This window comes from Pipistrellus kuhlii, unplaced genomic scaffold (assembly GCF_014108245.1).
Source record: "Pipistrellus kuhlii isolate mPipKuh1 unplaced genomic scaffold, mPipKuh1.p scaffold_m20_p_85, whole genome shotgun sequence".
Taxonomy (NCBI): Eukaryota; Metazoa; Chordata; class Mammalia; order Chiroptera; family Vespertilionidae; genus Pipistrellus; species Pipistrellus kuhlii.
Window position 1 is genome coordinate 387,312 of NW_023425590.1, and position 139,176 is coordinate 526,487.

The 139,176-nt window shown below is 59.4% G+C and overlaps 3 protein-coding genes and 1 non-coding gene across 5 annotated transcripts in view; 1 reads left to right on the plus strand and 3 right to left on the minus strand.

Annotated features, from left to right (window-relative positions):
* Positions 1-22,045: 22,045 nt before the first annotated feature.
* SYNE3 (spectrin repeat containing nuclear envelope family member 3) lies at positions 22,046-80,205 on the minus strand. Of its 2 annotated transcripts, XM_036425812.2 has the most exons (18): positions 80,089-80,205; positions 55,076-55,231; positions 52,819-52,991; positions 51,310-51,619; positions 46,526-46,687; positions 44,409-44,756; positions 42,331-42,467; positions 40,525-40,699; positions 37,842-38,024; positions 36,243-36,386; positions 35,157-35,291; positions 33,265-33,426; positions 32,878-33,050; positions 32,345-32,477; positions 30,416-30,577; positions 27,858-28,007; positions 26,718-26,756; positions 22,046-23,312 (listed from the first exon to the last, which is right to left on the minus strand). In XM_036425812.2, the coding sequence occupies exons 2-18, from the start codon at positions 55,217-55,219 to the stop codon at positions 23,112-23,114; spliced, it is 2,931 nt and encodes a 976-aa protein (XP_036281705.1). In that variant the 5' UTR covers positions 55,220-55,231; positions 80,089-80,205; the 3' UTR covers positions 22,046-23,111. The 2 variants fall into 2 exon arrangements, with proteins under 2 accessions (XP_036281705.1, XP_045433155.1); XM_045577199.1 differs by lacking the exons at positions 22,046-23,312; positions 80,089-80,205 and adding an exon at positions 26,483-26,518 and having other exon boundaries at positions 55,076-55,281.
* A 14,304-nt stretch (positions 80,206-94,509) lies between these two features.
* On the minus strand, positions 94,510-94,782 carry LOC118712261. Its single transcript, XR_004985986.1, has one exon. It is a non-coding gene; the product is annotated as a small Cajal body-specific RNA 13 (non-coding RNA).
* Positions 94,783-95,895: 1,113 nt separating this feature from the next.
* GLRX5 (glutaredoxin 5) lies at positions 95,896-120,198 on the plus strand. Its single transcript, XM_036425819.2, has 5 exons — positions 95,896-96,246; positions 102,983-103,169; positions 103,208-103,214; positions 115,560-115,564; positions 120,179-120,198. Exons 1-2 carry the CDS (start codon positions 95,949-95,951, stop codon positions 103,159-103,161), a joined length of 477 nt encoding a protein of 158 aa, XP_036281712.1. The 5' UTR covers positions 95,896-95,948; the 3' UTR covers positions 103,162-103,169; positions 103,208-103,214; positions 115,560-115,564; positions 120,179-120,198.
* A 14,915-nt stretch (positions 120,199-135,113) lies between these two features.
* The window catches only part of TCL1A (TCL1 family AKT coactivator A), an 8,310-nt gene continuing 4,247 nt past the window's right edge, over positions 135,114-139,176 (minus strand). Inside the window, exons 2-3 of the mRNA XM_036425814.2 lie at positions 135,526-135,696; positions 135,114-135,161 (exon numbers count right to left, since the gene is read on the minus strand). Of these exons, the coding sequence (XP_036281707.1) occupies positions 135,114-135,161; positions 135,526-135,696 (219 nt within the window). The remainder of the gene's footprint in view (positions 135,162-135,525; positions 135,697-139,176) is intronic.

Below are 139,176 nucleotides of genomic sequence, written 5' to 3' on the forward strand. Positions count from 1 at the left end.
GCCCTTGGCCGCGTTTGGAAGAAGCCAGGCTGCCCTTCAGGGTAATGGCCGTAACTGCAGCCAATTTTCGGTAATTGGTGGCATTTGCCAGGGAATGCCTGCCTGTCGCAGCAGCTCCTTCCTGCTGCCTTTGATCTCCAACAGCCTCCCTGAGACGCAAAATACCCTTGTCATCCTCAATTACTCCGAAGGCTGCGTGGCCTTGACCCTGCCACCACACGCCCCCGGCCCACCGAGGCCGCATCCGTCATGGGGAAGGCCAGGCAGCGGGCAAGGGCGGCCCCAGGCCCATTGCTGGAATCTAACGGAAACTACGTGTGGAAATTGGGCTCCGGGCTCCAGGCGGGGGACATGCCAGCAAACAGGTACAGGCTGCGAGCACCCTGCGTGCGGGCACACCTTTTCTCTAAAGCTCTCCGCATCTTCTCTGCCAGGGGCATCACTGTCCCCTTTCACAGAGGAGACAGCTGAGGCCCGGAGATGGTCCTGCCACAGGGAAAGGCTGGGCGGCAGCGGCGGGCAGCAGTGGGAGGCCCTGTGGTGGGGAAGGTGCAGCCCAGGTTTGCCCTGCTAGATACCTAGGCTCCGTGGGTGAGATGGAGCTCCAGCTTCCCTGCTGGGCTCTGAGCCTCATGAGATCCAAACTGGGTCCCATCCAAATCCGCCCCCACCCTCCCCACAGCTCCTGGCCCAGCGCTGGCCGGTGCAATGCTCAGCTGCATCCTCAAGCTGCAACTAGCTCCTTGGTCTTCCTCCATCTCGCTTACTCCCCCAACACCCCCAGTCTTCCAGATCTCAGTATTTGGGTACCCTGTCTTTGCCTAGGACATCCTCTCCATTTTACCTAATTTAAAAAAAAAACAGTGTAACCAACCATTCTTCCCACCTTCACTGCCACCACCCTCTCTCCCTCTCTTATTTAAAAGTATATATTTTTTAAAAAGTATATTTTTACTGATTTTAGAGAGAAAGGGAGAAGGAGGGAGAGATAGAGACATCAATGATGAGAGAGACTCATCGATTGGCTGCCTCCTGCACACCCCCACAACCCAGGCACGTGCCCTGACCGGAAGTCAAACCCTGACCTCCTGGATCGGATGGAGGTCGACACTCCCCCCCGAGCCGCGCCGGCGGCCGTCTTCTGGCCAAGATTCCCGCAGCTGCTTCCCGGCTGGTCTCCTGCTCTGCCCTCGTCCCCACAGCGGCCGGCTCAGTCCAGTCAGCAGGCGGACCCTGGAAACACTTGATTCACGTTTTTTATTTTTTATTGGTTCGTTCATGTTGTCATTTTATTTAACCATATTGTATTTAAATGTGCCACAAGAATTAACATCTTAAAAGTATATAGCGAAGTCTCCGGTAAGCTGATAGCCACCCTCTACGTTTCTGTATTTTCTGAGCTTCCTTTGGAAACCAAGTTTAGTTGTACACAAAGGGGTTCTCATGAGTAAGACAAAATGGTGACTGGGAAGAGTTAATTTCCAACGATTTTTAAAGAACAATTTTCCCTGGCGGTTTGGCTCAGTGGATAGAATGCCGGCCTGCAGACGGAGGGGTCCTGGGTTTGGCTCTGGTCAGGGGCGCATGCCCGGGTTGTGGGCTCGATCCCCAGGGTGGAAAGCGTGTGATTCAGATGGCATTGCCGTCCTGGTACTCACTCCCAGGGACACCCGGGGGTCCTGAGCTCGCCCCTCCACAATCAGGGGACAGTAGAGCCACGTCATGGGCCATGAAAGCCGGGGCGGTGTGTCCTTGGTGCTCAGCTGTGAGCCCTGAGTCTCTCTCTGTGTGCTCTGAGGGGCTGGACATGTGCCAATGGCAGCACCCGCACGGCTGCCAGCTGGCCAGTGTGTCCACTGAGGGCTGAGCCCACCGCTGACCCGGCTGCTGGACATACACGTGTTTGCGCCAACAAGCCTCTGCTGCGCTCCTCCCGTGAGCCAGCTCTGGGCAGATTCAGGACGGAGCCCAGGACCCCGCACCCTCCCGCACCAGCCTCCTGACTCACACCCGACCAGACGGACAGTGAACCACTCCCCCACCAGAAGGCCCAGGGCGGCAGCCACTGCTCAGGCCTCTGCCGGTGGGGGGCAGGCCTGGATGCCTGTCTCCACAGCACCCGCTCTTCCCGTGACCCTGGGCCGCCAGCCTGGGCCTGCAGAGCCATGGGATCCGGTGTGGGGTTCCTATTCCAGGGCTGATCCAGGACCCACCGCCCGCCACCTTCCAGGCCGGAGCACTGACTGAGCTGCCGGTTCCCAGTGTGTCCTGCCCTCCTCTGCCCCCCATCCCTGCCCACTCTGCTCCCCTCTGGGTTGAGGTGCTGGGCACACATCCAGAGACCTTTGCGCTCAGTCAGGAGCCACTTAACCAAACGCCTGCCTCTGTCCACATCGCTCTGCGGGTGCCGTGCTGGCCGCCAGGTGACTGACGGTCTCTGTTCCCCTGGGCGGGTCTGTTCCCTCTCAGAGGCTCCAGGCTGCTCCCTCCTCTCCTCCCCACCACCCCCTGTCTCTACAGCTGTGTCCGCGCCTGTGCTCATGGTCCCGTGGTGCCTTCCCCTGCCTCTAGTTAAGCATCTCAAGAGGAGGCTGGGGTCCAAGCTACAGGTGAGAACTGTCTGCTTATCCACCAGGTCCTGGAGACTCCGTCCCAGGGAGCAGGTCCGCTTCAGTGCGACGCCTCCCCAGAGCCAAGCTCCAGCCCCGGGAACGGATCCCGAGAAGCCCGGTGCTGGCTCTGAGGCGGTGGGGCTCCCAGCTGGCTGGGGCTGGCCAGCTCGCTCATGGGCTGGGCAGAGCCGCTTGTGACACAGGCTTGGGCACCACAGGACTGCCGGTGGTCTGGGCGGTCTCCAGGCTCTTTAGCCTCCTGCCTGCAGCCTCCTCAGTAACAGTGACGATGATGGTGATGTCCGCCCGGCAAGGTCTGGGAGGCTGATTCCGAAAGCCCCCAGAGGACCGCGGTGTTTCTGGAAAGCTCGGGCATGTGGGGCGGTCCCCAGCGCAGCAGCGCGAACGGTGGCTGCCTGGGGCGTGTTCTCTGCTGTGAGCCCGGAAGGGCCCAGGAGGGAGTGAACCGGGAAAGTGTGCTTTTATGGGCGCCCTGACCCACCCGCCACCACCCACACGGGCGTTCCCCTAGGGCGGACGGACCGCACTCCCCGGAGTCTTTGCTTCCGTGTTTCCCTTCCAGGAGCGATTCCATGGCGCTACCTGAGTTGATTCACCCACGTTAGGGCTGAGCGACATTTGGGAAGTTTCCAAGTTGGGGTTATTCCTAAGAACCCTGCTCATAATGGTTTTGTTCCGGGTTTTCCCACACACGATGCAAGCATTCCCGTTAGGCACACGCCGAGGAGTGTGAGTGTGTCTGTTCCTCGGATCTGTGCAGTCAGCTCAGTAGATGCAGCCAAACATGTGGGTGCCGGGTACATGTCAATAACTAGATCTTTCCCGTGCCGTGGTATAAAATCGTATTTCATGTCTTGGGAATGGACAAGGCCCTGAGGCGGCGACGGGAGGAAGAGGGAGAAGAGAGGAAAGGGAAGGAGGTGATGGGAGGACAGAGGAGGACAGGGTCCGGGATGAGCCACCAGCTAAGCCAGAGGAAATCAGGAACTCGGGCCCCAGAAAGGAAGTGAAGGAAGCGTTTCACGGCGGAGGCAGCCGTGTGACATGGCGGCAGGAAGGTGAGGATGCGAACCGGCCATCGGGTTTGGCAAACAGGAAGTCTACAGACCGGTGACACCCAGTGAGACTGGCCACATGCCTTCCTGCGTAAGCTGAAGGGCAGGGCTGGTCCCTGCCAGGTGCGGGGCTCCAACCCACGGAACCTGGGCGCAGAGAACAGGCCCCGTCGCCCCCGGGTCCCGGGAATGGGGACCAGTGAAGAGCGAAGGGCAGCCGTCACCGAGCTAAGCATGGGCCCGGGGCTGGTCAGGCACTCGGACGCGCTGCCCTAAGACTTGAAGTGACCACCTTCTTGCCACCGCTCACTGGTTTATATCTGCAGGTGAAAAGGTAGAACAATCTAGATAATTTTTTTTATGCAGAGATTAATTTTGTTTTATCTATTTCTTTTTGTTGGTAGGGTGTTTTAAAAATTATTTTTCAATTACAATTGACATACAATATTACATTAGTTTCAGGTACAACATAATAATTCATATAACTTACAAAGTGACCATCCCCCTACACCTGCTTCCCCCCTGACCCATCCATGGCCATGAGCCATTGGCCATCCATTGACCACGTCCCCTGTGCTGGACTTTACCCACCGAGGTCTCATTTACAAGCCCGGCTGAGGCAGTGACTTGGGCAAGAGTCCCTGCGAGGATGGCACTTCCTTTTCTCGCGCATTGATTGGTTAATTACTTGATTGGTTGATTTTTTTAAATTCCCTGACGTATCAGTTCACTCATTCACTCATCGGTTATTCATTCAACCATCCTTGCTGACCACAGGCACCGTCGGGCTGAGTCAACATTGTGTGCGCACACGTGTATCTGTACGGGGGGGACACGGCAGCAGGCGAAGGCCACACGGCGGGCGGGCTAGCGCCGGGAGGAGGCAGGGCAGACGCGATGGTGCGGGAGCATCAGAGCCAGAGAGGGCCCAGCTCCGGGGGGCAGGCGGGGGGAAGGGTGCTGAGCGGGGTGGTGAGAGCCGCCGGCGCTGGGCCCGCGGTCGGCAGAGACACGGACTGCACGTGGCCGTGTGCTGGGCCCTCTCCCTGAAGAGAGCGTTGCGTGCTGTGTTTAGGCAGAACGATCTCACTCTGTTTTATGCTTAAGGACGGCCCCCGCCTTCCGGAGGCACCAGGTGCCAGGGGAACTGGCAAAGCGGATGGCTGGCACTGGTTTTCTGGCTCCTTCCTCCTCCCAGAGGGGCAGGCTGGTGCGGCCCCTGAGCCTCCTGGCCGTCCTGAGTCTTCTCGCTCCGGAGGAGGGCAGTGCTTTCTCTCCTCCAACGCTCCGGGGGAGCTTTCCGGGGACTCGGGGAGACCACGGCCAGCAGCCGTCCTGGGTGGGTCCGGGTGCGAGGCCTGTGCTTGGGGTGGCGGCGCCGGGAAGAGCTCAGGAGACAGAAAGGGTCTGGAAGGCGCCCCAGAGCGGGGCTGGGGAGAGGAGGCTGCAAGGAGAGGTCCCTGTTTCTGCTCCCAAAACAAGCAAGTTCATTGAGAGAAAAAGCCCAACCCCAGGTGTCAGGAACCCCAGAGACCCAGAGGGGAGGGGACGGAGAGAAGGCAGCCAGGAAATCAGCCTGGGAAGCGTGGCCTGCCACCTCTGCCACCTGAGGGGGCAGGGCCAGGAGCTGGGGGACACCGCACATGGGGGGAACCGAGCCCAGAACAGCTCTCAGCGCCCCTTCTCTCGGGACAAGCTGCCTCCCGCGCCTCCTGCGCCGGCTGTCCCCTGGGAAATGGCGCAGCCTTGGACACCTCCCGTGTTTACAGGGTTTGAAGAGAAACCCGAGGCCCATCCTTAAGGTCTCGCCCCCTTTACAGCCAGAGGGGCGCCGCCTCCTCGTCCCCGCCCCTCGCCACCTCGCCCGCTTGGCCCGGGCTCCAGGAAGTGGCCAGAGAAAGCTCCAGCCTGAGAGATAGCTCTTATCGGCTTAATTTACGGCCCCACCTGGCCCCGGCGCTATTTGCACTCCTCCATGATGTGGTGGGCGCGCCCTGCCACACCTCTGCTCCCCAACAACTCCACCCGTCTGAGCCCCAGCTCGTCACTGCGGCCCCTGGCCAGCCAACTTCCCCTTGAGAACAGTTTTCCCTTCTGTGAAATGGGCATGTGATTCCTACCCTGCTAAGGCCCTCAGACGGTGGTGGTGAAGATCAAATGGGATAAGAGGCAGGCTTCACAAGGGGTACATTGTATGCACAGGGAAAGGCATGGATTTCATCCCAAACCTAAAGTAGCTCATCTCCCCTTTATAAATATATTAATTATTATTATTTTAGAGAGGAAGGGAGAAGGAGAGAGCGATGGAAACAGCAATGATGAGAATCATCAATAGGCTGCTTCCTGCATGTCCCCTACTGGAGATGGAACCCGCACCCCAACCGTGTGCCCTGACCAGGAATGGCACCGTGACCTCCTGGATCACAGGTCGATGCTCACTGAGCCACACCAGCTGCTCCTCCTCTTAACATCTTACCGTGGTCCTCGGGGCAGGAGGAATGGGTCGTGCGCTGTGTGTGGTGTGGGTGTGGGACCAGAGCCCAGTAGGGAGGTGCTTTCGGGGCCCTGCTAGCTGCACTGGTGCCCAGGGGCCAGGTCAGAGAAGGGGCCAGGTCAGCATAAGCCACACTCAGGCCAGGCCTGACCGCATGCTCCCTGCAATTCTCTCTCTCACACACACACACACACACCCCACCAAGGGGGCTCTGATCGCTAAATGCCTTCTCCAGCGGCGAGCTGTGAAAACTGCTCGCTGAGGACCCACGCTCCCTCCTCGGTCTACCCCCCGCCATCCCAGCACCCACCACATCCCCACTCCCTGGCGTTGGGGTGCAGATCGGCGCCACAGCACAGAACACGTGGCCGTGGCAAAGCAGAAGCACACTGTTCTAGAACCAGCCTCCTGGTGCTGACACAGGCTTGGGGAGAAACCAGAGGCCCATCCCTAAGGTCTCCCCTCATTTCTCAGACCGCTGCCAGCGCTTTCAAATCCTTGGCCACCTTTTCTGTCTTCGTGATTAAAAAAACAAACAAACAACTTTCTAAATCGTATCCTGCATGCCTCTCCTGCCTCAGTAGAATGCAGACAACCCTCAAGGCTGTAATGAACCTGATTTCCAATGCAAAGATCCTGCACAGGAAGAGCATCAGCCAGACCTAATGTCTCCATAGAAACAAAGGCATGAGCAGAAGCCGGTTTGGCTCAGTGGTAGAGCGTCCGTCTGTGGACTGAAAGGTCCTGGGTTCGATACCAGTCAAGGGCATGTACATTGGTTGCGGGCACATCCCGGTAGGGGGTGTGCAAGAGGCAGCTGGTCAATGTTTCTCTCTCATGGACGTTTCTAGTTCTCTATCTCTCTCCCTTCCTCTCTGTAAAAAAAAAATCAATAAAATATATTAATAAAAAAAAAAAAAAGAAAAGAAAGAAAGAAAGAAAGGCATGACGGACTGGATCCCTCACCAAGAATCCAAGGCCCACATTTTAATAAGACTAAGCATTGATGATTGGGTTTAATTGCCCATTAACTAGTAAGAGGAGCTGTTATAGGTCTAATACCCAACACAGGCCTGACACCCAGGAGATGCTCACTAAGACTTTGCTGAATTAACCAGAGGATGAATCTGTACTGGGTGACATCTATATACTGTATATAGAAGCCTGAGCGATGCAGTGTGTGTGTGTGTGTGTGTGTGTGTGTTTCTGGGTGACATCTATATACTGTATATAGAAGCCTGAGCGATGCAATGTGTGTGTGTGTGTGTGTGTGTGTGTGTGTGTTTCTTTCACATTTTTCTTCCTCAATATAAATTTTGTTAATCTGTTCATCTTTTTTTTTTTTTAATATATTTTATTAATTTTGTACAGAGAGGAAGGGAGAGAGATAGAGAGTTAGAAACATCGATGAGAGAGAGTCATTGATCAGCTGCCTCCTGCACACCCCCTACTGGGGATGTGCCCGAAACCAGGGTACATGCCCTTGACCGGAACCGAACCTGGGACCCTTCAATCCCCAAGCCAACGCTCTATCCATTGAGCCAAACCGGTTTCGGCAATCTGTTCATCTTTTTTGGAGGAGGGGTTTTATCCTCATCCAAGTATATTTTTCCATTGGTTTTTAGAGAGTGGAAGAGAGAGGAAAAGTCAGAGAGAAACATGGATGTGAGAGAAACACACCAACTGGTTGCCTCCTGCTGGAGCCCTGACCAGGGCTGGGATGGGGAGGAGCCTGAAACCAAGATACAGACGAGAATCGAACCTGGGACCCTTCGGTCCACAAGCTGATGCTCTATCCACTGAGCCAAACTGGTTAGGGCTAAATGTTGTTGTTAAACTTTTGACTTGCCAATTTTTCCTACTGTTTGCTTCCTAATTCATTGATTTCTTCTTCTCTTTATAACCAACTTTGTGTTAGCAAAAGTTAAATTTTGCTCTTTTTCTCCTTGCTTAAAACATGAAAGCTTAGATCATTGATTTTAAAATGTCATTTTTAAAAATAATACAAGCATTGAAAGGCATACATTTTCTCATGGAGTGTCTTAGCTACATCCCACATACGGTGCTGTTCTGCATTCATTGCCGTTCAGTTCAGAATGCCTTCCCATTCTCCTGCGGCTGTTTGGTGACACGGGCAGAAGTGCTACAGGAAACATGAAGGTGTTAATAAAAAGGGTCAGTAACGGTGCTCGTCTCACCATGCTGCCGCCTGAAGCAGAAGGAAACGGCGGCCATCCTGATCCTGCCGGTGTTTAAAGTGCTGAGGTTTTGCTCCTGCTGGGTTTTGTGCATTAATTTTAATTTTTAAAAATATTGTCTTAAAACAGTATTTATCTTGATTATGGAGTTTCTCGGTGTTGTTTAACTTTTGCACCAACTGCTTCACTTGCCTGACCCTGGCCCTGGTTCTACTGGGGCCTGACAGAGGAATTGTTACAATCCCCAACTATGACTGTGGGTTTTCCCACTTCTCCCCCTAATTCTGTGCATGTCTGCTTCCCCGGTTTCGAAGCTCTATTATTCACACACACGCATGTAGGGTTACTAGGATTTCTCTTCATGAATTGATCCTTTTCACATTCTGGAGTATTCCTCCTTTCCTCTGGCTCTGCTATGAGTATAGCTTTTTCATGCTAGTGTTTTCATGTACCATGTGTTTCTGTCCTTTGATTTTTCAGATGTTTTCATTACATTGAAAATTTTCTGTTGTCAACACAGAAGTGAATCTCACTTTAATTGTTTATGGCTCACTCTTCCATCCAGCCTGGCAACTGCCGTCTTGTCGTCAGAGTGTTTATTTTCTACTAGAGGCCCGATGCATGAAGATTCGTGCAAGAACGGGCCTTCCATCCCCTGGCTGCCGGCACCACCTTCGCTCTGGCCCTGAGCCACCTTTCCACCTTCCCACACTGCCCAGAGGCCCAGGTCTGCTGGGGCAGTGCAGAATGCCTGCGTTGTCACCATGGCAAGGACGCAAGCATCCCACCCCACTCCCTAGGTGCCCGTGTATGCAAATTAACCCACCATCTTTTTGGTTAATTTGCATAACCACTCCTGATTGGCTGGTGGGTGTCTCAAAAAGTACGGTCAATTTGCGTCTTACTCTTTTATTAGTGTAGATGTGGTTATTGATATGGTTGGGTGAAAGCCTTCATTTTCTTACTTGTTTTCTTTTTCTTGTTTTTTCTGTTTCTTTATTTTTTCTTCCTGGCTTTCTTTTGGGATAGCAGAGTCATTTTAGTATTTTTTTTTTTCTCTTTAGCATTTGTATTATTTTTAGGGGTTATTTTAGGTATTATAATAGACACTCTAAATTTATCACAATTTACATTGAATTAATATTTTACAAGTTTATGTAAAATGTAAGCATGACTATGCCATAAATCCATGTTTTCTTCTCTGGTCTTTTGTGATTTTCTTGTCATATATTTTACCTCTACATAAATTATAAACCCTATATACTGTACTTTTGTGCCTTAAATGTTTACTCATATTTTATTTTATTTTATTTTATTTTTTAAAATATATTTTATTGATTTTGTACAGAGAGGAAGGGAGAGAGAGAGTTAGAAACATCGATGAGAGAGAATCATCGATCAGCTGCCTCTTGCACACCCCCTACTGGGGATATGCCCGCAACCAAGGTACATGCCCTTGACCGGAATCGAACCCGGGACCTTTCAGTCCCCAAGCCGACGCTCTATCCATTGAGCCAAACCAGTTTCGGCATCATATTTTAAATAAATTAAGAAACGATAGCCGTTCATATTGAGTATTCCCAGTACTTTTCTTTCCTTCCTTTGATCGGTATGCCTATGTAGCATTCCCTTTAGGTGGAAGGATCTATAATAATAAAAGCATAATATGCTAATTAGACTGAAGTCCTTCCAGACAAAGCTGGGGCTGTGAGGGAAGCCCAGGTCCTGGGTGGCCACCGTGTGTTCATTAGGTGGATGGACACGTGCACGGATGTCCCAGGGAACAGTCTGGAAAGCTCGGTGCCATCCCTGTTCAGTGGAACATAAACCCGGGCTCCGGTGTGGAGTCTGTTCCACCCTGGCTTCCTGGGTCATTGTGACTGGGGTTCCATTGGGGGTTGTGGGGTTGCCCTCTGACCTCTGAGAGCTGGTAGCCGGGGCTGCTGGGTGCCTTTATCAAGGACAGAGAAGCTGGGATGGCTTCCTCTGGGGATGTCCCCGTGGCCCGGGCCCTGGAGACACACACAGAGGGTGCACACCGCCCGCCCCAGCCCAGCCCCAGAGGGACCTGACGGAAGGACCTTCGCCGTGGCTGCGTGGGCTCCACACAATGAACAATGCGGTGCCATAGCCTCCACAGCCAGCGGTGGACCCTGGCGGGGGAAGGGTGCTGTGAGGACTCTTTGTTCAGGGGCTCAGGGCGGGGAGGAGGGAGCTAAGGAGCTGCCCACACAAGTATGCAAAGCCTCCCTAACCCTGGCCTCGGAGAAGCCCACCGGCCACCCCAGAACCACACCCAGTGGGCGCTCCCAAGGGGAGGTCTGGGCAGCGGGCAGGTCCCTATTGTCTCCACGTGATGCTCAGTCCTCGGAGGCCCAGGAGGTGCAGATACTCCCCCACTCCACGCCCTGTTGGCACGGGTGTGAGCCCCGAATGAAGGAGCTGGCCTAGGCGCCGTGTCCCGCGCAGAATGAATGACATTCAGCCTGGAGAACCCGTGGGCTGGGGCCACTGGGTGCGGTCTGGGCTCTGGAGAAGGAGGCGGAGTCTGCCCGCTCCCACCTGCACTCACTACACTCACCAGGGACCAGGCCATCTGCATGTGTTACCTCTCTCTCTCTCTCTCTCTCTCTCTCTCTCTCTCTCTCTCAGGCCTCGGTGGATTTGCAAGTTAAATGAATGCAGGTTACAGCTGCAACAGGTAGGCAGCGCCCCATGCATGAAATTCCTGCAAGCGTAGGCTTCTTCCCCTCTGCCAGCACCAGCGGCCCTCTGGCGCCCGGGACCCAGGCTCCCCTCGCAGCCCCGGCTTCGGCTGGAAGCACGTGCGGTCTAACTGGCATATTCCGCTTTTATTAGTGTAGAAATGACGTGACATAATAGTGATGACCAATGCACCTAACAGAAGCATTTTTACCTCATTACCACACAGCCCTCCTATTCGCCTGGCATCTTGTTCCACCCTAATGGGGACGCTCGTGCACACACAGGGTTGACAGGTAAGATACAGGACACACGTGACACTTGAATTTCAGATCAACGAAGAATAATTCTCCTGTCTCTGTCCCACGCAATATCTGGGAATGTTTATACCAAAAAAGGATTGTCTGGGTCTAAATTTCAAATGCGCCTGGGCACGCTGTATGTTTATTTGTCACGTCTGGCAGCCCTGTGCACATGCCTCACACGTGCCTGCCCCGGCCTCCACAGGCACACGCCGCACACAGACACACTCGGCACAGGAAGGGCTGCGTGTCCAGGCGCCCCATGAGCACAGGAGACATCTCACCCCCGCTGTCCCCGAGCACAGCTGGGTCCCCAAGTGCCTCGGGGTTGCATCTACACCCCAGGGTCTGGGCTGCTCCTCCCCATTCCTCCGGGAGCCTGCCATTGCCGGCGGCCTGGTTGGGGAGCAGAGGCCTGGGCTGTGGCTTCCCCTCGGCCCAGCCGGCCGCAGCCCCCCTCTCCCCGGGGCCTCCCTGTCCCCCACAGCGTCTCTGCCGCTGGTGGGCCGGCTGGTGGCCTTCCTCGGAGCAGGCCTCTTCCCTCCGGCTCCCGGGCTGCTCATATCCTGGTTTACGGCCCCCGACAGCGCGAGGGGCCTGCAGGCGGGATGTCCTGAGGTTTTTATTGGCACCTCCGTCAAGATGGGGCGCGGTCCTTTGGGCCTTCTGGAGACGCTTTATTGGGGCTGGCCCTCCAGACGGCCCCCTGACGGCCCCCCGACAGCCCCCGACGGGCCGGGCGCGATTTCCAGGGGAATCTGGTTTCTCGGGCCGGCCTGTTTGGCTTGGCAGCGCCCGGCCGCTCGCTGCTCCCCTCGGGGCGTGCGTGGCCTGCGGGCGGAGAGGGGGCGGAGCCGTCCCCGGCAGCCGCGGGGACAAGCACGCTTTGTGTCTGGGAGCAGGTGGAGGGGAGAGAGCTGGGCTCGGTGCTCGGGACCGCTCTGGAGCGGGAGGACGTTAAAATGCAAATAAAAACCACGCCGAGTCAGCTGCGCCCCGGGAACCGGGCTTACTCGCTGGTGAGAAGACTGGATGCTGGTGCTCAGTTACCCAGCTCCCCGGGGACCGGAGCGAGCAGAGAGGCAGGTGGGACTAATATTCTGCACCGGGGCTTACAGTTCGAAAGCCGAGGGGGTCAAGGTCACTCTCAGCTCAGAACAACACGTGGCAGGAGCGGCCCAGGCGCCTGAGGCAGGGAAGGAAGTGGCGCCCCCGGTCCCTGGGCGTGGGGGGCCCCTCCTCCACAGGGTCGGGCCCCTAAGCCACCCCAACCTCCACCCTGCCCCTTATTAAAGATGCATGGCTTTTACTGCTTCTTAGAGAGGGAGGGAGAAAGAGGGGGAGGGGGAGAAACATCCACGATGAGAGAGAACCATCCATCTGCTGCCTCCTGCACGCCCTGCTCCGGGGATGGAGCCGCAACCCAGGCCTGTGCCCTGGCCGGGGCCATGGCCACCTCTTGGTTCATAGGTCATCGCTCACCCTGAGGCCCGCGGCAGGGCCATCAGCCTGTTCTTAGTCAAAGACTCAGGCTAGTGTGATGGACTGCATCATGTCGCTCACATCCACAGGCTGACGCCCTGACACACACACACACACACACACACACACACACCCGTCTCCCACGAAGGTGCCTGCATTTGGAGCCGGGTTTGTAAAGGGGGGATCCGGTTACAGTGAGGCCATGAGGGCGGCTCCGGGTAACTATGGCGGTGTCCTTAGCAGAGGCGTTAGGACACACAGCAAGGAGGAAGGCCCGGGAGAAGCAGGAGGGAGGCGGGGGCTAAAGCCGGGGAGAGAGGCCGCAGAGGAAACCAGCCCCGCGACGCCCTGGTTTTGGACTGCAGCCTCCCGGCTGTGGGGGAAATGAACAGCTGCTGTGGCCCCTGGCCCCCGGTGCCGTGTGCTGGCCCCAGCAGACTGACACGGTTCACAGTGAGGAGCAGCGCGCAGACCAGCGGTGTGGCTCAGTGGTGAGCGCTGACCAGGAGGCGTGATTCCCGGTCAGGGCACAGGCCCAGGTGCCAGGCTCCATTCCCAGGAGCAGGCGAGCAGGAGGCAGCCGAACCATGATCCTCTCTCATCTTGGATGTGTCTGTCTCTCTCTCCTGCTCCCTTCCTCTCTCTGAAATCAATACAAATATATATATTTAAAATAATAATAAATTTTAAAAAAGAAGCCCCAGAGAGAAGTCTGCTTTAATTTTCTCTGCCGGGCCGTGTGGGATTGAGTTTCTGGGGCGGTTTCTGGCAGGCGGGGGGAGGCGGGGGCGGGGGCGGGGGCGGGGGGGGGGTGGGGCTGCTTTGCAGGGGACTGAGCGCTCCCTCTGAAGCGCTGTCTCCAGTGGCCCCGTTATCTCTGGCTTCTGAGCAGACGCGCTGTGCTCCGGGGGCGGGCGGCCTGGCCCTCCTGAGCTGCGATAAGTGGGGCCTGGGCCCCCCCCCCCCCGCCCTCGTAGCGGGAGCTTCACAGGAGAAGCACCGCCCCCTGGGAGTGGCTGGCGGAGGGGACAGGGCTATGGCGCCCAGTCTCTGGGTGCCCGACAATTAGGGGGGCAGAGGCTCCACAATAGGGTCATTCCACACTCTGGTCTGAGCCCGGCCTGTTGGCGCCTCTGGCAGTTTGTGCCCCGAGTCCAGGAACCCCCGGTGCCGGGCGCCAGGCTGCCCTCCCTGCGCCCGGGCAGCCCAGCTTGGCAGCAGGCAGAGGGGCACGGGCAGTCGCTGACTGTGGGCCTCAAGGCCTCGAAGTGACCCAGAACCACCCAGGCGAGGGAGCTCCCGGGGCCGCCCAGGTGCAGCAGGCCCGGCCGTCTGCCCGGCTCCGAGCCCCCCCCCCCCCCCCCGGAGGCGGCCTGGGCAGGGGGTCCGGCCCTCCCCTCAGTCCATTGACCCCGAAAGTGCTGGGCAGTGACGGCCCCAGCAGACCGTGTCTCTGGTGGACCAAGTCCGAACCAGCTGACCGTTTTCCCGCAACTCAAATAAACTGAGGTGGGGGGGAGGGGGGGCGCGTGGAGCATGGATCTCTCTGCAGCAAAGGGCGGAGAGGGCCGCCACGGATGAGCACACGCTGGGTGCAGAGAGATGTGTACCTGGGGTGCCAAGAGGGCTGGACGTCCATGCTCAAGGCGTTGGCAGGGCTGGTTTCCCCTGAGAGCTGGGGCTGAGGCTGGGGCTGGGGGCTGGGGGCTGGGGGCTGAGGCTGAGGGCTGGGGCTGAGGGCTGGGGGCTGAGGCTGGGGGCTGGGGGCTGGGGCTGGGGCTGGGGGCTGAGGCTGGGGGCTGGGGGTTGGGGGCTGGGGGCTGAGGCTGGGGCTGGGGGCTGGGGGCTGGGGCTGAGGCTGGGGCTGAGGGTGGGGCTGGGGGCTGAGGCTGGGGCTGAGGCTTGAGGCTGGGGGCTGGGGGTGGGGGCTGGGGCTGGGGCTGGGGGCTGGGGGTGGGCTGGGGCTGGGGGCTGAGGGCTGGGACTGGGACTGGGGCTGGGGCTGAGGGCTGGGGGCTGGGGGCTGGGGCTGGGGCTGGGGGCTGAGGCTGGGGCTGGGGCTGGGGGCTGGGGGCTGAGGCTGAGGGCTGAGGGCTGGGGGCTGGGGCTGGGGCTGGGGGCTGGGGCTGGGGGCTGGGGCTGGGGCTGGGGGCTGGGGCTGGGGGCTGGGGCTGGGGCTGGGGGCTGGGGCTGGGGGCTGGGGCTGGGGCTGGGGGCTGGGGCTGGGGGCTGGGGGCTGGGGCTGGGGGCTGGGGCTGGGGGCTGGGGGCTGGGGCTGAGGGCTGAGGGCTGGGGGCTGGGGCTGGGGCTGGGGGCTGGGGCTGGGGGCTGGGGCTGGGGCTGGGGGGCTGGGGCTGGGGGCTGGGGCTGAGGGCTGGGGGCTGGGGGCTGGGGCTGAGGCTGGGGGCTGGGGCTGGGGGCTGGGGGCTGAGGCTGGGGGCTGGGGGTTGGGGGCTGGGGGCTGAGGCTGGGGCTGGGGGCTGGGGGCTGGGGGCTGAGGCTGAGGGCTGGGGCTGGGGGCTGGGGGCTGAGGCTGAGGGCTGGGGCTGGGGGCTGGGGGCTGAGGCTGGGGGCTGGGGCTGGGGGCTGGGGGCTGAGGCTGGGGGCTGGGGGTTGGGGGCTGGGGCTGGGGGCTGGGGGCTGGGGGCTGGGGGCTGGGGCTGAGGATGGGAACCTGCTCTGTCCTCTCCAAGCTCCTGGCAGGGGCCAGAAGCCACGGCACCCTGAGCTCGCAGCCGGATGACCAACCTGCACAGCCACGTCCCACCTGGAGTGTCCGTGTCCCGTGTCACCTCCAGGTCCCCAGGCTAGCGGAGACCGCTTCCAAAGTGCTTTCCCCCCAGGGCGGCGGGAGCCCTGACTGGTGGGCGAGTGAGGGGGCCCCTGCTCTCACCCACCCCCTCCCCCCCGCCCTTCCCCCCCTCCCCCCCCCCGCCGCCCTCGCCCAGGCCCAGAGCCGGAGCTCCAGGGTCCCCGCTGAGAGCTGTCCTCATCCACATCCACCGAGGAGAAAGGCTCCTGGTGTCTGCTCGTTGCCATGGCGTTGTGTGTGCGTCAGGCGCTGTCAGCCCTGACAATGCTGGGTGTTTATTTTTAGGCGCGGGTCACCGGCTCTTTTCACTCCGCCGGGCTCCCCGCTCCGGACTCCGGGAGCCGGCTCTGCCCGCCGGGAGCGAATGGCCTGGCCGGACACGGGGCGGGGTGCTCGGCTCGGAGGGGACACTGTGTCCCCGAGCGAGAAGCCTCTTGTCCGCGGGGCTCTGTCCACGTCTTGGCAGAGCGCGGGGCTGGCCGCTGGGCTTGGCTCAGGCCTGGGCACAGCCATGCCTGCGTGGCAAGGCTGGCAGCATGGAGGGGGTGGGCGGGGGACGGGCTGCAGGCGGTGGGAGGACGTCTGTGTGGTCAGTGGCATGCGGCGAGGGGGACGGGGAGCAGGTGGCCACGCGGGCAAGGAGTGAGGATCAGTGAGAACACGAGGGACCCCAGGTGGGCAGCGGGGGTGGGCGGGGAGAGACCACCAGTGAACGTGTCTGCATACGGTGTGTGCAACACGTGGACGGTGGGGTGTTGAGGGCCTGGGGGCGTGTGGGAGCGGCTGTGAGAGGTTAACGGGGAAAAGGAGGACCGAGGTGATACGCTCAGCGGTAAAGGTTATTGTAAGGGGGCAGCACAGAGTGGAGCCAGCAAGGCGCTCTCACGGGCTGACCAAAGGGGGTTCGGACACAAGGCCCTCATCCTCGGGACGAGCTACAAGTCTCGGAGCTGAGCCCGCCTCCTGGCTCTGTTTGCAGCCGGATGGCACTTGTGGAGCTGCTCCGTGCTGTTGGGTGCCAGCCTCCGCCTCTGCCCACGAGGCGCCCACGATGCTCCCTCCGCAGGTGCAACAACCGGAAATATCCCCAGACGTTGCCAAAGGCCCGGGCAAGAGGGCAGAGTGTCCCTGGCAGAGGCTTAGAGGGACCGGAGGCCGAGTAGGCGTGGGGTTTGGGGAGAGACAGATAAACAAAGACCCAGTCACTGGGACAGAGGGCGGCTCCTCAACTGGCTGCATGCGGGGCGGGGCCTGTGGTGGCCGCCACAGACGTCCATTCCGGCTAACGTGGCCCAAGGGAGAAGAAGAAGGGACAGGGAATGTGATGGGCCAGGGACGGCCTTGGGGAGAAGGGGGCCTGGCCCTGGTCACCCGGAGCGGCCCCACCATGGCGCTGGCCACTGGGGGCGGCCCCAGCATGGCCCTGGTCACCCGAGGCGGGACCAGCATGGCCCTGGTCCCAAACCAAGTCTCCCCGCCTCTGGCTGGTTGTGAGGACTGTCACCTGGGGAGGCCCCAGCATGGCGCTAGTTGCCCGGGGTGGCCCCGCATGGCCCTGGTCACCCGGGGTGGGCCCAGCATGGCCCTGGTCACCCGGGGTGGGCCCAGCATGGCGCTGGCCACCCAGGGCGGCCCCAGCATGGCGCTGGACACCCGGGAAGGGACCAGCATGGCCCTGGTCACCCGGGGTGGCCCCACCATGGCAGGCAGAGGGGAGCCAGCCCTTGAGCACAAGCACAGCTCGTTTCATGCTCACAGGAGATGGGGTTAGGCTTCTGTTGCTGTGGTTCTTTGAGTGTGAGAGGTTAGAAGTCCAAAAGTGGGGCTAAAATCAAGGTATCAGCCGAAACCGGTTTGGCTCAGCGGTAGAGCATCGGTCTGCGGACTGAAAGGTCCCAGGTTCGATTCCAGTCAAGGGCATGTATGTTGGTTGCGGGCACATCCCCAGTAGGGGGTGTGCAAGAGGCAGCTGGTCGATGTTTCTCTCTCATCGGCGTTTTAGCTCTCTATCTCTCTCCCTTCCTCCCTGTGAAAAATCAATAAAATATATTTTAAAAAAAAGCTATCAGTAGAGCTGTGCTCCTTCGAGAGGTGCTCAGGGAGCCATTCCTGCCCTTTTCTAGCTTCCAGAGGCCGCGGGCATCTGTTGGCCTGTGGCCCTCCCAGCAATGGGGATAAAGGGATGGATGGATGGGTGGATGAATGGGTGGGTGGATGGCTGGCTGGATGGATGGATGGGTGGATAATGGATGGATGGGTGGGTGGATGGATGGGTGGATGGGTGGGTGAGTGGGTGGCAGGATGGGTGGCAGGATGGGTGGATGGGTGGGTGGATGAATGAATGGATGAGAAAGAATGGATGGGTGGGTGGCTGGATGGATGGCTGGATGGCTGGATAATGGATGGAGGGGTGGGTGAGTGGATGGATGGATGGGTGGATGAATGGGTGGGTGGGTGGATGAATGGGTGGATGAATGGGTGGATGGCTAGCTGGATGGCTGGATAATGGATGGATGGATGGATGGGTGGGTGGATGGCTGGATAATGAATGTGTGGGTGAATGGATGGATGGATGGATGGATGAATGTGTGAGAGGGTGGATGGATGGATGGATGGATAAATGAATGGATGGGTGGGTGGGTGAATGGATAGATGGATGGATGGATAAATGAATGGATGGGTGGGTGGGTGAATGGATAGATGGATGGATGGATGGATGTGTGGGTGGGTAGATGGATGCATGATGGGTTAATGGATGGAAGAGTCGGTAGGTGGGTGGATAGACTGATGGATGGTGGAAATCCAGAAAGTCTTCTGACTCCTCTAGGTTTCCATCTCCATGCCTGAGACTCTTACGAAGCATCTCTCTGTCCCACCCCACTCCCTAGAGCTGCCATGTTTTCTCCTTCCATCAACACCAGGATGGGGGGAGCCTCTTCTAGTGCAAGAGTTGGCCCTTGCAGCCCCGGCTTCGCCTGGTCATCCAGACCATTGCTCCCAACCCTCACACCATTTGCATAGTACACTTTAATTATTATAGATATTTGTACTGATTTCAGAGAGGCAGGGAGAGGTAAAGAGAGATTGAAACATCAATGATGAGATAGAATCATTGATGGCTGCCTCCTATACACCCCCTACTGGGGATCGATCCCACAACCCGGGCATGTGTCCTGACAGGGAATTGAACCGTGACTTCATGGCCCACAGGTCGATGCTCAACCACTGAGCCACACCAGCCAGGCAAGAGCCCATATTCTCTTTACCATCTCCCCCCTCCCTCCCCCACAGAAACAGCCCCTCCAGTTATGAGAAGAGAACTCAGTTTAATCCCCAGTGATCCAGTGATGCCGGTTACCAGCCTGTAACAAAGAAGTCAGTGCTGCTGTGTCTGTGGGTACAATGCAGAGCATGAAATATTCAACAGCACGGAAACGCGGGACAGATGGGGAAGACACCGCCCTTCTGGCCTGTCCTCCCCCACCTCCCACCAGCAGCCGAAGCCAGGGGCCCTTTAGGACAGAGTATGGGCGGGAAGGCAGCCAGGGCATTGCTTGCCCAGAGGCCCCGGGCCCCGCCCAGCCCCGATAACCCTGCTGGTCACTCACTGGCGAGGATCAGGTCATGTCCTCCCGCACCTGGACAGGCCACCGCAGAGTCAGCAGGACCGTGGGCGGCTCATGCCCTCCCCGCTCCATGCAGGTATCTGTGTTTGGAGGGTGTTTCTCCACTGGTGCCGAGTATGTCATGGAATCCCACCCACCAAGCCCAGAAGCTTGGAAAATCAGGACATTTTGGTCTGGTTCTGTGCCAGCGTCTACAGTCCAGCGGCCCGACTCGCCTGTTCTCGCTCTCCTCCCACCTCCGTGGGCAAACCCCTTTCTTTCCTTCAGAAAAAAAATAAAATCCAAACCACACACTCTCTCCTAGACCAAAATAGAGATTTTTATTTGCAATGTAGAGCAGATACACTTTAAAAAACCTGAAGCAACAAGGAAAGCCTCCTGAGAGCACCGACTTCCAACGTGGGAGCGGGGAGAGCTGGGGGGGCACTTCCTTCGCACTGTAAGGCGCTGCTGGGAAGAAGCTTGGGGGTCCCCCCCCCCCCGAGCGAGCAGGCTGGGACTGCATGTGACCCCAGAGAACACGAGCATTCCAGGAAGCTAGTGCTCTGCAAACACGTGTGTTACAGCCACAGTGGCATGACGGCACTGCTTACGTGTTAGAACATTTCACACAACAAAGCTAACCTGCTTTTGAAGTCAAAACCCACTTACCCAGCATCACACACACACACACACACACACGCACGCACGCACGCACGCGCGCGCACACACACACACGCCACCATGCCACTGCCCGGCTCCCCACCCAGCCCACCCGGGACACCGGCCTTGTACGTGCGCTGGCGGGAAAGTCCTCACCCTCCGGAGCGGGTCCTGGAAACGTGCCCCTCCCCGCTCTGGTGCCTTGGGCACCCGACCACTTTGGTGAGCATCATGGGCTCGCGCACCCAGAGGCGCAGACACAGCAAGAGGGACGTGGGCGATGTGGGCGGGCCGGGACCACCAAGCAGAGTCCGCTCCCAGGACACCTGGCACAGGAGCAGCGCGGCGTCTCCAGCCCGGCCCCAGGGAGTTCCCGGAGGCAGAGGTCTCGGGGTCAGTCCCATCCGAGGCAGGACACCTGGAATCGGGGAGCCCGTGGGTCCGGCGGGTCCTCCCCAGGTCCTCAGGGACCAGGGGCTGGCAGTGTGCTGTCGGGAAGCCCAGGGCTGCACACAGGGCTGCCACCCGTGCTTCTGGGTGGAGCTGTGCATGTAGTGCGCACACACACACACACACACACACACACACAACTTCCTCTGTCACCTCTTTGCCAATGAAACTTCTAGAACAGCCAGTAGGAGGAGTCGGAGCTGCCCTAGAGCAGCGGCTCACACAGCCCTCTCTGGCCTCCCTTACCCCCCCCCCCAACCACCACCAGCGAGGGGTGGTCTCTCCCAGGGAAGCTAAGCACCAGCCTCCATCCCACCGAGCAGAGGAGATGCCTGGCCGTGACCCCAGCCCGGGCCTGCAGAGGCTGTGCCTGGAGAACCCTCCACTCGGCATGGCTTCGGGCAGGCTGACCTGCTCAAACCCTCTCCTGCCGGGGCCAGCAGCTGTGAGCCTTTAAGCCCCAGCTTTCTCCCCTCAAACACAGAGGGAAGGAATGCCAGCCCTGAGCGTGTGGGGATGGAACACAAGGTGGCACATGAACCCACAGCACCGACCGGAAGGCTGTCGTCACCCCTCTGCCCGGGCCTGAGCACCCGAATCCCTGGCCTGGTCCGCCCACACCTCCCATCGTCCCCACAGACACCCTCCCCACACCTCCCATCGCCCTCACAGACACCCTCCCCACACCTCCCATCGTCCCCACAGACACCCTCCCCACACCTCCCATCGTCCCCACAGACACCCTCCCCACACCTCCCATCGCCCTCACAGACACCCTCCCCACACCTCCCATCGTTCCCACAGACACCCTCCTCACACCTCCCATCGTTCCCACAGACACCCTCCTCACAACTCCCATTGCCCTCACAGACACCCTCCCCACACCTCCCATCGCCCTCACAGACACCCTCCCCACACCTCCCATTGCCCTCACACCCCCCCCCCCCCCCCCCCATCGTCCCCACAGACACCCTCCCCACACCTCCCATTGCCCTCACACCCCCCCACACACCCCCCCATCGTCCCCACAGACACCCTCCCCACACCTCCCATTGCCCTCACACACCCCCTCTGTCCACGTATCTGTCTCACTGGGAAAGCCCAGCACCGGGCAGGGACAGGAGGCCGCTAAGCAGGTGGCCAGCAGCCTGGACCATGGACTGCTCACCTGTGCTCTCCCCCTTCTCTTCCTCCTGCTCCTCTCTCCCTCTCCCTTCTTCTTCCCTCTCCCTCTCTCTCTCCTTCTCCCTCTCCCTCTCTCTCTCCCTCTCCTTCTCCCTCTCCCTCTCTCTCTTCCTCTCCTTTTCCCTCTCCTTCTCTCTCTCCCCTCTCCTTCTCTCTCTCCCTCTCCTTCTCTCTCTCCCTCTCTCTCCCTCTCCTTCTCTCTCTCCCTCTCCCTCCCTGTCTTCCTCTGCCCCCCGCCCCAGACACACACACACACACACACACACACACACAGGCACACACAGCTGGGCTGGCAGACACTCCCCTCTCCACCCCTCTCCCTGGGACGGGAAAACCCCAGGCTCCCCGCGCACGGCACGGCGGCGCGTTAAGCTCTTGGCGGCTCTTGTTCAGGAAGCGGACGGCATCAAACCCGCACGCACGCACTGAAGCGAAGAGAGGACACTTAAGAGCACTAGCAAACGGGCTGAGAGATCGCAGTACAACTGCGTTTATATAAAGTAATAAAAATACCAGTTCTCTTTTTAAAAAACAGTTATGCAAACAAGCAGACTATGGCACCAAAGTTTAAAAAAATACACGGACACCCCGCTCTCCCCCACCCCTCGGGCCGCATCCCCGCTCAGCGGCTCTTGCACCCGGAGGTGACTGACAAGCCGGCGGAGGGTGCCCCCTAGGGGCGGGCGACCTTGCCCCCTGCTGTGCGCCCACGGGCCAGTCACGTGCTCCCTCTGGGCCTCAGCCTTCCCCCTGGGAAGGGGGGCGGGGAGACACTGAGGCCCTGCCAGCTCTGACCTTCTAGGGTGGCACACAGGCCCCCTGCGCCTGGGTGGCTGCCTGGGCCGAGACTCTCCAGCAGGGGTGGCCTGCGGGGTCTCTCACTTTCTGAGTGAGCGCCACACTGTCCCAGCAGCACCGCTCTCCTGCGCCCCAATGTCCACTTCCTTTTGGTTCCGGGAGGCCCGGGTCCCAGTGACGAGAGCTGTGCCCGGGCTGGGCCTGCGTGAGAAAGGGAGGGGCATTGCGCTGGGTCAGGGCCCTTCCGTGCCTCAGTTTCCACTCTGCTTCCAGTATCCGTCACCTTTCTGGTCCCACGGCCCTGGGAGCCGCCCTGGGTCCGCCGGTAAGTGAGCGGCCGCTGGAGTGAGAGGCACTGACATCTTTAAAAGGAAATGCCGTGCTGACGTAGGGAATGTGATCCAGTTAGAAAGCAGGTGGGCTTCCGGGCAGGAGGTCGCCCCGAGCGACACGCGCGTTTCCGGGGCCGCCCCGTTCCACCTCCAAACAGATGCACCTCCGCCCCCATGCCCGCCGCGCCGTCCCGCAGAGCACACGGAGTCCTGTCCGTCGGTCCTGGACACGCAGTCCAGGCGCGTGTAAGCAGAGGAGGCGACGCCGCAGAAAAGGCCGTCCTGTGCCGGGAGCATCCGTGCAGTCTCTGACCCGGGCAGCTCTGTGTCCAGGGCCCGTGGCCCGAGGAGGAGCCGGGCTGACGGAGGTCGGAGGAGCAGGTCCGCCGTGTGCCCTGGCTAGGTGGGCGGGGGGCCGCTGTAGCGGAGCATGAGCCGGAAGGAGCGGGCGAAGGTGTTGGCCAGCGAGCAGCTGCGGGCCTCCTGGCCCACGGGCAGCAGGAGCAGCAGGAGCAGCAGCAGCAGCAGCAGCAGCTGCAGGGGCAGCGCCACGCAGCACACCCTCCGGAGGAAGCCGCGCGGTCCCCGCCACTGCTGGGCCTGCGGGCAGAGCGGGTGGGAGTGGGCGGGGCGGTGAGCAGGAGGCGGAGGGGCGGGAGGACGCCCGGGGGAGCCCTGGACCTGGCCAACCCTCTGACCGCACGGGGCTCAGCCTTCCCCTCTGTGAAGGGGGCCCAGCGCCAGTTTCGCCAGAAACAGAGATCGCTAGTTTCCCCAAACCATTTCAGGCCTGAGAGGAAGAGCAAGCCCATAGAGGTGCAGGCCCTGCCAGTTGGTATGTAGATCCTTGCCTGGTTAGGAGTCCTAGGTGTGACTCTTGAGGTCACTCAACTTCTCTAAACTTCAAGTCTCTCATCTATAAAAAGGGGTAACCATGATACCCACCCAGCAGAGCTGCTGTGAGAAATAAACAAGACAGGGCCTGCAACAGAGTGGGTACCTAAAACTGCTGTCGTCATCATCATCATCATCATCATTATTCAACACTAATATCATCATCTAAACCAGTCACCACCACCATCACCATTAGCTTCCTATCATCACCGTCACCTTGACTTTATCCTCCTCCTTCATCACCATCTTCATCATCAGCACCATCAATCCTATAGAAGGTCCGTCTCACGAGCCCAAATGCCTAATGCACTTCTTTGCTGCGTGTCCACGAACGTGGCCGAAGGACTCTAACCCTAGAGGCCGGCTGTCGGAGCCTCCAGGGGGGCTGGCAGCGCAGGAGAGCGGAGGCCCCTCAGCTGGGAGGCGGCCGAGCAGGGCAGGCCCAGCTCCCGGGAGCCTGGCTGACTGGGCCAGTTATGGGACCTTCAGCGAGTTAATTTCTCTGAGCATCTGTTTCCTTCTCTGCAAACTGGGATAAAACAATGACACATACACCCCCATTTGCCGGGTTGTGGGGAGGACTCACAGTATATTTACACACCAATTGAAAAATAAGCAGGCTCCTAGTAGTAGCACTATCATTGTAGAATCCATCTGTTGGCTCCCTGCAGAACCAAAAGTTCGCTCTCCAGGACACCAGAAGCTAGAATTATGATGATGATGATGATGATGATGATGATGGTGAGAATGATGAGGATGGTAGTGATGATGATGATGATGATGGTGATGGTGGTGATGATGATAGAGGTGAGGATGATGATGATGGTGATGGTGTTGTTAGTAATGGTGGTGATGATGGTGGTAGTGTTATGATGGTGGTGGTGGTGATGGTGGTGGTGAGGACGGTAGTGACAATGATGGTGATGGTGGTGGTGTTAGTGATGGTGATGATGATGAGAATGATGAGAATGATAGTGATGATGATGTTCATGGTGACGGTAGTGAAAGTGGTGGTGGTGATGATAGAGGTAAGGATGATGATGATGATGATGGTGATGGTGGTGATGATGGTGGTGGTGTTATGATGGTGGTGGTGGTGATGGTGGTGTTGAGAGTGATGAGGATGGTAGTGATGATGACGATGTTGATGGTGATGATGGTGGTGGTAGTCATAGTGATGGTGGTGATGGTGGTGCTGAGAATGATGAGGATGGTAGTGATGATGATGAAGATGATGATGGTGGTGGTGATGAGAATGATGAGGATGGTGATGGTGGTGTTAGTAATGGTGGTGATGATGGTGATGGTGGTGTTGAGAGTGATGAGGATGGTAGTGATGATGATGATGTTGATGGTGATGATGATGGTGGTAGTCATGGTGATGGTGGTGCTGAGAGTGATGAGGATGGTAGAGATGATGAAGATGATGATGGTGGTGATGATGATAGAGATAAGGATGAGGATGATGGTGATGATAGTGATGGTGTGCTGTTGATGGCCGTGGTGATGATGGCTATGGTAAAGGGCAGGAAACAAAACTCTTTCCTCGAACTTGAACCACAGGCCGGAGCTCCCGGAGGTTGGCCGTCTAAGTTTACATACTCAGCACAGTCCAAACAGAAAGAAAACAAAACACAACCTGCCAGCAGAGATTTAATGTAAAGAAACCCTAGGTGGCCAGTGTCCTGGGGTGGAGAGAAGCCAATCACATCCTCGCAGGAAGAACTTGGTTGAAATCAGACCCCCGATTTGAGAGAGGTGATAATGCGAAAAATTAGGAGCCTTAACATGATAAAATGTGGCCCAATAAGCCGCCCTCAGGGTGCTCGGCCTCTGAATCTGCATCCCAGCACCAGTCCCAGAGGCTCTCTGTGCCCGTTCACCGGGCCACGAAGCACTGGGAAACCTGCTCCTCAGCTCACGGTTTGCCTGGGTGGGACTCACCCTCCCGGGCAGGGGCAGGGCGGGACTCGCTGCCCCACGGCCCCGCCGGGATGGAAAAGCAATTACACGTCACGTGCCCGGACGCTGCAGCCAAACACCTCCTGGCTGAGCTGGCGAGTGTGCGGGCAGCTGTGCGCTTAGAGAATCTTAATGATTCTGTTTACACAAACAAGCAGGCTGCAGCCCTTCCCGCACACTGCGGCTGGCCAGGGGCAGCACCAGAGTAAGAATCCTTGTTACGATGATCTCTGCCGTCATTGTTATTGCTTTGACCCTGAAGCCCACGGGAGTGGCCCCAGGGGTAACACCTGCCTAGTCCTGTGGTCAGCAAACTGCAGCTTGCAAGCTACATGTGGCTCTTTGGCCCCTTGAGTGTGGCTCTTCCACAAAATACTATGGCCTGGGCGAGTCTATGTTGAAGAAGTGGCGTTAGGCCCTAGCTGGTTTGGCTCAATGGATAGAGCGTCGGCCTGGGGACCAAAGAGTCCCAGGTTCGATTCCATGGTCAAGGGCATGTACCTTGGTTGCGGGCACATCCCCCGTAGGAGGTGTGCAGGAGGCAGCTGATTGGTGCTTCTCTCTCATCAATGTTTCTGACTCTCTATCCCTCTCCCTTCCTCTCTGTAAAAAATCAATAAAAATATATATTTTTAAAAAGAAGTGGCGTTAGAAGAAGTTTAAGTTTAAAAAATGTGGCTCTCCAAAGAAATGTCCGTCATTGTCCTGTGGACATGTGGCTCTGTGGACTAGTGAGTTTGCCGACCACTGGCCTAGTCCAACATGAACAGCACCCCCTTCCTCTCCTGCCCCCCTGAGCGCTAAAACCTGTCTACCCCTCAGGTGGCCACGCAGCCCAGCTCAGCAGGGCCAGGCTGACCCCGGCTGTCCCACAGGATTACTAAGAGCGCTCTGTTCCCTCGTCACCTCGTCCTGGGGGGTGAGAAACTCTAGGGTCCCCCACCCTGTGCCTGTCACAGCTCAGGCCACTCTGCTCCCCCAGGCCTTGCCGCCCAGAGCTGGGCCTGGATAAACACTCAGACCTCAGAAAGCCTCCCAGAAGCCAGGAGTCCCCGCCCAGCCCCCGGCCTCCCACCCTCCCCGCCCTGCCCTGCCCTCCCCTCTCTTCCCCTCCCCTCCTGCGTGGGGAACAGATGGCGGGCACCATACCTTCTGGAATCCGGCGGGCTGCCCTGCAGAACTCCGCGTCTGTTATTTTAGGGAAGGAGAGGAAAAGGGAAAAAAAGTTAAGTGAGTGAAACTCAAATCCCAGCGGAGCCCATAATGGAATATTCGTTCTGTCAGGGGAGCGTTTCTGTAAGACTCTGGTCATCTGGACAGGCTGAGCCGGCAGGTGATTCGGTTTAATGAGCTTTTTAACGCACTCGGGCCAGGTGGGACTCTGTCTGGGCGCCGGGCTGGGCTGGCTGCAGGGCCCCGGCTGGGGCTGCGCTGACACCTAGTGGCCGATTCAGCCACGGCGGGGCCAGCACAGGGGGCGTCAGAGGTGGGGTCCGGGTCTGAGGGCGGCCAGGACCCTCAGAAACATCTCAACCGCCCCCTGTTCAGCTCGACCCAACTCAGCTCAGCTCAGGCTCAGGTCCGAGCCTCCTGAGCTCATGGTCCCTCTAGTTTCCTCAGCGCTGGTTCTCAGGGAATCACAGCAGTCCTCCCTTGCAGGGCTGCTGCGAGACATCGCACGTAACAATCAAGGTTCCCGTGTAGGGACTAGAGTTCCAGCGAGGAGGCGCAGGGCCGGATCGGGACGATGGGGAAGGCACTGGCTCGGAGTCCAGGGCGGTGGTGCTGACCTGGGCTGGACCCAGGCTCGGCCCCGCCTCCCCGCCCGCCGGTGTGTGTGCGTGCGGCTCTGCGCTCACCAGCCCCGGGGCCTCGGGCAAGTGTGAATGCTGAGGGTCTCAGTGCCCCTCTGGGACTGGAGACAGTTCCCTGGGCAGAGGCTGCTGGACGGCGGACGGGAGGATGGCGTGAAGGTGGCAGCTCACGTGGCAGCAAAGCGCTGCTCAGACTTTGCCTGTGAGGTCACGGTCACGGCTGCGTTACTGGAGCCGGCCTCACGGGGTGGCCTCACGGGGGACCTGGGCGTCTCCCTTCCTCCCTCCCTCTGCGCAGTCCCCTCAGTTCGGCCCCTGGAGCACAGGGCGGTGGGTGTGGCCCAGGGTTCCCCGGTGAGCATGGCTCAGCCGCAGCCCCATCGCCGGACGGGACCTGCCGCCCCCGCACCCACCAGCACCCCATCGCCCCACCAGCAGCCCATCGCCCAGGCGGGACCTGCCGCCCCGCACCCACCAGCAGCTGCCTGGAGTCCTTGAGCTTGGACTTGTAGAGCATCCAGCGGTAGCGCAGGTCCTCCAGCTCCTCCGAGGCGCCCCTCGCGGGCCCGAGACGGAGGAGATCCTCGAAGAGGTGCTGGCCTTCGGGCACCCGGGCCTCCAGCTCCTGTGGGAAAGGACAGTGTCCAGGGCGCCTTCCAGCGGCCCTGACGCCCACCTGGCTGGCGAGGAGCAGCCACGCCATGGCACTGAGCGGACAGAGCTTAAGTGAGAGTCCTTCCGGGGAGAGCCAGCCAAGGCTGGCCAGTGCCGTCTGCCTGCAGCAGAGCAGTGCCTGTAGGACAGGTCAGCATGCTGCCTCCGGCCGCTGCCAGCCCTCACACTCCAGTTCCCACAATCAGAGCGGCCGCTGCCGGCCAGCTTCCTGGAGTGAAGTCGGGACAGGGATTTCCCTCCCAAACCCAGCGCTGTGTCCGCAGGGCCCCTTGGACCCGGGGCCTCCTGGGAGGCGGTGGCGGGGCTCCAGGCTGGGATCCCAGGAGCCGGGCTCACACCTGGCTTGGGTGCCGGCTCTGCCCATCCTCCAGCTGCGCTTTGTGGGGAGCCGCCTGGCTTCTCAGAGCCCCAAGGCTGTGGGTTCTCCACACACAAAGGGGTCACCTGGAACCCCAGGTCGTCTGGTCTGGATGGAACCAGGGCGGGGGTGCGGTGGAGACAGTAGGATGAGAGAGTGGCCGAGCAGGAGGAAGCAGGAAGGAGGTGGGCAGGAAGGACTGCCTGCCAGGGTCAACCAGGTCTTTGGGCCAAACCTCTCACAACTAGGTAACAGGCCAGAATATTCAAAACATGTAAAAGGCATTGCAGCCGAAACCGGTTTGGCTCAGTGGATAGAGCGTCGGTCTGCGGACTGAAAGGTCCCAGGTTCGATTCCGGTCAAAGGCATGTACCTTGGTTGCGGGCACATCCCCGGTAGGGGGTGTGCAAGAGGCAGCTGGTCGATGTTTCTCTCTCATCGATGTTTCTAGCTATCTCTCTCCCTTCCTCCTCTCTGTAAAATATCAATAAAATATATATTTTAAAAAATAATAATAAAATAAATAAATAAAAGGCACTGCAGACACAGAGCTGTGCAGGAAAAAAATGGCAGGCATGGGAGGTCTGAGGACCAAAAGTTGAAAAAAAGGCACTAAGGAGTCAGCAAGAAGCACGTGAGGCTAACCCAGGCCCAGGATGAAACCAGCGCCCAGGCGGCCTCGCCAACAGGATGTGGCCCGTCCGGCGGGAACCCGGTAGAAGCAGGGACTTCAGGCAGTCCCCGGGCTATGGAGGCAGAGGTCACAGGCCGGGCCCTGCAGGGGGGAGGCCCTGAGAGCCAGTCCCTCTTCCGTGGGGACTCCCAACCTCCAATACGAAGGTCCAAAACGGTCAGTGCCCAGATTAGGCAGGAGGCGTGAGGGGACAGGAGCACAGAATGCCCAGGAACCGAGGAAGGCGTGGCGGCCAATGCCATGTGGCAGCCAAAGAGGGAGATGTGTGGTGGCAGCTGGCCCGCCTCGCCCGCCCACCCCGCCAGCCGTCAGAGGCAGGAGCGGAGGAGAGCCGCTGTGTGCAGCCACCCCCTGTGGGCGGCTCTGCCCGGAGCAGCGGCTCAGGGATCCCACAGCGATGATCGCGGGGGCGGGGGGTGCTCTCCCAGCTGGGGAGGACCGGGCAGGCTGCACAGAGGAAGGGATGCTTCTCCTAACACCGTGGTGGGCAAACCGTGGCTCACAAGCCACATGCCCCTTGAGTGTGGCTCTTCCACAAAATACCACGGCCTGAGCAAGTCTAGTTTGAAGAAGTGGCATTAGAACAAGTTTAAGTTTAAAAAATGTGGCTCTCCAGAGACATTTCAATCGTTGTCCTGTTGACATGTGGACTGATGAGTTTGCCGACCACTGGGCTAACACACTTCAGCCAGACAAGCTCAACAACCATTACGCACGCACAAGCCAGGACGGCTCACGACTAGGTGTGTGCTCCTCGTTTCCAAAGCTCCCTAGGGCCCTAGCTGGTGTGGCTCAGTGGAGACACAAGGGTCCCGGGTTCGATTCCAGTCAAGGGCATGTGCCTTGCTTGCGGGCTTGATCCCTGGCCCTGGTCGGGGAGCGTGTGCGGAGGCCACCAGCCAACATGTCTCTCTCTTGTCAGTGTTTCTCCCTGTCTCTCCCTCTCCTTACCGCTTTCTCGAAAAGTCAATACAAAAATGTCCCGGGTGAGGCTTCACACAAATAAATAAACCAGTGATCTCAGTGGGAAGAAAAGAAAGCTCCCTCATGGCAAACACCGCCGGCCCGGCTGGAGTGGCTTAGTGGCGAGCGTAAACCTGTGAACCAGGAGGTCACGGTTTGATTCCCGTTGGGGCACATGTCCAGGTTTTGGCTCCATCCCCAGCAGGGAGCGGGCAGGAGGCAGCTGATCCACGATTCTCTCTCATCACTGATGTCTCTCCCTTCGCTCTGATATCAATGGATTTTTTTTTTTTAACCCTCCATGGTGCAAACCCCTCGGAAAGGGGCCTTTCCTGGCACGCACCTGCAGCTTCCCGTCTCTGGCCCTGGCATCCTGGGCCGTGGTGGTTCTCAGGGCGATGGTTCTCACCAGCTTGGCGTTCTCCAGCTGCAGCCACCGCTCGAAGTCGCCCAGGAGCTGGGGGAAGCCTGCGTGGCCGCCTCCTGCCTCCTGGAGCGGGTCTGCCTGGGGGGTGACAGCGCGGCCGAGGCGTCAGCCGGGAGCCCAGCCTCCAGGCCCCGTGTCCTGGGTCCCACCGGGCAGCGGGCGGGCGCGACGGTGCCCACGGGGCTGGGAGAGGCCTGGGGGCGAGGAGTGTCTGCTCGGTGTGGCCGCAGTGCGGGGGGGGGGGGGGGGGGGGTTAGGGACATTCCTCGACATCCTCGCTAACACCTCTCCCCCCCCTTGTGGCAGCCCCACCACCCAGCCAGGACGGGTGCCCTTTGCCCTGGGCCCTGCGGCCGGAGCGGGCTCTCCTGCTGGCATTGGCTGAGCCCTCCCTGTGCCCTCGGCGGCTTCTCACAGGCCTCGATGTGGCCGAGCCTCGGTCTGGCTCTGCCTGTCTGCAGCCGTCCCACCTGCCCGTGCTCCAGCCCGAGCCCTCAGACCCGCGTGGCGCCGGCTGCACTCTCTCAGGGTCTTTGCACACACGTGTCCTCTGCAGGGAACACTCCCTCCCTCCGTCACCCGCCTCACGCGCAGGCCGCCAAGGTCCCCTCGCATTTCCTCTGCGAGGGCTGCCCTGGCCCAGCCCCGGTCACCGCCCCTGCAGGCCCCACGGCTCGCAGCCCCTCTGCCATCGCACCCCGCTTTCTGGAAACCCCGATGTCCCTCCCTGAGATTCCTACTGCCTCGTCTCTCACAGGGCGCTCGCTCCGAGGGGCTCGCAACAGCGGGCTCGTGGCCCCCAGACCTCCGGGGTCAGAGCCTGCATTTTAAGCACCGGCTCAGTGCAGGGATCCGGTGCAGGGATCCGGCGCAGGGATCCAGTGCAGGGATCCGGTGCAGGGATTGGGTGCAGGGGCCAGGGCACAGAGACCAGGCACAGGGATCCGGCGCAGGGACCGGGTGCAGGGATCCGGCGCAGGGACTGGGTGCAGGGACCGGGTGCAGGGATCCGTGCAGGGATTGGCTGCAGGGATCGGCTGCAGGGATCCTGCGCAGGGACCGGTGCAGGGATCGGTGCAGGGATCGGGCGCAGGGACCCGGCGCAGGGACCAGGTGCGAGGACCGGGTGCAGGGATCGGTGCAGGGATCGGCTGCAGGGATCGGCTGCAGGGATCCTGCGCAGGGACCGGTGCAGGGATCGGCGCAGGGACCGGGTGCGAGGACCGGGTGCAGGGACCGGGTGCAGGGATCGGTGCAGGGATCGGTGCAGGGATCAGGCGCAGGGACCGGGTGCAGGCATAGCATGAATGGCCCTGCCCTGGGCTCCGGGCTCTGCTGGGGGAAGGGTTTCTGGTGATGCCCAGCTGAGCCACCCCAGCACAGTGCCCGAGCGGGAACCCCCAGCAGTGCCTGGAGGGCAGAGAGGGATGGATGGGTGACGCTGGCTTTGAAGAAGTGAGCTGCTCGCCAACAGGCTTCCTTTTGCGAAGGCATTTGGGGGACGGGATGGCCGATACAGGGCAGGGAGCTTAGTTCTTTCTACAGAATACAACTCTCAGCACCGAAATGCCCACCCTCTGTGATTGCCGTGTGCAACCTGGGGCCAGCGGGAAGTGCTGACCCCTCCCCTCTCCTCCCTGCAGGGGGCAGTGTTTCCGAGGGGCGAGGGCCTGTCTGTCCCAGGGGAGCCGGGGCCTTCCCCAGGGCCTGGGACTGGGGTCTCCAAGTCCCTCGTCCAGCGACACAGGGAGGTTCCTGACACATCAGACGGAATGTGGCTCGTCCTGAGCTGAGCCCGCGGTCCGGGCCAGGATCGGCCCTCCTCCCGAAGCCAGCCAGACTCACCGGCCGGTGTCGCCTGGCAAGGGGCCCCGTGGGGGTGAGGACAAAGCCGCCCTTCGGGATGTTGTTGGTGAAAATCGGGGTCTTCCGGGAGCCCACGTCGTCTGGCCTCTGCAGCTGCCGGTTCCTGATGAGGCTGAGGAAGCGAGCCAGCGTCAGCGCGGGGATCTGGGGGGGGACTCACCTGCCGAGACCCCCTCACGGTGATGGGGTGGGGCTCTCAGGGATGGGGTGCTGAGACCCCCTCACAGTGATGGGGTGGGGTGAGATGCCCACTGATGGAGGTGCTGAGAGCCCCTCACAGGGATGGGGGTGCAGGTGCCCAGGAATGGAGGTGGGGACGGAGCCCAGAAAGACTCAAGGTTCTCAGCTGGGAGGGACAGCTCCCTGCTCACCGGACCTGCCAGATGCCAGCTGGGCCGGACGAGAGACGCCCAGGCCCCTGGTGCCAGGCCTGCCACGGGTAGAACCCCGGCCCCCGCCCCACGGCACCCCTGAGCTCCGCCCGGGGAAGGGGATGTCCGGAGGCCCCTCACCTCAGCAGGCTCTGCTCCAGCAGCCGCAGCGCCCGCCAGGCCCCCGCCAGCTCCGCCAGCTCCGCCTGCACCGCGGCCGCCCCCTCCGGCGAGGACTGCTCCATCACCAGCCGGCCGCGCGCCTCCACCAGCGGCAGCTGCGCCTCCTTCGCGGGGAACTCAGCCAGCAGCCTCTGCGTGCGAACACACACATGCACACATACATGCACACGCACACGCACACGCACGCACACACACACACACGCGCGCACACACACACAGAGACACGCACACACACACACGCACACACACACGCACGCACAGTGAGTCCTGGTGGTCTCAGCTCCCGTGCTGGCGCTTTGGCCTCTGACCCGCCGGGGGCACCACCCGCAGGGAAAGCCAGCTCACCTGGACCTCGGCCTCGCGGGCCTGGGCGTCCCAGGGGCCCGTGTCGCCCAGGTAGGACTCCAGCTTCTGCGTGACCACGGCCAGCCACTGCCGCAGCTGCAGGAGCTCGTGGCTGAAGGCGCAGTGCTCCCGCGCGCGCCGCCGGCTGCCGTCCACCAGGTCCTGCGGCACAGCCGGCCCCGGGCGCCTGAGTGCCGGCCGAGGCAGCGACCGGGGCCCCACACCTGCCCGGCCCCGGGGTGCTCCCCTGAGGGCCCCCACCCAAAGGGAGCAGAGCGCGGGGCCTCCCTCTGCACAGGGCACGGACCCGGAAGACAGATCCTGGTGAAAAGGGCTCCAGCCAGCTCGCTTTCCCGCTCTGAGTCTGGAGCAAACGGATCCCACCCCCCATCCAGCCCCGGGGGGCACCGGCACAACCACTGGGGGAAATGGTGGGTCACAGCTGCTGCCGAACACAGCAGCCCCAGGTGCTCCCTCTCCACCAAGAGGAAGGAGGGTGCTGCCTGAAGAACCCCAAGCGGCAGGGGAGCCGCCTGCCGCTGGGGACATGCAGGAGGTAGCCATCGATGATTCTCATCATTGATGTTTCTCTCTCCCTTCCTCTCTCTGAAATCAATAAAAACACGTGTGTGTGTGTGTGTGTGTGTTTATTATAAAGGTGATGTTTGCTGTGTCTGTGGGCTCTTGGCACCTCAAGGGTGGGGTCCGTGTTCTTATTTCTCCCCTCCCCCTGCCGCAGCCCTGAACCAGTCACCACAAACTTAGTAAACGGAGCGAAATGAAGTCATTGAGACCTCAGCCCCCATGCCGACCGAGGGGTGACATGGGCAGAGCTGTATTTCCCGAAGCTCATGGGGGTTGGGGTGCCCTGCTGGTGCGGGGCAGGTGCCAGCAGAGACCGTGGGAGTGTGGGGCGCAGGGAGCACGGTCCACACCCCACAGGGTCTCCTTGGGCCCCGCCCACACCCCGTTCCGTGGGGCCTGAGCTCAGACTCTGACTCCATTGCCACGCAAACACCAGGAGGTGTGGGCAGCTCTAAGGACCCCGCGGAGCCACTTCGTCCTCGGGGTTGCTCGCCTTCCAGAACACCCCGCCGTGGAGGGCCCGGAGGCCGCCCCCTGGGGACGGCGCACTGCCTGCCTCCCGCCGGGATGTGGCCATTTTGAGAGACATTATTTTTCTAATAAATTCCTTTCCTTTCGTTGATATTTTCCTCTGTAGAAAAGGGCTTTGTATTAAAAGGTTAGGTGGTGTGGCTGCTGACACTGTGAGCCCGGGACCGCCACCAGGCCGTCAGGAGCACCTGTTATTGACGAGGGCACCTGCACTCAGACAGTTTTCCTGCAGGGAGGCCGCCTGACGTTTGGCTTTGCTCCTGCAGCCCCGGTGACAAATGCAGACCCAGGGCTCCCTCTGCCTCAGGGTCAGGGGTGCGGCGGCAGCCCGCATTCAAGGGAGTGTCGAAGGACCCCAATTTCCATTCCTTAGGACCCACGTAGCAGCAGAATGACCCCAGCGGCCACTAGAGGGCACTGCAGGCACGGCGCCAGGCCACCAGGCACACCTACAACCTCACCCTGAGGCAGCAAACCCGTGGGCCCCTGCCCGCTGGGCTTTGGGGGGCACCTGCCTGGGGCCCTGCCCTCTGCCCCGGCCGGGGGGGAACTGCATATAGTTACTCTGTCCGTCTACCCACGGAGCGTAACCCCGGGAGAACAGGGCCTGGCCCGCCCGTTCACCTGCCCTCTGCACAAAGGAGGTGCTCGGTGACGGTCTGCTGAGTCCGCGAGGGAGGGACAGGGCCAGAGGCGGGAGAAGACGCGCTGGAGAGTGAGGAAGAAGAGGGAAGGCCGGGAGGGTCAGGTCCGGCCGGCGTCTGTGCGGCCCTTACCTCCAGGGATCGCTGCAGGGCCTGGCAGTCGGCGGAAAGCTGGTCCATCTGGTGCTGGTGATTGGGGTTCCCCTGGATGAGAGGCCTGGTGGCCTCCACCTGCACCCCCAGGTCCAGCCCCTCTTCCTGCAGCCCCTGCAGCAGAGGAAGCAGCCAGCTGACCTTCCTGCCTCTCGCCCGGGTGCTGGTCGGGGTGGGGGGACTCTGAGTGGGACACGGTGGAGGCTCTCAGGGGCTGCACCTCATGGCCACCGGACGGGTCCCTCTCAGGACCGGGGAAGTTTTAACGAGATGGAAGCATTCTGAGGCCCCATGAGAGTAAGTGGGGGGCAAACGCCCATCTGGACTCCTACGTGAGGGCCACTCCCCCGAGGGCCGTAAAGCTGCACAGGCACCGCCTGTGACACCTTCCCAAGAGCACTCGCAGCTTGCGCATGTGCTGTGCTGGGCTACAGGATACTCGTTAGAAGCCAGCAGCTCCGCACGCTGAGGGACTGTCCTGTGTGGTTTAAAACGTTTCTTGCTGAAACCAGTTTGGCTCGGTGGATAGAGCATCGGCCTGTGAAATGAAGGGTCCCAGGTTCGATTCCGGTCAAGGGCGTGTACCTTGGTTGCAGGCACATCCCCAGTAGGGAGTGTGCAAGAGGCAGCTGATTGGTGTTCCTCTCTCATCAATGTTTCTAGCTCTTTATCCCTCTCCCTTCCTCTCTGTGGAAAATCAATAAAAAAAATATTTTAAAAAATAAAATAAAATAAAATAAAAAACGTTTCTCCCCAGAGCCCACTGGGTTTCCTTCACCGGGGGCCTCTGGCTCGTTAGGAAGACTCAGCAAAGCAACTTGAAAAACATGGTCTGTGTCGGACTTTGGAACCACGGGGTCAGCAGGAAGGCAGCTGATCGTGTTTGTGAGCTGAGAGCCAGCAGTCCGGAGGCGCCGAGGGCCCTGCGAGGCCAGGAACGCCCAGTAAGTCAGCTGAGGTGAAAGGGCAGGGCTCTCGTGTCTAAGTGCCTGGCGGGGGCCGGCCGCTGCTTGGCCGGTTACTGCCAAGGAGGGGGCTGCTTCCCGGGCCCCACAGACCCCTTACCTGCAGCCTCGAAAGCTGGGCCTGTTTCCCAGGAAGGTCCCGCTGAAGCCCGTTCTCGGCTCGGACCCTGGTCTGGAGGTCTGAGAGCGTCCTCTGCAGGGGCTCGAAAGCAGCCCCGAAGTCTTTGTGCTGAGCCAGCAAGCTCTGGGGGCACAATGGGCAGCACACAGTGAAGTGCTTCCTCCCAACCCAGCTGCTCTCTCCAGCCTCTCCGGGGCCTCTCACGCTCACTCAGGCGGCACCGCCTCCAGGAAGCCTTCCCAGAGCTCTTGAGGGGGTTGGGTCACCATATTACTTCACATACAGCCAGCTCTTCTGCCCCCTGGACAGAGGTCAGCAGACTACTCTGTACCACACACCCCTGAGCCCCCAGAGGTCTGTTTGTCAATAAAGTTTTGTTGGGACACAGCCACGCCCACTCCGTTGCAGCTGCTCTCTTGCCGCAGGGGCAGAGTTGAGAGCTGCAGCAGAGAGCGTCTGCCTTGCAAACCCTAGAATGTTCATTGCTGGGGTCAGAGCGATCACAGATGTGCAGTTCTTAGCATGTCCCCAACCCTGTCAGTGCCTCACAGATCACAGCTCTCATCACCAGTATCATCATCACATCATACTACCATCATCACCATGACCACCATCACCTCCATCATCATCATCACCATCACCATCACCTCATCACTACCATCATCACCATCACCACCATCACCTCCATCATCATCATCACAATCACTATCATCATCATCATCATCATCACCATCACCATCATCTCATCACTACCATCATCACCATGACCACCATCACCTCCATCATCATCACAATCACTATCATCATCATCATCATCACCATCACCATCATCTCATCACCACCATCATCACCATCACCACCATCATCTCCATCATCATCATCACAATCACTATCACCATCACCATCATCACCATCATCTCATCACCACCATCACCTCCATCATTATCATCACAATCACTATCATCATCATCATCATCATCATCATCATCATCACCATCACCATCATCTCAACACCACCATCATCACCATCACCACCATCTCATCACCACCATCATCACCATCACCACCATCACCTCCATCATCATCATCATCACCATCCCCATCATCTCATCACCACCATCATCACCATCACCTCCATCATCACCATCATCACAACCACCACCATGAGAGGCTCAGCAAACATGTGGACCATAAGGAATAAACTGCCTGCAGCATGCCTCGCTGCATCTTTGATTTAGTGCCGTCATTTGGAAACATGTCCCTCATATTAACAGCTTCCGGGTAACCGGGCCGGAAGCTTACGTTGTTTCTCTGCGTTTTCTCAGTGGACACCAGCTCTCTGCGGAGGCAGCTCACTGACTGCAGAGCAGCGAGGGGACGTGAGGGCAGGACCAGGGCAGAGGCGGCCAGGAGAGCAGTCAGAACAGCCACACCATCACCCCCCCCCAGCTGACAGACGAGGAGCCGAGGTTGGGGCGCAGGGCCGCACAGTGCGCGTGCTGGGCTCCAGTGCCAATGCAGCTGCCCCCCGGGAAGGTGGCGTCCTCAGGGCCCCGCGGCCACAGTGGCATTGCTCACCTGCAGCTTGCTCTTCCGCTGCAGCAGGCTGTTGTGGAGCAGGTCCCTGTCCCGCACGGAGCCCGCCACCTGCTCCAGGAGGGCCGCTGCCTTGTCCTGGCCGAAGACGCTGCCCAGCAGGTCTGTCTTCAGAGGCAGCACGGTCAGCTGCTGCTTCAGGCGGGAGCTCTCGGCCAGGGCCGCCTGCGGGGACAGCTGCGTCAGCCGCCGGAGGCGGGCAGCGGGCCTGGCACCCGCCAGGAGCGCACCTGTTTGCTGCGACTGCCCAGGCTCCGAGGCAGCAGCAAACCTGAGGAACAGGCTGGCAGGAATGTGGAGGGAGGCCTGAGCTTCCCGGTCAGCCGGATTCCTCTCACCCCGCACACCCACCTTATTATCGAAGCTGAGCACCCTCCTCAGCAGTGTCTATAATAACAAAGTGTAATATACAAATCAACCGAACCCCCAACCGTGGAACCACCATCCGGACGACTGTGCTATGTCACCCACTGGCGCCAGGCCAGCCAAGGCGGGTGGATGCGATTGGTCGGGGCCCAGTCATCACCCCACGATCGCCCTGCAGAGGGAGCCCAGGCCACCGGCCGGCGGGCTGGGAATCTCCCTCTGCACCGTGATCCATCCTGGAGCCCCAGCCAGGGGCTGTGAGAGGGCACAGGCCGGGCTTAGGGACACCCCCACCACCAGTGCATGAATTTCGTGCACCGGGCCTCTAGTTTGTAACATAAAGGATAACCTGTCACCCTACCTGCATGTCTTGGAAATCCGTCTCTCCATCCCCTTTGCCACTGTCCTCACTGCAGCCGAACCCAAACCAAACCAGTCCCATCCTCTACGCCACATGTGTCAAACACAAGGCCCGCGGGCCAAATCCATCCCGCCAGGCCTTGCAATGTGGCCCGCACCGCGCTGTCATCACTGCACTCCGCTGCGTTTCCATCACAATGACAGTTTATGACTGTTCAGTAAACCATTCGGCCCGCGATTTAGGCTGGATTTTAGATTTTGGCCCCTTCTCTGATTGAGTTCGACACCCCTACTCTATGCAGTGACTCCTCACCAGCAGCAGTGGGCCACCCCAGGTGGTCTGGAGGACGTTCTGAGGGGGCTCAGGGGCTATGGGAGCACAACCTGAGGGAACTCGGGACGGCTCCCCACAGGAGGTAGCGCCTGAGTGAAGTCACCATCCATAGGAGCTCACCGGGCAGAGAGGACCTAACGGGACTCAGAAGCCTCCTTGTAATGGGCAGCTGCTCCCACACAGCCTGACCGCTGCCCAGCCTCCCCCTCCAGGCAGCCTGCCCTGACCACATTCCCAGCTACACTCACTCTCCCTGCCCCTGAGCCCTTGCCAAGCCTCAGGCTCCTGCCGACGAGCCAGTTGTTCGGGGGAAGGCCCAGGGTCCTAGAGGCCTGGGGCATTGTCAGCGGGCCAGAGTCCTTCCACTTTTACCCGATAGTGTTACTGAGACACTGAGGGAGGCGCAGGCTGGGCCGGGAAGAGCAAAGACCAACCCAGGTAGGTACTGCAAGCCAGACAGACAGCGAGCTTTCTCCCAAAGTTCCACCCGAGTGGGCGTTCAGGGCAGAAGTGTATCTCCTGGACGGGGAAATCCAGGAGGCTCCTCGGAGGAGGCAGTACTGCGGGAGTCTCTGGAGGGAGAGCGGTCTCGCGGTATGACCCACCACCCAGAGGTCAGGCCTCGGGAGGCAGGGGTCACCTGCAAACCCAGACATAACCTCTCGGGGTTCGGCATTCAGGCTGGCGAGCTGCGATCATGAATTGGACTACATCCTCGCTGGGCGGCCTTGGGCAGTTCTGAGCCTCCGTTCCTCATCTGTAAAATGGGGGTGCTCACACCCCAGTGCGCGCGGGGTTGTCATGAGGCCAAAACGAGGCGATGCCGAAAGTCAGCCCTCTCAGCTGCCAGCATTTAACCACAGACCTGGGTTGAATTGTGTCCGCCCCTCGTCCGAGCCTCCCCCACCTCAGACTGACTGTGGCGGCCACGGCCCTGGCATCCTCAGCACCAGGCGCCTTACTTGCCGCCAGCTCAGCCCGGTATGGTGACCCAGAGTGGGGGCGGTGAAGGATTGAGAAAAGACAGACGAGAGAAGAAAGCTGGGTCTGGGGGGGACGCTGTCCTCTCCGACGGAGAGACATCGATCAGATGCCACAGGCCAAAGGAAGGCGTGGTCAAGATGTTTACAACATTCTCCTGGGCTTCAATCCTACTCAACTCCATGCACCTGAGCCCTACCAAGCCCACGTCACTCAGGCACGTGGGGCCACCTGTTGGGACCACAGGTTCCAGCTGACAACCACAGCTGCTGGCTATCATGGTGCTGGGAGGCTCTACCCTCCAGGCTGGGACGTGCACGTGGCCGTGAGGGGACTATGCCCTCTCGTCAGTCCGAGGCTGGAACCTGTCCAGACACGGTAGCCGCGCCCCACATGTGACCTTCCTGGGAGGTGGGTCTGAGCGGAGGGAGCGGGTAGAGGGGGTCCCCCAGGCACCAGCTCTGCCTCTGAGGAGGGCACCTGTGATGCCTGTGCCAGACCCGGGCAGTGAGCTCCGCCCAGATGTCAGAGGGCCCGGCACACGCCCGCCCTGTGAGGGTGGCGGAGGTGCTGTGTCTGGCTGGCGGCCGCCCCGGCTTCGTGGCCAGCCCCCCTCCCGGTTACCTCGATCTGTGGCAGAAAGGTGTGGATGGCGGGCAGGTCCGGCAGGCTGGCCGTGACGTCCAGGAGCCGCTGGGCCAGCTCCCGCCACAGATGCAGGTCCTGCAGGGGCCGCTGGAAGCGCCGCCAGAGCTCCACGCCCGCGGCGCTGCGCAACCGGGCGCTCCTCCCTTTCAAGCTGCGAGGCCGAGGGGAGAGGCCAGCAGGGAGTGGGTCAGCTCGGGAGCGTGCCACCCCGACCCCGGGGAGCCGCCTGCACTGCTCCCGGGGGCCCCTCCCCTAGCACGCCGGCTGCCGGGGCATCTAAACAGCTGAGGCCATGCCCTCAGGATAAAAGTGCCCCCAAATAAGGCAGCCCTGCCGAAACCGGTGTGGCTCAGTGGATAGTGGAACCAGGAGGTCAGCCTGCGGACTGAAGGGTCCCAGGTTCGATTCCGGTCAAGGGCATGTACCTTAGTTGCAGGCACATCCTCAATACAGGGTGTGCAGGAGGTAGATGGTCCATGTTTCTCTCTCATCGATGTTTCTAACTCTCTATCCCTCTCCCTGTCTGTAAAAACTCAGTAAAATATATATATATTTTTTTAAATAAGGCAGCCCTCGAATAGACAGGCAGCCCTCGAACAGACGTGCAGCCCAGCGTCACGGCCAGGGAGGCCAGCTCTCAGGAGGAAGCGTGGGATCCCCTGACGGGTGCTGCGTGCCCCCGGCACCTCGCCGAGCAAACAGACCCTTTCTGGAATAGGAGGCCCTGGTCCCAGGCCCCAATAGCGCCTATGGCTTTTCCACGGCCGTGCCCAGAACCAGGCAGAGGCCGGCAGCCCTGAGCGCCTCGGCATAGAAATGTGGGGCCCCCGTCCCACGCAGCTTTGTGCTCAGAAGAGGCCAGCACCCCTGCACCACCACCCCCACCACCCCCACCACCCCCACCACCACCATCACCACCATCACCACCATCACCACCACCCCCAGGCGGGCACCCCGGGGCCCCTGGCCGCTGCTCTGAAAGTGCAGAGGTGGGGCCTGAGCACCCTGTGGGGCAGAGGCACCCAGCAGGGGGAGCCAGGAACAGGCAGAGGAATGAGCCGCGGAGGGTGAGTCTGAACCTCTCAGGCTCACGGGGCGAACATGGCTACGGATTCCGAATGGCCCATGCTCGGTGGCACAGGGCGTGGGCGCTGGTCTTTGCTGCTGGGAAAGTGGGGGGCCTGTGCCCGGGTGTGGCCGAGGGGAGCAGAGGTGTCTGCCCTGAGGAGTCCCCCCCTTGGCCACTGCCGGTGGCCCCAGCGTAAGCTGCACAGGGAGATGGGGTGGAAGTGGTGAAGCAGCAGTCCGCACGGAGGAAGGCCTCTGTTTGGAGTGAAACATAAATTCTACCCAAAGGGTTAGTGACTGCCTGGCTCAGGGGGTGAGCGTCGACCTAGGAACCAGGAGGCCACGGTTCAATTCCGGTCAGGGCACAGGCCCGGGTGGCAGGCTCCATCCCCAGTGTGGGGCGTGCATGGATGTTACTCTTCCTCTCCCTCCCTCTCTGAAATCAATAAACTGTATTTATTTTAAAGGAAGGGACCATGACTAAACAGAGCAAGCTGACGCCCTGGACGCCCGTCACTGAGGGGTACAAGATGCACGCATATTACCAGGTTGCAAGAGAAGCAGCCCGCCTCCTGGAGGCAGCGTTCCATGGGGAGAGAAGCCCCGAGCCGCCCCCCTCGGCCCCCCAGCTCCCCCCAGCCCCACCCTCGGCCCCCCGCCCCCCCCAGTCCCCCGGGCCCCGCACAGCCCCCCGGGCCCCGCACAGCCCCACACCTCTGGAACTCCTGGACGGCCCGGACGACGCTGTCGGGGAGCTGCTGCAGGTCGTGGGCTAAGGCGATGAGCTCCCTCAGCTGGGCCTGCAGCCGGTCCACCCGGGGCTCCTCCGCGGCCAGCGCCGCCCGCGTCGCCTGCGCACAAAGGCCCCCGGGGGGGTGGTGAGCTGGGGACAGGACAGGGCGTGTGCTCAGGGCGATGGGCACGGCTGGTGGGAGTGGCCCGGGGTCACTGCTCCCCCCTCCCCCCCTGCCTCCGCCGAGCTGGTCTTTCTCTTCATACCACCCCACCCCCCACAGCGCTGTCACCACCAGCGCCTCAGCACGGTGACCATCCCAGGGGCACGGACACGGTGCGGCATGCTCAGGCCTCAGTCACTGAGTCTCTCCGGATCCTGGAGGGCAAGTCCCCTGTCCCCATTTCAAACGCAAGAAGCCTCGTCTAAGAGCTGAGTTTTTTGTTAATCCTCAGCTGAGGACGTTTTCCACTGATTTTTAGAGAGAGTGGAAGGATAGAAACATCGGTGTGAGAGAAACACATTGATGGGTTGCCTCCTGATGAGCCCTGACAGGGGCTTGGACCGGGGAGGAGCCTGAAACTTAGATATGTGCCCCTGACCGGAATCGAACCCGGGACCTTTCAGTCCGCAGGCCGATGCTCTATCCACTGAGCCAAAAGGGCCAGGGCTCTCAAGCACTTTTCCGAGTGCATAAGGAACTGTGGGGGAAGGGCCGTTACCCACATCCCCATTTCGCCTCTGAGATGAAAGTCATTCTCCCAAAGGCGTCCAGCTGGCAAGGAGAGGAGCAAGGACTTGAGCCCAGCAGTCCGATCCCTAAGTCCCCGCCCCTGACCACTGCACCGCACCTGCACGGGGCCAGGTGGCCGTGCTAGCGGGAAACAAGTCCCTGTGCGTGAAGTGACCGTCCCAGTGGAGTGGGCCCTGAGTACGCGTGCCTCGTGCCTCCCCCACGAACACGGCTCTGCATGCCAGAAGGGAGAGCGAGCACAGGACAACGGGCCGTGGACAGGGTCTGGGCCGTTTGTTTTCAGATATTTCTGAAAATGGAATTAACTGATGCGGAGGGAGCCAATTGAGTTAATAAATAACGACAGGAATGGGGGGGGGGGTGTTTACCTTTATTTTAAAATGAGAGGCCCAGTGCATGAAGATTCATGCACTGGAGGGGGTCCCTCAGCCCAGACTGCCCCCTCTCACAACCCAGGAGCCCTCAGGGGTGGGAGGCAACCTGGCAATCAGGGGAAGGCAACGCCCCCATCACACCTCTGCTGCTGCCACTGCCAGCAGCGCAAGCCTCTGCTGGCCCTGGTTACCTGAGCCTCCGGCAGCCCTGGGCAGCTGAGCAGCTGCCATCTGAGGCTTGCCTGCACCTTGGGCTGGCCCTGGGCAGCTGGGGGGCTGAGGGTGGGTCCAGCCACACCATGAGCCTGCTCTCACTCCCCCGCCTCCCCCATGGGGCTGAAAAAACTGGGGAACTCCAGTGGGGCTGAGGGGACTGGGCGCCGCCATCTTGTGGCTATGGGCACCACCATCTTTGTGATGGTGTGATGGTCAATTTGCATATTCCCTCTTTATTAGATAGAATCCTCTCTGTCCACAAGTCAGGGCTCCTATGCATTTGGGGGTGGGGGGCTCTGATTGGACATCACGTCTGAGTTGGAACCCACTCCACCCTCCCCAGGGTGGGCATGTCTGCTGGGTCTCCCAGACCCCCTGTTGGTTGTCACCATCTCCACGCTCGGAGCTTTCCCTCCTGCCTATCGCTCTGCTCAGGAAGCCCACCCCACATCCGCCCCAGGCAGGGCGTGGCCGACCTGGAGACAATGCACCTCTGATCCTATTCACCCACCGACTCATCACGTGATCCTAGGACAACGGGGACAGAGAAACTCTCCCAGCCTCAGTCTCCTCTCCCCGTAAATGGGTGCAAACACCCACGATCCAGGAAAAGCCGAGTGTGTTTAGAGCTTACTGTGGTTTTCCCACCGCAAGGGGGCGACACCCCCAGGCACCTCGGCCGCCTGGACTGCGGGGTGTGGACAAACCTGCTTACCGAGTAGAGTCTCCAGCGGGCCACCAGCTCGTCCTCCGTGCCCGCCTTCGCCGCGGGCGGCAGGCCCCCCTCCGCCAGCCTCCGGAGGCCCTTCTGGAACTCCCCCAGCTCGGCCTCCAGCTGTGCCCGCTGCCGCTCACAGGCTCCCGTGGACTCGAGCAGGCCGCGCAGCCGCCCCTCCTCCTCCTCCCGGAGGCCGCGGAGCCTCTCCAGGACGGCCCGCATCTCCTCCAGCTGCCGGGCGATCTCCTCGGCGCCCAGGGGAGAGGTGTTCCGGATGACGGCCTCCGCCTGCGCCTCCAGCCTCCTCAGGGACTCCTCGCCCCGGGGCAGATCCTCGGCGATGTCCTGGAGGGAGCGGAGGACAGGAGACCGTGAGGGCGCTCCTGCCCAGCGCGGACCCGGAGCCGGGGGACTGTCTGCCGCAGTAGCCCCGACTCACGGCTCCCGCCCACATCCTTCCTGCTCTCTTCAGAGCCCAGGAGCACATCGTCTGGGGGAGACACCCATCTTTACCACCCGGACATTGGCGAGCCTGCCTCTAACATGGCAGAGCTGGCCGAAGTCATGAGGAGTCGGGCAGAAGCCCACAACCCCGCTTGGTGTCATGATGTTCACCTCTATGGTTACCTGCTAATTAGGACTGAGTGTGGGTTCTCCACTTACAACAAAGCAATCAAGTTTCTTTTTAAAATAAATGGTCATTGGCTTTTAATTTTTTAAAAAAAGTTGTTCTACAAACACCTTTAAACCTATTTTATTTGAAACTGCCTTTAAAATGAAGTATACAGGCCTTAGGTGTCACTGTTCAGAGTTCTGAGAAATATGCATGCTCATGTAGTCCACCTTGTTATCAAAACATGCAGCATCTCTAACATCCTGGAAGATTCTAGAACTTATTTGAAATTATAGGAGATGTTATCTATTGAAACTAGCTTCTTTCACTCAGCATAATGCTTTTTCAGATTCTGCTGTCTATCAGTACTTCATTCCTTCTAATTGTAATATTCCTCCATAATATTCCTCCATAATAGACCTAAGCAACCTGTCATTATGACATACACTGACCACTAGGGGGCAGACGCTCAACACAGAAGATGCCCCTTGTGGTCAGTGTGCTCCAACAGCCAATCTCCTATGGCTGGACAACCTCCCATGGTCCCTCCCCCTGAGCTTGGTCGACAGGGACTAGATGACATGGCCTCAATTGGCCCCAATTGCTGGCCAGGCTGAGGGACCCCACTTGTGCACAAATTCGTGCACCAGGCCTCTAGAGTGTGTGTGTGTGTGTGTGTGTGTGTGTCCTATCTAGTAAAATAGTAATATGCAAATTGACCATCATTTCAACACACAAGATGGCCAGCAGGGGAGGGTAGATGGGAGGGACCAGGCCTGCAAGGGAGGGCAGTTGGGGACAATCAAGCCTGCAGGTAAGGGCAGTTAGGGGTGAACAGGCCGGCAGAGGAGGGAAGTTAGAGGCGACCGGGCCTGCAGGGAAGGGCAGTTGGGGGGACCCAGGCCTGCAGGGGAGAGCAGTTGGGGGGGACCAGGCCTACAGGGGAGGGTAGTTAGGGGAGCAGTTAGGCATCAATCAGGCTGGCAGGGGAGTGGTTAGGGGGTGATCAGGCTGGCAGGCAGAAGCAATTAGGGGCAATCAGGAAGGCAGGCAGGGAGTAGTTGGGAGCCAGCAGTCCTGGATTGTGAGAGGGGTCCCAGATTGGAGAGGGTGCAGGCTGGGCTGAGGGACACCACCCCGCCCCTGTGCACGAATTTCATGCACCGGGCCTCTAGTGTGTGTGTGTGTGTGTGTGTGTGTGTATAATATTACATTTATCCAATGCCCTACTGACAAAAATCCAGTTGTTTCCATATGGGGCTATCATGCCAGGGCCCTGTTGGCGACCCTAGTCTAGACCCGCTGCCGTGGCCCTGGGTTCCCAAACGCCCGCTGGCTCAGAGGTTCCCATGAGGCGGCCGAGGCCCCACACATTCGCCACTGGATTCCACGCTTCTCCTCGTGTGGACCTGTGGGCCTCGGAGGTCTGTACCTCCCCTGGGCGGCATAACCTCAAACTTGTGTGGGCTCCCAGGGGCCCTTGGCGGTCACAGCCGGTTACCTGCAGCACCGAGAGCCGGCGGCCGGCGGGCAGCGAGCAGCTGCGCCCCACACAGCCGTCCAGCTTGTCCACCGCGGCCTTCAGCCAGCACTGCAGCTCCTCCACGTCCGCCTGGAAGCGCTCGTGCTCCCGCGCCACCTGCTCCAGCAGGTCCACGCGGTCCTGGGGGGAGAGGAGCGCCGTGAGGGCCGGCCTGCACCTGGCCCCGGGGCCTGTGTGTCCGTGTGTGTGGTGTGGGGGGGCGTGTGTGTGTGTGTGTGTGTGTGTGTGTGTGTGGTGTGTGGGTGTGTGTGTGGTGTGTGTGTGTGTGTGGTGTGTATGACGTGTGTGGGTATGCATGTGGCACGTGGATGTATGCGTGGTGTGTGTGGCATGTGCGCACGTGTGTTTGTGGCATGGGGGCGTGTGTTTGTGTGTGTGTGTGCGCGCGTGTGTGCGCGCGCACGCGTGTGTGTGTGTGTGTGTGTGTGATGTGTGTGGGCGTGTGTGTGTGGGGGTGTGTGTGTGGGTGTGTGGTGTGTGTATGACCTGTGTGGGTATGCATGTGGATGTATGCGTGGTGTGTGCATGTGGCATGTGCGCACATGTGTGTTTGTGGCGTGGGGGCGTGTGTTTGTGTGTGCATGTGGGTGTGTGTGTGCACGCACACGCGCACACATGTAAGGGGGTCTAGCATTCTGGGATATTTCAGCTCTTTTGCTGGAAATAAATAAGCCCTAGACACCCTTCTCTATCTTATTTTTAAAATATATTTTAATTGATTTTAGATAGGAAGAGAGAGAGCTAGAGAGAGAAACATCAATGATGAGAGAGAATTATCCACAGGCTGCCTCCTGGGCACCCACACTGGGGACTGAGTCCACAGCCAGGACCTGTGCCCTGACCGGGAATCACAGCATGACCTCCTGGTTCATAGGAGCCAGGCTGGCCGGGCTCTTTCTTCTCTGTCCTCTTAGACCAGAGCATTCCGGGCTGGGCCCGTCCTGGGAACGGCCCTCGAGTCAGGGGCCTGGGAACAGCCACTGCTGCCCCAGACACTCAGCCGGCGCCCCCGAGGCACAGCGCTGCTCCGGACGGCAGGGACAGGGTCATCCCCAAACCCTCCAGCCCCGCCCACGGCACTGTCACTGACCCAGGCCCACCAACAGGCACACGGAGCCCAGGAGGTGAGGGACTGTCCAAGGTCATCGCCGCCGGGAAAGCACCAGAGGGAGCCCGGGGGAAGGCTGGCCCGGGGGGCTTCCGCCCGAGAAGATGGTGTGTGCCCGCTGCCTCCGAGGGCGCCACGGCCACCTGCCCGCGTCGGAGACAGCTCCACCTTCTGACAGTCCCACTGACGTTCCTAACCCCGGGAGACAAGACGGGGGACTGACCTTTGGGAAAATAGCGGTGTTCCGGATAGAAGACCTACTGTGCGCCGAGGAACTCGGTGCTTTCGAACACGCCCCTGATCATGGCACCATCTCTTTAACTCCCTCCCTGGCTCCCCACTGCCCCAGGCTCAGGTCCACGTGCCCCAGCCTAGAGGTGAAGGGCAGACGCGGTCCAGACCCTGGGCTGGGAAGCCCACTGCCTGCGCCTTGAACCCTGGCCCGCCTCGGGCCTCCCCATGGGTGTGGTGGCTAACAGTGGGTGCCGAGGACAGAATGTCAGAGCCGCAGCTCCCGCGGGCAGCACGTGACGGAGCACTGCCTGCTGTCACGGCTGTCCTCTCTGGGGTGCTCCCCTCCGGCCCCCTTCCATGAAGCATCGCCCGCTGCCCGGGCTGATGACGCCTCCCCTGCTGGGGCTCCCTCGGGGGACAAGGCCCCACAGACACGCTGCCTCAGTGGTTCCGTCCCCGGGCCCAGGGCAGCTCTGCCAGCTTCCTGAGCGGCAGGGAGAGTGCAGGCCGGCGGGCTCCAAGGAGAGGGAGCAAAGGGTTTGCATCTAAGAAGCCATAAAACGCCCCTGAGCACCGGCCGGCCCGGACAAGCACGGCCCACGCCCCCTTCACCAACCACAACGCCCGCCATCGCGCAGATGACCAGGGGGAGGCCCGCCTCGTCAGGGCCTGGAGCCGAGTCGGACTCCACGTCCCGCTCTGGACCGGTGTTGCCGACGGCAGACTGTTTGGCTTCACCGCCGTGGTTTCATTGCAGCTGCCCCCCCTCCCCGCGCTGCTCCTGCCCCTGCCCCAGCAGCTCGGATGAGCAGGGGGTGTCTTCTAGCAAAACCAAAATGTTCGCTTCGTATTTGTAGGTGTCATGGAATATCCTTGTCTCTATTTCCCCGCCAGCACTCAAAACGTAAAAACCACTTCCACTCACAGGCCACGCGAAATCCAGAAGTGGGCTGGGTCCGGCCACAGGCCCAGGTGTGCCAAGCCTGGCTCTCGGCCCCGGGCCGGCCACCCCGGCAGCAGGGATGGGCCAAAGTCAGACGTTCTCAGCGGGGAGCGGGGACAGACAGACCCCAACGCTCTCCTGCTATTGTCTGCGGCGTGAGGGGCTCCTCGCCAGACGTAAACACTGACCGATTCATTCAAACCTGTGCTACCACCATGGCAAGAGGAGAAAACGCCCCCATTTTAGAGACGGGGAAACGGAGGCACAGGCTACGCCCCTCAGCGAGGAGCTGAGCACCCTCTCTCTAACGGAAGTGAGGCTCACAGCTTCGACGGCACACACGGCGGACGGACACACGACTGTGCATGCTCCGAAGGGACGAAGGACAGCCGCTCCTTCAGGCTGCCCGGGGCTGCCCCTCCCCGGGCTGTGTGCCTCCCCCAGGCTTCCTCCCCACGGGGAAGTGGGTGGGGAGAAGGCACAGGGCATCAGGCAGGCCGGCTCTGATGGCTGCAGATGCTTCCCCAGTGAGCGTGCGGCTGGTAGGTGCGTGTGAGTGTGTGTGTGTGAGTGTGAGTGAGTGTGTGTGTGTGTGTGTGTGTGTGTGAGTGTGAGTGAGTGTGTGTGTGTGAGTGTGAGTGTGTGTGTGAGTGTGAGTGTGTGTGTGTGAGTGTGAGTGTGTGTGTGTGCGTGAGTGTGTGTGTGAGAGTGTGTGTGTGTGCGTGAGTGTGTGTGTGAGTGTGTGTGTGCGTGAGTGTGTGTGTGCGTGAGTGTGTGTGTGTGTGAGTGTGTGTGTGTGTGTGTGTGTGTGTGAGTGTGTGTGTGTGAGTGTGTGTGTGTGTGTGTGTCTGTGTGTGAGTGTGTGTGTGATGAGGTGCTGGCACCTTGGACAGAGTAAATAAAGCCTAAGAGATAGGCCCAGGACAGGGGTGTGTGTGTGTGTGTGTGTGTGTGTGTGTGTCTGTGTGTGTGTCTGTGTGTGTGTGTATGTGTGTGAGTGTGTGTATGAGTATGTGTGTGTGAGTGTGTGTATGAGTATGTGTGTGTGTCTGTATGTATGAGTGTGTGTGTGTGTGTGTGTGTGTATCTCTGTGTGTGTGTGAGTGTGTGTATGAGTATGTGTGAGTGTCTGTATGTATGAGTGTGTGTGTGTCTGTGTGTCTCTGTGTGTGTGTGAGTGTGTGTATGAGTATGTGTGAGTGTGTGTGTGTGTGTGTGTGTGTGTGTGTGTGTGTGTGTGTGTGAGATGAGGTGCTGGCACTGGGGACAGAGTAAATAAAGCCTCGGGGAGCGGCCCGGACAGGACCGGGGCCAAGCAGGCAGCCGTCCAGACGCGCTCCGTGCCAGGGAGCGAGCACAGCGCGGCTCACCGCGGACCGCCGCGGGGGGGGGGGGGGGGGGGGGGGGGGACGGGGTGACAAACCGGAGAGTCACAACCCTCGAGCGTTAGACCCAACAGCGAAGCCGTCTGTGGCCGCGGGGCTGCCAGGCGTCAGAACCCAACCAGCCGGCAAGGCGGCGCGGACACAGCTGGGCCCGGGCTGCGCGGACGACGGTGATTCATCCCGATGCCGGCCGGACGCCCCTTCGAGGCCGGGAGCAAGGGGAGGGGACGCTGGGAGGGGACGCTGTCACGGCCCGGCACCTCAGGAAAGGCAGCCGCTGGACTACAGCCACTCAACAAAGTAAGCATGCAAGACCCCACTGGCTACCAGCCTGTCCCGTCCCCTGAGGACAGTGCTCCTGCCCACCCCCAACTCTCACCCCCAGCGGGGCCAGACGCACTCATCAAGAATCTCCCTCTAGCCTGGCCGGTGTGGCTCAGTGGTTAGGCACCGGCCTATGAACCATCCATCAGTAGGTCAACCACACACATCCAGCACCACCAGTGTATGCGGGCCGGAGTGACGCTGGGTATACAGATGGTAGATAATGGGTGGGTGGGCGAGTGGGTGGGTGGTGGAGGGATAGTTGGATGGGTAGACAGAAGATTGGCAGGTGGGTAGGTAGGTAGGGAGTGGGTAGATGGGTGGCAGGTAGGGAGTGGGTAGGTGTGTGAAGGGGGGAACAATGGGGGCAGTCCATAGTGGGGAGATGGGTGAGTGAGTGGGAGGGAGAATGGTGGGCGGGTTGGTGAGTAGGGGGATGGGCAGACAGTGGCTGCCAAGGTGAATAGGAGATCAGTTGGGCGGGTGGCGGGCATGAGAACGGTGTGGGCGGTGCTTGCACAGGTGGAGGAGTGAGGTGGTGAACGGGGGACAGTGAATGGGGATGTGCACTCAGTGGGGACATCGGTGGGTGAGTGGAGAGGGAGGTGGAGAAAGGGATGGGTGCTGGAGGGCGGGTGCTGGTGGGTGGGGAGGAGTGGGGGTCGATGGGTGGCTGGATGGTTCTTAGCAGATGGAGGGGTAGACAGACGGTAAACGGCGGACGGGCGGACGGCCCGCCGCTCCCCACCTGGGCTCTGGCCTTCACGGCCTCGTACTCGGCCTTCATCCGCGCCTGCGCGTCCTCGTCCACGCTGGGGTCGCCGATCCTGTGGAACAGCGAGGCCGCCTCCTCCAGCAGCCGGTCCAGCAGCACGGCCTGGTGGCCCACGCTGAGCCGCAGCACCTGCGCCTGGCCCAGCTGCCACTGCTTCTGCTTCAGGCCCAGCTGCAGCTCCGCGGGCGGCGCCAGCGCCACTGTCGCCTTCTGGAACCAGCGGTAGAACTCGTCGCGGGCCAGGAGGTACTCGCTCCAGTGCAGCCACACCCACTCGATGCGGCTGTGGGCGCGAGACAGGCCGTGAGCCCCCAGCGCTCCCCAGGCCGCGGGGCGGAGCGAGGGGACCACTGGATCCCAGGCCCTCGTTCAGTCCCCTGGACAGGACCCGTGTCTGCTCAGTAAGCTCCAGGGACTGGGGGTCAGGTCTCTGCCCTGACACCTGTAGCCTTGCTAACTTGGCTTCTGGAGCCTTAGCTACCAGCGCCCCAAGTTCTAGCCCTGAACCCCCGCTAACAGGTCCCCAAATGCCGCAGGGGTGCAGTAGTATCTGTGGGCTTGTCATCACCCAGTGGGGACAGAGGTTGAGGGCCTCTGTGTGGGCTCCGGGGACCCCAAAAACTCACTGCACAGCCCTGCCTCCTCACTCGCCTCAGTTTCCCCATCTGTAGCATGGCTGTGGCCCTGTCTGTCCGGTCACCTCGAGCCACTGTGGAATCCCAAGCGACAAGGGTTGAAAAGCAAACGCACATGAAAGGTCCCCCCGCCCACTCCGCGTTCGGGTTTAAGAGGCTGCCCGGCCGGCGGGGCTCAGGGCTGAGCGTCGACCTGTGAACCAGGAGGTCACCGTTCGATGCCCGGTCAGGGCACAGGCCCAGGCTGGGGGCTCAATCGCCAGGGTGGGGCGTGCAGGAGGCAGCGGATCCATGGTTCTCTCTCATCATTGATGCTTCTCTTTCTCTCTCCCTCTCCCTTCCTCTCAGAAATCAATAAAAACATAAAATAAAATAAAATAAAATAAATAAAATAAAGATGGAGCACCCGTTTGCTGAGGGTCTACTGTGTGCCTGTCTCCCCCTTCCATCCTCCTGACAGCCTTCAGGGAACGTTTGGTTATACCCATTGTCTAGATGAGAAGCCTGAGGCTCAGAGAAGTCAAGTCACTTTCCCAAGGCCACAAGCAAGTAGCCTCCAGAGTGGGAGGCCTCCCTCTGCCCAGCCTCTCCGGGCCCTGCCAGGCTTCCTGCAGGCCTCCTCCTCCAGGCCTTTCTCCCATCCGGGCCATTCCGTCCCGCTGGCCATGCGCACGTGACAAGCCGAACAGGAATTAACTGTTGGCAAAACAAGCTGGGCTCCCGCGGCCTGCTCTCATCATTCCGCTCGAATAGAATCAGGACGGGCAGGCAGGGCGGGCTGACGTCCCAGGGGACGTCCCAGGCCGGGGAGGGAGCAGGAGCAGGGCCGGGGCCCCGGTGGCCCTACCTGTGGCAGTGCGTCATGTAGGTGACCGTCTCCTCCCACTGGGCCTTGATGTCCCGGAGCTGCGCCAGGATGGCCGGCTTCTGGTCCTCGGGGCAGCGGGCCAGGAGCGCCTCAGCCGCCTGCCGCACCAGCTCCACCTTCAGGTGCCCCTCCGGCTCCAGCTGGCATATTTTCTGTCGTGGGCACAAGAGCCAGTTTCCCGGGTTAGACAACGGGCGCGCAGGCAGAGCCAAGGCCGGCGTGACGGACCAGCAGCCTCCGGGGCTCCTCCCAGACACGTCACCTCCACGGGGCCGCAGCTCAGCCCCGAGGGCCAGGGGTCCTCCGTCTCCCTGGTGGAGAGGCGGACCTGGGAGGCACACGCCTGAGCTGGATGGAAGCTTGCCTCCCGGCCACCCCGCAGGCGGGCACTGGGCTGGGCACACTGAGCCGGGGGAGGGCCACCGGGGGAGGCCCCGGACCAGGCAGGTGAAGGCCCAGCCACTCGCTGTCACCAGACCACAGGAGCCAAGGGATTTTTTATTGCAAAATCGGTTTTGAATTGTCAGAGCAGACAGAAGACCAGCGTCCCAGAGCCCGTGGGAGAGCCCGTGGGAGGGTCCGTGGGAGGGCCCGTGGGAGGGTCCGTGGGAGGGCCCTGGGAGAGGCCGTGGGAGGGTCCGTGGGAGGGCCTGTGGGAGAGCCCATGGGAGAGTCCGTGGGAGAGTCCGTGGGAGGGTCCGTGGGAGAGCCCGTGGGAGAGCCCGTGGGAGAGTCCGTGGGAGGGCCCGTGGGAAAGCCCGTGGGAGGGTCCGTGGGAGGGCCCGTGGGAGGGCCCCGTGTGCACTCAGGACACGAGGCCTCGTCTGGGCCTCCAGGTCAGGTTGCTGGGGGCCCCCATGGAGGCGCCCCCTCGGCCTCCAGGGCCCTCGCTCCCTGGCCTCCCAGCGGCTCTTCCTAAAGCCACCCTGGCCCTCCGAGGCCAGACCGCCAGCCAGGTCAGCACCTGCCGGCAAAGGGTGCAGGTTCCACGGGATCCGGCAGAGACAGCGCATGCCCCGCAGGGCGTGGTGTCTGCAGACAGAACCCCTGGGGGGGGGGGGGGGGGTCAGCACTCACACCCACACCCACACCGACGGGCGATGGGCGTGCCAAGTGGAGGTGGCGGCACAGACAAAGGTGTAGTGATGGGCCGTTTGGGAGGTTTTCTGCCCCTAGGGGGAGGCACGTGCTTGGAAGGTGAGGTGTGGGGGTGGGGGTGGGGGTGCGGGCAGGGCGTGAGGCTGGGGAACAGGGCTGTGCAGACAGTGAGGGGCTCTGGTCCAGGTGGCCTTGGCATGTCCTCGGTGGGCAATGGGGAGCCACGGACGGTTGTAGAGGAGGAGGAGAGCATCGCGGGATCCTTGCTACGGACGGTGTTCCTCATTGTGCGGCCAGCCGGGCTGTGGGCACACCTGTGCCCGTCGCACTGTGAGCCTGCACACAGGGCGTGCCTCACCCACCCCGCTGCCCAGGCGTCCGCACTCAGCCTGGAATGTGGCCCCTCATGGTGTCTAAGGACGCGCTTCACTACGGAGAAGTGCGGACAATAAAGCCACCCTCACAGGCTTCTGTGGAGTGACACGGAACCCCGACAGTGCAGCCGCGAGCACGGGGTGCAGCACGAGCCTCAGCGAACAATCATCTGATGATGGGGAGCCTGAGTCAGGAGGGGAGGGCTCTGGGCTGCCAGCGCCTCTCCCTCCAGCCCCCACCTTCCAAACGCCCACTCACGACCTCTCTGCACAGAAGAGGGTCCAGGTCCTTCTCACCCACCCCCTCTGTGTACCCCCATTCACACTGGCCCTGCTTTGTGAGGAGGGCAGGGGGACCAGGCCTGGAGAAGCCAAAGGAGTCCCTCTCACGGGCACAGCCCCTCCCAGCCCCCCCGTAGGCAGCCTGGGCCCTCCCAGCCCCGGCCAGAGGGAAGAGGGGAGCCAGGGCTGGGCCAGGGACCCACCTGGCTGTAAGGGCCCCGCCAGGCCAGGAGGGCAGAGGGGGCTCCGGATCTTACTCTCAAAGTGGCCCAAGGACCGAAGCAGTGGGTGCCCTGGAGCATCTCAGAAACGCCACGTTCGGGGACACCCCACCTCCGGGATCAGAATCTGCACTTACACCCCAGCCCCCAAGACCGAACACGGAGTCAGAGGAACACTGGCGGTCCCCGCCCCTGACAGTAAACCGGGGCTGAGCCGGAGGGACCGCGCCAGCCACGGGGCCAGGCCGGGCCTCTGCCTACCTCCGTCTCCCGCAGCCGGGCCTCCAGGGCGGCCCGCGGCCCCTGGGTGTTGTCGTTGGTCTGCAGCCGCTCCTGCACAGCCTTCATCCACGCCCGGGCGGCCTCCACGCTGCCGTCAAAGCCCTCCTGGGGCGGCTGCGTCATGGCACCTGCGGGCTGGAGGCAGGACAGGTGAGAGCCGGCAGGTGGCGGGGACGCAGGGGGCCAGGGCAGGCGGGTGGGGGCCCAGGGCAGGCGGGTGGGGGCCCAGGGCAGGCGGGTGGGGGCCCAGGGCAGGCGGATGGGGGCCCAGGGCAGGCGGGTGGGGGCCCAGGGCAGGCGGGTGGGGGCCCAGGGCAGGCGGGTGGGGGGCCAGTGCAGGCGGGTGGGGACCCAGGGCAGGCGGGTGGGGGCCCAGGGCAGGCGGGTGGGGGCCCAGGGCAGGCGGGTGGGGGGCCAGGGCAGGCGGGTGGGGGCCAGGGCAGGCGGGTGGGGGCCCAGGGCAGGCGGATGGGGGCCCAGGGCAGGCGGGTGGGGGCCCAGGGCAGGCGGGTGGGGGCCCAGGGCAGGCGGGTGGGGGCCCAGGGTAGGTGGATAGGGGCCCAGGGCAGGCGGATGAGGGTCCAGGGCAGGCGTATGGGGGGCCAGGGCAGGCGGGTGGGGGTCCAGGGCAGGCAGGTGGGGGTCCAGGGCAGGCGGGTGGGGGCCAGGGCAGGCGGTGAGGGTCCAGGGCAGGCGGATGGGGGGGCTAGGGCAGGCGGGTGGGGGCCCAGGGCAGGTGGATGGGGGCTCAGGGCAGGCGGATAGGGGCCATGGCAGGTGGATGGGGGGCTCAGGGCAGGCGGGTGGGGGCCCAGGGCAGGTGGGTGGGGGCCCAGGGCAGGTGGACACAGTACTGTGATTGTCAGAGCCGAGGCCGGGAGACAGGCAGGAGCGGAGCACAGGCCTGGGCTCTCCTGGGGGGAGCCGACAGCGGGCCCCGGGCGCCGGGTGGCGGGGGCTCAATCTGACCTCCCAGCCTCCCTGCTCAGGGCTCACCCGCCTGGGACGCAGGGGGCCGCCCTCTGATCCTCACACACAGAGGCCTGAGGTGTCAGCGACAGACAGTGAATCTTGATCTGAATGAATCCAAAGCCTACGCTTTAGAAACCGATCTGGGCATCAGCCAAGCTGACCCAAGCCCCCGGAAGTAACACACCAGGCGGGGATGGCATGTCAGCCCCGGGCCTTGTGCCTCTCGTCCACCAACCCGGGTCCCGGCAGACAGCCCTTCACAGAGCCACACTGCCTGCCCCAGAGGCCCGCCGGCTGGGAGGTGCCAGGCCTGATCAGCCCCTCCCCCAGCCCTTCCCTCCTCTCCCCCTGCCCCGGCCTCTGCCCGGCCCTCCCGCTGGGCATGAAGTCTCGGGTTTCCTCATGTGATTTCTCTAAACCCCTCCAAGTCCAGGAAAATCTCCCCTGTATGCCAGCTCTTGTTGTCTGTGTGGGAACTCTAAGCTACTTTGGATTAAAGTTCTTTAAATCTGCATTTTATGTAAAGGATTGTGCCTCGCTTGTCCTCCAGGCTCCCACAATGCCTTGCCTTGCCTTCAGAGTAAGCGGGGCTGCTCTGAGTCAGATCATAAATCGTTTCAGACGTGGCCGGCCACAGGCAGTCTTTGACGTCAGGTGTTTTAAAATGCCAGGCCCATTCCACAGCCGCTGGCCGTGCTACAGGTAAAGCAGGCCAGCCCCACGTGGCCTGTGGGCTGCCCTTCGCCGCCCGGGCTGCCCGGGGCCCAAGGCTCAGCCAGGGCCGCAGGGAGCCCCGTGGCACGTGGGCGGCAGGCCGGCTGGCTGAGGGTGGGTGTTGAGGCCAGAAGGACCTGGGATCCGTCCTGGTAGTCCCGGCCCAACCATTTTGGCAAAGAGAAAAAATGTGCTGCTCAGGATTCAAAAAGACACAAACTTTCCGTTTCCACGTCCCAGAGGCAGCTCCGGGTGTGGCTGCGGACGTGTCTCTGGGCACAGGACACGGCCCTTCGGTGCCAGCTGGCGTGGCCGGGAGGAGGCAGGAGGACGGAAAGTGCCCGGTTCCCGGCATCGGTGCTGTTAGCACCAAGGACAGCTGGACGCACCAGGACCTCACTTTTCCCGGACGGCAGAGCTGGGCCAGGGCAGGCGCTGGCACGGTGACCGCAAAGCTCATCCCCAGAATGAACCGGCATCAAACGCCTTTGGTCAGAACAAAGGGACATCTGTAATGCTTTCAATAATAACTTTTTTTTTTTTTAAACCACTGATCGCCTGAGACTGACAGGTCCACAGAAGGTGGGTGAGACCCGGGGGCAGTGCTGGGGACACGCCTCCCCAGGAATGGACTGTGAGGCCAAGAAGCTTCCAGAATCTGAGCTCGGGGCCTGAGTCATCTCTCAGAAGGGAGAGAGTTTAATTTTTTCCCATTATTTAATGTTTTTTAATGATTTCAGAGAGGAAAGGAGAGAAACATCAGTGATGAGAGAGAAACGTTGCTCAGCTGCCTCCTGCACGCCCCACACTGGGGATCAAGCCCACAGCCCCGGCCTGTGCCCTGACCGGGAATCGAACTGGGACGCCCCGGTTCATGGGCCGATGCTCAGCCAGAGCCACGCCGGGTGGGAGGGAAGGTTCGGGGAGAATGAAGTGGTAGAAATGTCATTTTTTAAGAAGCGTGTGATGGAGGAAAGGTGCTGGAGAAGGGGACATAGGCTTAAACCAAACAGCCAGCCAGGGGTGCTGGCATTGCCCCTCAGTCCTCGGCGTCTCTGGTCTAATTGGTGTCCCCGGCCTGAGAGGCAGGTCATGGTCATGGTCATGCAGGAGACAGCGGGGGGGGGGGGGGGGGGGGAGGCTGAGCAGGGTCAGCAGGGGAGGGGGGCACCTCAAAGCTTCCTCCCCCGACCTGCACTTCCTCTCAGGAAGCTGCGGGCGTCTGGGCACCTGCTCAGGACAGAGCTGCCCTCACCTCCCATCGCAGACACGGACACCCAGCTAGAGTGACCGCCGGGGCCCAGCCGTGGCAGCACTAAGATGTGAACCTGGTTCTGACGGGTCCCCGCGCCCGAGCTGGTCTCACTGAGCACAGGCTCCCCAGGCAGGTCCGACTCCACCGCCCAGCAAAGCGATGAGCAGGCCTGGGAGGACGGCCAGGCTCACACCCCTGAGGGACCCCGCTCTGAATCCAGCTGAGCCAGGGCGACTGAAGCTGCCAAGAGGGAAAGGGGACCAGGATCAGGCCCCTCCCCCCATCCCCCCACCCTGGGGGATGGTACAGGGGATGGGACCACGAGAGGAGGTGGCATTACTAGACCCAGGCTGGGGGCCATGGAGCAGCAGGTGCCGGCCCCTCAGGAGAGCAGCCCCCGGCAGGGAGGGCAGGAGGAGTGGACGTGAGGCCCCAGCCGGGCCGGCCCAGGCTGTCTGTCTAGAAACTGCGAGGGAAGCAGCCCCTTTGCCCTGATTCCGGACCCCCTGAGCAGCCGCTGAGCTGCAGCTGAGCTCCGGGGAACCAGCCTTCACAGGAAAAATCACAGGATCTGACACTGACAGGAATCTCCTGGCACTGCCCGCCGGCCGGATTGGCCGCGATTGTGGACCAGGCTCAGAACCCCGTATCTTGGGGGGTGGGCTGGCATAGGGATCTCTCCTCCCTCCCCCTCCTTCCTGGGCCTGTGAAGCTGAGGTGCAGGCGGAGGTCCATACCGGGTCTGTGGTGCTGCCAGGAAGGAGCAGACACCCCGTAAGGGCCAGGATGGAGCAGCCCCCACCTCCATCCCTCCCACACATTCCCGTGGGATGTGCGGACACAGACCACCACTGCCATTCGGCCATCCAGGCCTCCAAGAATCCTGCTCGGACTTCACCACACCCAGTAGAGACACCCCTACAATAGGACCCCAAAACCTTCCCGGCAGTAGTTCTGAGGGGGCCTGGCCACAGGGTCCGAGCCGGCTGCTGGCAGCATGGCTGCGGTGGGGGGAGGAGGGGAGGGGAGGGGGTTCCTAGAGTCTGGGGGCAGGGACCGGCCCTTGGCTGCAGGTAGAGGTCCCGGACAGGGCATAGGGGATGGGGCTGGGCTTCAGGAGACCCTGAGCACCGCGGACCACAGGAGGGAGGCAGGGCAGGCCGAGCAGGCACCCGCGGCCTCTGCTTCTTCGGAAAAGTGAGCGTCGGGTCGGTGCTGGGCTCCCGCCTGCGGGTCACACCCAACCCCCATGCTTCAGAGCAACAGCGGCCCCTGCACCCTCAGGTTCCTGCAGACTGCCCCACGTGGCCCGTGGCAAGGCCCGGCTCAGTCCCCCTCCAGCCCGAGGCCCCACCCGGAGACCCTGTGGCCCATGTGGTCTGACACTGGCCCTCGCCTTCCCCCCATCCCAGGTGAGCCATGGCAGTGTCCCCAATGCATGTCAGCCTCTCGCTGGCCCTGGAACCAGAGGTGCCTCACGCTTTCTCTCCTCTCGGGAGGAATCCTCCCACAGGCATCGTCACGCCTGAACCCACCAGACCTGCCCGGCCGCCTGGCCACTCCTCCCTCTGAGCCAGCGCCCCCTCCCTGGATGGTGGGCCGCAGCCAGCGCAGCAGGATTGACCACACACACCTCACCACACTCCTGTGGCCCCTGCGTGCACATCACACGTGAACAGGGCGTTAAGAGAAGATGCTGGGCGGAATCCAGTCTGGCTCAGTGGATAGAGCGCCAGCCTGAGGACTGAAGGGTCCCAGGTTCGATTCCAGTCAAGGGCATGTACAATACCTTGGTTGCGGGCACATCCCCAGTAGGGAGTGTGCAGGAGGCAGCTGGTCAATGTTTCTCTCCCATCGATGTTTCTAACTCTCTATCCCTCTCTCTTCCTCTCTGAAAATAAATAAATAAATAAATAAAATACATTTTTAAAAAGAGAGAGAGAGAAGATGCTGGCTGCACAGGCACACATCCTCGAACCCGCGCTCCGCACGGGGTGCCTCAGAAAGGAGAGCCGTCTCGGTGAATCTCTGCTCTCACAAGCACTGCACCGGAGCGCAGGCCTCTCACGTGCTCTTGGCTTTCACCAGAGGAAAGATCCCAGACTTCCCACAGGACGCCAGTCCTCCAGAGAAACGCCCAGGCCCCACGCAGCAGCCCCGGCCCGGACGGCAAGCCCGCGCTCCCGAGACCCACGGACGGGCTGCCGAGGCGGCGAGAAGCTTAGGATCTGCGTGCTGCCTCCCAGCCCAGCTCTGCCTGCTCAGTCCTCCCGCACCCCACCCTCCATGCCTCCTTCCAGAAGACACTGTCCTGCCCGCTTTCAAGACCCAGTCCACAGCCCCTCCAGGGGGACTTCCCAGCTCCAGCCGCCAAGAGAGACAGCCCCTCCCTTCCTGGGTCCCCATGGGCCCCGGACAGCATGTTGACTAAGCGCATTACACGGATTTCCCCGCATTCTCCCACACAACCATAGGAGGGAGGTACAAGCACGGTCCCATCTCACACGGAGAACCCGGGGGCGGACAGGGTGGGCCCAGCTCCTCGACAGCCCTGCCTGGACGTCACTCTCCCGCTATGCTGGCACAAACCAGTGAGTTCTCTGAAGGAGGCCCAGCAGTGACTGGAGGGCTGCAGGTGGGGTGGCCTCCACCTTTAGCAGCATTATGGGGCAGCATTGAAAAACAGTAAGTGCGCTGAAATTGTGCCAACAGACACGTCTGACATCGACACGCCCCTAAAAGCCTCACCCCATCAAGACAGAGAACACATCCATCACCCCAAAGTTCCTCCCGCCTGCCCACACCCCCTCCCAGCACCTGCGGGTGTGCTCACTGCTCCTGGAGGCAAGTCTGCATTTCCGGGGTGGGGGGGTGTTGGGGGTACACAAATGGGGTGGCACAGTATTGCCTCTTTCTTATCCGGCTTCTTTCGCTCAGCTCTGAGCCTCAGCCATCTGCCGCCTGGGTCAGTCAGTGGGTCCTTCCTCTCCGTTGCTGAGAATACTCCAGTGTAGGGAGACCACACGTTTCTCCACTCACCCACCGGTGGACAGAGTGGGGCTACCCAGACAAAGCCGCTCTGATCACTGTGTGGACATAAGCCTTCATTCCTCTTGCAGAAGCATGTGGGAGTGGAGTGGCCGGATCATCCGGAGGAGTGTGTTTGCATTTTTAAGAAACTGCCACAAAGAGGCCACACCTCTTCACATTCCCACCGGCAGCGTGGGAGCTGGTCCCGCACACCCTCCTGTGGTCAGTGAGTAATCCTGGCCCAGCCCATGGCGTCTGGGCGGGACAGCTCCCTGTGGTTTAGGCGGCAGCCCCAGGCGGGGCAGAGTCCCACTGGCTATGGCAGGTGGAACTCCAGGACACCTGACTGGGCTCCCCGGCTCTGCGCCAAGCCCAGGCTCCACCTACTCTAAGGCGATTGGTGGGCTCAGCTCCAGCTCATTCCAGGCTCCGCCTACAGGAAGGCTATTGGTGGGCTCAGCTCCAGCTCATTCCAGGCTCCGCCTACTCCAAGGCGATTGGTGGGCTCAGCTCCAGCTCATTCCAGACTCCGCCTACTGGAAGGCTATTGGTGGGCTCAGCTCCAGCTCATTCCAAGCTCCGCCTACTGGAAGGCTATTGGTGGGCTCAGCTCAGGCCCACTGGCTGGAAGCTAAAGGAGTGAGGGGTTGAGTGACAGGGAGACCTGCAAGCAACGGGAGCCTGCTCTAATTCAAGGGCTGCCAGAGGACTCCATGAACTGGCTGAGTGTTCTCCGAGGGCAAAACCAGCACCCTGAGCCAACAGCCAAGAGCCTGTAAACACAGATAAATGGAGTCCCTCGTGTGTGTGTGTGTGTGTGTGTGTGTGTGTGTGGGGAGGGAGGACAAGAGGGGGGGCTCTCCGAGTTCCCAAAGACAAAGAGCGCTGGCTGTTAGCAAGGGGCGTGCACACGCCCAGGAAGCCTGCTCTTTCTTTCAACGCACAGGATGGCAGCGATCACCTTCCCTTCCGGCAACTAAAGCAACGGCCCCGTGTCACCGAGCTCCCACACCCGGAGCCCTGGGCTATAAGAAGCAGCACTGGCACAGCACCTGAGTAAAGGCTTCCCTCTTCCAAGCCACGGCCCCGGCCGACGTACAGGGCTCCGGAGCGGATGTCCCGGGAGGTGCTGCTGAGGCCAGAGATGTGAAACCTTTCCCAGAGCACGCAGAGCTGGGATCGGACCTGGAGACAGGCGGCCAGCAGCCACCGGTCAGCGTGGGAGGGCTGGTGGCGGAGCTAAAGGAGCCATAAGGTCATGGCCACCGCTGGATGGCGCGGGCCATTACCTCACCTGACCCCGTTAGGCAACTACAGTGGCTGCCCCACAGCTCACCGGCAGTCTCAGAGGCTGCCCAGAGCACACGCAGACATTGGGGCCGGTGCTCACATGTGGCCTGGCCCGCACAGCTGTGTTTGCCATCCTCCCACTTGCACCTGTGACTATTGTTGATGTGTTTGTCTTCCCGTTAGGCTGGCACCCTGGGGCGGAGGCCGGTCCCATCTGCTGTGTGTACCCCGGCCTGGAGCACAGCAGGCGTGGGGGAGGGCGGTGCTGCTCCCTGACTGAGCACAGCACCAGCGTTCTTGGAGAGGCTGGGCTGGCTCTCGCCGGGCCGGGCCGGGCCGGGCCAGGGGGGAGTGGCGGGAACTGTCAGCTTTGAGACTGGCTCCGGATCTCAGGCCGCCGGGCTGGGCCTCATGGGATGCCGGAACACCCCACGGAGCCGCGAAGGCTCTGCTCCCCGAGGGGAGCCTCAGCGTGTCGCGTCACAGAGGACACCACTTAGGAACCGTTCCTCCAGCTGTGCCGTCGTACAGGCGTGGACACTGAGGCTCAGAGAAGGAAAGAGACCCACCCAAGACCTTGCAGCTGCTCAGTGCCAAGCACGTGGCCAGGACGCGTCTGGGCATAAAGACATCCTGGGCCTCGAATGGGGAGGAACAGGCTTCTGCAGAATGACCCACAGACAGCCCGCTCTCATATTTACCAACAACTCATTGTCAGCAAGGCGCCGAGACCGCAGAATGGGGAAAACACGGTCTTCTCACCAAACGGTGCTGGGACAACAGGACATCCGTGTGCAACACGGAGGCCCGCTCCCCTCCCCCCCTGGGCGTGTGCGAGGTGCCGTCAGTATCCTCCCCGCAGGCACCCGTCACCTCACCCGCCCCGGGAGGCAGCCGTGAAGACGGTGTCACGGTCGCCGTTGCCGAGTTGGAAAACTTGACTTTAAAATGTCACAGCTGGTCCCTGTTCCCGCCGAGAGGGCACTGAACTCAGGGCGGCTGGACCCAGAGCCGCAGACGACCCAGCTGCTTCCAGCCAGACTGCTTCCAGGAACCCTACACCATCCCGAAGTCCAACCAATCTCACGGGCATGGCATGGCTGCCACGCACATTTCCCATCGGCAAAGGAACCAGCAGGCACACTCTGCCTCTCAAAAGGAAGCCGAGTGCGGCCTGACTGGCGGACCAAACACTGGCGTGGGGTTGGAGTGCGGCCTCCGAAGACAGCATTGACCGTGGCGGGGACCACGTGACTGTGGCATGGACCACGTGACCGTGGCAGGGACCACATGACCGTGGCAGGGACCACGGGAGGCCCGCTGCCTCTGGGCAGCCTCGGGGAGACGGAGCTCAGTGAGGCCCTCAGGAGCCGAGGCGCCAGGTCCCCGCCAGGCAGGCTGGCTGCGTTTGGCATCTGGAATCCCGGTGAGAAGCTGCTCAATGCAACTCGGTGGTGTTTGCTGAGTTAACGGTAAAAACATTGTTCATACTCGGCAGACAGGCGCTCCTACTCACGTCCACTTTACAGAGGGGGACGCTGAGGCCAGGCCAGCGGTCAGCAAACTCATCCGTCCACAGCGCCAAATGTCAACAGGACAACGATTGACATTTCTTTGGAGAGCCAATTTTTAAAAATATATTTTTTTGTTGATTTTTTTACAGAGAGGAAGGGAGGAGGATAGAGAGCCAGAAACATCGATGAGAGAGAAACATAGATCAGCTGCCTCCTGCACACCCCCACTGGGGATGTGCCCGCAACCAGGGTACATGCCCTTGATAGGGATCGAACCTGGGACCCTTCAGTCTGCAGGCCGACGCTCTGTCCACTGAGCCACACCGGTTAGGGCAAGAGCCAAAAATTTTAAACTTAAACTTCTTTTAATGCCATTTCTTCAAAACAGACTCGCCCAGGCCGTGGTATTTTGTGGAAGAGCCACACTCAAGGGGCCAAAGAGCCACATGTGGTTTCGAGCCACAATTTGCTGACCACGGCACTAGAGGGGGTCCTGACCCGCCCAGGGCCCCAGAGCTCGCGGTGCAGAGACAAGGAGCCAGAACTCAGACCGAGTGACTTCACCACAGCTGTGCCCGGGCTGAGCCGTGCCCGGCGCTGAGCCAGGCGCGGGGCTGCGGGGACCACGCTCGCGGTCTGTGACTCTGAACGAGGTGGCTACGGCGGCGTGAACACGGAGAGACACGCCCCACTCCGGGAGCCCAGAGCACGGAGAGGGATGCGGGTCAGTGGGCCAGGGAGGGGTTGTCAGATGAGGGGACACTCCGGCTGAGAGGCGAAGAAGGAGCAGGGACGTGCAAGGCCAAGTTCAGATAATTGTCAAGGGAGGCAGAGGAGGCTGTGTTGGGGGGGTATTGGTTGGGGGTTGGGGGGCGGCGCTGAACACTATGGTTTTCACAGGGGTGCACGGGCTTCAGTCTGTGGCAATAGGGAGCCAGTGAGGGTCGTGGAGCAGGGAGTGGCCTGCTCTTGTCGGGGAGACCCACGAGCAGCCGAGGCAGCATCAGATCAGCCTCATGGAAACAACGCTGGACGGAGCACGCTCTTTGCAACACGGTTCCGTAGGCCACAGGCTAGAAGTTTAAGTTTAAAAAATGTGGCTCTCCAAAGAAATCTCAATCGTTGTCCTGTTGATATTTGGCTCTGTGGACTGATGAGTTTGCCGACCACTATCCTGGCCTCAGCGTCCTCCTCTGTAAAGTGGACATGAGTAGTAATGCCCGTCTGCTGAGTACGAAGGAAATGCCTTCAGAGCACCCTCCTCTGCCGGCCTGGTCTCCCCGAACTGCCTTCCCCTGCAGGATTGATCGCCTTCATCTGCCCTCCCTTGCAGGCCTGGGGCCTCCCAACTACCCTCCCCTACTTGCCTGATCACCCACAACTGCCCTCCCTTTACCCGGGAGGCACCCTTCTGATCAGAAACCTACTCTTCAAAAGGAGGCGATTCAAAGGGCCTTTCTCAGCAGCTGAGCGAGCGCGCAAACATCTGGCCAGCTGTGCAGAGCAGCCACCTCCCCCCACGCCGTCACCCTGGAGGCTGGTCCTCTGGGCCTCGCCCAGCCAACACCCAGCCAGCACGGAGGCCCATCTGACCCTGGGTGGGTGTCAAGGTCACTATGGTTCTTGACCTTCAGATGCAAAGGAGACTCCTGTGGGTTGAGAAAAGGTCACCGAAAGCTCTCCCGGGGGAGGCCACCTGCTATGCGCCAGGCACCGGGCAGACGCTGGGAGTTCCTGCCCTGCCAGCCGCCAAGGCAGAGGTGCCGGCACCACCTTGCAGGTGGGGAAACCGGGGCTGGCGGGGAGGCACTCTGCTGCCCAGCCTCGGGACCGAGCCGGGCCCGTGTGGCCCAGCCCTGTGCCATGCTGCCACGCGGTCAGCAGAAGGAGGAAGTCGGTCAGGAAGGCAAAAGAAGGGCTCCTTTCTGAGTCAGACAGGATTTCCCATCACACACCGGCTGGCTCGGGGCCAGCAGCTCAGACTGACAAGGAGCCAGGGACCACGGGACAGGGCGAGCGCACGGTGCGCCAAACGCGCCATTTACCGAAACACGCAGCGTGGGGCCAGCGGGCTCTAGCTTGCCGGTCCCTGCTGGGCACGTCCTGCTGACACTGTCGATGGAGAGCGAAGCGTTCTCCTCGAGCAGTGGAATCATGGGGATGTTTTAACATTTCGATTTCCTTACAGGTCGGGCGCAGTTTAAAAAAAAAAAATTAAAGGGCTTTAACATATACATTTTAATAAATTAAGAGATTTCACAGTCCTCCTAGACTTTCAAACTAAGCTGAGTACAACTAGTATTAAAAAACCCCAGTGTTGCCGAAACCGGTTTGGCTCAGTGGTAGAGCGTCGGCCTGCGGACAGAAAGGTCCCGGGTTCGATTCCGGTCAAGGGCATGTACCTTGGTTGCGGGCACATCCCCGATGGGGGGTGTGCAGGACAGCTGGTCGATGTTTCTCTCTCATCAACCTTTCTGGCTCTCTATCTCTCTTCCTTCCTCTCTGTAAAAAATATTAAAATAAATAAATAAACCCCAGTGTTCACGTTGTATGGGAAAAGTAGAGACTGAAGTATGGCCAGTCGGAAAGAACCTGGCTTCTCCATCTCCTGGCTGTGCAACCTTGCGAAAGTTTATTACCCTCTCTGTTCCCTGTTTGTAAAGTGAGGATAGTAACGGCACCAACAGCTTGCACAGTCCTGGCACCGAGCCTGGGGCACAGTGCGCCCTGAAGGCAAAGAAGCCGCCTCTCAGGCCCACAGGCACCCACCTGGGCTGGATGCTGCTGACACCAGGCCACGTCCTCACCAAATATCACCACCAAATATCACCACCAAATATCATCATCAAATAATCACCAGGTGTCATCACCCAATATCATCACCAAATATCATCACCAGGTTTCCTCACCAAATATCACCACCAAATACCATCACCAAGTATCATCGCAGGCGTCCTCCCCAGGAACCAGCAGGCAGGCAAGCCCAGCCGCTTTACTTCCCGGCTGAGAAAGGTGCCTGCGCGTGGCTCTCGGGTTTGGTTTGTAAAGTGACCGGACACTTGGAACCTCGCTTTTCAGTTAGTGAAAGGCACCGGCCAAGGAAGACGGGTCCTTCCACGTGGGGGTTCTCGGAGGGAGGGGTGCTCGTGGCCGGACTCCCTGTGGAGACAGACGCCCAGCCTGGGGGGCCACATCCACGCCGGATCTGCAGGCCCTGCACCAGGGTCTTGGGCCCCTTCCCCAGGAAACCGGCCTGTCTCGCAGGAGGCAGAGCGACCCAAACCCTCTTTTTTTGGCAAAAGGGGGTATTTAAGGGGTCAGGGTCAAGAGCCTTTCTGACTTAAACCCTCCAGTGTTCCCCAGCCCCCACCCAAGAAGGTCCACAGTGTTCAGTGGGACGCTAAAGTCTCTCCTCACCATCTCTCAGCTCCGCTTCCCACCATCCCAGCTCCTCATGCTCCTCTTTGCCTGGCTACAATCATCAGCTCTGGCCTCACCGCCTCCAGGAAGCCCTCTAGGATTGTCCAGGGGGTAGCCAGCCCCTGGGAATGTGCTGCCTGCTAAGTGCACACCACAGGCCCACAAGGGTGTCAGGCTTTGTGTGGGATGTTTACACACACCAGCTAATTGAGGCCTGTAAAGTAGAAATGTTTGTTTTCTTTTTTATAGATAAAGGAATCCAGGTTCCCAGCGGCTCAGTAAACTGCCAAGGTCACACTGCAGGGCTCCTGCTCATTCTCCCCACGGCCCCTCCGCGGAGCCCGGAGGGTGAAATGGCCGTTTTGCTGGAGCGGAGGTGATGTCCCTGAGCTACCTGGAAGCCTGTCCCTGCATCACCAGCCCCTCTACCCCATCCGGAGGCCTCCCGGACCGCGGGGACCTGCCTCCAGGGACCCGGCCCTCCCGGAGTCCAAGGTCGTGCTCCCAGGCTGCACAGATTGCAGTCGGCACATGCCCGGTCCTGCCAGGCGTGGAGACGCGGCTTTACAAGGTGTCTGTGCGGGCGGCCTGGCTTCCGTCCTCGGTCTCCGGGGTGGAGCCCGGAGGAGCCGCCAGCGCCGGTGAGGCTGTCCCTGCAGACCGGGCGCCCTCACGCCCAGCCTCAGCACCAGCAGCACCCTCACGCCCAGCCTCAGCGCCAGCAGCACCCTCACGCCCAGCCTCAGCACCAGCAGCACCCTCACGCCCAGCCTCAGCGCCAGCAGCACCCTCACGCCCAGCCTCAGCATCAACAGCACCCTCACGCCCAGCCTCAGCACCAGCAGTGGGAGGGGGCCGTGTCCCGAGGGGCCTGTTCTGGGCTGAGCACCCGTCAGTCCCGTGGACAGTGCTCCACTGTGGGCGGAGCTTGGACGCTGACCAGGCCTTGTCACCCCATTACCTCCCGGGACCCCCTCCCTGGCAGCCCCCCTTGCTGGGCCATAGGGAGCTAATCCCTGTCCCCTGAGGTTCCCAGGCTCCCCCGCCCCCAACAGTCCAGAGTAGAGCCCGCCCCCAGGTCACCCACCCTGAGGGGAGGGAAGGGGAGGGGAGGGAAGGAGAGGAGAGGGGAGAGGAGGGTGGGGGAGGAGAGGGGAGGGAAGGGGAGGAGAAGGGAGAGGAGGGCAGGGGAGGGGAGGGCTGGGAAGGGGAGGGGAAGGGAGGGGAGGAGAGGGCAGGGGAGGGATGGTCACGGGAGCCGTCCTCTGTACCTCGGCCAGCGGGCTGTGGGCGGCAGACACACTGGGCCCCCACATCAGGCACAGAACGTGCTGGACTCGCTCAGTTGTTCTCTCCTCCGCACACAATGCCGGCTTTGACGGTCTCCCCGAAGGGCCTGCCGGCTCACGTGCTGGGCGGGCATGGGCGGCAAAGGCCTCGCCCGCTGACCACCCGCCCGCAGGGCTGCCGCCAGCCATGGCCACGGCTCCTCCCACGGCCTGGCGCATAGTAGGGCCTCGGCAAGGAGGAGGCCAGTGAATGAATGAGTGAATCTTCACTGTATGTGCTCAGTCATTCATTCCTTCAAGAACCCCTGGGTCTAGGGCACACGGGGGACAGTCAGTCACACCCACTTCCACCTGCCTGTCCTCTCTCCAGCCCCCCCTCCCCCGACACTCCTAACCCCAACGCCGCCTTCTCGCACTCACAGTGGGGCTGGTGTCCAGCGTTTCCTCAGGTGGCCGAGAGGGAGATGCTCCAGGGACAGACCAGGTAGCAGACCGGTGAGTCCCAGCCTGCGTGTGTCCCCCGCGCTGGCCGCGTCTCCACAGGAGGCCCGGGTGCAGAGGACCTGGCCGGCCCACCGCCCCTGGCGCCGCCCAGTCGCAGCCGCCGCAGGCTCTGCCCCCTCCACGGAGTCCCTGCTCTGAGCGTATCTCCCGGGCCTGCCCGGGCCAAGGTCAGGCCTCCTCCCGGCCTTGCCCTGGGCCTGCAGAGGGAGGCCGGCACAGGCACCAAACCCACAGGGGCTGAGCCCAAGCAGCAGGCAGCTCATTCTACAGATGGGAAGGCCGAGGCATAAACAGGTCAGGAACTCAACTCCGGTGTTTGTTTCCCAAGACCCTGATGAATCCTGTTTTCCAGAACCTTCTAGAGCCTTCCTCAGTAGCCATGTGTGGACCACACCTCACCTCAGACGTTCTCTCCTGAGGGGACTCTGGGAAACTCCTCCCCCGGGGCTCGGTCTAGGCTGGGGCTCCACACGGAGCCAGAGTCCCACTCAGCCATTCACAGGAAACCCTCGGCCCAGCGCCTCCCCTCACCGCAGCGTCTGTGCGTCCCCGATGAGGCCGGTCTCCCCAAGACTGAGAGCAAGCACGGGAGCCACAGAGCCCGGCTCCGAAGAAAGATGCCGGTGATTAAACTGACACCCACTCCCCCTCCGGCAGGAAGCACTGAGGTGACATAGGGTCATCGCCCCTCGGGCCCCCCAGAAGGGCTTCCCCCCAAAGAGGCCGGTCCTCTGAGCCGCACAGGCTCCAGCTCTGCATCTATCACAGCCTGTGGCTGGACGAGCTCCACAGCGTCTCGGCCTCCTTGTACCAAGTGCCAAGTAAGGTCTGTGCGGCCCTGGGTGCAGGGAGGCAGCCCCCCAACTCCTCACACAGCGAGGTCAGAGGGAGCAGCTCACCTCCAGCCCAGGCCCGGGCCGAGCGCCCAGCGAGGGTTCCACTGCCAGGGGAGGTGCCACGGTATGGCCTCCACAGATGGAGGAACAGGCCACGCTCCCCCAGCCCCAGCCCGCACGGGGCCGTTTCCTCCCTCTGGTCCCGCCCCCTCCCCTCTGCCTGCAGACCGGTACCATCTGCTGAATGAACGAACGAATGGACACCGGGTTCGAACGCAGAGCTACATGTTTCAGGGCGGAACGGATCGGAACAGTGACTGGTGCTGCCTGGGTCAGGCGGCCCTTGCTGTCCCTGGAGAGCTGGCTGGTTCAGGTGCCTGCTTCCTGCGTGCCTGGGGAGGTACAAGGAGGCAAAACGTTGTGGAGCTCGTCCAAGGTCACACAGGCCATGATCCAGTCCCGCAGAGAAGGCTGCTCCAACAGGGGCTGCAGCCGGGATGGAAACGGCCTGAAACCCAGACTCCAGGGTCCCCAGGAGAGGCTGGCGGGACGCAGCCCCACCCGGTCCTTTACACAGCGTCCCGGCCGCTGGCTAGAGACCATGGAAGAACTGAGTTACTCAGCACAGGGCCCACCCACCAGGCCAGAGCTAGTTACTGTCCCTCCCTCTGCAGAAAGCAGGTGCTGATGGGGCCTGCAACCGCGAACAGAGCACCTGAATTAACGGGAGAGGAATCATATCTTAACTCTTGGAACACACACACCCACGTGAATAGGGAACTAAGTTTCTCCTATGTGAACAGACAACTCATTTTTCTTAAAGTTTCCTTTCCAAGGCCGGTGAGGAGCTGACTCAGCTGTGAGTCCAGCAAGCAGAACCGATAAGTACGGTCAGGCCGACCCACCCGGAGCCAACACACCATCGGGTCCGCATCCTCTCGTCGCCTGGTGACAAGGACAACAGCGGACGCCCGTGCCCAGCCTCACAGCCCCCGCCCCTGTGCAGCCCTGCCCCGCCCCTCGCCGGAGGGCAGGTTTGGTGCCTTCTCAATAGACTCCCGCCTCATATGACTCTCCCCTCCTCGGGATTGGACACGGCCAGCCGGAGCCCACGGGGAGCAGTCACCTCTGTGCTCGAAGGCCCGGGGACCAAAGGGACACACCGCCCCCAACCGTCCACCAGCGCAGCGTGCCTCCCGGCCTGGGAATCCGGGAGATTCCATGCTCTTCCTTCCCGCAAACAGTTCACAGCCCTGCATCCAGGACGGCTGAGCGGTGGCTTCCCTCACGTACAGAACTCGGCGGCACCTGCCATTCAGCTGTCTTCCCCACATCGCACCGGCAGGACGCTCAGGGTCCCCTCCCCGAGGCCTCGGAGATGGTATGGGATCCGGGATCGGGTCCCCCCTCCCCGGGGCCACGATGTGAATCCGAGTGGAGAGATGGACCTCCCCAAGCACACAGGAGCAGGCACCCGGCCGGCCAGCTCTCCAGCACAGCGGGGCCGCCCGGTCCAGCAGCGCCAGCCCGGGGCCAGGCAGGGGCTGTGCAGCCGGAGCGGTGCTGTCTCCCTCTGGGAGTTTAAGTTTGGGGCAGCCCAGCCCGTGTGGCTCAGCAGTTGAGTGTCAGCCTATGAACCAGCCGGTGTCATCCCCAGTAGGGGGCGTGCAGGAGGCAGCTGATCAATGAGTCTGGCTCATCATTGATGTTTCTGTCTCTCCTTCTCTCCTTCTCCCCTTCTCTCTAAAATCAACAAAAATGAAAAAGAAAACTGGGAACTCCTGGCACATCTGCAGTCATGTCTGCTCCTTACAGCGACTGAGGGGGAGGTGTGACGACCCGCTGAACGGGGAGGTGGCCGGCCCCTGGGGGTATGCGACTTGTCCAGATCACAGCTCAGGGCGCAGAACCAGGGTCCCAGCACACGAGTGTGACCCGCCATCGGGCTGCCAGCCCCACCCTGGGAGCAGAGGAGCTCAGCCACGTGGATGGGGAGGTCTCAGCGCCCTTCGCACAGGAAGATGGACCCCCTGAGCACCAGCGGCCCTGAGCTCCTGGGCTGTGCAGCAGGCAGCTCCCCGATGGTGAGGCTTGTAGCACGGCCCCCCTTACAGAGAAGGCTGAGCCCAGAGGTACTGTGGCCCCTGACAAACCTAGAGGGGCCTCCCTGGGGCCCTGCAGCCCCACGAGCTCCCTCTTTCCCAGTCAGCGTCCCCAGGGTGGGACAGTGTGGAAAGCGCCCCCCTCACCCACCTGACGCCGCCCCTCAGCACCCTGGCGGGCAGGGAGGCGCTCGGGTGTCCTCCTTCCTGTCCGTCCGCGGTGAGGAATGCGGTTGCCCAGGGCTGGCAGCTTCTGGGCGGAAGAGCCAGTCCCGGCCACAAGCATGTGCCTCTCTGGCTCCCACCCCAAATGGCTCAGCCAGGAGCTGGGTGACTCACCGCCTCCTGTGGGGGCGGACGTGGGAGATCCCGGGGCTCCCGTCCCCCCCATCCCCAAGGAGCACAGCCACAGGCAAAGCCTGGGGGCGCCTGGCACGCCCCTTCTCTCTCCCCTCCCCCACCCCGCCCCGCCCCGCCACCCTGGCATGCAGGTGGTTTTACCCAGAAGGAAGTGGGGGCAAGAGACACCAGGAGATGGAATTTTTGAAAAATCGGTTCTAAAATTATTTCTGAGCAAAGCTGAGTTTGCAACCAGCACACAGAGGAATGAGCGAGTAACGTAGGCCGTAGGCGGGTCCCCTCAGCGCCTGGTCCTGAGGAGAGGAATTTAACCGCAGCCCCCGGCTCCCGCCCAGCCACCCCCGCAGCCCGTGGGCACCACGTTCCCCGCGCCAGTGAGACGCCGGGCGGTGAGAAGGGGGCCCGGCTCTGACACGGGCGTTCCTGAGCCCGCGTGACAGGCCACACAGCCAGGGTTTCCTGGAGGAGCCTTGGGGCTGTGATGGCGGCGGGAGCGGTGTCTCTAGTTCTGACTCACGTCCTGCCCCGCCAAGGCCACGTGGGGCGTGTCGCCGCGGGGGCTCCGGGGGAGGCGACCTGAGTTCACTCCCGGCTCCGCCCGGCACCTGCCCCTGGAGGCCCCGGGCACGCCCCCGAGGAGCTGGGAGCGAGAACCGAGCACCCGGGAGCCCTGAGCGAGGCTGGACAGGTGCCAGCTGTCAGGAGAAACTGGCAAGAAAACAGCCCGGCCGCGTGGCTCCGTGGCAGAGCATCGACCTGCGAACCAGGAGGTCAGGGTTCGATTCCCGGTCAGGGCACAGGCCTGGGTTGTGGGCTCGATCCCAAATTTGGGGCATACAGGAGGCAGCTGATCAATGATTCTCTCTCATTGTTGATGTTTCTCTCCCCCTCCCTCCCTTCATCTATGAAATCGGTAAAAATGTATTTTTTAAAAACCTCAGGCAGCACTTGGTCTGCCACACTCGAGCGCACATTCATTCAGCGGTTCGAGTGCCCCCTCTTTCCTTCTGAGGAAGCGAGGCTCCGGGGACAGAGAAGCCTGCCCTCCGAGGAGACAGAGGGCAGACTCGGTGCAAACAGTTCCAGGTGCCGTCCTGGTGGAGGGGGCTGCCCTGGGGGCATTAGGTGCCTGGAGGCTGGGACCAGGCGCTGAGGTTGGGGGACAAAGGGGGGCTGTGGAGAGGCTGGGAGGGGAGCACGCTGTAGGCAGAGGGGACAGTGAGGAGGAAGACCCGAGCGGGAAGAGCAAGCGGGGGCGCGGGAGAGAGGATGAACACCAGCCTGGAGTCCCTGGAGGCCGAGATGTGGGCTTCGCCGCAGAGGGAGGGGATGGGTGTCGCCCTGCCCTCCCCAGGGGGACGCTGCGTCCCCAGCTCCGAGCCCACCCCTCCCCTCTGCACGCTGGACTCCGCAGCACCTGCCTGTCCGCTTCCTGCAGGGGTGCCCCAAGCATCAGGCACCCTAACGCTGGAAACAGGCTCCCGTGAGTGCACAGCCTTGTCAGTGAGACAAGAACACTGAGGTGCCAACAGCCACCGCCCTCCGGCTGGGGCGTGAGGATGCATAATCCGGTATTCCCGCCCCCAAGGCCACGGTCTCACGGGGAATCAGACTGGAACACTGAAAATTCAGCGTCACGTGTCCAGGGCAGTGAGCGCAGGAAAGCCCCTGGCACCAGCCCTCCAGGCGGCGAGGAGGGCTTCCTGGAGGAGGCGCCACCGCGCAGCCAGGTGCTGGTGGGAGCAGCAGGGAGGGCCTGGAGGAGGCGCCACCGCGCAGCCAGGTGCTGGTGGGAGCAGCAGGGAGGGCCTGGCGGAGGCAGGAGCTGGCGCACAGGCCGGGAGATGGCAAAGACCAGGAGGAGGCTGATCAATGGTTCTCTCTCATCATGGATGTTTCTATCTCTCTCTCTCCCTTCACCTATGAAATTAATAAAAACATATTGGAGATGGGCAGTGGTGCTAGTCAGCATGAAACGCCCCTCAGGCAGGCAGGGGCTCAGGCCTCCATCCTCAGACCCAGGCGGAGCCCGGGGGACAGACGGGCAAGGAGTCGCCTGCTCACGTGGGCACCTATTCCCGGGCTGTGGTTCGGGGACCAGAGGGCCTCAGACTCACGCACCTCAGATCTAACCACCCTCCCATTTTGGAGGGCAGGAAGCAGGGCCGGGCCGGTGAAGGTCAGGGGCGGCCCGGTGAAGGTCAGGGCCGGCCCAGTGAAGGTCAGGGGCAGCCCCGGGGAAGGTCAGGGGCGGCGGTGACACAGCGGCTCCTCCCGGCGCCACCGCAGGGCCAGGCTCTTTGAAACAACAAGGAGAGAGGCGCCCTGTGAGTCAGCAGCTGCATTATTTCAGCAAATGCCACTTGGGAGGGGCTCAGCCCTTCCAGATCGCACATAACACGCTCGGTGTCCTTGGCGTGTGACCAGCGGCCGAGGCTCGCCCTCCCGCTTCATCCGCCCCCCGGCAGGCCAGGTGGCCTGGGCCCGGCCCGGCTCGCCATGTCACCGCGAACACCGAGGGGCGCTCCCCCGAGTGCTGTGACACGGGCTTTCGGGGAGGGGGCCGAGAGGGAACAGGTACTGGCTCAGGGGCCAGAAGACACCTCCAATCCCAGGGCGGGAGGCACCCGGAGACCCAGGCCAGCCACCGCTGCTGGTGGGGCTCAGCGTCCCCACGGGGGGAGCTAGAGGCTCGGGCACAAGAGTCTCGAAGGCTCCGTGGTGCTGACATTTTTATTCTCCACTGCAGCTGCCTCTTCTACATACTTCTTCTAAAGTATTGTTGATTTCAGAGAAGGTGAGAGAGAGAAACATCAGTGATGAGTGGGAATCATTGATCAGCTGCCTCCTGCACACCCCCTACTGGAATCGAGCCCACAACCAGGACACATGCCCTGACTGGGAATCGAACCTGGGACCCTTCAGTCCACAGGCGGACGCTCTATCCACTGAGCCACACCAGCTAGGGCTAAATACTCCTTGAACACGGCACACGCAGCCCCGCCAGGCACACACAGGCACATGCAGAGCGAGTTGTCTCCTAGTCTCAGGGAGCTGCCTCCTGTGCAAAGTTCTCGCCCAGGAGCTGGTCACGGAGCTGCGGCCCCCGGCTGCACTGCCCAGGTGAACGTGTGTGTGCCCAGGTGAGCACACGTGGAGGTGAGCACACGTGCCAGGTGAACACACAAGCAGGGACAATGGCTGCCTCCGTGCCCGGGATGGGAGGGCCGGAAGGACACTTGGGATTCCGAGAGAAAGAAGGCGGCCAGGGGGCAAACGGAGCCCCAATGGGATGGGTTCCCGACCCTCCCTCCCCTCCCCCTTCCCATGCACCGCTGCCCCCCACAGAGCCAGCTCGGCCAGGAGGGAAGCGAGCACTCGGAGCCCCTGCCTCCCCCAGCTGACTGCTGGGGGGACACCTCCCTGTGACCCTCCACTTCCGCTGGTCCCCGCGGCCCCTGGCAGCTGAGCCTCCGGGAGGGAAGGGTGTGTGCCCGCACCGCTCACCAGACGCTTCCCATTCTCAGTTCCTCTGGTGGAGGTCCTCTCCCTCCCTCCAGGCCGGGACCTGGGAAGGTGCTTACCACGCTGAGCCTGTCCCCCTGAAGCCCGGGGCAGCCTTCCCACCAGAGCGACAGGCACGGAGCCTGCCTGCACAGGGGGAGGGGCCGGCTCCTGCAGGAGGGCGATCCTGGCTCCGCACACCCCTCCTTTCACCACGGCCTGCTCCTGTTGGCTCTAAGCTGTACGGTCACCACAGGTCGCAGCGCCCGACTTGTTGCAGTCACACTGACCACACAGCAGGTGTCAGCCACTCCGCTGCCATCCCCAGGAGGCCGTGGCCCCTCACAGCCGTGGCCCCTCACAGCCGTTCCCCCCTCACAGCCGTGGCCCCTCACAGCCGTGGCCCCTCACAGCCGTGGCCCCAAACAGCCGTCACCCCTCACAGCCGTGGCCCCTCACAGCCGTGGCCCAAACAGCCGTCCCCCCTCACAGCCGTGGCCCCTCACAGCCGTGGCCCGGGTGTCTTCCCTCCTCGTGCACCTAATGTTGTCCTTGGCCAGGGCACGTCCCTCGCTGTCAGACTGGTCCAGGCCTGAGGCTCCTCCCAACTCAAACAAGCCACAATTTTCTGATTCAGAAGCAGAAATCATTAGGCTAAGAGTTTAAAAACACCCTGAGAAGCTGAGCTCCCAAGCATTAATGTCTTCTTGTTGGATTACTTCTCCAAATGAAAAGTCTCCTGGCTGCCATGCAGCAGGGCTTGTGGGTTTGCGTCTTTAAATCCAGCAGATTAACTTGGAACTGTGGGTGGAGCCTCGTGTTCTCTGTGGAAAAGGCCCATGCTATCCTTTCATTTACTTGTAGGTAAGATTTGATAACTATAAAGGGACATATACAATGTTTATATAACATCATATATAATGGAATATATGCAATTTTATATACACTATATATAATGTTTATATGTTATACATATTTATACCATATGTTATATGTAATGTTTATAGATAATGTGTATACATAACCTATAGTATATACATTATATGAAATATTTATAGACATCGCATAGAATGCAATGTGTATATACTCTATATAGAATGTTTATTTATGATATATTACTTATGTTTACATGTATTATATATAATGTTCATATATAATATACATATATCAGGGGCACCATCACTGCTATCATATATAATAGAATATGTGCAATGTTTATAAACATTATATATAACTAGTGGCCCAGTACCAGAATTCGTACACATTGAAGGACATTAATTAGAAGAAATATTTTAATATCACTATTATTCGCCCTTTCTCTATAATAGAAGTATCAACCAAATTCATGATCGACAGTGACATATCGAAACACATGTGTGCGATTGGCGCCAGCGAGAGCTTTATATGTATCTCGCATGCATGAGTCAACTTAGCCTTTTATATAGAGAGAGTAAACTTTCTTAATTAGACATGCTTTCTGATGTACTAATAGTTAAACTTTTCCCAGCCCAGTGAAGCACCCCAACTTCTCTTTCAGGTAATTGTCAGCAACACAGCAGTAAATATCAACGCGAAGCAGGTTATTACTGTAGATCACGCAGGGAGAACAAAGAGTAAAAGATTTAACTGCCACAGTGTTTGACTATATTCTGCGCAGTGAGAAAACCTGAATTCATTTTCAAGGTCCACCAATCTTCTTTTCAGTCAGGTCAAGTTTCTAAGCTTTCCAAGTCTCCGTTTTCTGGCTAATGAAAAGAAAATAGGATTCCACTGAGTCTCCTATCTACCTACTCCAGGACTTCTGTGAGGAAGTCCTTCTGTGAGGCAAGTGAAAACGCTTCACAGACATTTGGTTACAATGTGAAATGTTCGTACCTGGCTGAAAAGCAGTCGTGTTCCTGGGCTGAAGAAGCTGCAAGGAGGCCAGTCGCTAGGGAGAGGAAGCCGGGTGTTGCTATGTGATGTCATTACCCAGACCAGTGGTCGGCAAACTCATTAGTCAACAGAGCAGCAAACTGTGGCTTTCGAGCCAGACAGAGGAAAGGACACTTAGCACATTAGTCTGTTATATTTATAGATGGATTATATACAATGTTTACGTACATCATATATAATGTGTATATATGGTCCCTATTTGTAAAGGATGAATCATAAAGATATTTTAAAATAAGGCCCGTGAGCCCACCACCCAAAGACACAGCATAATGGAGCCCAGGCCTCTCCCGATCCTGTACCCTCCCACCCACCAGACAGCCCACATAGCATTGTCATTCCCTTACTCTTTTTAACCTGCTTAAATGCGTGAAACAGGCTCTACTTGCAGAGGTGTGCATGAAACAGGTGTGCTCACCGATAATTACAAGGTGAGCACCTTAGGAACCGCCCTGAGACGCCCAATCCCAGCCCCCTCCCCGCCGTGACAGCAGACTTTTTGTAGGGACACCCCCTCCCTGCTTTTGCCACCATCTACTTCCCAGTAAGTAACCCTGAGCAAGCCGCTGCAATGCTCTGAGCCTCATCGCTCCCTAGAGCAGCTCTCTGCTGCGTCCTTGCAAGCATTTTGGAGGTGCTGGACGCCCCTCCCCAACCTCAGCCTAGAGGTCCCTGCCACTCGGGGGTGGGGGGGCATTCTGCTGGGCGCCATCCTCAACTGATCCTCTTGACAGCACATAGCTGATCTCTACATCAGAGATGACAGCATCGAGGCTTCAACTGCCAGGGGTGCCACATTATCCTCCAGGAAGGACTGGAACACTGGACCAGGCCTCTGCCTTGGCCACCCCCCCCCCAATAGCTGGTGAGGGGGGGGGCACTGCCCTCCAGGCCCCCACAGGCTTCGGAGGGGCACCGACCTGCCCCGTCTTGCCTCCCCAGCGGGGAGTCACCTGCAGCCAAGCCAGGGTCTCCCCACCCCCACCCCAGGTTTCCGCATCAGCAGGTGGAGGCCCCGCCCAGCACGGACAAGGCCACCCCTTGGGGAGGACATGCAAAGCAGCGGGCCGTTCCCATGGAGACCCTGAAGGGCACAGTGCCGCCATGTGTCCCCAGCCCTTCCCCCGCCCCCAGGAGCACTGGGCCCGAAATAAGCCTCCCGGCCCGGCCCCCTCCCGCTCCAGCTGCCCCGGAGGAGCCTCTGCTGGAAAGGGGCACAGCTGTGCGTGGGCGGCGGTCCTGCCTGAGGAATGCGCAGACCCACACGTGTCCTGTGGGAGCCCCGCTGGGGCACGGTTACAGGAAACAGAAACCCGCCTGCTGGCACGGGCACCTCCCGCCTTCCCGCTCTGAGCCCCGGGGCTGCTGGTGCCAGGCTGGCTGTGTGGAGGCAGGCCCGGCCCCTCGGAGAGGCAGCTGGTTCTGGGCTGGGCGGCCCTGGCAGGTCGCCCCCCTCTCTGGGCTGTCCTCCCGCCCAGGGGCTGAGGGCGGTCCTGCACGTGGCAGCTCCTGTTCTGGGAGGACATCACCTTCCCCCAGGTCTCCCCCTGCCCTCCTGGGGGACGGGGGTCCCCTGGCCGGTCAGGAGCCCTGTGGGCTGCCGGTTTAGGAAGTTACCCTGACCCTAACCCTGACCTTAGCCCTAACTCTAGCCCTCCAGAGGGTCCGGAGCGGCCCGGGCCAGCGCTCCAGGGCCAATCGATACAATCCTCATGGCCCCACCCTAGTCCCCCGCCTCGGAGCCTGGAAGCTGGGCGGCCCCCCACCCCGTCCCCCTCCCGGGCTCCCGTGAGACCAGGGCCAGACCCGCCAGGTCCCCGTCCCCAATCCAGATGTGGAGACCCCGAGGGGAGTCCCATCCGTTTGGGGCTCCTTCCTCCTTAGAACTGCGTGAGGCTCAGCGAGGGCGAGGGCTGGCCCTGCGCGCACAGCGGGCGGCGAGGGGACTCGGCTCCCTCCGCGCGGCGCCGGCTCCGGGCTCTGCGTGTCCCCAGGCCCGGCCCGCGGCCGCGGAGAAAGGTGGGGCGCGGGGCTCCTCCTGGGGCGCCTCGGGGGGCGGGAGGACGGGCTCCGCGGGCGGCGGGAGCGGCGGTTTAAACTAAAAATACCGCCCGCCCGCCGGCCAGTCCGCCGCCGCAGCTGTCACGCCGGCCCCGCCCCGCCCCGCGCTCCCGGGTCCCCGCGCCTGGCGGCGCCCCGATCCCGATCCCGGGGCGCGTCCGGCTGCGGCCCCGGACCCCCCTCCCCGCCTCCGGCCGGTCCCCACTCACCGGGCGCGGGCGCGGGCGCGGGCGGTTCGCACGGAGCCGGAGCCGCGGGCAGATCGCGAAGCCGCCCTCCTTCTCCTCCTCCTCCTCCTCCCCGGCGTCCCGGGCGTCCCGGGCGGGGCGGGCGGGGCGGGGCGGGGCCGGGAGGGAGGGCCGGACCCTGGCCCCCATCCCGCCCCGCCCCGTCCCCGGGAGCTCCCGCCGGAGCCGCCCCGCCCGCCCCGCCCGCCCGCCGGGACGGGAGGACGCCCGGCTCCGCGCGCTCGGGACGCCCGGGACCGAGCCCAGCCCGGCGGGCGCCTGAGAGCCCGGGAGGCGGGGGGCGCGGGGCGCTCACCCACCCCGGCCCGCGCCCAGGCCGCCCCCCTCCGGAGCCGCCCCGGCCGCGCCGCCCAGACCCCTCTCCGGAGGCGGGGCCGGCTTCCCGGGAAAGTTGAATCAAAGTTGAATCCGGGAGGGAGCTCCGCGCCCGTGCGGATCGGAGGAGATGGGGCTGGCAGGGCTGCCGCTCCGAGCCGAGGTGGGGCGAAGGCGGGGCACCCCTTCCCGCCGGCGCAAGCCCGGTGACAGCTCCCGCCAGCCTGGCAGGGGTGCGCCACTAGGCGTGGGACCTCGGGGAGTCCCCAGGATGTCAAGGAGCAGAGGCGTCTGGGAATGAGCCACCGGGAATGTGGGTCCCCCTAACCAGAGCCCCCCACCGGGAATGTGGGTCCCCCTAACCAGAGCCCCCCACCGGGAATGTGTCCCCCCTAACCAGAGCCCCCACCGGGAATGTGGGTCCCCCTAACCAGAGCCCCCCACCGGGAATGTGGTCCCCTAACCAGAGCCTCCCACCGGGAAGGTGTCCCCTAACCAGAGCCCCCCACCGGGAATGTGTCCCCCTAACCAGAGCCCCCCACCGGGAATGTGGGTCCCCCTAACCAGAGCCCCCCACCGGGAATGTGTCCCCCCTAACCAGAGCCCCCCACCGGGAATGTGGGTCCCCCTAACCAGAGCCCCCCACAAACCCGAGGCCCCAGAGGTGCTGCCTCCTCGGCGCCCCGCGCCCCCTCCCCCAGCAGCCACCCACACCAGTGCGCTAGCCCCCACCAGCGAGGGCCCTAACCCAGCTGACACCCACGCCTAGTCAGCTGGGGCCTTGCCCTTTGACCTGCCCTCCGCCCCAACGGGACCTTTGCCCAGCCCTGGCAGGTTTGCAGGACGGTCCGCCTCCTCTGGATGGGTGGCAGTCCCAGAGGGAGGGGAACTGGTGCCCGAGGACAGGTCTTCCAGTCAGGTGTGGCCACGCCCATTTTCCGGCAGTGAAAGGGGGCTGGGCCCAGAGCCAGTGAGGCTGGCGGCCCTGTCCGGGTGGAATAGATCAGAGGAGAAATCACTGTCCTAGAAGAAGGACCAGACTGTAAACCGGGACCAGACAGTGAAGGGGTGTGTGTGTGTGTGTGTTTTCCACACTGGGGGAGGCAGAAGGGTGCCAAAGCATAGAGTTAACACTGGGTAGACCTTGAGTTACATGCCAGTGTCAGCCGGGCAGGAGGAACCTTGGGACCCAGTTATTGAGGTAGGATGACTCCCAGGGCCGCAGGTGACGTACACGCAGGGCCTCTCCCACCCCTGCCCTTGACCGGTCTCGGTTTGGCCCGCTTGGGAGTACAGAGCTCCAGCCCTGGTGTCACACGGCTGGAGTTTGCAGCCTGGAGCTCGTTCTCATCCTCCGCTTCCTCTTCTGTGAAATGGGGCTAATAATGGCTTCAGCCGGGTACTGGAGCTGTTCTGGGCACAGCGCGGGCGCTGCAGCTCCTGGCACCAGACATTTCCCGAGCACCTACTGCGTGCTAGACCCCGGGAATGTGGCGGAGAGTGTGGCAAAGATTGCACCCCGGGGAGGTCAGCGCAATGACTGTGTCCTAGGGGCTGGCGGCCTCCCAGGGAGTGCTGTGCACAGAGACAAGCTGTCACTCACTGTGCAGGCGGCTCGGAGCGCCGGCTCCCTGGCTGAGACCCCGCTCCAGGCCCAGCCCTGCAGCCTAACGGAGGCATGAGCCTCAGCAAGCCAGGCGGCCTCTCAGCCTTGGTTTTCCGGTCGATCAGAAGGGAGCAGCAGTAATATTTCATAGGTGGGAATGCATGTGATCAAAATAGTTTGAAAGCCACAAAATAGCAGGCAGATGTTCGTCGCCTTATTGTTATTATTTTTAGTTTCACAAGGCTTGGTGCCTCCAGAACACTTTCCCATTGTTTTTCTTTGTTTTAAGTCTGACATAAAAACAAGACCTCGTTTTTTTGTCAGTTACATGGCAGCCTTTTGCCAGTCCATACAGGGGGGTGGGGGGGGGAGGATGGGGAGTCCTAACCAGGAAGCCCATAAAGACGGCAGTTCTTCCTCATGGCCCACGGCTACGGAAAGGGGTGGGAAGGAAAACTTGGTCTGGAGGGAAACGCTGGCCCGGGGTGGGGTGGGGAGAGCCCCTCCCGTGGAGCACAGGAAACCCCAGCCCACGGCCTCCCTCTCTGAAGTGGCCCGGAGGGGGAACCACAGGGAGGCCCTGAAATTGGGCTGCTCGGAAACTCTGACTCATCTGGCAGTGGGAGCTGTTTGTGCAACAACAACGGTCCCCGAAAGGCAGCATTTCCACTGCACGCCGCTCCCCCACGTCTGTCTGTTCCCGCCGCCCGCGGCCCCAGCACCACGCGAGCTCAGGCGGCGGGCCAGCCTCACCAGCCCGGGGTGGCTGCCTGGATCTGTGGTCGGTTAACCGGCCTCGGCAGCCAGCGGGAGGAGTCTGATTGTGCAAGCCCCGGTGCCTGTTGTTTGCGGTCGGTCTCCACAGCCGGGTCAGAACAAACACTGGACCCGCTCCCCTGGACTCCCGCCTCCTGCAGTACAGACGGGTAAACTGAGGCAAGAGGGCAGAGTGCCAGGGTGGTCACTGGTGGCCCCACTTCTCTGCAGGAGACGGCTCCCCCTAGAGAGGACCACACGAGTGCCACTGACCAGCCGGGAATGAACATCCGCCCTGGATCATAGGTCAACACTCAGCCTACTAACGTGGTTCCTCCCATCGTTTCTGGGTGCCCCTTGGAGAAATCCTGGCCTGGCCGGAGGCTGGTTCTCACCCTGGCCCTGCTCTCAGCGTCTTTCTCCGCTTCCCTTTTGGCCTCGTCTTCCAGTGTCTGTCTGTCCTTCCCCACTCCGGCTCACCATGTGCTTTAGGGTGCCCGGAGCACCGGCCTGGCTCCTGAGCGGGTCCGGGTGGGTGGGCTTCCCGCCACCAGCGGCCGTCCAGCACCTGAGCCCACACCCCCGCTGGATGGCGAGGCGTCAGCTCCACCCTGAGCGTGGGGACCAGAGGAATGCAGGCTCTCCCCCGGACACAGCAATCACGCTGCGTTTATTCAATAAACGTGTTGTTCCGGTGAGTCAGGCACAGGACTGGCTCCGGTGGGCGGCCGAGCTCCTGCCTCTGTGAACGTGCCGCTGCCCCCGATTGGAAAAACGTGAGCCTCACTGTCAGGCCAGGGCGTCCCTTAGCACGACTGAGCACCGCTGTGTTCCACTGCAAGGAATGAGCAGTAGCTTAGGAAGGCTGACGTACAGCGGACAGGCTTTATTCCTGAAAGGGAAAACCCTCGGAACAGAGGTTTGCTAGCCCGGCTGGCGGGGTGCAGCGGCTGAGCGTCCGCCTAGGAACCAAGAGGTCACAGTTTGATTCCCGGTCGGGCACAGGCTGGGGCGTGCAGGAGGCAGCCGATCAATGATTCTCATCGTTGATGTTTCTCTCCCTTCCTCTCCCTTCCTCTCCGTAGAGGGCCGCCTGAGAATGCGCATGGACATTCTTTAAATTGTCAGCTGAGCCCGAGGCACTGGCAGAGTACCCTTGTCCAGGTGTCAGCAGGGGCGGGTCTAGGAATGTAAATCCAGTAATGCTAGGGCCTTGTTAAGAATGCAAATAAGCTCCTTTGAGCCTATAAATAAACCTGCGTGGCTTGGGGGGTCGCTTGCTGCCTCTCCATCAGAGAGATGGCGCCCACCTAGCGCCCAGCTTGCTGAATCTGTTTCTGCCTCTTTGTCTATTTTTTCAATATTTCTTAATTCCCAGCTCCTCCACGCAGCAACCTGTCGTTTTCTGTGATGGACACGAGAACAGAGAGACAGCCCGCCGCACCTCTCTGAAGTCAATAGAAACATATTTAAAAGTAAAATAAGAAGTTTGCTGTATTTCTCCTAGGAGCGGGCAAACCAAGCTACCCTCTCTGCTTCTGCTGGGAACGCCTTCACTCTCCTTACACTGTGACGGTGAGGTGCTTGAGTATATAAGCAGTTCACCAAAGCGACAGAGTCCGCTGGCTGGCCCCCAGTCTTCCCCAAGGGGAGCGTCTTGCAAAGCTACACCGACCCCGTCACAGTGCAGACACGCACACCGGCGCCCCCGGGATGCCGGCATCACCACACGGCTCTCATGCTCCTCCCTCCTGCCCTTCCCTTCCTTACCCCCCCTCCCCACCCCGCAACCATTCTTTTGTTCTCAATGCTATACTTCTGCTATTTCAAGAAAGTGGTACCAATGGCCCAGCCAGTGTGGCACAATGGTTGAGGTTGGATTCCCAGTTGGGGCACGTGCCCAAGTTGTGGGCTTGATCCCTGGAGTGGGTCGAGCAGGAAGCAGCAAATCAGTGGTTCTCTCTCATCATTGATGTTTCTGTTTCTTTTTAAAAAAAATGTATTTTGTTGATTTTTTTTTTTTTTTTTTTTTTTTTTTTTTACAGAAAGGAAGGAAGAGGGATAGCAACTCAGAAACATCGACCAGCTGCCTCCTACACACCCCCTACTGGGGATGTGCCCGCAACCAAGGTACATGCCCTTGACCGGAATCGAACCCGGGACCCTTTAGTCCTCAGGCCGATGTTCTATCCACTGAGCCAAACCGATCAGGGCTGTTTCTGTCTCTTTTTCCCTAACCATTCCTCTCTGAAATCAATAAAAAAATAATTTAAACACACACACACACACAATAAAGTGAAGTAAGTGGAATCATAAAGTCTGCATCCTTTGGGGACTGGCTGTTCCCACCCCGTGTGACTCACCGGCGAGTCCCCGGCGGTGTGCCCTGAGCTCCGCCCTGTACGGCTGCGGAGAGGTCACAGCATGGACTGACCCCCGTGGACCACCCCGTGAGGGCCGGTGCTGCTTTCCAGCGCGGGGCGCTTAGCAGGGGGCTGGATGAGCATGTAGCGCAGGTCTCCGTGTCCATGTGAGCCCCCCCTCCGCCCCCCAGAGCATCCGTGTGCAGCACCGCCCCTCGATTCCTACCCACTGACTCACCGGGATGGCCTCGCCCAGGACGGGCGAGTGTCCGGGAGCTGCCCCGGGCCGGCCACCGCTTGGGAGCCCAACAGAAGCCAGCTGCGTGGTTCCCCCGTCAGGGACTCGCAGCCCACGGAAGCAGCAGGACGGAAACCCTGAGGTAGCGAGGCCTCAAAGGCCTGCGTGACTCCTGGAGGCGTCCAGAGGCGGGGAGGAGTGGACGCAGGTGTCTGGGGAAAGGTGTGGGAGGCGAGATAGAGCTACATTTTGACTGATGGAGATTAATGATATCTAACTTTTATTAAAGGGTCACTGGTGCCAAGTGCTGTCCTGACCCTTTACTTACATTAACCCTTTTACTGCTCATCACCACCTTCAGGTGGATGGTAATTATGATCTAATTTTACAAAGGAGGACACAGAGAGGGTAATAACTGGCCCACTGTCACACAGCAGTCACATGACGGACCTAGGGTACCCACCTAGGCCCTCTGGCCTCAGCCGGCACCCTGGCCCCGGGCACCCTGTGTGGCAGGCAGCGATCTCGGAGGCCACTTTCTGGTCATGATGAATCCAGCTGCTTCTTAGGCTCCGTGTTCACACAGAGCCACACGGAACCCCAGTGGTGGGCTCTGGCTTCATGCATGTGACAAGTTCTTTATGGCCAAGGTTATGACAAGGAATAAAGTTACTTTGCAAAGAACGGCACCAGCTTTAGTGTGCATGTCTGTGTGTGTGTGTGTGTGTGTGTGTGGTGTGTGCATGTGTGTGCATGTATGTGCATGCCTGTGCAGCAGGGCTGTGCCCTCAGTGAGGCTGCACAGCAGCACAGCAGCACAGCTGCAGAGATGAACACGAGGCTGGCTGAGCACACCGATAACAGATGCGGTTTCTGTTCTCTGAACTGCTCTGTGCGTGCCAGGGACGTCACGCCCACTTCCTTGGTTACTAAACCCGCGAGCTGGGCCGTGCGCTCCCAGGGCTGAGGCGGCGGCTCGCCCTTCCAGCTGCACCATACGGGGTAAACAGTAGCATTTTAGGAACCCGGCTTATCTATGTTTTGAAGCCTAAATGCAGCCTTGACAATGTCAGAGCTGCCAGCCCTGCTGGGGTGCGGGGGAGGGAGGGGAGGAGGGGAGCAGCGAGAAGCTCCTGGTCTCTCTCTGGTGGGTGCTGCCCAGCTGGCGGAGCTGGGGGGGTGGAGGGGCTGGCTGCTCTGTGCAGATGTGCGGGTCAGGGAGAGAGCCCTCAGCCACTCCCGTTCAGACAGCACTGAGTGGCGGCCATAGGAGGGCTTCCCTCAGGAGGGGAGAAACCTGGGCTCCCGGGAGTGCGGGCCTGCTGTGATAGCATTAGCGGCGGTGACAGGCAGCGTGCCTGGGAGGCAGGGGGAGGCTCTGAGCCCCTGGCAGGCTGGCAGAGGCCTGGCCTTGGCACCGATTGGGCAGCAGAACCCAGGCGGGCTCTGCTCTTTGGGGAAGCCCTCCTTGGGGTGCAGATGCCCTCGATATTCCAGTGGCAGGGCTTGTGTCCAAAGGGTCCCGCAGCTCTGGGTGACAGGTCTTGGGCACAGACAAAGCCCTAGACTCACTGTGAACCAGGCACACTGGCCGGAACGCTGCCTTGGGTGCCCGCGGCAGGTCCTGGCTGGAGCACAGCCCCGGCCGGAGACCTTACAGAACTTGAGTGCCAAGGCCCTTCTTTCACTGTGTCCGGTTGGTCGGTTGGTGTGCCATCAGGCCCTCCTGGCTGGAGAGCAGGCTCAGCGGACGCAGGCAGCCCCGGGCGGGCAGGGGGCGGGGCGCACACTCAGGGCCCTGGGTCTAAGGTCCGTGCTGGTGCCTTGCCCTGGGGTCACCGCCCCGCTCAGCAGCCTGGCTGCTCCCACATCCGAACGGAAATGCTTGCTTGTTTGTGTCACTGGTGAATCTGAGCAGAAGGACAGGGCCCTTGTCAATCAGTGCCTAACTCTAAGGCAGCCTGCAGCACGGGCCCCCCCCACACACACACACATGCACACAGATACACACACACATACACACACAGATACACACACACACACGCACACAGATACACACACACATACATACACACACAGAGAGACACACACATACATACACACACAGAGAGAGACACACACATACATACACACGCACACAGGTACACACCCACACATACATACATACATACACACACACAGAGACACACACACACAGATACACACACACACAGACACACACACACACACAGCAGCCAGAAGACACTCACCACTGCTCTGGGCCACTCGAGAGGTCCAGGCCTGCCTGCGCCAGCCCACAGCCACGCTCACCTGGAGCGCCACGTCCAGGAGGCACTGGCCCTCGCAGGCCCTGTGGCTTCTCTCCCGGGAGCTCTTGCCTCCGCCTCCTGCCGCTCAGTCACTGACCGCACACAGTCCCAGGCTCTCCTGCTTCCTTCTTTCTCCTGCTCTCCCTGCCCAAAACCCTTTTACCACCAGGGTCAGACCTGCCGATGCCTTATCAGGTGCCTCCGATTCCTCGAAGCTCAGAATGCCCCAGAGTAAACGCCGCCTCACCCCTCCCAGCTCTGTCTGCTGCCTCTGCAGGACCACCAGCGAGCGGCTAAGCCAGGAACCGGACAGCCGGAGCCCCACTCTCTCCTCCCGGCCCACCCACACCAGCCAGGGGCCGAATGCCGTGGGCTCTACCGCCAGGTCTGGAACACCTGTGCCACCCCAGCCAGGCCAGCAGCTGGACCGCAGCCTCCTGGCTGGCCTCCTCCTCTGCAGCCTCCAGTTCAAGCTCAACAGGGGGCTCCCCCCACCCCCCCAGTTCACCTCTTCAGAACGGGCGGCGTGCACTTCTGCGACCTTCCCTCACCCCACAGGCGCCTCCCAGGCCGCAGCTCTGGCCACGTGCCTGCTGCTCTAGGCCTCTGCCCTGGCTGCTTCCTCCTGCCCAGAGCACTTCCCTGAAACCCAGCTCTCCCTCCTTCCCAGCCTCCCTTAAAGGGCCACCCCATGGGCTCTCCTGTGCCCTCCCCCAAGTGCTGACGGCTGGACTCCCAGCCCCACCCGGGACGTCCCTGCTGCTGTCCCTGTCCCTGTCCTGAGGAAGGCTCTTGGGAGCGGGTGTCTTTCCAATCTGCACCGAGCTGGTGGCGCTCCGTGGGCCATCTTCCCCTCCCCTCCCCTCCCGCGCCAAGGCAGAGGGGCCCCTGCAGCGTGGGGTTTCCGAGACCCTGTCCTGCACGGTCACCTGTGAGTGCTCTCCACGCAGGAACTGCGCCCTGAGCCCCGGCGTGGGTTGGAGCGTCGTCCATACACCAGAAGGTGGCGGGTTCGATCCCCAGTCAGGGCGCACACAGGAGGCAACTGGTAGACGATTCTCTCTCAAACCAGTGACAGAGCTTGGGAGGATAAAAGAAAGAATGACGCCCTGAGCACATCCTGAGCGCCGGGTATGACTAACGCTCAGGGCCGGACGCAAAAGAGAATCCGGTGGACTATAAGCTCCGGGCTAGTGGGGGTTCGGGGGAGGGGCTAAAAATGAAACAACACACCCAGGCTCCCGAAGGGCTTGGTCCCCACTGCTGTGAACAGGACTGCACAGCCTGCAACTCCCGGCTGCGCACAGGGACTGACGAGACGGGCGCTCACAGCGGCTCTACAGGTGGCGTCTGCGGGCCTGAGGTCAGCCGAGCTCTCTCACCTGGCTCCCGCAGCCTAGAGAGACCCAGCGGCATGCCCGCAGCACTCAGCCCCGGCCCACAGCGGACTCACAGGACGCCCGTCACAGGCAGAATGGGGCTGTGGCCGAGGAGGGCAGAGGCATCCCTCTGCTTACCAACATCGCCCTGAGGCCACGTGCATGCCTGTTGTCACAGCCTGATACCCATGGCGTGTGCCCGACTCCTCCAGGCCGGCACCAGCGCCTCCTTGGTGACTGACATCCCTACACAAGGCCCCAAGGCCCGAGGAATAGTGTCTGGTGAGAGCGGGTGGCCCTGATTAAACCAATGCTCCCAGAATGCTGCTTTTCAAAAATAAAATAATAATAATCATCATCATCATCATCCCAGGATGTTTGCTTCTTCATTTTTATTTTTATTTATTTATTTTATATATTTTATTGATTTTTTACAGAGAGGAAGGGAAAGGGATAGAGAGCTAGAAACGTCAATAAGAGAGAAAAATCAACCAGCTGCCTCTTGCACACCCCCTACTGGAGTTGTGCCCGCAACCAAGGTACATGCCCTTGACCGGAATCGAACCCGGGACCTTCCAGTCCACAGGCCGACGCTCTACCACTGAGCCAAACCGGTTTCAGCTGCTTCTTCATTTTTAAAATCTCTCATTAACCTGTTAGTCACTGCTCTTTCCTGTTCCTGGTGTGAAACTTTTTACTCGGACTGCTTTTCATCTGTTGTGGCTGTAACATCAGAAAAGGAAGCCTTGGCCAGTCCTGGATGAGAACTGAGTGTCTGCAGGCTCTCAGCACCGCCCCTCTTCCTGCCCCCCAAGGAAAACTGGCAGCGCCCCCTACCTGCCGTGCAGGGTAAGGCAGAGGCTCATGATGAAATGCTCCAGGTTTCTCAAGATAACCCTTTGAGATATTAACACAAGCAAGTGAGGGGATGTCCAGGCTGTCCCCGGCAGCCAGCGGTGCGGGACTGTCAGCTGCAGCTGCGCGGTGTGAGGATGGGCCCGTCGCACTGTCTCCGAATGACTGACACTCAGCGCTGCACGGAGAGGGCAGGCTAGCCAGGAAATGGCATGTCACCACATACCCCAGGGGAGCCTGCCCACTGGCACCCTCTCTTCGGGCTTTTAATGCCAGATCTCCTGGTCACCCCCCTTAGCAAGTGAGGTCTATGCAAAGTGACCCCTTTGCCTTTTTTATTTTTTAAACAGAGTATAATTAGTTTATAAGTCTTCTATTAAAACTCTGGCTCACTGAAATTTGATAACCGCTAACTAACTAACTACATCTCAACAGGCACACTATAAAAAAACGTAAAGTTAGTATTAACAAATGGAATTTTTCAGGCCCTAAAAGCAGAAAAATGTTTAAAATCCTCCAATTTTAAACGAACAGCTTAGGTCTCCTCCCATTTCCAGCCCCGCCCTCCCCTCTGTGAGGTGGGCAGTCCCTGTCCTTGCGGGACGGGCTGCTGCAGAGGGCGGGGCCGTGGGTTCCCAGGAGAGCGAGGTGTGATCCGAAGCCATTACATTCCTGAGGCCCAAGGTGCACGCACCACGTGGAGTGCTGACTCATCACAAGGAGTGTTTAGGTTCTTGGCAAATCATCTGAGCACTCGCTCAAAGGAACTAATAAAGCTGCCCCACTGCTCGCCCGGCTGCAAACCGGTGATTATCAGGAGGAGCCAGAAACTTCTGCTAGCAGATAAATCTCCCCCGCAGGCCTGCAACAGCGCCGCCTCCCGCTTTCGCTCCCACGGTCTCCGGAGGGGTTGGGCTGGAGTAACAGCTTAAGTTTCGGAAACCATCTGCTGCCAGAAGAGAGAAACACTCTGCCAGGCTCTCCAATCTTCGCTGCACAGACTGCGGGGAGTGAGCCTTCCCTTATCGCTCCAATCCGCCTGGATGTGTTTGCAATCACCACTTACCTCCCAGTGTCACCGTGTGCTGTGGGCTGTTCCCTTAGACAAGGTCTCACCAGACAGAGCCCAGCAGAGGCCGGGGGCTGGGCCTCCCTGCAAAGCAGATGCGAGGGGACACGGAGAGGGAAACCTTCGAACACGGAGCCTGTGGCCCCGCTGTGGTCATTGGGCTTCAGGCTGAAAGTGCGTCTGTCCTCCTAGTTCTGAGACACGACAATCCCCGGTGAGCCTGGTGCACCCAGGCATCGCGGTGCAGACAGCACGGGAGGGTCTCATTTCTGTGGGACTTGCTGGTGGGGGAGGGCAGAGCAGTGTGATTTCAGAGTGCTGGTGGAGGCAGCACAGCGCCTGGAGCTCACGTCTGGCAAAAAGATGCCCTCCACCAACACCGCCCCTCGCACCAACTTAGGGACCAAAACACCCGAGGACCTTTGTCCCAGGGTCAGGGGAAGGTCCGCAGGAATGCAGGCGCACAAAACCTGTCTCAAGAGCCACACGGCTGCTGCCTGGGGAAGACTATGATTTTGGGGTGAATATTTAGGAGCATAGGACAAATCGATCCGTTCTTTAAACTCAGCAACCCTAAGAAAGATGTCTCGAAATAAGAGTAACTGTTGGCAGCCGTCACACACTTTTCACAAACCCGGGAAGACAGGGTGGAAAGTTCCTCGGAGAATCTAGAACTCCTAAGAATTCAGGGGCGTGAAGCCAGGCTCAGGCCCACGTCTACACCTCAACTCCAGGCGCTGGATACGGTTCCGCTGTGGGCTCTGGGCTTTTCCTAAGTGCTTCTCCGGATGGAGAATCCGTTTCCACCGCATCTCCCCTGGCAGGTCCTAGACTGAGCAACCCAACTGACAGCACACCGCTCCCTTCCCTTTACGGACCGGACCCAGCGGCCTTCCTCCCGGTCTCCGGCAGAGCCCACTGAGGTGGGGACCGGCCAGAGGGAGGCCACTCCAGGGCCAGAGGAGTCCCTACAAACTGTCACTGGAGAGAGTGAAACCCAGCAGGCATTGCTCTTTGCCTTAGGGATTAGCAGATTCCCCAGCGTGAGTTCCCACGCCCAGCGTGGTTCAGGGTTCTGGCTCAGGAAGAGGGGCCGCATGCAAATGAGAGACAAGAAACAGTAATTTGGAAATATTGGGGCCAGGTGGGAGCCCAGCTCAAGAGGAAGGACTCCGCCTGGGCTCAGGCCTCCCCAACCTTTTATTCAAAGTGGGACACACCTATAGCCCTGAGGCAGGCAATCTCCAGTAACAGGCAGACCATCTTATCAGTGTGACTATAAGGATTTACATGACTACCTGGTGGGAAAGTTGCTTCCTCTTCCATTGTCTATACCGCCCTGACCCTTCCCCTTCCCGGAGCTCAAGGGCCATCAGCCTTCCGGGCTCCTGGTCCACACCTCTCCGCTAGTGGAGGCGATGGGCGGCTTCCTGCCCTGGCCAGGGGCGGCCGGCCTTGCTCTCCACATCACCGCTTTCCAGGCAGATGGGGAGTCAGCACATGCAGGGCTGCAGTGAGGCTCAGGTTCCTAGGCAATAGTGAGGTGCCCCAGGCTTCCGGTTCCTGCTGCAACTCGGGGTCTAAATGTGTGTGGCTCTCCCCTGTGCTGCCCAAGCAGCCACTTTTGCCTTAAAATGACACTTTACATTATGCTGTGCCCACTGGGACGGCGCCGCTTCTGTATGGCATGTCCAGAAGGAAGCTCGGCAGCGGGGGAGCCAGGGCGCAGCAGCTCAGGAGCCGAGGTCACAGAAAGGCCATGCAGGCTCAGTGACAGGTCCTCCTTTAGGGCTGTCATCTGGGAAGACACCATGACGAATTTGCAAGGTTTTTAACTTTGTCTCCACATGCGTTCGCTTTTGGAAAAGTGCGTGTAAAGGAAAAATTTTACCAAATATAGTAAAGCCTTATTTATAAATAAGCGCAGGAAAGAAAAACATTTTTAGGATGCCGGAGTCAGCAAGCTCACAAGCCTGGGTTATTTTGTTTGGGGTCTAATTATATCCTGTGACCACACCAGGATTTTCCCAAGCTTCTGTGCTTCCCACCCCCTCTTTCCGCCAGTGCCCACAGGGGAGGTCAGAAATGGATAGATTATTGACTGACGTGTTCAAAACACCCGTATGTTTTAGCACAAGTGCAGATTTCTGGTAACTGTTTGAAGAGTACATTTGTGCCATGTTATTGTTAAATTCCTAGAGAAATCTCAAAACTAAAATGCCAAATCATACAGGAGTTTGATGCTTTCAAAGAAATATTTTGAATACTATTTTCTTTGCTTTTTAAAATCAGTGATGTGCCGAAACCCATTTGGCTCAGTGGATAGAGCATTGGTCTGCGGACTGAAAGGTCCCAGGTTCGATTCTGGTCAAGGGCATGTACCTTGGTTGCGGGCACATCCCTAGTAGAGGGTGTGCAGGAGGCAGCTGATCGATGATCCTCTCTCATCAATGTTTCTAACTCTATCCCTCTCTCTTCCTCTCTGTAAAAAAATCAATAAAATATATTTTAAAAATAAAATAAAATCAGTGATGCTTGCAGCCAATACTCCAAGAGTGGTTTTAACTCAAAACAGAAATGACTGTTAGAAATTTTCTATTTTTGCTTCCTTTATCCAAAATTAAATGTAGGTGTATCGTTCCGATCCTGTGGCTTAGACCCCTGATTTCTCTCCCTGCCTTGAGCTGCTGGCAAAGCCTCCCCATCCCAACCCCCTGAAGAGCATGAGCTCATTCCCACAGCTTCCGTTCACTCAGGCTCTTATGCTCTGTGAGCAGCAACTGCTGCTTAACACGTCTGACAAACAAGGCTTTGCATTCTTCCTGCTCAAGGATTACTCCTAATCTTTGGTGACAGCTGTGTTCTCAGTGAACGGAACACCTGGCAGCGGGAAGCCGCATTCCACTCCAGGTACGGGATGGCATTACACAAAGGTTTAAGTAGGCAATAAACAATGTGTACTTTCAGGAGGAAATCGCCAATATTTATTTAAAAAACAACACTTTTTTTTTTTTTTTTTTAAACAACACTTACTATAACATAAGCATGAGTAAAAGTTAGGTGATTTGGGAAATAATGTATTCTCTACTGTGAAATGCACCACGTGCTGGACTCCTGGTTCTGCTTCTGTATCACGGCCATTTCCGGTGTATTTCTGGCTCCTGGTGCCTGCTCCTCTGATCTACCTGGAATCATCAAAGGAGAGATGGGGGGGGAGGGGGTCCTTTAAGAAGCTGATCAATTTTGGGTCCCACAGTGGGACACTACCAAACACCAATACCCCAGATGGGATGAGATGGGTCCGGAGGAATGCTTCTGAGTCACGTCTGAGTTTATTTCCAGCTCATCAGCCTCAGGTTCCACACTGAAGGTTTGTTTGGGAGATTCCCTTGCTGACAGCCCCTGAACTTACTTTCTGACTTTGAATTTGGGCACCTCCAAAGCATCAACAGGTCACCCCAGACACAACTTTTTAAAAAAACCAGCACCATCATTTGTAGCAGTACTTAGTGTCCAACAGAAACCACTCCGTCTGTCAAACAATATCTCGACTGCAAAGCTTCTCTTACTGTTGGTGGATAGATAATGACACGGACAGTCACTATCACCGTGGCAACAGTGCCCAGGAACTATCAGAGGAAAATTGCACATGGAAGGCTGGTTCTAGAGCAGTCATGCCTCAGCTTCCTCCGGGGTATGCTTTTCCTGCAAGTCTGGTGTGCCCTCGGGTACCACCAACCCAGTGCGGCTCCAAGACTGCAGACCACGCAGCGACCCCACTGACCTCCCCCCCCCCCCGCCCCCGCAGGGGCACAGAACCACATCGCGCTGGGCGCGCGGTCAGTGCCCACCTATAAAGACAGCGAAGGGCAGGAAGTGCCCGGAGGCCGGAGGAAGCGGCGGGCCCCGCTGTGCTCCGCACGCCCACGCGGCCGCGCACCTGCCTCTCTCCCCCGCCGGCTCCGCGCCGCGCACGCACCTGCTCACAGAACGTTGGTCCGGCGAGCCATGTCCCGTCCTCGCGGCCCCTTCTGCACCTTCCCCGGGGCCAGGCCCAGGGGCCTAAGTGGGCTGGAGAGTCAGCGAACCCCAAACCCGGAGGGATCCATCACTCAGACGAGAGCGCTTTACAAACGTTTAACATAAAAGGGTTTTCCTCTTGTTCTTTAGAGAAAGAAAGGAGAGCCAGAGGCCGGAGCCAGGCCGGGGCTGGACCTGCCCTCCCACGTGGGCGGCGGGGCCAGGAGAGCCGGGACCCGAGGCCAGGCCCGAGGACGCAGCCCCGGCAGGCCTGCCGCCAGCGCCCGGCCCGGCTCCCGCCATGAATGGCCGCATTCGGTCGCCGCCTTAGGGAGGCACCGGGCTCGCTCACCGAGGCTGGGAAAGACGCGCCTAGGCCTCCTCCAGTCCAGCTACCACCCCTCACGAAGGAGCCCGCCAACCGCGTTGCCCGGCAACTCAACAGCCACCTGAACCGGAACCGGAACCTTCCTCGGGCAGTGACCCCTTCCCGGCGTTCCGCGGGGCGGCGGAACCCCGCCCAGAGCCTTTCCCAGTTCCCCGGACCAATCCCAGCCGGCCGCTCTACCCTCCGGGGGAAGTCGTCTTCCCCCACGTTTCGCCTCTCTGCGGTGGAGCGTGACCCTGATGGACATCCACTCTCTCCAATCAGCTGGCAAAGCGGCTGCCGAGAGCCAATGGGAAGACCTTAGGATGAGGCTCAGGCGTAAGGACCACCTCCAACCTGTCGGGGCGGGGCGAGTGACGGGATTGGACGTTGTGAGCCAGCCGCCTCCAATCACAGAGAGCCGCTCGGCGCCGGCTCAATGAGGGCCCTCGGGGGGCGGGCCGGGCCGCGGAGGGGCGGGGAAAGGCTGCGGGCGGCGAGCCGCGGTCCCGGCCTCGGTAGAGGGTTCCGGCGGGCGTGCGGGATGAGCGGGTACCTGGGCCGGGCGGCGGCGGCTCTGCTCCGCTGGGGGCGCGGCGCGAGCGGCGGCGGCGGCCTGCGCGGCCCGGGCGTGCGGGCGGCGGGCTCGGGCGGCGGCGGCGGGGGCTCGGCGGAGCGGCTGGACGCGATGGTGAAGAAGGACAAGGTGGTGGTCTTCCTCAAGGGCACGCCGGAGCAGCCCCAGTGCGGCTTCAGCAACGCGGTGGTGCAGATCCTGCGGCTGCACGGCGTCAGCGACTACGCGGCCTACAACGTGCTGGACGACCCCCAGCTCCGGCAAGGTCAGGCCCCGCGCGCGGGGTCGGGGCGGCAGGCCCGGCCGCTCTGCGGGCGGGTCTGTCGGGGGTTTGAGCGGGGTCCTGGTGCATTAGGGGCCTGGGAGGGAACGGGAGTGACTTGGACAGGGTCTGAGGATCTGGGCTCCAGCACCGTGACCAGCTAGGGCGGTGGGGAGCGTCCCAGCGCCTCACGATCCTCGCGCGGAGCTGAAATCGGCGTTTCGGGGCGAGTTCTCTGGGGCTGCGTCCCGGGAGAGTGGTCAGCGGCCTGACTCCGGCTCTGCAGACGGGGGCCGTGGGATGGGGAGGGGTGCAGGGAGAACCTGGGGGATGGGCACTTTTTGGGGGGCCGGGTCCTTGGAGGACGCTGGCCTGTCTCGTGGACAGAGAAGGAGCTGGAGCATTCTGAAGTTGCTGGCGTCCTGAGGCTGGGTTCTCCTCCAGCTTCAAGGCTCGGGGTATTGGAGATCGTCCTGTGCTGCTGCCACAGGAAGCAGTTGCCACCGCCTTTGGGCTGGTCTGAGCTGGGGCCTGGGGGTGTGGGAGAAGGGGCATGCAGTCAGGCAGGGAGGGTTTGTGCGGGCTAGGGCTTGGGGAGGCTTGTCCCTCCAATGACTCCTGGTAGGACGTGTGACTTTCCACCGGCCCTCACTGCCATCAGCACCTTTTCTGCCTGCGGGTCTCCCAGGGTCTGCTTCTTGGCGCAGGCTGGTGGGGGCTGGTGGAGAAATGGGGAGGCTGGGCGGGTGCTTCCTGGAAGATGGCCTAGCTCCCTGCATTCCAGCATCAGGCTGGTGATGACCGAGTCCTGCCTCTCCCTGAGCTAGAGCTGGTGTGCAGGTACCGTGCTCCAGGAGGAGTGTCAGGTCTGCTGCTCACACGGGGAGTTCTGCATCCTGGTATTCTGTGTCTGTGATGGAGATGCCGCCTGTGAAATGCTCAGTCACAGTCAGGCTGACCCTGATGAGACAGGCGGCGTCCCGGTAGGCTTTGGGTCAGAGTCCTTCTGTGGTCAACTTTCTGATCTAGTTTCCAACAGGTGGTGGCGGTTAAAAACACAGCTGATATCATGCATGTCTGCACTGAGTGGCCAGATAATGATGATCTCTGAACACATAATAATCTGGCCGCTCAGTGTATATCCTATAGTAGGGGTGTCGAACTCAATCAGAGAAGGGGCCAAAATCTAAAATCCAGCCTAAATCGCGGGCCGAATGGTTTACTGAACAGTCATAAACTGTCATTGTGATGGAAACGCAGCGGAGTGCAGTGATGACAGCGCGGTGCGGGCCACATTGCAAGGCCTGGCGGGACGGATTTGGCCCGCGGGCCTTGTGTTTGACACATGTGTCCTATAGAATAAACGGCTAATATGCAAATTGTCCCCTGGAAGGGGAGTTCGACCAGCAGGCAGGCTGGCCAACCGCCCATGTCCCCTCCCCCTGGCCAGGCTGTCTGGACCCCACCCATGCGTGAATTCATGCATGGGTGGGGTCCAGACACACACACACACACACTGAGTGGCCAGATTATTATGTGTCCAGAGATCATCATAATGATCGGTGTATATATACATAGCGTTTTGGCCTCTGGAGAGTAGGGAGCATGCCTTTTGCCGCTGCCTGGGCTGTGCTTGTTGCTTACGCAGAGCAGGGTTTCAGTGAGTGTTTCAGTGAAGAAGCCAGAGCCTCTTGTGTTTATACTATCGCAAACCCTCTCCCCGGCTCTTACAAACATAGAAACATCTCAGCTTCTGCCAGTTCAGATCCCCATGGCATTCCTGGCTTTGGAAGCAGTGTCTTCTGAATGAATAAGCGTTATCCCAACGTGAGTGTTTCTTGAGCGTCTGAAAATACGTTCAGCCTTCCCAGTGTAGTGACAAGCCAATGGCCCGGCACACGTCAGAAGTCAGACAACAGGTGTCCGTGTTTGTGCGGTGGGTGTGTCGGGCGCAGAGAGGAGAGTTAGACAGCGTCCATTGCTCTGGGGAGTAACTGTCAGCGCCAGGCGGTGGGGGTGGCACAGCCGAGGGCCAGCTCGTCGCTCGGAGAATACCGTCTAGCCCTCTGTAAGGCCGAGGGGAACACATTGGTCTTCGGGGGCTGCAGTCTGTGCAGCTATCAGCTCGGCTGGTGCAGCATGAAAGCGTCAGGAATAAAGCATAAATGACTAGCATGGCTAAGTCCCAATAAAACTTTATCTACAAAAACAGGAAGTGGACTAGGTTTGGCGCAAAGGTTTAGAATAGAGGGGGGTGGAGGGGAGACGGACGTTCCAGACTGCCCTTTAAAGCCTGCAAAAGCATTGTCCCTGGCCCTGTGGGAGCTTAAGTCATTTCACCAGTCGTATGTTATTCCATCTTCAGAGCAAGTCTGAGGCACAGAGTCATTCCCACGTTACAGGCTTAGAGAGCAGCAGAGTTAGCCGAGGCCGCATGCCCAAGCTGGCCGGCCGAGACCCTCAGCTGATGGGTGCCACGCTCACTCCTGACCCTCAGCCGATGGGTGCCACGCTCACTCCTGACCCTCAGCCGATGGGTGCCGTGCTCACTCCTGACCCTCAGCCGATGGGTGCCACGCTCACTCCTGACCCTCAGCCGATGGGTGCCACGCTCACTCCTGACCCTCAGGCCGATGGGTGCCACGCTCACTCCTGACCCTCAGCCGATGGGTGCCACGCTCACTCCTGACCCTCAGGCCGATGGGTGCCACGCTCACTCCTGACCCTCAGCCGATGGGTGCCTCGCTCACTCCTGACCCTCAGCCGATGGGTGCCACGCTCACTCCTGACCCTCAGCTGATGGGTGCCACGCTCACTCCTGACCCTCAGCTGATGGGTGCCACGCTCACTCCTGACCCTCAGCCGATGGGTGCCACGCTCACTCCTGACCCTCAGCTGATGGGTGCCACGCTCACTCCTGACCCTCAGGCGATGGGTGCCGTGCTCACTCCTGACCTTCAGCCGATGGGTGCCATGGTCACTCCTGACCCTCAGCCGATGGGTGCCGTGCTCACTCCTGACCCTCAGCCGATGGGTGCCGTGCTCACTCGGCTTCGCTTTCCCTCTACTGAGGGTCTCCCTCTCCATGCTCTCAGCTCCGACCCTCTCAGGCCGTCCTGGCGCCCTCTCTGAGTCAGGCAAGATGGAGGAATAGGTGACATGACTTGCCCGGTTCCCAGAGCCAAGGAGGGAGGGAGTTAATCTGTAGACTCTGAAGCTCCGCAGAAACGCCAGGAAGAGAGGCCTGTGTGTATGGTCCTCTGAACCCTACTGTCCAACCAAGACCAGTGGTGTCCTGAAGTGGGAGGCTTTTGGAAAGTCCCTTTGGAAAGTTCTGAAAGGGAATTATCCAGTGCATTTTCTCCTCCTGGCTTGATGCTCGGAGTGTTAAATTTCGGGGGGGGGGGGGGGGGTGCGCGCAGTCGGTGTATACGAGACAGCCTCCTAACGCCCGACTCCTAATGTTTCCCTGTTACGTAGCTTTGCCATCAACACTTTCTGTCCCTGTCTACTATGATAGGGTGTCATTACAGTCCGTTCTTGGTATAGTGTTTGAGTTTTTCTAGAGTTTAGCTTTGATTCTGAGTAATTCCAAGTGGCATTTGTAAGAACTATCACTGTAGGCTGCAGTTTTGGAAGTTGAGGTGTGAGCGACCTTAGCCACGTTCAGACAGGTCCTGCTGACCCACCCGATGGGACGCTCACTGCCCGCGGGGAGCGGTGGTCTGTATGGGGGTCTCACCTCCCTCTCCCGCAGCGCAAGAACGGTTAGAGCATGCAGCCCCGGCTGTTCGGTGAGCGCCTGCCCTCTGCTCCCTCAGATTGTCCGATGAAATGACAAGAAATGAAACCCGCATTTCATGAGGACCAGTGTCATCCTAATACATTTAATTTAAGAAACATAAATAAAAATTGATAACAGCCAATACATAGCCCTTCGGTGTGAATGAATCACATTTATACCTTTTTTCTTTCTTGTTAGATGGGCAAACAATGTAATACTTGTTGGTGTGCCGCAGAGTTGCAGTAATTAGTTTGTGTGTGCATGAGGTGAGCAAGGTTGAAAATTGCTGCTCTGTAGGAATCGGATAGTCCTTAAATATGTAAACCTGTGATCAGACTTTAAAAATTGAAAATAGCGCGCTTTTTAAGAAAGATGCCTGTCACACTCGTTAATGTAAACACCAAAGCAGCAGGTAAGGTGGGTTTTGGTAAACTGTCAGCCGGTGGCCATGGCTGCTCTCGCAGGGCCTGCCGGGAGTCGGCCCCCGGCCGCTCAGTGTCGGATGCTCCGGGGCTGGGAACGCCCACTTCTTTGGTGGCTTGGGCGGTGGGGTTGTCCTGGTGGTGCAGCTTCTCTCCCTTCCAGTCAGGACGCATGGTCTGCAGCCCGATGGCCAGTGAGTGAGACAGGCCTCGGCTCTGGTCAGTGTGGTTTCGGAGAATACTCTGTGGAAGAAAGCCTGCCCGTTGCTCCGCAGCGCCCTCCGAGGGTCAGGTGTGCGGTGCTGGTGACCGTCAGGCGACCACCTTGTTTTCACTTTTGGTGTCAGAAGCTGGAGGCGCTCACCAAAGAAGCACAGTATATATCATCATGGAAGCTCAGTACTGCATGCTGCTAATTTAAAACGCAGGTATACCATGGGTATGAATGGTTCACGTACATGACATTTAAGGAAGTTTAGAAGAATTAGAAAGAAGTTCATACTTTAAACATTTCTTAATTCCCACACCCATCCTTCGTCATAAAGGAAAACATTGTAACTGGCATCGCTGTGGAAGGAGGACATTCTGGTCTTAGTGGGACTTGCCCTTCATTGTCCCCTCGAACCGCTTAGCTGTTTTTTGTTTGTTTTTTGACACTCAGTGACTCAGAAGTATGCTTTGCAGTTGCTAAGAGGATAGATCTTAGAAGTTCTCATCACACACATACACAGAAAGTTGTTGTGTGTGTGGTGACAGCTGGTGGACGTACAGCGTATGCGCACACCGCGCTGTGCACCTGACACTGTTACAGCGTCAGTGAGGAGAGCTCAGGGAGAAAGGCGTGAGCTTGACGGGGCCTGTGACCTGGCAACCACGTCTTCCCAGTGCGGCTGGGAGAGAGAGATAACCCCTCGGCCGCCGCGCCTTCCTAGCACGGCATTTAGGGCGGGTTGCTATTGGTTAGAAGGCAGTGATAGAACTCAAATTGGTCATTTTATTTGGAAAGCAAATGTTTGGTAATAAATGATAGGGTAAGAAGAACCAGTTCCTGTGTTTTTATTTTGTTTGCAAAATCTGTTGACTTCTGTTTTGTTTATTTTGTGCTCATTTTGACCATTTAAAAATAACTGCCTATATAAGTATAAAAAATGTCACATATACTCTATCATGATTATTATGCCATGCTTTTGACCATCCTCTGCTTTAACATAACCAGCACAGAAGTTTATTGCTTAGATATATTTTAAAAAGGCTATTTCATCTCAACATCTTCTATAAATATAAAAGCTTAAGTGACTGAATGACCGGTCGCAATGATGCACACTGACCCCCAGGGGGCAGACGCTCACACAGGTCCTGCCCCCTGGTGGTCAGTGCACTCCCACAGCGGGAGCGCAGATGCCCAGCTCATGGTAAGCTCAGCTGCGGTGGTGTGAGCCTCTCCAGCCTGCATGGCAGCAGGCTACCTACCGAGTGGAGGTGCGGTGCCCGGCCCCACACCACATCCCCTGGGGCCGTGGACGGCAAACTCCTTAGTCCACAGAGCCAAAGATCAATAGGGCAACGATTGACATTTCTTTTGAGAGCCACTTAAACTATATAGGTAGGTACATTGTTACTAACTTAATTAGGGGACTCCTCAGCTGGCCTTTGCTAAAAACTCAAGGAGTCAAAGAGCTGCATGTGGCTCGAGAGCCGCAGTTTGCTGACCACTGCCTTGGGGGATGTCAGACTGCCAGTTTCAGCCCATTGCCGCATGCAGGCCAGCTTGGGGTCCCGGATTGGGAGAGGGAGCAGGCCAGGCTGAGGGACTCACCAGTGCATGAATTAGTGCACTGGGCCTCTAGTATGAGTATAATGGTGAGGATGAATGGGAAAAGAATGGGTTTTGAAACCACATTTCCTCCTTACTGTGTCAAAACCGTCTCCTCATGGCTCGGAGCAGAATGGTTGCTGGCCACGCTGTCTGGCACCCGTGTGCTGCACGCTCCTGTCTCGTGACCAGTGGCCCTCGCCGGACGCCCTTCGTTAGCTCACCTGTGAGCTCTGGGGCCGGAGCGCCTGTCCCGGGCGCCCTCCGGGGCCGAGAGGATGAGGGATCCGCCTGCGCGTGGGAAAGGGCGTTTCTCCGGTCAGAGTTATACAGGCAGACACTGCCTGACATCGTAAGTGTCTGGTGACGTTCGCTCACGGGGCAGGTCCTCCTGGGAAGGGACTTGTGGCGTGGCTCCTAGTCGTGGTGTCTGGTGTGACGTCCACACCACGGCCGATCAGGTTCCTGCTGTCAGTCCGCCCGGGCCGGCCCCGGGAGCCGTACTCCGGTCCCGTCACAGCCCGGGGGAGGGCGCCAGGCCAGAGGCTCAGGGGCCACCTGGGCCGCACTGCCTCCCGGCGGGCTGGGTTCCAGCGGCCCCAGCTCTGGAGCGGAGCTCCTCAGCGAGCACTGGTCCGGGGCCGCCTGCCGGGCGGGTAAGAGCATCTGCCACGGGCAGTTCACTCTGACGTGCAGTGACCCGCTGTTCTCTCCCCGCAGGCATCAAAGACTACTCCAACTGGCCCACCATCCCGCAAGTGTACCTCAACGGCGAGTTTGTGGGGGGCTGTGACATCCTCCTGCAGATGCACCAGAACGGGGACCTGGTGGAGGAACTGAAAAAGCTGGGCATCCGCTCCGCCCTTTTGGACGAAAAGCAAGACCAGGACTCCAAGTGAGGCGCCGAGCAGAGCCGCGGCCGCTGGAGGGCGGCCCCGCCCGGAGCCTCCGCGTGCTGGCTGCCGGGCCGCCTGCCGTCCTCTGTCCGCGGCGCTGTGCGTGGCTGGTGTGCGGGTGCGGGCGGTGAGCCTCTAACCGCTCACTGTCATCGGCTCAGATCACCCTCTTGCTGTAAACGTTTCTTCTCATGTAGCCATTCGCTGTTTCTGACTCAGGTGTGAACCAGGAGCCCTGGGTCATTTCCCACGAATCCCCTGCCAGTGTGTCCGTCTGCACCTTTTGTAACTTGTTCTTTAAGGAAAAGGAGGGCGAGGGAGAGGACTTGGTAACGGGCTTGTTTTTCAGAATAAACCGCGGGGTATGCAATGTGTGAGCCGCTCATTCTGCCTCCGTGCCGGCTGTAGGGCCTCCGGAGGTGGGGGTCCCCCGTGAGAGCAGTGTGTTTTGCAGGTCACACCAGGGCACTGGGAGGAAGGCCGGGCGCCTGGGATCTCCCCGGCCACTGTCGCTCGCCGCCCAGCCAAGGTCTCGGCCTTGCCCTTTGCAAAGAACAGCGTCGGCACGTCCCTGGTGCCATCTGCGTGGACGCCAGGCTGGGCCCGCTGCAGTCCGGTCCTTGTCCATCATTGTGCCTTTTCTCAGGCCTGTCCTTGTGCCCCTGGGTTCATCCGGAAAGTGGGACGGTGAGGACTCACCAGCAGGCACATGAGCGCAGACACCTCCCTGCACTGAGGACTCGGCGGCTCGGCCAGTGGCTGACGGACTCAGCCAGTGAGTCCCTGGCCCAGTCGTCAGAACTCGGAGCTCAAGGGCTCGGCCCTGCGGGGCGGGCTTCTCCCTGGAAATCAATGACCCCTGTTCCGAGTGCCCAGCAGTCCCACCACGCGGACCACTGGCGGTGCTGGCCGCCAGGCTGAGCGCACAGTGAGAAATGAGGACACAGAGGGCCCCAGGCCCCTGTCATAGCAGACACACTGTCTGTTCACACCCACAGGGTCGCCTCCCTGAGGCCCAGTACCTGTTGTGACGTATTGGGTCCCTGTCACAACCTCCGAGGGCCCTGTTAGCAGACCCCTTAGACATAGGAGGAGCTGCACTGCCCGGTTTGGTTCAGTGCATAGCGCGCCGGCCTGCAGACTGAAGGGTCCCGCCCGGGGGAATTCTGGTTTCAGGCTCCACCCCGGTCCCTGGTCGGATTGGGTGCGGGAGGCAGCCAATCAATGAGTCTCTCTCACACCAATGTTTCTCTCTGCTCTCCCCATCCCTTCCACTCCCTCTAAGAATCAATGAAAAAATATCCCCAGGTGAGGATTAACAAGAAAAGAAATAGAAGAACTTATTTCGGGATCGTTTCTGTTTCGTAAGCATTCTTGGCAGAAATTGCATCCCACGCCTGTGAGCTCGGAGCCAGAGGTCTGCAGGAGTCCCGGGTTCATGGTCACGGCCCTGCCAGCAGGCGTCCCCCGGGAGCTGCCGGGACATCGCTGGCCTGTGGTTGTAAAGCGGCAGCAGCTGGCCTGGGAGCACTCCTGTGAACTTAGGAGCGAGCTGCCTAGCGAGCATGTGTCCTGCGGCCTGGTCCCTGCTGGCTGACAGGAATGACCTTGGCTTTGTTGAGGGAGTTTCAACCAGAGGCGAGCAGTCTGTCCTTGAGTCGCCGCCCACAGGGAAAAATGGGTTAGGTGCAAAGTCACAGAAACAGCTGATTTACATTTAAAAAGTTTAATTTTCCACTTAAGAATTGTTTAGTAAATCTCAAAATCGACCCGGAGTGATTGCTCAGATCCCGGCTAGCACCCAGAGGGGCGGAGGGTGTGGAGGGGGGAGAGCTGGGCCCGGAGGGGCGGAGGGTGTGGAGGGGCGGAGGGTGTGGGGGATGGAGGGGAGCTGGGCCCGGAGGGGGGGAGGGTGTGTGGGGCGGAGAGCTGGGCCCGAAAGGGGGGAGGGTGTGGAGGGGGGAGCTGGGCCCGGAGGGGTGGAGGGTGTGGAGGGGGTAGCTGGGCCCAGAGGGGGGGAGGGTGTGGAGGGGGGAGAGCTGGGCCCGGAGGGGCGGAGGGTGTGGGGGGGGAGAGCTGGGCCCGGAGGGGCGGAGGGTGTGGAGGGGGGAGAGCTGGGCCCGGAGCGGGGGGAGAGGGGGAGCTGGGCCCGGAGGGGCGGAGGGTGTGGAGGGGGAGAACTGGGCCCGGAGGGGCGGAGGCTGGGGGGGCGGGGGGAGAGCTGGGCCCAGTGCAGGCGGGGGAAGCTCAGAGCCCCCGGAGGCCTGGCCTTTGGCCTTGTCCGGGAGCCGCCAGAGCCTGGCCGCCCTCTGACGGTGTCCTGTGCACCCGGCCCCGGTCCCTCCAGCGGTTTGGCCTTGGGCTGGAGAGCGAGACTCTAAGTAAACAGCACCCACACCGCGGCCCAGGGCTCGGCTCCCCATTGGTGACAATTGGCGAGTGTTGTCACCCGCTGGCTGGCCCACAGGGGAGGTGGCGCAGCCCTGCTGGTCCCTTACCGTCTTTTGTGAAAAGCTGGGAGTTCCTCTGAGCTGGTCTTGGGGAGCCGGCCCCAGAAGGATCTCCAGGGGGCTGGGCTCGGAGCCCAGCACTCTCCTCTGGGAGGGGCCATCTGCAAACCCAGCGGCACCCGGCCGGCCTCATGGCCCGGGGACCCACACCCTCACACACCTCTGGGCTGGGACTGAACGGGGAAGACTTTCCCAAGGAAGCAGCACGGAGACTGGTGAGGGCACAGGTGTGCACCCGGCTTACTCACACACCCGAGTTTGCTCCTCAGAGCCTGCCTGCCCCAGACCCCGCCCCCCGCCCCAGAGCCCACCTGGGCCTACCCTTTGCAGAGAGACAGGTGCAAGCCCCTCTCCCTCCTCCCTGGAGCCTCAGAGCGGGGTTTCCGTCTGGGCTCAGCCTCCTCCTGGCTCGCATGTCCCTGGGGCGGCCTCTGACCTCTGTGCCGCACACAGGGCGGCCCTGCGGGGCGAGGGCTGCTTGGCGGGGTGCTGGGCACGCTGCTCCTCTTCATCGTCGTCTGTTTGACCGGCTGTTTCTGTTGAAGACGCCTGTGCTGACTCTGAGGTCGGCAGAGATGCTCACAGAAACCTGCTGTGAAGCAGGGCCTGGGCTTCACCTGGAACTAAGACCCCAGCGAACGGAATGCTGCGCAGCCAGAGATGGCTGTGTCCTCGCTTCCTCCCCTGCGTCTGGGAAACGCTTGGAGCACCGGCTACGCTGGGCAGAGCCCCTCACTCACATGGGCCTGGGCACCCGGCTCCTCCGGGCAGAGCCCCTCACTCACACGGGCCTGGGCACCCGGCCACGCTGGGCAGAGCCCCTCACTCACATGGGCCCGGGCACCCGGCTCCTCTGGGCAGAGCCCCTCACTCACATGGGCCTGGGCACCCGGCTCCTCTGGGCAGAGCCCCTCACTCACATGGGCCTGGGCACCCGGCTCCTCTGGGCAGAGCCCCTCACTCACATGGGCCTGGGCACCCGGCTCCTCTGGGCAGAGCCCCTCAGTCACATGGGCCTGGGCACCCGGCCACACTGGGCAGAGCCCCTCACTCACATGGGCCTGGGCACCCGGCTACGCTGGGCAGAGTCCCCTCACTCACATGGGCCTGGGCACCCGGCTCCTCTGGGCAGAGCCCCTCACTCACACGGGCCCGGGCACCCGGCCACGCTGGGCAGAGCCCCCTCACTCACATGGGCCTGGGCACCCGGCCACGCTGGGCAGAGCCCCCTCACTCACATGGGCCTGGGCACCCGGCCACGCTGGGCAGAGCCCCTCACTCACACGGGCCCGGGCACCCGGCTCCTCTGGGCAGAGCCCCTCACTCACATGGGCCTGGGCACCCGGCCACGCTGGGCAGAGCCCCTCACTCACATGGGCCTGGGCACCCGGCTCCTCTGGGCAGAGCCCCTCACTCACATGGGCCTGGCCCCCTCACTCACATGGGCCTGGGCACCCGGCTCCTCTGGGCAGAGCCCCTCACTCACACGGGCCTGGGCACCCGGCCACGCTGGGCAGAGCCCCCTCACTCACACGGGCCTGGGCACCCGGCTCCTCTGGGCAGAGCCCCCTCACTCACATGGGCCTGGGCACCCGGCCATGCTGGGCAGGGTTCCCACAAAGAACTTTTGAAAAAATTTTGTTAATTTAAACTTTAAAAAGTTCGGTTAAATTTTTTTAAGGTTTTGTACATTAATGGAATACTCAGTATATTCACTAGACAGCACAACCATCTTAAATATACACTGAGTGGCCAGGTTATGATGATCTCTGAATGCATAATAACCTGGCCACTCTGTGTGTGTGTGTGTGTGTATTAGAGGCTGGTGCATGAATTTGTGCACAGGTTGGGTCAGACCAGCCTGGCCAGGGGAAGGGGACATGGTCGGTTGGCCAGTCTGCTGGTTGAACTCCTGGTCAAGGGGACAATTTGCATATTAGCCTTTTATTATATAGGATATACTCTGAGTGGCCAGATTATTATGCGTTCAGAGTTTATAACAATCTGGCACTCAGTGTATATTAACATTAATTTAAAAGTTTGTCAATGAGAGTACTGAGGTAGGGAGAAGGGACACAGAGCTAAAAAAAAAAAAAAAAAAGAAAGAAAGAAAGAAAGAAAGAAAGAAAGAAAGAAAGAAAGAGTGAAAAATTGGCATATAAACCCAGGCAAGCAGCTCTGAGCCTACCCATGACCCTAGCTGCTACCCTATTCAGGTTACACATATGGGTTATAGACCATATCTACTTAGGAGTACCTACAGTGTGTGTGTGTGTGGGTGTGAGAGAGAGAGAGAGAGAGAGGGAGAGAGATGGTGTGGGTACCTTTTGCCAAAACAACTTCCTAAAGGGCAGAAGCTGTGTCTGTTGTGATAGCTGCTCAGCACATATTTATTGCATAATTAACAGCCGTTTCTGTTTGTTGTAAGTGGTGAGTGGATGAAGCTCTTGCCTATCTTACCTAATAACAGAGCAACGTGTAAATTGGCCATACCTCCGCTATGCCCACAGCCAATCAGTGAGTATGCAAATTAACCCAACGAAGATGTTGGGTCAATTTGCATATGCAGGTGAGGAGCAGCTGGGAGGCGGGACACCTGTTATGGGGGGAGGAGGTGGCGGCAGAGGGACTACAGGAGCAAGTCCTAAGAAGCACGGACTTGCCGGCTCCCTAGCAGGCCGGGAGCGGGCGGCGGGGAGTGAAGCCAGGGGAAGGAAGGCCTGTTCTTGCATGAATATCGGGCAATGGGCCCCTACTTCTTCAATAAAACCCCAGACAGTAAACATCAAGTTAGGTTTTTCTGGGTCTTTGCGCTGCTATTTCCCAATTGCTCTGGTTTTGCGATCGCAGTGTCACAGCACACGCAGCCAGCAGGTGGCGCTGTTGCTCCAGGACTGAGCGCCTCCACGTGAGGGTGCCTCCCCCAGGCTCCCTTCCCCTGTCACAGCCTGCGTGCACCCTCTCTGTGTATTCCGTCACCAGGCAGCACAATCCTGTCAGAAACGCCCAGCGTGCCTTAAGTCCATTTCCTCCTTTAACAGGCTAGGACTGGGTGGTTCTGCCTCTGCAAGCCGTCCAGGGCTCCAGGGCAATGGGGGTGAGAGAGTTGAGGGTTCAGGGCATGGAAGGATGGAAAGGAAGGAATTGAGCCGAAACCAGTTTGGCTCAGTGGATAGAGCGTCAGCCTGCGAACCGAAAGGTCCTGGGTTCGATTCCAGTCAAGGGCATGTATCTTGGTTGCAGCCACATCTCCAGTGGGGGGGTGTGCGGGAGGCAGCCGATCGATGTTTCTAGCTCCCTATCCCCCTCCCTTCTTCTCTGTAAAAAATCAATAAAATATATATATATTTTAAAAAGTGCTTCCTTTCCCAGCAGCATCAGCAAGCAGCACACAGAAATGAAAGATTAATAAATAAACAAACAAACAAATAAATAAATAAATAAGAAAGGAAGGAATTGAGAGGTGGAAGATCAGGATCAGAATCCTGGCTCACACTTCTCTCGGACTAGCCAGGTGTCTGAGCCTCAGTGTCCACATCTGTCAAATGGGCATAATCCTAGTGCCTCCTGCCAGGGAGAAGTCAGACACAGGTGATGAGGAGATGTTAATTCGCTGCTCTACGTGGAAACAACAATAGCAAAGGCAGAGATAGGGTTTATAGCTGAGACAGAGGAGAGGCGGAAGGGAGATGGTCAACTCCATTCTTTCTTAGGTGAGGGGCTGGGTCACCAGAGAGCAGCCAGGGCGGCCTTCCTGTGCCTGTCTGTCCCTGGTGGACCTCCGACTCCCGTGTTGCAGGCGGGCACCATTTCCCGTGTGGGGAGTGCCCAGGTCCTTCCTCCCTGGTGTGAAGAACAGGCGTGACGTGTGGTGTGCTGGAACATGGGACATGCCACGTGTGTCTTACATGTACAATGATTAGTCTTGTCTAAACCCTCTGCATCCAGTTGCTCAAACCAGACACCTTGCCTTCCTCCAGTGCCAACGGGCCTGCCAGCACCTGCCTGAGATCTCCAGAACTGGTCCTCCTCTCTCCACCCATCACCTTGTCCCGCCCCTGACGCACCTCGCCCATGTCCGCGCCGAGAGCCACATGCTGAGAGCCACACCCGCTCTCTCCGGCTGGAAAGCGGTCACTCACACGCCTTCTCGGCCCGAGTCCAGGTGTCGATGACGAGAGCTGAGCGGCGCCCTCACCTGAGGACCCAATGGGCCGGCGCCTGTGAGCACTCAGAGAGGGGCTTGTGAGCAGGTGGCATCACATGGCTGCCAGGTGACCCAGCCCCAGTGCCTCCGGGCTAGGAGCGGGAGTCAGGGAGAGCACGTATGGCAGATAGGATTCTATTCCTCTGCTTTAAAAGGAAGCACAGCCCAGCCCGTGCGGCTCAGCTGTTGAGCATTGATTGCCCCAGGAGCCAAGAGGTCGCTGGTTCACTTCCAGGTCAGAGCAGGGGGGGAGGGGACACAGGTGTGGGCTCCATCCCCAGTAGGGGGCGTGCAGGAGGCAGCCGATCAATGATGCTCTCTCACCATTGATGTTACTATCTCCTTCGGTGCTCTCTGAAATCAATAAACATATTTTTTAAAAAGGTATTTGGCCACATGATATGTGGAGGCGCACACTGACTCTCGATTCGCACTTCCACTGGCGAGGTGTCCCTTCCTCCCTTTTTAAAACCAGCTTTAGGAGTAACTCCTGTGTCTCTGTCCCCCTCTGAGGGCGGTGCCCAGAAATGACATGCCCTCGTTTCTGCGGCAATTGTCAGCCGCCTGTCCCCCTAATGGGCTCTCACTGTCTCCATGCTGTCTAAATCTCCTTGGGTTACAGCCAGGCCAAGGAGAGCAAACCCCGGGGCTTCCTGGAGGAGGTGGCAGCCACACCCCTTGACGGTGGAACGCAGGATGGACAGGCAGAGACGAGGCACGGGAGACGCGGGCGAGCTGCCCGCCAGAGGGGCTGCCAGGCAGGAGCAGCGCCCGGGCCCAGCGCCGGGAAGGACAGTCAGTCGTGGTCAGGAAGGTCAGAAGGGCAGCTGGGGTCAGGCTCCCGGTGAGACGCTGGTTCAAAGCTACCATTTTCATTTCCAATTTGCAAAGCTTTCGTGTGAGCCACTGAAAGATGCACCAGGCTCTCAGAGTCCTTGGAATAGTCAGAAATCAGCATTTCTCTGCCTTCCATCCCGTCAAATGAGGCAGATCCAAGATGCCCGGAAATAATAGAATTAGCTCTCCTGTCTTATGGGCCAGGAGGTTATAAAAAGCCAGCCCGCTCAGCTAACATTCAGCTGCTGCCAAAGCATTAAAAAAAGACCATCTAGCCCTAGCTGGTTTGGCTCTGTGGACAGAGTGTAGGCCCGCGGACTGAAGGGTCCCGGGTTCAACTCAAGGGCACAGACCCTGGTTGTGGGCCCCCTCCCAGTGTGGGGCATGCTAGAGGCAGCCGATCAATGGCTCTCTCCCATCATCGATGTTTCTGTCTCTCTCTCCCTCTCTCTTCCTCTCTGAAATCAATAAAAAACAAAGGTACTTTTTAAACGACTATTGTAAGGAGTGCCTGCTCGGAGCTAGACATTTTGCATCTGTTACATGTGAGTCACGCACCCGAGGCAGGCGCACGGGCCACAGGCTGTTCTAAAGATGGTGCTCAGGAGCCTACCCTCCTTTCCCAAAGCCCCAGGGCGGGTGGGGACAGAGGGGGCGTCTGCGGCCTCTCCTGCCCCAGAGGAAGCACCCGCCACCGTCTCAGAAACTCTGCTGCTGCCCTAACCGGTTTGGCTTGGTGGATGGGGCATTGGCCTGCAGACTCAGGGGTCCCAGGTTCGATTCCGGTCAAGGGCATGTACCTTGGTTGCGGGCACATCCCCAGTAGGGGTTGTGCAGGAGGTAGCTGATGGATGTTTCTCTCTCATCGATGTTTCTAACTCTCTATCCCTCTCTCTTCCTCTCTGTAAAAAATCAATAAAATATATTTTTAAAAAAGAAAGAAAAAAACACTGAAGCAGCGCCCTCTGCAGAGTCACTCCTCACCCTCCCTCCCGGTGCCTCCTGCTCTGGGGGAGCCGGGGAAGTGGCCCCGGGAGCAGGTGGGGGAGCCGGGGCCTGTGGCCGGGACAGTGTGTGAAGCTCACGCCCGGGGACGCGTCGCTTACAACGCGAGACGCGTGCGCCCAGCTTGCCTGCCAGAGCCGGCGGCCTTCCCATGGCTCAGGCCTCCGCCTCGGGGCCGCGCTGGCACGGCTCTCGGAATCCGACGATGAATGAGACACCCCGTGGTGCCCTCGGAGAGTCTGCATGGTCACTGCGGTACAGTCCCACCCGGGGGCTACGGAGCCGCCCGAAAGTCACTCCGAGGGGGGATAGAAACGGAGGAGATGGGCGCCGGGGGACGTGCCCCCACAGCCCTGACTCCGATCCGTCCTCCAGGTGGCCAGCGGGAGCAGGAGGGTTTGGCTCCACCCCCAGCTCCATCCTGAGAACAGCACCTGCTCCTGGGCCCCGGCTTCCCACCCACCGCAGGGCCTGGCCACGCAGGCCACGCTCCTAACCGCGTGGACACGTGGCTGGGACCATCCCACCCTCAGAGGCTCCCCTGCTGACCTCCCTCCCCCCGTGGTGCCACACGTGGCCATGTTTTTTTGTTTGTTTGTTTTTTTAAAATATATTTTATTGATTTTGTACAGAGAGGAAGGGAGAGAGATAGAGAGATAGAAATATCGATGAGAGAGAGTCATCGATCAGCTGCCTCTTGCAAATCCCCAATGGGGGATATGCCCACAACCAAGGTCCATGCCCTTGACCGGAATCGAACCCGGGACCCTTCAGTCCCCAAGACTCTTCTATCCATTGAGCCAAACCGGTCTCGGCGTGGCTGTGGTGTGAGGGGCTCAGTAGACACCTCTCTTCCCCAGGGTGAGTCCAGCAGATGGAGAACAAAATGTTGCCTCTAAGCAATCATGTATCCAATAGTTTTATTCATTTTCTTTTCTTTTTTATATATTTTATTGATATTTCACAGAGAGGAAGGGAGAGGGATAGAAGTTAGAAACATCAATGAGAGAGAAACATGAATCAGCTGCCTCCTGCACACTCCTCACTGGGGATGTGCCTGCAACTGAGGTACATGCCCTTGATGGGAATCGAACCTGGGACCCTTCAGTCCGCAGACCAATGCTCTATCCACAGAGCCAAACTGGTCAGGGCATTTTATTCGTTTCCTGCTGCATAACCAATAACCTCCAAAGCTCAGCTGCTTACAACAAAAACCCTTCGTAACTGGGCCCCGGCCAGGCCCCGGAGTCTGCATACTGGGCAGGGGACGCGGAGGTGTAACCTCTGAGGTCCGTCATTTCCTTTCTAGTGAAGTGTGTGGTGTGGCTCCTGTGTTTCTTTGTAAAAACATTGTATTAATAGGTTAATATTTCGCCCCTGCACTTCTTTATAAGTTCGCTTGTTGTAAAAAGCCCTCATTTATAAGACACAGAAGGCAGAGGGAGGGCTGGTTGTGAACCCCCATCTCTCGGTAAACCTCTCGGGGGCCTGGAGTCGGTCCTGGCAGCCCAGCCACTAGACCATACGCACCCTTCCTCCACAGCTGTTGATCTCTGCACATTTCCATTGCATCGTCTCTTTCCTTCTCAGCCGGAGGTGTACTAGAACTCCGTGCTCGTGTCTCCGGGCCACCGGGGACTTGAACCAACAGAAAGCATTCTCCCCCGTCAGGAGCCGGAAGTCCCAAACCAGGGTGTCTGCGGGCCGCCCCGTCGGCGGGCTCTCAGGAGGAACACTTCCTGGCCTTTCCAGCTCCGGGCCATGCCCCGTGTTCCTTAGCTCGGAGCCGCCATCACCCCAAATGTGAGCAGTCCCTACTCCCAGGTGGCTGAGGATGACACGGGAGGAATAAATACAGGAGCTGTGTCCAGGGTTGGCTGGACGCAGGATAAAATTCTTAGCAGTATTGGCGGTTTTCCCCTCTTTACTGATTTTGAGAGAGAGAGAGAGAGAGAGAGAGAGAGAGAGAGAGAGAGAGGAAAGGAGAAGGATAGAGAAATAGAAACACCAATGAGAGAGAAACACCATGGACCGGCTCCCTCCTGCACACCCCCTACTGGAGATGGAGCCATAACTCGGACAGACGCCCTGACAGGGAATCGAACCGGTGATCTCTGGGTTCCTGGGTGGATGCTCAGCTGCTAAGCCACACCCGGCGGCAGCATTGGTTATTTTCATCGCTGTCGCCCTGTTGTCATGGCCCCTCCACTACAGGCCCCCTGAGGAGGCACCGGTGGCACGGAAATGCCAGAGCTAAAGCAACAAGACAGCGCCAGGCCGGAGACAGCTATTGGCTCCGACACGGGCAGGCGTATGGAGCCCATTAGCGTTAATTTAATTACCGAGGAGTAATTAGGTGTTAATCTAGGCCACTCTTCCCTCTCAATGTGAGAATCCACACCAAGAGTGAACTTTGCTAAGAAAAACTCAGAAACCAGACAAAACCTCCAGCCAGTTGGGAACTGCACACACACACACACACACACACACACACACACACACACATACCCCGCTCCCCTGCAGCGCCCCTGGGAGGCGGGACCCTGCGCTGGATCCTGTCCCCATGTGCCCGTCACCATTCCATAAAGGGCCTTCGGGGGCCTGCTGCTTGGTCTTCACGATGATGGTTTTGCTGTCCTTGCCGTGTAGGTAATGACTGTTTCCCTAGACCAGTGGTCGGCAAACTCGTTAGTCATCAGAGCCAAATATCAACAGCACAACTTCTGACATTTCTTTGAAGATCCAAAATTTTTTAAACTTAAACTTCTTCTAACACCACTTCTCCCAAATAGACTCACCCAGACCGTGGCATTTGGTGGAAGAGTCACACTCAAGGTTTCCAAGGAGCCGCATGTGGCTCTGGAGCCGCAGTTTGCCGACCACGGCCCCAGAGGACCCTCCTGCGGACAGCGAGCCCCCGTCCTAGAGACCCGGGCAGGTGTGGGCGCGGTGGGCTCTGGGCCTGGGGAGACACGTTGGTCCCAGGCGACCTTGTCTTCCCCGCTACCTGCGGTGAGGGGTCATCGCCGCCTCCCCCGCCGCCCTCGGAGGACAGACCAGCCTGGTCACGTCCCCAGCAGAATGTCAGCAACAGCTCACTTTCCAGGTGGTTCCAGACGCGTCATGGGCCTCCTGGCGCTATTTTTATTACCGCCCGATATTTCCATTCCCTCCGCGGCTGCGGGGATGGGAATGCTTCCCAGTGACGCACACGCGGGCAGAGTTTGGGGAGCGTGTTGGTGTCGCTCGACATCCTTCCCGCCTGCCCTGCCCTTGAACTCTCCTCCCCAAGCCCTGCCTATTCGTGAAGGCACCGTCACTCCAGCCCCCCAACCCCCAGCCCCACTGAAGTGGGAGCCCCTCTGAGCTTCCCGGTTTGTCTGAACCTTGGGGAGGGCAGGGAGCTGTCCCTCTGGCGGTGCTGAAAGCTCTCCAAGGTCAGAAGGTCAGGCGCCCTCTTGCAGGAGAGCACGGCAGGGAGACAGAGCAGCTGGTGCGGGAAGAGGGGGTGTCCTTGGGGCTCGCCCTCTGGCCAGTCACTTCGTGAGTGAGGATGGAAAAAGAGAATATAGGTCCACCCGCCACCCTCCTACTGGCGCCTAATCCCACTGTCAGGAGTCGTGGGAGACACAGCCAGGAGGGCCAGCCCGCAGGCAGAAGGAGGGGCACACAGGATGGACTGGCCCCTGTTTTCTCCCAGTTGGACAGTCTGTGGGAGGAAGAGAGGAGGGAAGGAGAGGAAGGCAGGGAGCCGGAGGCAGGGACAGGCCAGGCGAGAGGAGGGAAGGCGGGAGGTGGAAGCGGAAAGGGAGGCGGTGGAGCGTAGGACCAGGGACGCACAGGCAGGGTCTGTGGCTGGACCTGGGGCCTGGGCCGTCCTCGGTGGAGGCTTGGCCCGGGCTGATCTGCAGGGCGCAGAGGAGGCCGTGGTGTGGGGGGGACGTGGGCAGAGCTGGTCTGTCCTCCTCGGGGGACGGGGGACGGGGGGTCCTCTAGGGCCATGGTCGGCAAACTGAAACACTGTCTCCATTAAACACCAACTCCCCAGCCCCCCCCCCCCCCCTGCACCCAGTTCTATTCTCCGTCTCTGTGGGTTGGTCTGCTCTGGGCCCTCAGGAAGAGGAATACACAGCGTTTGTCTTGTGAGCACCATGTCCTCCAGGCTGGTCCGTGGCGCAGCAGGGGGCAGAGGTCCCTCCTTCTAAAGGCGGAATGATGTCCCTTGTCTGTCTGTACCACATGTTTACCTACTCACTCATTCGTTATTGGCTTTTAGAGGCAGAGGAAGGGAGAGGGAGAGAGAGGGGCATTGGTCAGCTGCCTCCTGCACGCCCCTCCTGGGGGTGGAGCCTGCAGCCCTTCAGTGCACAGGACAAGGCCAACCAATGGCCACACCAGCCTGTGTCACTCTCTCACTCACTCACTCATGATTAAGTTTTGAAATAACCTTTTTATTTTGGAATGAGAGGCCTGATGCATGAAATTCATGCGGGGGGGGGGGGGGGGTTGTCCCTCAGCCCAGCCTGCACCCTCTCTAATCTGGGACCCCTTGAGGGATGTCCATCTGCCCTCTCACAACCCAGGACTGCTGGCTCCCAACTACTCGCCTGCATGCCTTTCTGATGCCCCTAACCACTTCTGCCTGCCAGCTTGATCACCCCCTAACCACTCCCTGCTAGCCTGTTTGCCCCCAACTTCCCTCCTCTGCCAGCCTGGTCACCCCTAAATGCCCTCTCTTGCAGGCTTGGTCCCTCTCAACTGCCTTCCCGTAAAGGCCTGGTCTCTCCCAACTGCCCTCCCCTGCTGGCCATCTTGTGACAGCCATCTTGTGTCCATATAGGGGCAGGATCTTTGACCACATGGGGGCAGCTATCTTGATCTTGTGTGTTGGAGTGATGATCAACCTGCATATTATTCTTTTATTAAATAGGATAGAGGCCTGATACCTGGGTGGGGGCCAGCTGGTTCGCCCTGATGGGTGTCCCAGATCAGGGTGGGGATTCCCTTGGGTGGCCTGGGCGAGGGGCCTGTGGTGGTTTGCAGGACAGCCACACACCCTGGCAACCCAAGCGGAGGCCCTGGGATCTGGGACTTATTTACCTTCTACAATCGGAACTTTGTAGCCTGGAGCGGAGCCTGGGCCCGCCAGGGTGTGTGGAGAGCTTGGCTCCTTCCATTGCCAGGGAAACACAAGCCACCCTCCTGCTCTCTGTGGCTGCAGCCTTCTCAGTTGGGGTTAATTTGCATAGTCACTCTGATTGGCTGGTGGGCCTGACTGATGGGCGTGGCTTGTGGATATAGTGGAGTGATGATTAATTTGCATATTACTCTTTTATTAGATAGGATAATTTAGATTTACAGACAGCTACAAAGGTTGTGCAGCATCCCACACACTCCTGCCCAGGCTCCACCCCCTGCTGGCATCTTACACTAATTAGCACAGCACGGGCTCAGAACCGAGGACTCACGGCGCAGGCTGCGGGGAACTGAGCTTCATCTGATTTCCGAGGGGACGGGCGGAGGGGAGCACACGGCCAGGGCAGGTCTTGCCTGTAGGACCCCTCTCCCAGGGTCTGCTCAGGTTTGGACAGCAGCCTCCCCTCCCTCCCCCTTCCTTCCCAGCCCCTCTTCCAAGATGAAGCACCCGTCCCTCCAGTTAGTTCCCATGGAGAGGCACTCTGGCACCTTCCTCCTCAGTGTTTCACTTTAAAAGCCGCCAAATCTGCCCTGAGGAGCCGTGGACGAGTCTTCAAGAACATCCTGCTTTCCCCTCCGTAGGGGGCCTTCTCTCTGGAGGCTGTGGACGGACTTGGGAGCGAAAGCGCCTGGCTTGGTGGAACTCTCAGGGTGGCCGGCTGGGCCCTCCCCCTCTCCGAGCCTCAGTTTCCCCGCCGGTAAGACCTGAGGTCTGCTGCTGCCCGCGCTCTCATAGCTCGGGGCCGAGGGTTTTCTTAAAGACGCCCATGACCTCCCGCCAGAGCTGCTGGCAGTCCGAGCGAAGTGGGGGGATGTCCTTTCACGCAAACGCCGGTGCGGCCTCGTCCTGGCTGACACGCACATTCCTGTTGGAATGTAAAGATAGTGCATGTGGTTCAACACCCCGGTGACCTGGCTCCGCACCACTGCAATGGGGCCCACATACAGGGGCAAGATGGGGCCCTGGCCCCTAACACCAGCTGGGGGGCCGTGGGGGGAGACTGCAGACTTGGAGTCAGAGACTTGAGGGTGTGCATGTGTGTGTGCGTGTGTGCGTGTGCGTGTGCGTGCATGTGCGTGTGCGTGTGTGTGTGTGTGTGTGTGTGTGTGTGATGCCCAGCCTGCTGTCACTCTGGGTGGTTGTGGGCCGTGTGATAAAAGCTCACATGCTCCCTGCCATGCCTCCCTAGAGTGCGGGCTGTGGGGAGACCCTGGTGTTCGGACCCAGAGGCCTGCGGTTTCCTCTGGGCTCTTGTGTGGACCCCTGGCTTGTGCTGTGAGGACCCAGGAGCAGCCTCTGGAGGGGCCGGAGGGTGCCTGCCGCCTGCCACAGTGCATTTCCTGACCAGCGTGGCAGCCGTGGCAGCGGGACATGGGGCACATGTCCTCGAACATCTGCAGGGGCATCCCACATGGTCTCCCCCGGCTGAACCTGCAGTGCCAGGGGCCGCGTCCTTCCCAGTCTCCGTGGGAGTGCGGGCAGCATCAGCACCCACCCAGGCTCACCCCTCCCCTCTGCCTTGGGAGAGGGTGTCCCAGGACTGGTCCCCAGGTGGGAGGTCCCCTGCAGGAGGCGTGTTGGGGGCGGGAGGGAGGCAGGCGGGACAGAGGTGAGAGCTGCTGAGGGATGCATTTTCCAGGACGAAGCTGCTGGAACAAGGATGTCAGACTCAAAGGCTACCACGGCCAAATAAGCAAGTTTTAAATGTATGTGGTCGCAAAAAGACAAAAGCTTCCATTTTCATAGAAACGTAGGTTTATTTCAACAGAGACATGCTGAATACAAAGGGCTGACATAAATGAGTGATCGTTAACTTAAAACAATAGAACACTTTAATAAAAATTAATATTTTTTTCTTGAACATAACTTAGCAGACACTGAATAACTGCACAAATTAATAAGTGTAATGCAAATAAACCTATTTTTCTTGTTCTCCAAAAGCGAAATATTCCCTGTTGCGCACACCAACTAAGTCAGTCCAAGACTGATGACCTGGCCATCGGCCGCTAAAATATTCGCTGCTGGTGTTAGTGGAGAGAAATGGTGTGCCTGCGAGTAAGGGAAATAAATGCAACACGATTATAACAATCGGTCATCAGCGAACATTGTAGTTCGTCATTTTCTTTTTCTTTTTTTTTAAAAAATATATTTTATTGATTTTGTACAGAGAGGAAGGGAGAGAGATAGAGAGTTAGAAACATCGATGAGAGAGAGTCATCGATCAGCTGCCTCTTGCACACCCCCTACTGGGGATGTGCCCGCAACCAAGGTACATGCCCTTGACCGGAATCGAACCTGGGACCTTTCAGTCCCCAAGCCAACGTTCTATCCATTGAGCCAAACAGGTTTCGGCTCACTTTCATTCTGTTTGCTCAGGAAGCGGGTGAGGGGACAACCGGAGGGGCCCAACCCAGGCTCATAGGCGAGGAGAGCAGGGCAGGACCCTGAGGGTGGGGAGAATGAGTAGGAGAAGGGGGCGGGGAAGGCCTTCCAGCAAGAGGGGACACATGAAGGGGACAGACCCCAGCAGCTTGGCGTTGCTGGAAGGGGGAGTGCAAAGCAGGGAGAGGAGGGAGTTGGAGCTGCCAGGGCGGCAGCAGCCAGATTATAAAAGGCCTTACCTGTTGGGTGAAGGAGATTGAGGTCTATCCTCCAGAGGAAGGGAGCCCTGGAAGGGCTGCCGCTGGCCAGGGTGCTGATTTGTGTTCGGCATGTGGCTGGGCAGCTGCCATGTGGGGACAGCCCACAACCCAGTTCCAACGCGATGGCCGAGCGGTTCTCCATGCCAGGCACACTCTAGGGTGGGCAGAGGGTGGCACAGGCCGCCCGGAACTCCTGCTGCCACGGACTTGACATGGAGTGCGGGAGGCAGGCAGCAAACACATACATGTCCCGTATCTCGGGGAGACTGAGTGTCACAGAGAAAAAGAAATAACAGAAAAGGGAGAGTCCAGCAGGCATGCGGACAGTGTGTGTCCTTTAAAAAAATTTTTATTGGATCTAGAGAGGAAAGGAGAGGGAGAGGGAGAGACAGACATAGATGTTTGAGGAACATTGCTGCCTCCTGCACGCCAGCAAGCCGGTGCCCCAACCCCTGAATCAAACTAGCGGCCTCTCTCTGCCTGGATGGTTAACAAACGATGAGCCCAGCTTGGCAGCCGTGAAGCAGGTGATGGTGATGGCGGACCGGCTGGGGCAGGGTGCTCCTGTTTTGAGGGAGGTGATGGCGGATCACTGCAGAGAGGAGGCGAGCACATGAAGGAGGGCCGCGCAGGAGCCTGCCCACTCAGGGAGGCATGCCTCCCCTTGCTCCTCGGGCTGCTGTCTGAGGGCTGACAGCGCACACTAGCCCTCCAAGGACCCATCAGGAGTTTACAGCAGAGAGAACAGGGAGTGGGCCCTGGGGACAGTGGCTGTCAGGACTGGGACAGCCCCCGGCTTCCCACACGGCACCCGGTGTGCTCCGGGATGTACACTGATCACCCCAGATCCCGACAGCGAGGGCCCCGCCCATCAGGAACCCGGTCTGCTCGCTTGTCAGCAGACCACAGAGGCTGTGGGCGCGGAGGGCACCTGAGGGTGTTTAGTCCCATGTCTTCCTCAGGGAGGGGGAAACCGAGGCCTGGGGGAGCCGTGACTTGCCCAGGACCAGGGAGGGGGAAGCAGAGCAGGACCAGGGCCAGGTCCTGTGCCTCCAGGCCCGGGGTGGGGGGTTGAGGGGGCCTTGCCCGGAGCCCCCACCCTCCCAGCCTCCCTGGGTGTCTCTCCGGTTCCTGCAGGCCCAGCAGCGGACCCGGGCTCGCAGCCACCAGCCTCGTTGCTGGGAAGCCCGTCCCGCTGGCTCCCTGGCTCGGAAGGAGGACGCGGCCGGTGGCAGGTGGCAGGGCCCTGTGCTTCCTGAGCGGGGGAGGGAACGTGGGACCCTGGGGGCAGCAGAGTCTGTTGCTGCACATTTTTAATCTCCTAATGGCGCTGGGATGGTGGGAGCCCCATGGCGGGCGCTGTAGGTTTGGATTTAAATAGAAGGAGAGAGAAGCCAAAGGAATTCGAGGGCATTTGAAAGGCGAGCGCCGTGCCAAGCACGCTGCCAGAGCATGCCAATGGGAACCACGGGAGGGAGTGCGGGGGCGGCAGGGTGCCGAGCCTGGAATAGACATTAATCATCCGAGTGAGGTGGCCACGGGGCGGGAGCGGTGCGAGGGGGCTCTGCTCAGCCCGCCCAGGTGCCACCAGCCCTACCTGCCCCTTCTCTCAGGAACCTGGCACTAGGCCACCTTCCTGGGGTGGGCTCCGGAGGTGACATCACAGGATCACAACACACCAGCAGCCAGCCAGCACAGCTCAGTGGTTGAGCGTCAACCTAGGAACCAGGAGGTCCCGGGTTGTGGGCTCGATCTGTATAGGGGCATGCAGGAGGCAGCCGATCCATGTGCTCTCATCACTGATGTCTCTCTCTCTCTCTCCGTCCCTCCTCTCTGAAATCAATAGGACATACACTGAAAGCACATGCACACCTTAAGCTCCTCCTGGACAGCTCGAGCTGCATTCTGAGGATGCTCTCGTGGTCCCTGGCCTTCACCGGCAGAGGCAGGCACGTCTGGGTGCTTTGCAGACACACGAGCGCCTGGGACAGCACCACAGACGGGTCTGAGGAGACCCAGGGGTCGTCCCTCCCGCCAACACCCAGAAATGGTCCCGATGCGGACAAGGGGTGAGGCCCGCCTTTTTGGTAAAGCAGGCGAAGGGCCTCCGTGGCCTCCTAGGCACAAGAGGGAAGCGCCCGGCCTGCCCACTGCACCAGAGCCGGGGACACGGCCCAGCGGCCTTTGGGGAAAGCCACAGAGGCAGTGAGGGGGGCAGGCGCAGGGGTCCACACCAGCCGGGGCCCAGCTGCTGCTTTTTAAGGCGAGTGCTTTGCGTGTCATGGGTGTCATCTAGCCAGCCTCATTGAAGGATGTTGGATAACAAGCCCAACTTCTGAGGGGTTTAGGGGGGACCCCAGATGTCAGGAGCAGCAGCGCCCTCTCTGGCACAGGTTCTCAGAGAGAAGTCTTTCCCTCTGTCTGGGCGGGGCTAATGGACCAGCCGCGGGGGATGGAGCAGAGGCCTCCTGGTTCAGGGTGTGGTCACCCCGCCCTCCACTGTCAGCTGGGAGCCCCCTCGCCTCCAAGCACCTGAGGCCTCAGGTACGAACAGACAGGTGCAATTTCTCCAGACCCTCGCCCGTCTCTGGGAGATCCAGGGAGAGAATGCGGTCCGCAGGGGCTCCCATCCCGTGCAGCAGGGACTGGAAATGGCTGTGGTAGCATTCCCTGGCTTCTCTGGAGAGACCTGTGGGTGCTCACGCATGCACATGCACACACTCGTGTGCATACATACACACGTTTGCACACATCCACGCACACGCGCGCACACACACACGTTTGCACACATCACGCACACACATGTGTACACACACACGTTTGCACACATCCACGCACACACATGTGCGTGCACACACTCTGCAGTGCAGACCTCTCTGCAGAGCTGCCGCGTTCCCTGCCTGCTAACGGGGCACCTCCTTTGGACTGTGTGACAGGACATGGCGCTCCCGGTAAAAATAGACGGCGCCCACTCCGCACCTGCACCGCCGGGCAGCACAGCCTCCTCAGGTTCCCGCTGCTAATTTAGTGCCGGTGACAGCTCCCTGGTGCCAGGCCTCCCGCCACAGCTCTGCCAGATTGGGAGGCCCTTCTCAGCCAGAGTCCCAGCACCCCGAGTCGGGAGGGCCACCCTCCCAGCACCGGCCCTGCTTCTCCCTGTGTCCGCGGGAGACGGTGCCCCTTGCCCATGGAGGGGTGGGGCTGTGCCCCTGGTCTAGACTGGGGCGGGGAGGGAGCTGTCCAACTCAGGTTGGCCCCAAGGCCCCCGATCTGGAATGGAACCTGAGGCTGCCCGTCTCCCAGCGCCTCCTGGTCCCTCACGCACCGGAGGCCGAGGGTGAGGAGACAGGCCCGCTAGGAACAAGGCCAGTGGTGGTCCGTGTCAAGGCCAGGCATGGAACCCGGAGTGGAAAATCTCCGGCCGTCTGCGGGCGGGACCAAGCTCACTCCTGGAGAGTCCGGGCCAGCAGGGTGCCGGGGAGGGGCCGCTGACAAGGGGCTTAGCCTGGAGGGGAAGGACGATGCTTGTAAGAGGTAATGAAACTTAGGGAGACTGTGCGCCCCAGAAGACCCCGCCCATGAGGAACGGGGAACAGAAGCTGGCGGTCACCGCTGCGGGCGCGCCTGCCCGGGAGACTCCCATCTGGCCAGACGGACGAGAGACACCTCGCCTTGGCTGTCCTGTGTGTCTCCATGTCCACGTTTACACACTCTGGGCGGCGAGTGTGTCTCACAGACCCGCGCTGGACTCAGGGGGGCCGGAGGGAGGAGCCCGCCCCTCCGCAGAGGAGGAGCCGAGGCCCGGGGAGGGGGCTGGCGCGTCCGCGGTCACAGCCAGCAGACATCCTGCAGCGGGCTCCTGCGTCGGCACTCAGCGGCCGCCCATCTTCATGCTCCCGCCCGCACCTCTCTGCCGCACCTCCGAGCTCAGAACCAGATGTCCCGTGGGTGTGTGGAGTGTGGGAGGGCGGCTGCGAGGCTCATTTCCGTCCACGCTCCCCCGGGCTCCCGTGACCGTTAGGCGGACAGCAATGCGGAGCTGGGCCAGCCCCTCATTAGGCTGTGCGGTTCCGGAGAGGGGACACGGGGTGTTTGAAAAGACACTGCTGGTCAAGAACGTTTCATTTAAAAAAAAAATCAGTCGGGTAAAGTAACTGAACCCGAACGTCTGTCCCACATTTGGGCTGGGCCCCAAACAAGCTTTTCCCCACGTTCGGAAGTGCTCCAAGCCGGCCAGGACCCCTGGCGCAGGCTGAATGTCAGCTCCTGGCGTGGGGCCGGCCGAGGGCGGGCCGGGCTCAGGCCTCAGCCGCAGTGTGTCTGACTTGTTGCTGCCGGTCAGAAGCTCCTGGCTGGCTCCTCGGACTTCTCCTGTCCTCGTTTCTGTAAGATGGCTGTCACAGCACAAAGCGGGCACCGGCCGGTCTCACACCCACCGGGACCGGGCTGCCCAGGAGCAGACCTCCCACTCCGGGAGACGGAGCGAGAGGCCGGCCGCAGGGCGCAGGCCGCTCCCGCCTGGCCCCGCCTCTCCCCGGCCGCCGCTCCAGCTCCGGGCTCTGCCTGGCGGTGAACTCCTTCATTCAAAGCGCACTTCCCTCGGTCCGACAGGCGGAGGCCCGAGGGCGGGCGGGCGGGCCATTCCCAGCGCACCTCTGGGTGCGGGTGGCACTTGGCGGGAGCGGTTTTGAACCAGGAAACGACTTGATGAAAGGACTTAGCAGCCAGGGTTCACGGGCCCCTCCTGGGTCCGGTCCCACGCCAGGAACAGGGAGATGAAGGGGAAATGGCAGCTGGCTTTCCAGCTCTTTCTCTCTGTCACCTGGGCCCTCCCAGGGCCGGCTCCCCAGGTGCTCCCGTTCTCACAACAGCCTCCCCAGGGGAGGGCGCCCGTGTTGCAGGGGAGTGGGAAGCTGGGAGAGGCCAAGGAGGGAGCTCAAGGCCAGGCTAGGCGGAGGGCTAACGCCAAGCGTCGGCTCAGGGTGCTTCGCCGCAGGCCCCACATTCTGCAAGTGCTCAGAGCTGCCTTTCGCCGCAGAGCCTGGGCCCAGCAGATCGGAAGGCAGAGAGCCTTCGGGATGGTCCCGGTCACCTGAGCCCACATGCCCTCAGACTCGGGGCGGGAACCTTTTGTCTGCCAAGGACCATGTGGGTATTTATAGCATCATTCTCGGGCAGGAGTTTAAATAGATGATGCTCTTTGTTATCAATTTAAAAAACTGATACAGACGTATCAACCTAGGAAAAGGAGCCGGCTATATTTGGTCAAACATTGAATCAACCCACTCCCGATGCCGTGGCAGGGCCAGGCCACAGGATTCTGCCGGCCTCCTCCCGCCCTCCCGCCGGCCGGCCGGCCCCACCCCTGCCTGGGCCAGGCCGAGGGAGAGATGCGGTAATGGGCGTCTGAGCAAGACGGTGGGAGACCAGGGCCTGCCTGCCCCCGGCTGGGAGCCGGTGCCCTGGCTTTCCGCTCCTTTGCCAACGGAAGGGAGTGGTGGGGCTGGAGGGTGGGCACTGTTTCCAGGGGAGGGGGAGGAGTGGCTGTGGCCAGTGAGTTCACCCGGTGGTTCCGCTCCAGCCGGGCTCTGCCGGGGGTGAGTGCAGCACCGCCCCCCCCCCCGCCCTCACCACCCCCCCCCACCACCACCCCCGCCTCTGGCCAAGAGGAAATCAGTAACGGAGACTGTGCGCCAGCAGCTGGGCCGGTGGGCGCAGGGAGGGTTGCTTCCCCCATTTGGCTCTCGGCTGTCCGCCTTTGGGGAAATTGCTGTCCTGGGAGAAATGCCATGTTCTAGGTTTGCTAATAAAAGAACTGGCAGCTCCCAGCCCCCGCCGACCAGGAAACTCGCCCGGAGAGGCCAGGCTCCCTCTGGGCCAACAGACTGGAGCCCATCACACCATCCGCACCCGTCGCCCACCCCCTTCCCTGGCCTGTGAACGGGCAGCACCCCGCTGGCTGGAGCCTGCACCCAGCCCTGAGAACAGTCCGGCAGGAGCGGAGGCCCCCAGCGGACTGGTGAGCTGACAGCAGCATTGCCCCTGCGCCTGCTGGTTCCTGTGAGCGCCTGCTGGTTCCTGTGAGCGCCTGCTGGTTCCTGTGAGCGCCTGCTGGTTCCTGTGAGCGCCTGCTGGTTCCTGTGAGCGCCTGCTGGTTCCTGTGAGCGCCTGCTGGTTCCTGTGAGCGCCTGCTGGTTCCTGTGAGCGCCTGCTGGTTCCTGTGAGCGCCTGCTGGTTCCTGTGAGCGCCTGCTGGTTCCGAGGCAGCTGGAACATGAGGAGACCTCAGGGATCTCACACACAAGGCTCCCCAAGGGCTTGGCACAAAGGGAAGCGGCTGCCCTAACCGGTTTGGCTCAGTGGATAGAGCGTCGGCCTGCGGACTGAAGAGTCCCAGGTTCAATTCCAGTCAAGGGCATGTACCTTGGTTGTGGGCACATTCCCAATAGGGGGTGTGCAGGAGGCAGCTGAAAGATGATTCTCTCTCATCGATGTTTCTTACTCTCTATCCCTCTCTCTTCCTCTCTGTGAAAAATCAATAAAGTATATATATATTTTATATTTTTTTAAAGGGAAGTGGCTCAGGCCGGATGCTAACAAGCAAAGCCAAAGCTCCCAGAGGCAGACCAGAAGCTCCGCAGCCTCTCTGGGCTGAGACAGTCACCTGCCCAGCTCCGAGGGAGAGCCGCGCCATAGACACAGGGCAGACAGGAGGCACATAGACTGGTTCCTGTTAGAACTGCAACCGAACCGAGACTCAGTCCCGTCCTTATTGGAACGCAGCTGTTCAATGCTTCACTCTGTCTGCCCCGCTGAAGAAAGGGTTAACGCCACCTGGCGGGGAAGAAAACATTATCTAGAACCTTTCCTGTACTTTTATCACAATATTTGTTTTGTTTTTTAATTACTCCAAAAAAGGAAGACTATGTACTAACTGAAAACCAAGAGAACAAGCAGGCAGTAGAAACAGACCCTCTGCTAACCCGGAGTTTTCAGTGTGATCTGGCCAAAGTTTATCCAGGAATTAAACATGTCATTTAGGTTCTTACAAACAATTCAAACAATATAACACATTCCCTAGCAACCTTCAAATAGGTTGTCCAGAATGTTTTCGGTGGAAAACACTAAAAGTATTTCCCATTCCTACACTAAATTGGGCGTGCAAAAAATCCCGGACACAATATTTTAGTACGTTTTCCCAAAGCATAAGGAAAGTGTTCAGGGGGAAAGGAATGGATTCTCTAAATAACTGGGCCATGGGTGGGGTAGGACAATTGGAGGTGAGCATGGCTTTTAAAGTGATCACAATAGCCCCCAACCCTCTTATCCAGGAGAGATCTTTCAAGACACCCTCCCTCCCCAGTGGATGCCTGACACTGTGGATGGTACCAAACCCTATATCGCTATGATTTCCTATACGTGATGCCTTTTCTTCCTCCCCTCCCGCTGGCCTGTCCGCAGCGGGCTCTTCCTGCATTCCTCATCTCTGCCCTCGCTCACCCATCAGGTGAGAAGGAAAACAGGGGAACAACTTTGGGGGCTCACAGCCTGGCTTACTTCCCCATTCTAACTGACTTTGGGGACTGCAAAGCCCACCCCGAGGGCCCCACAGGAAGATATCTGCCTGGAAGCCCATCATTGTCTCGCTAGCAGAGAGTTGTGAACAGGGAATCCTGAGGGCTGGTCAACCTTAATTGCTCTGAAAGGTCAGGGCTAATCCCTCATTGTTTGGTTATTAACCGTTAAGACATTGGTAGTTAAGCAGCCTCCACCTGTTGGCCTTATGATTGGCTATCATTGGAATTTCCTGCCTGAGGAATAGGGGTGTATCCCATAATCTTTTTTTTTTTTTAATATATGTTTTAATTGATTTTTTTACAGAGAGGAAGAGAGAGGGAGAGAGAGCCAGAAACATTGATGAGAGAGAATAATTGATCAGCTGCCTCTTGCACACCCCTACCTGGGATGTGCCTGCAACCAAGGTAGGTACATGCCCTTGACCAGAATCGAACCTGGGACCTTTCAGTCCGCAGATCAATGCTCTATCCACTGAGCCAAACCGGTTTCAGTGTGTATCCCATAATCTTAATAAAAGGGATGGCAATGCCAGAGCGAGGAGTAGTCCTCTCTTGGGCTTCTGCCTGGCCCCCATTTCCCAAATTAATGCTTTTTAGTCTCTTTTTATTTGTGTGCGGCCTTCTCCAGAACCTGAACCCTGCCTCGAGGGATTCGGAGGGGTTTCCACAGATCTCTCTCTCAAAACCTCCCGCCCACAGGGCAGGCTTTGGACCGGAGCCCCCTGGGCGAGCAGCGCTGCGTCATAGAGGGCCTTTCCTGGCTCCTCTGGTGCCGGCTGTCCTTCTCTTGGGCCATTGGTCACAAGGGCACCCCCATCCCTCTGAGCTGGAAGTGTGCCAGGAGTAAGGTGACCAGACGTCGGGACATCTGGTCACCTTCACCAGGGGGCTATCCCTGCACCAGGCACAGGAACAGAGACCGAGGGGGACGAAGCCCGAGGCAGGACGGGTCCTGGCAGCATCTGGGCTGCCCGCTCTGGCAAGTAGCCACGTCTCTGAGCCGATGTCTTCACAAGGCCTGTCGCTTCTTCTGAGGGCTCGGAGGAGGGTCATATGTTCACGCACTCCTACACTGTCAGTACGCTCCAGTCCAACTCCCTTCGTGACTGAGGAGGGGGCTACAGGGCAGAAGGAGCTGGCAGCAAGTGAGAAGGCCGTTGGGGCAAAAACCCAACCTTGTGAGTCTGCAGCATCCCATACCTTTGGGCTCTCATCGCCAACCAGTGGGCAAGTGACCTCCAGCTCCTCACACTGAAGTAACTGCGTACATTTAAACATACTAAGGGGGTGGGGATGGGGATGGGCTGGAGGGGGTCAATGAGGGAGGGAAGGGGACATAATATGTAATATTTTCAGCAATAACGAACTATTTTAAAAATAAAAAATAAAAGTAAAGGAATAATTATTTAAAAAATACTAAAAACTGGGATCAATGGAATTTAGGATGTGGCACAGATGAGTACTCTGTGTCTTGAAGCAAAGGGTTACGGCATGTGTGCGTGTGTGTGTGTGTGTGTGTGTGTGTGTGTGTGTGGTTGTTGCTTTAAACAGAGCAAGTCGCATTGTTCTTCAGCTACAGACCAGCAGCCATTCTGTACCTCCTGTTTAAATTGTATTAATTAAAAGAAAAACAGGTATTGGTGTTTGATTTGTCCCTCAATATTTCTTGTGGTTATATTTTTTAAAGTAGCCACCTTTAAAAAGTGTTTTTGAAAATAAAAATAAGAAGTGTTTTTGACTTCTCTAAGAGTGCTGTTAATGCCTGGCTAGCGTGGTTCAGTGGCTAGCCAGGAGGTCACGGTTTGATTCCCAGTCAGAGCACATGCCCAGGTTGCAGGCTTGATCCCAGTGTAGTCCTTGCATGAGGCACCTGATTAGTGATCTTCTTTCATCGTTGATGTTTCCATCACGTTCTCCCTCCCTCTCTGAAATCAGTAAAAAACATATGTATCTAAAAGAATGCAGTTAATGATACTCTCCATGAAATATAGGAAGTATCATAAAGGAGGAATATTGAAATGTGTTGCATCTACTGGGTGCCAGGCATTTATATCCATTAGCGGATTTAATATTTAAAGAACATTGTGAGACAGGTTTGAATGTACGTATCTGATTACAGGTGAGGAAACAGGCTCAGAGATGAAGCACTGTGGGTCCGAGTTAAAAGTCCACTGGGATTCATCCGAGCATGTCTGTTTTCCAAGTCTGCCCAGCCATAGCTGGCCACGCTGCTGCTCTAAGCCTGGCCTGCTGCTTGCTAGCTCCGTTAACTGTGGGCGAAGCACAGAATCTCTCCAGGCCCGTTCTCTGATGTGCAAGGAGACACTATTGAGTAATACCTCTGGGAGGGGTAGATTCTTGGAAGGGCCCTTTCTCAGCCAAGTAGCTTATTCTCAGTCCTGGCCTTTGCTCACCCCTGGAGCACCTGCCTCGGGCCTGTCTGTAGTAAGAGTTCGTCCGTGGGGTCCATTTATACCAACTCTGCCCCCTTCTTCCTTCCTCCCAGCTCCAGCACTCTGAGAGGTGTCCGAGGAAGAAAGGAGGCAGAAAAAGGGAGAGAACCGAGACCCCACATTTGGTCACAGCAGCTCTGCCTCCTAGGGGAGAGGCATCGGAGACACAGAATGAAGAAAAGCTAGCCCCAAGCCAATCAGCCTTGTTGTTTTGCATAATAAAGTAAAAATGTTAGTTTTTCCAGCATTCATGGATTTTCCCCTCCAAGGGGGTGGGGTCAGGGAGGGAGGAGCTCAGAAAGAGGAGGGGATTGCTTCCCTGAGAGGAGAGGGATGATGCTGTAGATTTTTCAAAACGAGCGTCTAACGCCCCTCTTTAAGGCATAGTCAGAATGTTAACCCACAAACCTCCCCAGCCCTCAAACTTGACTCCATGCCCCGGAGCCTGTCGCCTGCAGCCCATGGTGAAGAGGCCAGAGTGGCGCCCAGTGTGAGGTGGGTGATGTGCATGGGACACGGAGGAGATGCCTGGAGATCAACCAGAATCCACACTCCATTCGATGCTGAGCTTTGGGGAAGGGGCGATGGGGAGAACTGAGATCCCCTGCAATCCCTGGAGAGGCAGTGAAGGGGGATACGGAGGTGGGCGAGGGGTGGTCAGCTAAATCATATCCTGTCTACAAGGACAGTGCCCCAGCGGATGTATAGATCACAGGACAGGGGATTTCATGATGAACCAGGTGGGATTATCAAATTATGACCAGAATCTATTATTCTTCTACAAGATAAGCTAAATCTGCATTTCTCCCAAGGTGAAGGTTTCCTATGGTTATTCATGACTCGTAAGGATGAGAGTATTAATAGAAATGAGACACTCACTAGAATCCAAACAGAAAGGTGGGGTGGACATGGCTTCTTGGCATCCTTGGTTAGTGGGCTGATGAGACCAGTGTTGAGGGGAGGTACCCTCGTGTCAGAGCAGCACCAGGTAAGGTCCCTAGATTTCAGCATCTCTGGCCTCCAAGCCCAGGGACCCACACAATCGACACTTCAAGCAATGTACCTACTGTGTAAGTACCTTACCAACGGGACCAGGTTCCAAAGTGGAGTTTATAAGTGTGATTACTGAGAAATGCAAAGGGCTTTCACATTATCCAAAGGTTCAGTTTAGCAGTTTCAAGGGCTGTTGCCTTTTCACCTCAAGACCGAGACTGGCCATCATAGTAAATTATTTGTGGGCGCATTTCCTTGGAAAATTTTCTCACTTAAATTTGTAAATGCTGGTAGGAGGTTCACTCGCCAACCTCAAGAGAAATCTACTCACTGATGCTGAACTCATTGGATTAATTCAAATGAATGAATCTGGTGTAAGAAGATGGGAAAAACATCTTTCAGACTGAGCATATCTCTAGGTAAAGTTGTTTTATAAGCAAAATACAATGACATTAACACTTTAAGACACAAGAAGGATCAGGGCAAGGTGGTGTCAATGGCATTGTTTCCAACCCCCTGAAATCACCGTGATACACAAACAGATTTACTAGGAAAATATAAAAATGATTTGAGAGAAAATGATGGATATAGAAGAAAGGCAAAGAAGATCCAACATATGCACAATAGAAGCCAACCCTCAAAGCACAATAGAAGCCAACCCTCAAAAACACGAAAGAAAAGGTAGTGCAGAAGAACAAATATAAGCAACCATTATAGAAAACTTTCCTGAAAACAAAAATAATTTGGATCTGTATATTTAAAGGGGACACGATGTTCCTGGGACACATGACCAGAATAGTCAGCTCCAAGGCACGGTCTACTAAAACTATTAGACCTAACAGAATAGAAATCCTCTGGCATAAGGTAAAACATCCAGGTAACTTATATGGCATTAGAATGTTACAGAATACCATGGAGCTGAAACAATGGAGCAAATGGAGCAACAGATACCCGAGAAAGAAAACGTGAGCCAGCCATTTTTTTCTATCCAGCCAAAGTGGCCTTTGTACTACCCTACGCAACTCGCTACCAGGCTCCCATTCTGTTTTCTTTGAAGGACTTTGCACATTCCATTCTTTTTTTTTTTCTTCCCCATTCCACGTTCTTGTTCACTTTTCCCCACGATGAAGGTTGCGTGAGACCAGGACCTTTGCTTTGTTTGCTGCTCAAGCTGCAGCCCTCAGTGGTCAAAGTTTTCATACACAAAAGAACATGCACAGGGACTGTCTTAGTCAGAGCAGGCTGCTGTGACAGAACACAACAGACGGGGTGGCTGGGACAGCAGGTATTTATTTCTCGCAGTTCCGGAGGCTGGGACGTTGGAGATAAAGGTGTCGGTGGATTGGGTGTTTGGCGAGGGCCTGCCTCCTGGTGTAGAGACAACCGTCTTCTCACAGGGTCCTCCTGCGGCCTTTCCTTCGGGTGTTTGTGTGCCGGGGTCTCTCTCTCTTCTCCTCTCCTGAGAGCACCGGTACCATCATGGGAAACCCACCCTCACGTCCTCACCGGACCCTGACCACCTCCCCCAGGCCCCGCCTCCAGTGCACACGGGCCACCAGGCAGCGGCCTGCGAGCATGGGGGGCGGCTCCAGCAGAAGCTCTCCACTTCCTGCGGCTAAAACGAGGCAACTGGCTGAGCCCGGAGTTCCTTGCGCGGCCGTCCTCTGTTCTGTCCCTCAAAGGGGCCGTCTAGTGAGAGCCCAGCTAACCAAACTGACCCCGCCAGGCGCCGTGCCAGGCGGTGGGTTAAAACAAGCACACAAACGCCGTCACGTGCAGGGCCCAGTGCCCGCCCAGTGCTGGGCGGGAAGACGGGGCAGACAATATACAACAGGAGAAGTGGGCTTTTCTCCTACAAATCTCCGACCACATCCTTAACCTCCCGTATCATTCCTCACTCTGGGGTGAAGCTGAGGACTGAAGTCAGGCATACGTGGGAGGGGCAGTGTGTCACACAGAGTGGGTTCCGTTTATTGGGAGGCATCCCTTTGTAACTGATTTTTTCCCCCTTCTTTTTTTTTAAAAAAAATATATTTTTATTGATTTTATTTTATTTTTTTTACAGAGAGGAAGTGAGAGGGATAGTCAGGAACATCGATGAGAGAGAATCATCAATCAGCTGCCTCTTGGACACCCCGCACTGGGGATGTGCCCGCAACCAAGGAACATGCCTTTGACCGGAATCCAGCCCGGGTCCTTTCAGTCCACAGGCCGATGCTCTATCCTCTGAGCCAAACTGGCTTCGGCTCCCCCTCTTTTTTTTAGAGACAGAGAGGAAGACGGAAGGAGAGACGGAAACATCAGTGAGAGAGAAACTTCAATCAGCTGCCTCCTGCACGCCCCCTACTGGAGTTGAGCCCACAACCTGGGAATGCACCCTGACCAGGAACCGAAGCTCTTGGTACAATACATGGGACAGATGCTCGACCAGCTGAGCCACACTGGCCAGGCAGGAGGCATCCCTTTGTAATATGGGGGGGGAGGTGGAGGTGGGGCTGCTTACCTGCTCAGAGGGAGAGGAGGGACAGCTATCTTGAGGAGGAAGCAGGAGGGACCGAGCACAGGGCGGCTGGGCTGTGGCTGCAGGTCATAGGAGTGGGAAAGTGACTCTGGTTGGTCTTGGGAGGCCAGGGACCGTTTCAGAGCAGAGAACCTCCTGCCAGGATTGCGAGTGGCCATGCCAGGACAGCCTGGTGAGTGCCAGCGCAGGAGACGGCTGGCTGGGCGGCAGGGGGAGGGGGAGGCCAGGCAGACGGGGTCTTGAATACCAGGAATTGCTGACCAAGACTCTGAAGTGACTTATTCCAGGGATTCTCAGCTGGAAGGACCCGGGGTTTTGAATAGCGGAATTACATGGGAAAAAATCCAGCCTCATCTCCAAAGTGAAAGAATACGCTTCCTCGTGGGTACTCTTCCCCTTCCCACCTCCGATTTGGTGACTGACGTTGTTGCTCGGGTACCTCGGGCCAGGACAAAAGCTGCCTCCGCACAAAGTTAGATGAGTTTATTTAATCGATCAGTTTAAATTACAAAGTGTTCATGCTCCATACAACCTCATAACGTCTAGGAGTGTGGGTGCCTATAAAAGGGGGGACTTCCAGCCTCCAGGGGGGCTCGTCGGCCTGGCCTCCTGTGAGGTCAGGGGCTGTGGACGCTTGACCCGCAAGCGTCCGAGTGCTGAGCACGGAGCCCGGCTCCTCCCAGGCCTTCCCATGAGCGGCGTGGACCTGCGCGGCAGGTGGGACCTTTGTAGGCAGGGCCGTGAGCAGGCACACGTACATGCCACGGGAGAGCCGGCTCAGGGGCTCGGGGCCGGCCTGGGCTCAGGCATGTAGGCCCCGCTGCCTCGCAGCCAGAGGTGCGCAGAGCAGAGGGAGGAGGAGGGGAAGCAGCCCCGGGGGAGCACAGGACAGGAGTGGCTGGGAAGGGAGGGACAGAGAGAGCACGGGGCCCCAGGCAGCGGAGGACGGGGTTCAGGCAGGGCCTGGCACTTGCAGCGGCGCCCTCTCTGGCCAATCCGCTGGGGGGGGGGGGGGCAGGGGCACAGGACAAGGGGCTGGTAAAAAGGTTCACAGAAGCATGGACACCCCTGCAGGCCAGGGGACTGCGGCTCGGGGCGTGGGAACCGCAGCACCTGCGACAAAGCAAGGACAGAGAAGACAGTGTAAGAGACTCACTCCAGACCCAGTCACTACCTCTCAGCATGACCATATGGCTGGTCTCATTCTCGGTTCTTACAAGTGTATTTCCTGTATCACATGTTCTCACGCATCTAGGGGAAATGATGAGCAACAGAGACTGATGAACAAAATCAGACCTGGAGACAGGGAAGCATCGATCAGTCTGTCAAACCTCAGAGGGAAGGGGGGGGGGGGGGGGGGGGGCAGGGAGGGGAGATCAACCAAAGGCCTTGTGTGCATGCATATAGGCCTAACCATTGGTCACGGACAACAGGGGGGTGGGGGCATGTGTGGGGAGGGGTTTGAGGTGAGAATGAGGGGATGAGGACAATTATGTGATACCATAATCAATAAAAAAATCAAAAGAAAAAATGAAGTAAAAGAAAAAAAAAGAAGACAGAGTCAAAGGCAAAGCAACCATCTGGTGGGGGGAGGGGCGCAAGAGGGGGACATGCTGCAGGGCAGTGGGGGCGGAGCTGCTGGGGCCAGTCTTGCTGGCTGCACAGCATGCAGGGCTGGACCCCAGAGGCGTGGCCGAAGCGGGGTCTGAGCCCGGCGGATCATACAGGGGCAGGCCGCTTGGTGTCAGACCTGGGTGTGGTGCCTGCTTCTGCGACCTGGACGAGCCACGTGCCTCCCCCACAGGCAGCTGTGCAGCCTCCACACCCAGCAGCCAAGGGGCGTCTCCCGTCGCTAAGGGGGCTGCTGAGAAATGGCTGCTCCCAAGGGAATGGGGAGAGAGCAAGGGTGCCCACCCCGGGGCCCTCGGAGGGCAGCGGAGTTGGGGGGGGAGGGCGCCCCTCCTTTCTGACTCGGGTGCCAGGCCCCATAGGTGCTCACCCCGCGTGGCTCATGCTACGGGTCTGGCAGCTGCTCCAGGACCATGTCCTCGACGCCGTTGATCTGCGGAGAGAGGAGAAGGGACTCAGAGGCGCGGCCAGGTCTCCTCCACCCCGGCTGCTGGCTGGCCGCCCCGCCCCGCCCCATGGAGCAGCAGGCAGGCACCCCTCCCACCACCCTCCACCCAGGGGTGCCCACCCAAAGGCCCCCCTGGGCCCAGGGGACTTCGGGGAGAGACTCCAGAAGGCAGTCTGGCCGTTCAGTCCTAACTCCTCTCTAGCCTGACCCTTCACCAACCTGCGGTGGTAAACCCCTCCCCTTCTTTTGGTTGGTTTGGTTTTTGGGGCAGACGGGCAGGCCTGGGGCCCGGAGCAGGGCCCGGGAGGGGTGGGGAGGGGAGCAGGTGCCAGGAGGGGTGCACGCTTGCCTCGATGTGGTACACAATGCGCCAGAAGCCGGAGTCGGAGGAGCGGTACCGCCTGCCAGGGTAGAGCTGCCACATGAGGGGCAGCCGGCTGGGGGGCAGCCGGCTGGGCTGCAGGGCCTCCCCGCGGGAGACCTCGATCTGGCGCAGGAGGACTTGCAGGCTGGTCTCTGTCTGGAGAGAAGAGCAGAGCGGGCACACCTTTAGGCGCCTCTGGGTCAGGGGCCCCCGAGGTGCTGGGTACCAGGCTCCAGACGGCCAGCCCCCAGCCCCGCACAGTCCTCTCAGGCACCTGCTGGGCCGGTAAGACCCCAGCCAGGGGCACCGAGGCCCACTTCTTCCCGGCAAGCCTGGAGTGGCCAGGGCAGGCGTGGGGCCCGAGCCGCCTTCCCCTTGCGGTTTGGTGCCTGTGTCAGCGGATGTGGGGCTTAGACTTTCTTTGTCCTTCGCCTCCTTTTAAACAAGAGACTCCAGGCCCGGGGATGCGGATGGACCGCTTTAGCCACCCCCAGCACTGCCCCTCCATCGCCATCTCCCACCTGGACCACTGGGGCACTTCCTGGCTCACCACCTGTCTGACATGTGCCCCACAGTGTCAGTCCCTGGCACCGCAGCCGGGGGGGAGGGCAGGGAGGGGGGATCCAAAAAACACACCATGCCTCTTCCTGCCCCACACTCTCCCATGCTCTCCCACTGCGGGCGGAACGAGCTGGAATCCCGGCTGTGGTCCCCAGGCCCACGGAGCCAGCCCATCTCCTTCCCCTCCCACTGCCTGTCCACACCTCCTCTCCGTCCCGGCCACGCGGGCCTCCTCACTGCAGGGGGCGCTGGCACCCGCTGTCCTCTGCCAGGAACATCCTCCCTGAGCTACGCGGCCAGGGTGGGGAACGTCCTAATACGTATGGCCCTGCCAAGGCACCGGGAAGTTAATGAAACGTCTGACCACTTATGGCAGGCTCATTTTAAAGTCGGTCATTTTGTGGACATTACCCAGAACTACAGGAAAGTCGACTGACTGGAAATTCTACAATGAGAAGCAAGGAGAAAACCAGAAGGAAGCGTGGAGGAGCTGGAAAAGCCTAAGGTACGGAGACACGCGGTGCGCGGAGAGGACGGAGGCTGAGTGCCTAGCTGGCGTTCCCTAGTGGGAAGGATATAAAAGTTCCAACTGTGCTGGGCCCCAGTTCTGACTGCTCTGAACCCCAGTTCTAGGCCAGATCCCGGGGACCCAGGCTCATCCATAGGGAGCCGGGCTGTAAGGCGGAACCCTGGGGGAGCAGCGAAAGGAGGTCCCGGAGGCGCGCACACTGCCCGCAGAGAAGGGACGGTTGGCTGTGCTGTGGGATTGCCCTGACAGGAAGGAGACAAAAGCTCCGGACTGCTCTGAATGCCACCTCCAACTCCACTTCCAACTGAACTGAACCCCAATACCGAGCTCATTGGGGGAGAGGCTAGACTGTTGGGTAGCAGGCGAAAATCGAGGGCACCTTTCTCTCAGAGTTGCTTTCAGCGAGTACTGAAGGACCCTGAGACTCAGGAGCCGCATAGGGCGGGGCTGACAGAAGCCAAGGCTGTAGGCTCCACCCTAAAACCCTGCCCCATCAGGGAAGCTGAGAACATGTCGAGATGAAATAGATCACAAACGAAAGAAATGGAGGACAAAATGCAACTGGATATAGAGTTCAAATCTACGCTTATAAGGTTTTTCAAGAATTTCCTAGAAAAGATAGATAAGACCTATGAGGATATGAAAACGAATCAACTAGAATTAATAAGGAATCAACAAGAAATGATAAGGGATCAACAAGGAATAAAGAATACATTGTCTGAAATAAAAAATATTATACATAGTCCTAAAAACAGAATGAAAGATCACAAGAATCAAGTCAAAGATTTGGAACATAAAGAGCCAGAAGACACTCCTCTGCAGAAGCTAGAAGGCAAGAGAATCCAGAAAATTGAAGATAATATAAGAAACCTCTGGGACAACTTCAAGCGAACCAACATCAGAATTATGGGGGTCCCAGAAGATGAGAGCAAGATATCGAAAACATATTGAAAGAAATAGTGACAGAAAACTTCCCCCACCTGGTGAAAGAATTAGACTTACAAGTCCAGGAAGCACACAGAACTCCAAACAAAAGGAACCCAAAGAGGACCACACCAAGACAAATCATAATTAAAATTCCAAGAGCAAAAGACAAAAAGAGAACATTAAAAGCAGCAAGAGCAAAGCAGGTAGTTACCTAAAAAGGAGCACCCATACGATTGTCAGCTGATTTCTCAACAGAAACCATGCAGGCCAGACGGGAATGGCAAGAAATAATCAAGGTGATGAATAGTAAGAACCTACAGCCAAAGATAATCTACCCAGCAAAGCTATCACTCAGAATCGAAGGTCAGATAAAGAGCTTCACTAATAAAAAAAAGCTAAAGGAGTTCATCAACACCAAACCAGAATTATATGTATTGCTGAAGGGAGTTCTTTCAGAAGAGAAAGTAAATAAAGATAAAAATTATGAACAACAAATACATAACTATCAACAAGTGGATCTAAAAACCAAGGAAATTAAAAAAAAAATCTGATGAACAATATTAACTGTTGAATATAATAGAATCAGAGGTATGGAAGGGGAGTGAACTGACAATTCTTGGGGAAAAGGGGAGAGGGGGATGTGGGAAGAGACTGAACATAAACTGTGCACCTATGGATGAGGACAATGGGGGTGGAAAAAGGGCAGAGGGTGGGGTGGGAACCTGGTGGAGGAGAGCAATGGGGGGGGAAGGAACATTTGTAATAATATGAACAATAAAAATTTATTAAAAAAATAAAAATAAACCTAAATAAATAAATAAATAAATGAGGTCAGTCGTTTTGTACGGCCTGCAAACCCTATATAATAAGAGAGGAATATGTGAGTTATCCATACACCGTGAGGCATAACCACTGACCGCATAACAACCGGATCATGAATCTGTAAGAGGGTGGGGCAGCGAACTACAAGCGGGAGGCGGAGAGCTACAGGAGGGGCAGCAAGCTATGGGGGGAGGCGGCGAGGGGAGCTACTGAGGGTGAGGCAGCGGCGGAGAGCTGCAGGGGGGCGGCAGTGACCGATGGCGCACAGATCTGCGCAGCGCTACTAGTGATGTTATAACTATCTAAACAGCCCTTGGCAGAAGAACGGGTCCCCTGGCTCACACCTTCCTTTCAGGCAGGGATCTGCTGAAATGCATCTTTAGACATAAAGCTAGAGTTCATTGCAGGAAGATTCCTGCAAGAACAGGGCTTCCTGTGAAGTGAAGCCCACTGACCCCACAGGCTTTCCCTCCCACTGCTGCCGCCGCCCTCGCCCTGCTTTCTGTTTTCCCTCACTCTTCCTTGCACACTGTCTTCAGTCTTTGCTCTGTGCCTGCATATGCAAATGAACCACCATCTTTGTTGGGTTAATTTGCATAATCACTCTTGATTGGCTGGTGGGTGTAGCAGAGTGATGGTTAATTTGCATGTTTCTCTTTTATTAGTATAGATTGCCTAAGCCTGTGGCCAGCAAACTGTAACTCACGAGCCACATGCGGCTCATCCATAAAATGCCAGTGCCTGGGTGAGTATATTTAAAAGAAGTGGTGTTAGAAGTAGTTTAAAAATGTGGCTCT

Coding starts and splice junctions, on each gene's coding strand:
- SYNE3 (XM_036425812.2), bottom strand. CDS start 55,219: ATGACGCAGCCGCCCCAGGAGGGCTTTGACGGCAGCGTGGAGGCCGCC. Junction 40,700..42,330: donor GCCGTCCAGGAGTTCCAGAG/GTGTGGGGCTGT, acceptor TCGGCCTCGCAG/CTTGAAAGGGAGGAGCGCCC. Junction 23,313..26,717: donor AGCCCGCCGGATTCCAGAAG/GTATGGTGCCCG, acceptor CTCTGCCCGCAG/GCCCAGCAGTGGCGGGGACC.
- GLRX5 (XM_036425819.2), top strand. CDS start 95,949: ATGAGCGGGTACCTGGGCCGGGCGGCGGCGGCTCTGCTCCGCTGGGGG. Junction 96,247..102,982: donor CGACCCCCAGCTCCGGCAAG/GTCAGGCCCCGC, acceptor CTCTCCCCGCAG/GCATCAAAGACTACTCCAAC.